Genomic DNA, 118,734 nt, shown 5'->3' with positions numbered 1-118,734 from the left:
TCACCCCCTCCCACCCCTCCACCCCTCCTTTATACCTCCCCTATGGCCTCCCTTCCCTTATCCTCTCCCACCCCTTCCTCATGCCCTCTAATCCGTCCTTCCCTCCCTTCCCCTTCCCTCCCACCTTTTCCCCTCCCTTCCCGCATCCCTCCTTCCTCCCCCTCCCTCTCGCCCTCCCTTCCCCCTGCCTCATACCCCTATCTCCTCCATCCCCCCATCCCTCCCTTGCCTCCCTCTTCCCCTCCCTCCCTTTCGCTTTCTGCCCTCCCCTCTATCCCTAAGCCCCACCCACCCTTCATTCTCCCTACCCTCAACACCTTAGCCATCCACTCCCTTCCCCATCCCACCCTCCATCATACCCCTTCCCTCACCCACATTCCCTTCCACCCATCATCCCCCTCCCATCCTTCCCTTATCCCCCTCCCTCCTGATCCCCATCCCTTATCCCCCACTCTCCCCTCCCTCTTCCACTCCCAATCCTCCCTCACCCCCTACAACTCCACCTTCGTACCCTCTCCCTCCCTTTCCCCTCATCCCTCACATCCCCTCCATCTCTCCCATATACCCCATCCCCTTCCACTCCCCATCACCCTCCCTCCTCCCCTCCCACACCTCCTCACCTCCCACCCCTGCCTCCCTCACCACCTCCCCCCTCATCCCCTCCATCCTTCCCCTCATTCCCTACCCGTCATCCCACTACTTCCTAATCTCCCTCCCTTACATCCCCTCCAATTCCATTCTTATCCCCTTCCATCCCTCCCTCATTTCCATCTCCCCTCCCATCCTCAGCCCACCCTATGCCTCCTTCATCCCCTCCCTTCTCTTGCTCATCCCCTCCTCACCTGCTCACTTCCCACCCTCATTGCCTCCCTAGTCCCCTCCCTGCCCCTCCACCTCTCACTTCTGCCTTTCCTTCCCCTTCTTCCCCTCCTCCTTCTCTATTTAGCAACAAATCTTTCTTTGGTTCTTCATGTTCCCACTCATATCTCTAGTGCCTTATAAGCAAAACTCTTAAATCATCCACCTACACTTGGTATTTCCCCCTTGTGTATCCTACGAGGCCTTCACCTCATCCCTCCTCTGAAACTACTTGTCAAAATTACTTTTACCTTCATCCTGCCATTTTTGTTTATGTCATCTTACTCCCTGCTCCATTTGACATCATTTGAAACATTTACTTGGTTTCTACTCTGACCCATTTGGTTCTTCATCTCCTTTCACTATTTCTTAGCTTCACTTGCTGACTTTGTCTCCTAAACCCTGAACATTGAGATACACCAGAGTGTAGGCTTTCCGCCCTTGCTGTCCCACTGAGCTGATGGGTCAGTCCCATGGCGTGTGAGTTACCCATCAGGCTAGCTGCTGTCACAGAGAGCCCAGAATGCACGTCTTAAACAAGGTGCAAGTGTATTTCCCACTCCTGTGCCCTGTAGGCAGATGATCGAGGACTGACACAGCCGCTTGTCAGTCTGGGAGGCCCAGGCTTGCTCTTCCCGTTGCTCTGCTCCATCTGCTTGATGAGCTACCTCCACTTCCTGGGCCCAGATGACTGTCCCACCTTCATGGATGTGTCCTGCCAGCTGGAAGTGAGGAACATCTCTCTACCCCGTGAGGATTCCTTGGATGAACACATTTCTTCTTTCACCCATGGGCCAGAACTGAGTCAGAAGGCAATTTAGTGAAGCAAAGCTAGGAAATGTAGGCATTAATCAGGCAGCTATAGATTCCAGCTAACATTACATTTGGCAGTCTTTTTTACTAGAGGAAAGAGAGGATAATGGGTCTTGGCAAACATGGAGTAGTCTTGGGTAAATGACAGTGCCAGGTTTTATCTCCTCAGCCTGACCTCTTCCCTGGGCTCCCAACTACCCAGTACCCCCCCCCCCCACATCGCCAAACACCTGCATATTCTAAACAAAACTCTGTTCTTCATAGATCCTTTCCTCATCTTGCTTCCCCTGGCTGTTCATGCCCGAAACCTAGATTCCTCTCTACCTTGCTCACCTAACATCCAGTCCACCTGCAAGTCCTGTTAACCTTACCTTCCTCGTAGGCCCCAAATCCTACCACCATTCACCACTCTCAGGCCATATGGTAAGCTAAGCTATCAGTACCTCTCAGTGGGGTGGTGAATCTCTTCTCAGGTAGTGTCTCTCCTCTGCACACAGTAGCCAGGGTAATAGTTTTAAAATATAAATAAAATCCTCTCTCTGTTGTGTGCAAAATCCTGCAGTGGCTTATGAAGTACTTAGGAAATACTTCAAATCCCTTTCCCTTACTGATAGGTTCTTGCATGATTTAGTCCCAGCCTTTATTTTTTTTCCCTTCAGCCTGACTTTACCCCAGCCTCCCTGACCTTCTTGGGCTTCCTTAGAATATGCAAAGCCATTCCTCCTGCAAGTTCTCTGCCCAGCATACTTCTGCCTGGTCCTTCCAAGCTTCTCTCCTTCCCACTACCTCTATCTCAGCTAAAACGCTGGATACAGCACTCTCCTCTCCTACCTCTGCCTCTCTCTCCTCTTTCTCACCTGCCTCCCCATCTCCTCTGGGTACCTTTGCTGCTTTTATTTCCTCCTGGCGCCATGAATATGTGCAACTGTTTTCTCCATTGTTCTATACCACATGGAAGGGAACTTAGATTGGTCTTTGATAAATTTTAGTTTCTAAGTTTAATATTAGTGTTTAATATTTCTTGGATGCTCAAATTTTTGTCCATCTTCCACCACTGTTCGTATGTAAGCTGCTGTAAGCAGGAGCCCCCCACCACCCGGCAGTGGGTGAAGCAGGAATTCAGTGTTTGTGGAAACACTAGGGATACAGAGCAGAATGGGCAGAATTTCTTTGTACTCCATCACCCAAAATGTTGAACCCCATCTTGAATTTAGACATCAAGTCCACAGAGATCTGAAAGGAATCTATGTTTTCTTCTCTGTGGTAAGACATCAGTTTGTCACCCCTTTCCTTTAAAAGGCAAGATGGAGGAGGTAGGAGTTGATAATTTAAGAAAGAGCAAACAGGGAATGAAGACATTTCTGAAATAGAGGCCATTTTAATGACCCTAAAAGATCTTTCAGAGTTCAAATAAAAAGTATATGTTGACAGTTTGAATTGCTGCGTTTTGAGAGCTTTCATAGTCTGATGTCATGGAAAGATCCAGACTTGGGAGTGAGACCTGAGTTCACATCCGATTCTGCCCCCCCCCTTTTTTTTTTTTTAGCTGTGTGCTTTTGGCCAGTTTCTCTGAATCGCTCTGACTCACATGGGCCATGCCTAGAGGTGGAGGGCTTACCAAGGGTCCCCAGAGCGCTAGGCCCCCTCCCAGCTGCTCTGCTTCTCCCCCTGAAAGCCTGAGCCCCTTCCTATAAGGCTTGGTTGGGTTAATTTATGAGCAGCCATCTCCACAGAGGCGGCTCAGTGTGTGTGTTTCAATACTAGATCAAAGTAACTTTAGTTAGAGAACAGTACAGGAATTAGAAGCAGTGTAGGAAACGTGGCAAAGTCTTCAATAATCCCTTGGTGTTTCTTTGTTTTTCCAGATTTTTTTGAGCAGCCATTCCTGAATGTTTAAAAAAATAAGAGTTCTGTTGAAGAGGAAAAGCACTGTGCACTAGTTTGTGCCACTTTTGTTCCAAAAAAGGGAGGGAGGAGGGAGTTGTTTCGCTGAGGCTCTGACAAAAGCTTGGTGGAGCCTGCGATTCCCCCATCACCCTTGTCCAGCAGTAGCGCTAATTAAAGACAAATGAGACCCAGTAAAGACCAAGTGTGACGCATACATCAAGTGGGATATGCTCACGATGGGGGGCGTGCATCAAAAATCTTTGTTCTTTTATCCTCACTGGCAGATGTAAGGCAGAATTAAGCCACTTCTCTACTCCAAAGGGGAAAGTCCGTCTGTCTGAAATTTAAGATTGAATCATTCCTCTGTTCCTGCCTTCACCCTTCACCAGATCTAACCCCCACACTGCCACCAGGGACCTATTTCAATAAAATACATCGCTCACTTCCCTCCACCTTTGCAGTAACTGCTGTCATCATGGGGACCAGTTCCTTGCTCTTCCTGCCCCACCCTGTCATCACACCAGACCCTGGTCCCACTTCCCACCACACACTTGTGCTTTGACAGTACCTCGCTCAGCACATAGCCTCGCGACTTCCTGGGCTTATGAAGCTCCGCTCTCTCTAGAACGTCCACCTCACCAGGCTGCAGAACCCCTCCAACTTCAGCGCTAGTCGACTTCCTTCAGAAAGCGTTCCTTGTCACCTCTTTACCCTGGGCTAGGTGGGCACCCTTCCCGTGCTATTACCCCAGACACATCCCCATTACACTTAAGCCCTGTTCATATCTGTTTACATAGCTGCCTGCCTGCCTGCCTGCCTGATGCTAACAGCCTTGGTCAAGGGCCAGGTCTTACTCATCTCTGCCCCTCCAGCACCCAGCACAGTGCCCAGCACAGAGCAGCAGCCAAGTAAATGCTGACGTCATTGAATCATATTGATCCTACCAGCAAAACCCAGGGGGGAACATCTGCCCTACCTTGTAGATCGGAGGAAAAGCCTTGTTTGGAACATTCTGTTCATCGAGAGCTGCTGTGCTACATATGAAATTGGGTATTTTAGCCCCTACTTTAAAATAAAGTATACTCATATGAGCATATGAGCTCTGTCACAATTACCTAATGCAGAAATGTAGGTAGTGACTACACTTAAGTAGTATCTGTGGCACCCAGCTCTGGGTTGGGCTTCAATTGGATGAGCTAATAGAGTAAAAGAAACGATCACTTTGGTTTATGGAAAAGGCTGAGTAGCAGGCCTTCTCTTCTTTAAGCCTTGCTTTAAAAAAAAAAAAAAATCTTAAGAAAGGTTCTTTTTAGAAAGTTCTGGCCTGCATTTCCTAAGTCATAAATCGACTGACCAGTCCAGTATTCAGCCTTCAGCCTGGCTTCCAGAGATTGAGAGTGACCTCTGTAAACACTGGTGGGTCCAGTTGTTTACCCCAAGATTTTCACATCCACCCAGAAAGAAGAGCTGCCAGGCATTCTGGTGACAAGTACAAAGTTTACCAGAAATCAACTGGATGACTTATTCTAAAAATAGAAGAGAGATAGGAAACTTGCCGGACTTTTAATGCATTTTAGGACTAAAAACTGAAAAAGTTTTAATACGTCCCAAATTTTCCTGTCTGGAGTCATTTCCACTGTCTGATAGATGCCTCCTGCTCCAAACCTGCCTTATTTTTCTCCCTTCCTCCCCTTCCACCCCCCCTTATAGACTAAATTTTAGAGCTCAAAAGACTCTGACTAATGTTTTCAAGATAAGTAGAGAAATCCCACATTGTTTCCAATGCAGTGACTTCCTCTGGGGTCTTTCTCTGTCTCCAGTCTCAGTTGTACTTATATTAACAGCAGAAATAGCACAGTATCTTCTTTCCTACATTGATGTTTCATGCAGAAACTCCTTAACCCTCACACCACCAGGCAGCTGGCAGTCTCTGTACCTTATCCAGTGGAGAGACAGGATGAATAGACAATGGAGGGGGCAACTGGTTTCCTCTGAAAAGTACATGAGGCAGAGGATCAGGGCAAGATACCATGACCCCTGACGCTCAGATTCTTCCCTGTGCTCTGAAGCCTTTGGTTTCTGCTCCACGGTGAGGCACAGGCTGCATGCCTGTTCCAATATGTCTGACTCTCCTAACCCTCCTGCCTGTTAGATAAAACCCTGTTACAGATGCAGTTACAAAAATGTGCTTGTTACTGCATAGAAAAGCTGGCCCTGTGCTTCCACGGCCTGGCATCTGCCCACTATGCCACGTGACTCCACACCATTAACAGTGGTCACATTTGATGTCATGTTATAGCCCAGAAGTCCTCACAGACATTGTCACACTTAATCCTTAAGGACTTTGGTAATATGAATTATCGTAGACTTTGCAATAAATAAATAAATAAATAGATAGATAGATAGACATTAATCCAAACAGTCTTATTAAAAACATAAATCAGTTCATGGCACATCTGCTCAAATCCTTCAACTGTATCCCTTCCAGCTAGAATAAAGGCCCAGTTCTGTCACCACTGAGGGGGTCTGGTTCCCCAGCTTCCCTGCTGCTCCTCAGATTCACAGCACTCATCCTGGGTATCCCCAGACACCCTCAAGACTGGCTCCCTCAGTCCCAGTAGGTATTGACAAGCAAGTAACTTATGCACCAAAAATCAGGCCATCCCAGACCAATTCCTCGGAAATTCCAGACACATCTTGTCTCTGCCCTGCTTCAGGGATTTTTGTTTTGTTTGTTTAAGAATAGAAAAGGTGGATTTATTGAAATACATTACTAAGAATAGCTGGAGGTGATCCCAAGGCTCTGCTGTACTCCAGACATCAGTGATTGGTTCGAGTGTCTAGTCTTGGTGTGACCTGACCGGTGATCTGGGGCTTAATGGCCTTTTCCCACGGCTGTCCCATCCATTCCCTTTATCAGTTCAAGCCTCCCATACTTGCCTGCTGGGCAAGGAGTGGGGGTTAGTTTTTACATTTAATAATGATACCACACATTTCCCCCTCTCCTAAGAGGACAATGACAGGTCTTGGGAAATGGGACGAAGGTCTAGCTTCTGTAACTGCTTCAAGCTGAGTCTGGGGCGTAGCGCTGGCCCTACCTAGCTTATTGTCGTCTCAGGACAGTGGGGAGTGGGGTGCAAAAGGGAATGAGATGATTTCACCTGGGCATGTAGGCCAGAGTTAGTTTTACGTGTTAGATGTTGTTCTCAGAGACCATGGGTGGTGCCAGTTGTCCATATGGGTTGCCCAAGAGATCAGGTCCATGTGTTTTATAGCCATATGTGCCTCTAGTCCTTGGGTACCCTATGACTGGAGCTGTAGATTAATGGCCTGAAAATGAGAAGAGATTAAACAGAAGGGTAAGAATACAAAGTCCGAGTATCAGAAAGGAGGAGTAATCCAACATGGAATTGTTAGGTAGATTTACCAGGGCAGAAGTTGGGCTGGCATGGGCAAGGGGAAATGGCCGGTAACCAAGAGAAAGTATCATTTGTAGCTGTAGGGATTGGATTCCTGAGGTCACAAACTTAATGATAATGACCTTGTTGAAGAGGGGAGGGCTTGCAATAGAGTAAGAGATTGGAAATGAGGGGACCTAGGAAGGGAAGAAAGCAGGATAGCCAAGACCAAGCATCCTTCTAGGAACACTGCCTGTGCCTGCCCTGATTATGTAATTGGCAGGTTTGATCCAGAATTTCTGAATGTGTTGTTGGACCTGCCCAGATGCAGATACTAGAGGGTCTGGGATTCCCTAAACAAGAGCTTTGGTCTACACCAATAAAACATTTTCCTTGAGTGGTACTAAATATTAAAATGCAGTTTGTAGAAACTCTATTCATGCCGACTTGAATCAGAAATTGGTCCCAAGATAGGATAGGGTGGCCAGAGCAGACTTCCCTTAATTATGGAAGTGGGGTTCTCTTTAAATGGGGAGTTATATTGAGGTGCTGGATGCCTTCTGGGGCTTGGCCAACAGTAAGGGTTAGGATTGAGTAGTTAGATAGCCATAGGGTGAGATGATAATTTTGGGGCTTCACTGAACCCACATGGCACATTGGGAATTAGGGTTAGATGGAAAGTGGAAGGGTAGCTCCGGATAAAATGGTCTTGTGATGTCTATGTTGAATTTTGATATGTGAGTGTATTTTACTTATCTGGTTTGCTACTGAAGAAAAAGTGATGGACTCGCAGATGTAAGCTGGAGGTGGTCCAGGGGTCTTTTCAATAGCAGCAAGCTTTACTCGGGAGCGAGGTGGACACAGACTGTGCCCTGTAGCTCAAGTGACTGGTGTTATCAGGAGAGCTTGACGAGCATTAGTCCAGACAGGTTGGTGGGGCTTCTTGTCTTGAGGCAAGACAAGATTTTGAGGAGGACCCCGTCTTGTGGAGGAATCTTAGAATGGCAGTTGTTGAGTAAAGGATCAGGAACTGGAGATCCACATGCCGAGGTTCAGGAGTGGGGTTGCTGTATGGAAAAACAGAGAGAAGGGAAGTGAGCTTTCTGTCACCTACTGTCCAGCCTCTGATGGATGCCCAGCTCACGGGGGCTTAAAGGGACACTTGAGAACCCACAGAGCAAACAGCCTATGGGGGATTTGAAGGAAGGAAAAGTTGTTCTCCACCTCATTGGGCCACAGTGGTCTTTGAGGGCACTTGCAACCTTTCAGGAATATTGGGGTGCACCCCAGCCAGATGCCTTCACTTGTTCCAAGGTTTCCTTGTCCATTGGAGAATGAGAAGGCCTAAGGGGTTCCTATACCCGATTTCCATACTCTATATCCATATACTACAACCAAAAGTTGTGGGGAAGAATCGGGATGTAGACTGGAGGTGCAGGGGTGAATGAATTCACCAGAGACAGAGTGGGAAGCAGAAAAGGCAGATTTTTTGAAATACACTACTGAGGGGAGCAGCGGGTGAGGCAGGAGAGGTCTGCTCAGTGCTTAGCTTGTCCTTGGTCTTTATTTACCACTATTAACTCTGTGCTTTTTTTTTTTTTTTTTAAGATTTATTTATTTGTACATACAGAACTGGGGTACAGGCCAGAGGCTCAGGGGCGGTGAGAGGCTTCACCAGAGACAGAGTGGGGAGCAGAACAGGCAGATCGACGAAGTACACTTCTGAGAGGAGCAGCGAGCGGGTCAGGAGAGGTCTGCCACGCCATGTGGTCTCCTCCCGGGCAGGCGGGAATTGAACTCATGCGGAAGTGGCTTTAGCTTCTCAGTGCAGTGCTTTAACCCGCTGCGCCACCAGGGAGGGCCTATTAACTCTGTGCTTTAACAGCGGCTTCCTCCTGCCCACAGAAAGAAATGCAAGAAATGCTTTGCTCTGTCTTGTTTACATCCTAACCCTAGCACTGGGGCAGCCTTGCCACATAGCAGGCACAGTGAGTATTTGATGAATGAAAATAAATTAAAAAATGGGAGATCCAAAAGGTAAAGTGATTTTCCCCAGCAAATGATGTGGCGTGGGAGCATGAGCATTTCAACAGACACTGGTGTCTTTTGATCCACATTTCATACTTTTTCACTTTGGAACCGAGCTAGTCCCAAACCCAGAATACCTTATAATGTTAAAAAGCAAAACCCAGGCAGTTATGAATGCTTTTTCTGTTATGTAGACTTTTAAAACAATTGTTTCATCAATTACATCATAGGGATGGAGCCCAGCTTTCCTCTGGCCACCCTCTGGGGCAGAAACAATGAGAATAGGTCGCAGAACCTCACAGACACCTCATTGTGTCAGGGCTTTGATTCCTAACCTCTGAAATTGGGGCTGTATCATTTCAAGCCCTCACTTAGTTCTGATAGCTCTTGAATCCACCACAAAAATGGATGTATGCCCAGTTTCTTTTTAATCTGCTCCATTTTGTATGCAGATATTTACTCTGTAGTGAACTATGTATGGATATTCCTGCAACTCCTCTTCTGTCACAGATTATCAAGCACCTGTGTTTGATTCCTTCACCCCAAGTTTGTACAAACGGTAGGCTTTTTGTTCAACTACATGAGATGATGGGATCAGTATACACGCCAGTCAGCTTGACCCTCTCGTGCAGCCTCTGTGGCAAGGAGACTGACCCCTGCTTCCTCAGAGTTCTCCCTGGAAAAAACAAACCTGAAGCAAGGCCAGCAGGCCAAATCAGGGACACGGCCACCCAGGAAGGGCTATGTCGACAGCATGAGCCTGTGCTCACTGCCCTTCTGAATTAAGGACACGCACACCGGCTGTCAGACCCAAAAGGTGCACCAGTAAGTCAGACCATAGCTGTCCCAGCTCAACAACAGTCTGTAAAGTTCAGTGTTCTGCACTCTATCGCAGTCCCATGATTTCATTGGTAAACTTCCCTCTACCAAGGTAGAGTCAAATACAGTTGTTTGGAGTGGACAACACAATCCTTCTGAGCACAAGTTTCCAGCCTCCTTCACAAGCAGCACTTATTTTATAAATATACAACACAAGGAAGGGTTATAATTCCCATTACTGCTGAACAGTGGCGTGGGACAAAGTGAACTTGAAAACCATGGTGAGGGAGAACATCTGAGAAAGTAAGAATGCAAGTTAATTACTGAACTTGGGACTTGGCCAGTAATTGAACCAAAACCTTTGAAAGCATAATAGAACACCAGCAACCTTGGTCACCTTTCTCTTACTCCATTTTCATTTGTTCCAGAAAGAAATTAATCTCGCTCCTCACCCACGAATACTTTTCAGGCTGTTGGTTAAAGGCAGCTCTGTTAATTTCTTTGCTTGCACTGTTAATTCTGTTTCCTTAATTTATAGTAACCATCACTCCAGTCACCATACCAGCTCATGTGTTTGGATGTCACAAATAAGTTTTGCAATTTCCAAAACACCATACCACCCCTCCTATGTTTATTCCTGAATGAATTTTTTCCCTGGGAGAAATAATTATTTTTCAGATGCAAACTACAAATAGGCTGTTAACGGAGAGTTTACTGTTTATTCATTTCTATTACCTCGTCGTTTTTCATATCCCACCTTCTCCATGGTTCCTAGTGTTTTTCTTATCTATGCACTTTCCTGTAATTTGATTGCAAACTCTGTAGAGACAGACACCTTTGGGTAACCAGCTGGAACAGAGGACATGCCATTGCAGTGAATGCTCACAGCTAACGGGGAGTCTGACAGACACTTGAGCTGAAAGCAGCGCTTGCCCTGACACCACCCTAGGTGTGCCGACTGCAGCCCCTGCTTTTAAGGACACACTTCCTGGGTCTCCACCCAAGTGCTTGCCTGTGATGATACCGGTGCCCAAATCGCACCTGCAGAGGCTTTAACAAACTAGGGTGAAAGTTAGGGGAGCACCTTATTGCTGATACTAACTCTCCAAACTCTATGAAGAGTTTGTTTTTGCTGTCTAGATTAATACCTATTAGGAATTGCTCCCTGAGAGAGCGTGAGAAACTCTCTGGAGTCCAGCATCAACATGACATCCTTGATATAAAAGCTCTCCATTGTTTGAGTATCATAGTTAAAACCAGGAATCTCTGGGAATTGGGTCTTGCAGCTATTCTCAGAGTGTATGTTGTGAACATTCCACAGGGCCCTCAGGGGGAGCAGGCTTACTTTTTGGTTTTCAGCAGTGCTTTGTCATCTTCACAGCTGAATGTAACACCGGAATGTGACATTTTTAAAAAATTTATTTATGCATACAGAACTGGGGTACAGGTGAGAGGTGCAGGGGTGGTGAGAGGATTCACCAGAGACAGAGTGGGGAGCAGACAGATTGATGAAGTACACTGCTGAGGGGAGCAATGGGTGGGTCAGGAGAGGCCTACTGCGCCATGTGGGTCAGCTCAGGGGCTGGGGATCAAACTCGCACTGAAACGGCTGCAGCTCGCTTGCAGTGCTGTGCTTTAACTCATTGCACCACCAGGGAGGGCCGGAATGTGACATTTACCTTACCTAATTTTGCCCATTTTTACTCAGTGCTTATCATTTTCAGTGTGGCACCTGTTGTCTTAAAAATAAGCTTCTTTGCTTTAGTAAGCTTCATTGTCAGTCAAATAAGAGCGAGAGACTCCACTCCTCTGGACTTCATCCAGGAGCCCTATCATTCACTCTATTCTTTGTCATTCCTCAGCAAGTCAGAAATGACATTTACTGGGCCTCTTTGTTGGCCTACAGGTTAATTCTCAGTGTTCTACCCCTTCTTCAACAGCCAGTGTGGCCACTACCAGCCCCCACGCCCTGCCTTATTCATCCATGCAATAAAAAAATGTTCATGGGTTTCCTTCAGAGTGCCCGGCAGTGGGGATCTGGCAGTGAAAGGGTAGAGATGCCTTCCCCTGATGCCTGGGTTTGTTCCCCAGTCAGGGAGCCGGGGATCTAGCCCACACATGGTGCAGCAGACCTCTCCTGTCTCGCCTGCTGCAGTGTATTTCAGTAGATCTGCCTGCCCTGCCCCCCACTCTGTCTCTGGTGAATCCCATCACATACACAACCCCACAACTCTGACCTACACCCCAGTACTTCTACAGACATACACACACACACACACGAAATGACATTTACTGACCAGAACATTTTTGGTTAAATAATTCACTTTAAAAATTTCCAAACGGGCCCTCCCTGGTGGCGCAGTGGGTTAAAGCACAGCACTGAGAATCTGAAGCCACTTCCGCATGAGTTCGATCCCCGCCTGCCGCCTGCCCCGGAGGAGACCACATGGCGAGCCAGACCTCTCCTGACCCGCCCGCTGCTTCCCTCAGCAGTGTACTTCGTCGATCTGCCTGTTCTGCTCCCCACTCTGTCTCTGGTGAAGCCTCTCACCGCCCCTGAGCCTCTGACCTGTACCCCAGTTCTGTATGCACAAATAAATAAATCTTTAAAAAAAAAAAAAAAAAATTTCCAAACTGTCAATTGGCTTCTTTCCTACAGAGCTACAGTACCAGGATTTACTCAGAAGCTTTGTAAAAAAAAAAAAAAAAAAAATTTCCAAACTGTCAATTGGCTTCTTTCCTACAGAGCTACAGTACCAGGATTTACTCAGAAGCTTTGTAAACATGGCTGCTTCCATTTTCTGAACAACTTATGACTGAGAGAAAATGGTTTCCCTGTGAAAAAGAGAAGTTATTTTTTATGGCTCAAAGAGGATTAATGTAGCTATATCAAGAGGTGGCTTGTATCCACTTTGTAATCATTCAAAAATCACAATAAATTCTTGGGAAAGTATTTGTTGTAAATTGTGTAAGTGGTGCTATTTGTAGACTCAGAGAGTAGCTTGTCAGAACTCAGTGGGAAAATTACCCAATGTGTAAAGTAGTATAGTTCAGATTATTTTTTGTTGTGGGAATCAAAAGCATTCCACAGTGCTTAAGCCATTTCTTCTGGAAGTCTGAAGGAAGGGTAACAGCCAAGTACGTACCTAGTTGGGGGAAGCGGGGAGGGTGTCCTTTCACAGCAGAGCAGCTGTAGCTGTGTTTCTTTGCTGTGCCCTCTTAGCGCTTCCATCAAGCATTCTCTTGGCCTTGTCTAACAAATTCGTCCTCGGTTCTTTGCTACACCGTTCTCTACGCTGGCTGCCACGAGTAGCTAAAGAAAACCCTACCCTCCATCTTTTCCAGAGTAAATCCTTTCTGACCAGTCATCTTCAGGAATAAAGTGAGCACTGTAAATTCCCACGTACACTTAAATCATTTGTAGGAATCATCAGATACTTTTTCCATAATCGTGTTTCCTTCAAGTGATATCTGCATTAGCCTCTTACCTAACTTTTAAACAAACTTATCAAAGACTTCTTCTGGCTTAGATTTCAGCAAAGAATGAAAAGGAATCAGCAAGCTCAGATCCTCTGCATCGCTCTGCTCTGACCTGTTGTTAATGAAACCTGCAGGCAAGCAGGGCTGTATATTTAAAAACTTAAAAAAGCAGAACTCGTTATAAATCCAGACACCTATATGAAGACCTGCCTGCTTCCACTTACTTAAGCCCGCAAAGCTATCAGATGGAAGTTATGGAGGGAACTCACACATGTTCTCCAATGTTGAGGTTGTTCTGAACATGATGTAATTGAAAGCAGCCACGTTCGATGCAGCCTGAGCACTGCTGACATTTCAGTGATGAAAATAAGACCCTGAGTAGCGGATCTTGTTCTGGACACTGATGTGTGAGCCTGCTCTCCACCCATCCTAACCTGTTTTTGAAAGCAAAGGAACGAATTCAGTAGGTGAAAACAGACTTTAGGACAACCTGTTTCTCTGAACAGCTTCCTCCAGTTCTTGCGCTGCCCAGCTCCAGAATAGCAGAGAACTGTGAGTAGTTTGGTAACCTCAGGCCTCAGTCTTTTAAGGCTCCCTCATATTCTTAAAATTTTGCTTCAGTGATTGCTTCTAAAAGCTGAGCTTCTTCAACATCATGGACAGATATATTGCAGAGAAAGCTGTTGTGATGCTCTGAGAAGACTGTCAGTCCCATACACGGGTTTTAAATACAGTTAAGGAGTCACTGTTTTTAAGAATAAAGAATCTTCTTGGATGCAACAGTAATAATTGCAGAGAGCTGGCCCTTATTTTCTGGATAATTGTTTTCTGGGTTCTAGATTTTATGTGCTTGAACTTTGGCTCCGTTTTTATGGGTCTCAAATTTTTGTTGAGACACCATGAAGCAGTTTACTCATGCCAATGATTAAAATTTTAAAACTAAAACAGCAATTGGTCGTCCATAGATTTGGGCCCCAGACCTCAGGCTAAACCTCCAAAGTTGTGTCTTAGGACAGCAAGTCAGGTTCTAGTTCTATTTACCCAACCCAGGCTTTTCATTGGTCCCTTTGTTGTTTCACATACCTGAAGTTCACTTGCTTTCAATTTTTGTGGCACTGAGTGAAATTATATAATCAAATGTCTGTTCAGCAATTTAGAAATTCACTTTGAAGAAATGAGTAATTCTGTTAGTCATATCCTTGTTGATGATGTTTCAAGAGCTCTTTGAGCTCAATGACATGTAACTCTCTTGTACAATCTAATGAGCAAACCTCCCACGTTCCTGGGCAGCCCCAGGGACAGAGTAGGAGGACCCAGAGAACAGCAAGCTTAACACCATTTGTCTGTGGACAGTAATGGAATTAGCCAGATTTCCTAATGTCATTCTAATGGATTGTCAAAACATCCAGAGAAGCTAAATTTGAGATATTGTAGGAACCTGACTGTGAATCACTTATACCTCTGTAGATAGGCCTCTAATTTCCCAAGGACTAAACTTCACCTGGTCACCTTTAAAAAAAGTTACTGTCAGTAGTTATAAATTCAAAGGATCAACTTGAGGTTGAAGAGGAGTGATTCTGGCCATGTTTCAGAGACAGGTGCTCTGGTTATTTTTGGATGTGAGGATGTTCTAAGTGCTTTACTCCCAACACCATTTTGGGACTATTCTGGGATGGCCCTTTCTCAAATGGGGGCCATGTATGGTAGAACTTTGAAAAAGCAACAAGTTACCTGATGGCAGGCCTACCAAGCCTGAGAGGACAGCCTTCTTAGCTCTAACATTATGCTCTGTGCTGTCCTGGTCTGCAGAGTGTGAGATCCTGGCCTAGTTCCAAATATGTAGTCTGGAAACAAACTTCAGGGTGGATGAGCCAGTGGGGGTGCCCGTGTTTAGTTACACGTTGTGACCAGTGTTGTGAAGGAAAGGAACTGATAAGATTGGGAGGTGCTTCTTGAGTTTCAATAGTAGAAGAGCTTTCTGAGGAAGTGCACTTGTTTGCACCAATTTCAAGTGGGGTAGAAGGGGTGTCTGTGGTTTCAGGTGCCCCAGGATAGCCCCTCTGAGAGGGTGAGACCTCAGGTATTGTTGCACCAATACCTTAAATGTAATTCCACATTCATAGACTTACGTAAGCTGCATAAGGGAAAACACCTCATATCCTTACTCAATTCTCCCACAGTTGACCATACTTGGTTCATGTAGACGGTCTTGTGGTCCCTCACGATGTTTCCTTTTTGTTTGGACACAGAAAATGAGGCCCAAATATTCCTAAGAGTCTACTGTGCCTGCCTCAGCGCCAGTACCCAGATGCTGCTCAATGAATGGTGACTGACTGGGTTTGGCCTCCCAGCTAACAAATACCCAGTGGTCTTGTTCCTTGCCCATCTTTTCTTAACACACATGTTCCCTTCATTCTCTCCCCAGTGACACCATTTGGTCCCAGGGCTCTGTGTCTTGTCTGCGGATAACTCCCATTTTCTCCTGCCAGGTCATTCCTCATCCCAAGTCTGTAAAGCTTGTGGTCTTCTCCACTAGACTCTCCTCCTTGAATCCCAGACAAGTCCCACCCTCTACCCATGAGTGCATGGCTCTCCCGGCCTCCTGAGATCTTTCTTTGGGGTCTCACCCTCTCAGAGGGGCTACCCTGGGGCACCTGAAACCGCAGACACCTCTTCCACCCCACTTGAATTCACTAACCATGTTCCCTGCCTTCCTTCTCGCCAGAGTGCTTAACTTTTTGCATACTTATTTTCTATCTTCTCACTCTTTCCTTTGTAAAAATTAAGAATTTCTAAGAATGAAGGCCTGTGAGGACATGGTTATTTTTTTTTCTTCCTGTTTTGTTCACTACTTTATCCTCCGCCCCTGGTACATGGTAGGAATTCAACAAGTGTCAGTGAATTAATGACTCTGGGCTTCCCAGGCATTGTATTTATAATGCTTCTTTTGCATCAGAAGACAGAGTGAACACATCAGGACACTGTCACTGAGCTCACCACCTGTCACCGCAGGCAGACCAGTGCCCTTGTGTACTCATGGCAACCCAGACACTAGGCGTGGCTTTACCATAAGGGATGTGGCTTTCTGAAAATAATGGTTCTTGGTTGAGTATGGGAAAAAAATATTCCCAGCATAGTTAAGGGGGTTCAGGAATGCATTCTAGCCACTTCACTTAGGTTTCACCCACCCGTTTTGCTTTTGCGTGGGTATTCATGTAGTTCCTCTGTTGTTCTCATGTGTAAAATGAAAACAATGTGGTATATAATAATAATAATTAAATAACATAATAATGCTTGCCTGGAGAGGTTGTTACGAGAATGGGTTGAGCACTGTCTGACTTATAGAAAACACAGTAGATATTTATGAAATCAAACAGTATTCAGCACAGCTAGTGTATATAAAACCTGTGTTAAAAGTACTTTGTATTTGGCCCTCCCTGGTGGCACAGCGGGTTAAAGCACTGCACTAAGAAGCTTAAGCCACTTCAACATGAGTTCGATTCCCGCCTACCTGGGAGGAGATCACATGGCGTGGCAGTCCTCTCCTGACCCGCCCGCTGCTCCCCTCAGCAGTGTACTTCGTCAATCTGCCTGTTCTGCTCCCCACTCTGTCTCTGGTGAATCCTCTCACCCTCTGCACGTCTGGCCTGTACCCCAGTTCTGTATGAATAAATAAATTTTTAAAAAAAAAAGTACTTTGTATTTGATTGTAAAACAATGTGGTTCTCTCTAGACTAATACAGTAATAATCAGGGATTTGTCACCTGTGAGAGTGTAGGAGACATATAATGGGTGTCGTGTGGGGGCCCCCCGTGCATGGCTCCCTGACTGCAGTGCTGAGTCCGGGTTCTCTTCGATCGTGGCAAGCACAAGTTTGTAGATACACCCCCTACACCACACACACTTTGTCTAAATCACTATAGAGCTTCCAGATAAACTCATCTTAGTCTCATTGCTTATTCCCTTAACACCAAAATTTAACAAATTTTGGTCTGAATTGCAATTACATATCCTACCTGGGACAGTCCTAGCTTGCAATCTTACCCCTGTCAGAGATGCTCTGCTTTAGTTTCTCCCCAAGGGCCAATGTAGGAGTTGCGAGGGGGCTGTTTGCTGCTGCCAGGTGTCCCCATGTCACCAGATGGGCACTTCACAGAGGCAGCACATGTCTCCATCTGCAGCATGACCTTGCTTCTTCACTTGGTGTTCTTCCAAATATGAGAGAGACGTTCTGGTTTTACCACTCACTCCACACAATTTTACCCCTTCCAAGCTCTGCCAGATACTAGTTAAAGGAACCAAGCCTCTTTTTTGTAAGCATTTTCAATAAAATAGAACATTTATATGTTAGTCATAAAGGAAAAGATCAATGTTGGCATTAGGGAAGGTATCTTAAAGGATTAATCGAATTTTACTTAGCATAAACCCCTCCAGTCCCAGCCATGCTGTTGCAAATGGTAAGAGTTCGTCTCTTCGTAGCTAAGGAGTATTGCACTGCGTGTATATACTGCATCTTCTTTATCTGCTGTTTTCTACTGCATATGCATTGTTTTCATGACTTGGTACTGTAAGTCTTGGTGCACTGAACACAGGAGTGCATATATCCTTCACATTAAGTGATTTTGCATTCTTTAGATGAATACCAAGATCTGGAATTGCTGTATTATCTGTGATTTTAATATGTTTTAAAATTTGGAAGAACCTCTGTATCATTTTCCATATGGGCTGTTCCAGTCTACATCCCTACCAACAGTGTATGTGGTTTCCTTTTTCTGCACATCCTTGCTAACATGATACTTTCTGGGTGTATTTTTTGTTTGGTTTTATTTTGTTTAATATGAGCCATTCTCATGGGAGTGAGAAGATATTCATCTTGGTTTTGACTTGCATTCTTCTGATAAGTGATATTGAGCACACTGTCATATGCTTCTTGGCCGTCGGTATGTAAGGAATCTTGGAGGCCTTGGTGGTGGGTATGGTCTGGTGACACACGTCTCAGGAAGCATGCACCTATATTACTCTAAATCATATACAATGTTAAAAACCTATGTTGCGGCCCTCCCTGGTGGCGCAGCGGGTTAAAGCACAGCACTGAGAAGCTAAAGCCACCTCCGCATGAGTTCGATTCCTGCCTGCCCCGGAGGTGACCCACATGGCGCGGCAGACCTTTCCTGACCTGCCCGCTGCTCCCCTCAGCAGTGTACTTCGTCGATCTGCCTGTTCTGCTCCCCACTCTGTCTCTGGTGAAGCCTCTCACCGCGCCTGATCCTCTGGCCTATACCCCAGTTCTGTATGTACAAATAAATCTTTAAAAAAAAAAAAAAAACCTATGTTGCTTCAGTTTAAAAATTAAAGAATAGAATTTAACAGGATTGAGAATTTGATAAATGATGAGCAGAAAGACACTTTTTCAAGTAGAAGGGGGAAAATACAACAGAAATATAAACACATGGTAGTTGAGATGTTCAAAACCAGGATGCAGGTTGAAAATAGCTGAGATTGGCTCAGCATAGCAGAGTGGGACTTCTTCAGAGCCACTGTACAAACTGGTCATTTACCACCTCCCTGTTATGTCTTTGTGTCACACCTCCACTGATTTTCAGCTACTTGATCTCCCCCTTTTTACCCTTCAAGTTTCTTTCCTCACTTTTCCTTTTGTTTTGGTTGATGGTCTCTCCATAGTTGGTGAATGGTAGATTTTAACCTACTCCCTCAGCCCTCGAGTCCCCACACCCCACCCCAGGTTCAGGCACAGATGCCACAGCCCTTTCCTTTCCTGGTCTCGCTTATACAGGGAAAACGACCTCTTTTGGGATTTGTGCCTGATCCTGAATAGAAATGTTTTATCACTGACTTCTTTTCACAGCACCAGTGACATCTTGTCACTTTTTAAAATTAAACTTTCTGTAAAGTTTTTGGACATTTAATTCCGTTTACAGTTACGTGTGTTAGTCATCTCCCAGCTAACAGCCTCTTGGCAGGTCATTCTGAATCCAGTTATTGTGTGTTTACAGGCGTTGAGAATTCCACACTGCCTAAAGTTTTTCCACCAGCAGCATCCAGGCACTTCTCTTGCTTCCCCAGCCCTTCTGAGCATTCGGGACCACTTTTTAGTGCTCATGTTTGAAGCCATTCAGCTCTTTTTTGTCTAATTTTGAATTTATAATATTCCTATTTTACATCTTTTTCTTAATTCTCACCAGAATTCAACAGACTTCAGATCGTAAGCTCGCACTTGCCAAAATCCCAGAACATCAGACTATTTATATCACTTGTGAGGCACCCAGATGTTTACTGATAAAAGGGGGAAAGCAAACAAGTAACATTTTCATTCCAGACTGTTCCTTGTGGTTCTATTTTTTCCATACAATCATGGTTGTTTTTTTTTTTTCATTAAATTTACAAAAATAGTTTAGCAGTCTTTTCCCATAGCTCATCAGCTCTCACACTCCTTAATCCATTGTTTACAATGTTCCCTCATGTTAACAAATCCAAAGGCTGTCATCTTTGCACACTGAAAGGACACCTGAGCTCTGGGAGAGAGTGTAGCCAGCCTCAGCCCCTCACCTCTCCCCATTCCTCCAAAGCCCTCCCTTCTTCCTCCCTAAGCCTCTAGAGTCCTGAAATCTCACTCCAATTAAAGTCTGCTCTGATAAATTTCATTCATGCTTTAGAAAAGTTATAGGCAGCAATGAAGATGTCCTTTCCAGCAGTGGGCAGTGATTAACTGCTCTCAAAGCCTTAAGTAAAGGGTATTGCCACTATTGTCTTTCAGAGTCTTATTGCTGCGCCTGAGTGTGACCTTGTGAGCAGATAGCTGACCGACCGGGTAGAGGGCCTGCAAAGAAAATGAGCTATCACAAGCTTTTCCCCAGTCTGTCCTCCTCTCATGTAACTATAATGAAACAGATTAGAATAGTAAGAAGACCTAATTATCCAAAGTCAGGTGTCCAAAATTGACATGACACAGAGCTCCTGGCTACAGTCCCTTGGTATGGGTCAGAGAAAACTGATGTGGCTCCCTTAACTGTTTTTAGAGGTGTTAAATAACTTGGGGCTCCTAGTGGCATGTCATACCAAACCATGAAGTACCCAGTTTGTCATTCAGAGAGCAACCCATTCAATCTATTGTGTTTACATCCTGTCTAGTTAAGAGTTGTCTTCTAATAATGCTGATCATTTTCTTGGCTTCGAAGTGACTATCGTCAGAAAAGAGTGAAGAACAGAATACATTTAAAAGTCTTCTAGACCACACCTAGCCTGAGTCTCCTGGTTGGATTTAAGACAACAGTGCTTTTTCAGCCTTGGTCAGGGACTCCTTGATTTTGGAATCAGGTCACAGCTTTAGTTTTGATTACTCAAAGCGTCTGTGCTTATGGCCCTTGGCTTTCCAACTCTTCTTGATTTCTCAGGTATGAAGGGACTTATCAGTTTGAACCTGCAGGCACGTGGGCTGTAATGACTTCTGCAGGTGGTTTGAGCTGTATAAACCCAGTCTTGATCTTAGACTGTCATCTGGATTCCGAGTTAATCCAGGAAAGCAGTAAAAATTAGTAATGTGCATTACATGCCTCTAATACATGTGTTTTCCATTAGTTGGTCATCTCTGCCCCAGTGTGAGTGCACTCGCTTGCTTTCATTCCCTTTCTCCTAAAGCTTTTCTAAAATGAGAGCGATCATGGTTCCAAAAGGAAATGACTGGTGTGGCACCTTGAAATTTGAATCCAGTCACGTGATCTGGATGAGATGACTCCAAAATACACTAGCAGATTGACTTCTTCTATCTTCTGCCTTATGAGTAAAAACACGGATAGGAAGCATTCTTATAGGCATTCAGATTTAATTTTCTAGAGACAAGCAGATGATAAGCAAAGTCAAGTCTTACATAGTGGCAAGACTTGTAAAATGGGGGTTAAGTTTCCATGGCAATAGTTTTGAAGAATACATTGGATTAGTTAACACACAGAAGCAAGCAGCTGTTCTTCTCTAGAAAGACTTGGAAAGAAGGAAATGAACTTCAACTGTAATAGAGATTTATAAGACTTGTAATGGGAAATTCATCATCAACGAGACTATGTTAAAAATTGGAACAGATAGCCAACCAGTAGAAGTGGGGGGAATGTCATCTTCCATTGCCTTTAAAATAGAATATATCATCTGTTTGAGGCATTTAAAGTTGATATACTAGATCTGTTTGGTCTTTAACTTCTAGAGGTTGTAGACCCTGTTAAAAATCTGATGGACTCTCTCATCAGAAAAATACACAAAAACACAAAATCTTGCATGCAATTTTGGGGAATTTATGGACTCCCCGAGGTCTATGCATATGACCCTAATTTAAGAACCTCTGGAGTAGATGATCTGCATGTCTTTCTTTACTTTGTAAATAATTCCATGGCTCATTTTTCCCACACATAACAGTAAAAGAATCAGAACTTCAGGTGTCAATCTTTGGATTTTCTTCCTCTAGGTTTATAAGACTTGGTATGTAGTGTCAACAGTAAAGGGGAAGAAAAGATAATGGAATTGAAAGCTTTCTACTTTTAAATGCAATTCTTTGTCCTCGAGAATCCAAATGCTCAGTTTAAAAATCACGGTTGGCTGTGTATCACTCTCATAAAAAAGCAGTTCGGAACAAGGCTTTGCCAGCAGTCATTCTTCCTAGTCCCCACACCCAGCTCAGGATTCACAGATGAAAATGCAAACCCAGATGCCACGTTGACTCCCCAGCATTCTTCCAAGTCCACACAACTTCCAACTGTATTGCTGGGACTGTCCAGCTGGGCTTGAAAACTAGTGTTTACTTCTAAATCTCTTGTTAATTTTGTGCCCTAGTTTCATTGACTATAATAGAAAATGGCCACCCAGAATTACCAAATAATTTGTCCTTTTTCTAAATTAAGAGCTTCCATCCTGTTAAGAACACTGGGCATACTATGTGTATATTAAACTCATGATACTAAGTGACCACCATGCTTGATAAACATGGTTCCATGTGGTTTTCCTGTACCCTCTGCGAACAACCTGTAGTTTACCTGAAAGCATTATAGCAGTGCCTTTAATTCCAAATTGAAAATGTACTTGTTTCTTTGTATCTGGAATCAAGCATTCTTGGCAGTCAAGATCCTCATAAGGTCTCCTTGTCATTCACATGATGTGCTATTTTTTTTTTAAAGATTTATTTATTTATTCATACAGAATTGGGGTACAGGCCAGACATGCAGAGGGTGAGAGGATTCACCAGAGACAGAGTGGGAAGCAGAACAGGCAGATCGACGAAGTACACTGCTGAGGGGAGCAGCGGGCGGGTCAGGAGAGGTCTGCCACGTCATGTGGATCTCCTCCGGGGCAGGTGGGGATCGAACTCATGCGGAAGTGGCTTAAGCTTCTTAGTGCAGTGCTTTAACCCACTGCGCCACCAGGGAGAGCCATGATGTGCTATTTTTTAAAAACAATGATTCCATTATTGAAAGGAAAGCTGAGGGCTTAAGTATTCTTCCCTCTACCACCACTACAGTCTCTCTCTGTTCCAGTGGCTCCAGTCATCACGGTATCACGATGGGACGCATACAAGACCTGTGTCTGTTAACTCTAGCTGTGGCCCAGGCCTTATTGAACCAAAAGCAGGTTGTCTGGGGGATGGAAATGGCGCAAGTGTAGCTCTGGGCTCTGATGAGCTCCCTCTGCATCTGGATGGTGCAGTAACATTTCACACCCTAAAGCTTGTTTTGTCTCTAGTCTGATGCTTAGGGCAGAAATGCAGCTTCTGTGGGTTGTTTATTTTGTGCATATTCTTCTCTGCAGAGAATGTCATCAACGGGCAAGACTATGAAGTGATGATGCAGATCGACTGTCAGGTGATGGACACCAGGATCCTCCATATCAAAAGTTCCTCCGTCCCTCCTTACCTCCGAGATCAGCAGAGGAATCAAACCAGCACCTTCTTCAGCTCCCCTCCGGCAGCCACAGAGACAACCCAGGTGGTCAGCACCATACCTGAGTCCTTACAGTGACACCCTAGGTGTGCTGGGAACTCAGGGGCACCCTGTCGCCTGGAGTGTAGGTGACAAAGCGCTTCTGTGCTTACCCGGTGGAGAGCAGGGACCCGCCTCAGAGTCCTGAGAGAAGCAGCTGCTGTTTTGCACCAGATGCCCGTCTACTTGGAAAGCACCAGACTCTGGATGCTGGGACAGCATTGCCCCGGGGCACTGGACCTTGCGTCCTCCTCTTTTGCCTCATTAGTTTCCTTCTGTACCTTTCTAAATTGTTTTTTCTTTATTTGTTTTTGTTTTAGTCATCTTTCAGATAAGACCCTCTTCCCTTCTCCGCTCCTTCATTTAATGATCCAGTAAAGTGACTGGCTTACAGCTGTACAGCACAGATGTTCAGCTATTTCCATGGTGGGAGTTTGCATTAATTTAATGTGTACTCATCCTAGATTTTGTCTTTGAGAAAAGTATTTCAAAACCAGGACTGCCAAAAGCATCCCAAAGAGAGTTAAAACAATTTGGAGCTTTAGGTAAAAGGAGGACTCCCCGTTGATGAATTGTATCTTTCTTTACTTGGGGTTTGTAGTTCATTGACTCTGCGTGTGAATAATGGGGAAGGGATAGAGAGGATGTTGCAGGACTTTGAGAGAATGAGCTGGAAGAGAAGGTCAACGGTGGACCTTTTATAGAAGAGCTAGCGCCATCAGAACATTTGTGTAAAACACAGAAAGCTTGTTTTGTTCAGGCTGTAAGGCAAAGCTGCAGCCACCATTATCTTGAGGATGAGCCTGAGTGTCAGCACTTGTGTCTCTGCTTTCTAACCTGGTGCAGATCTTCAAGCACCACAGGACAAATCCTACATTTTTATTGTGAACCCCCCAGCCCCTCTCCCTCACCGTCTGTTACTGTGATGCTACCGAATTCATCTAAGGAACTTACAACTCTAGACTTAAACAAATGAACTTTTTTTCATGAAAATTCATAACTATTCCTTAAGACTATGCAGACAGGCAAGCTTTGATTCCTGCTAGGGGGATATGTCCCATAACTCGGCAATAATAACACTTCCAATCTCTCCATTGAAAAGCCAGTGTAGGAATGAATTCTTTTGTCCTTCCAGTGTTTAAAAAAAGCTACTGTGTTTATATCTTATGGTACTTTGACTACTCTCTTCTCTCCGGTGTTCTACTTTCAATTTCTAGAGTCTTCCTTCTTCCCCTCCTGTGAAACCTCTCCATAGAACTCAGTCTGCACACAGCCCCCCTCTCCTGATTAGCCTTTGTCAGAGTTCTCCCCTTCCCTGCCCCTTCTAGCCCTGTCTTCCACCTTGCAAGAAAGAGAAATTGTATCAGCTCCTCAAGCACTATTTGTAACTGAGTAGTTTTTTTTCTAGGGAAATTAAGATTCTAATTAATTTTGGAAACTCACTAGCACATCTAGGTCTGGAGAGATACCTCTGTGCCCAAGCTAACTACATGTATCTGAGCTTGATTGAACTTTCATGGGGAAGTTGGGCTCCCCTGCTCTGTTACCTGGGAATTTGGAGTTTGAGGTGTTCATTAGTCTTCCTCTTTGCCACAGTCCAAGCTGTTTCGGGTCAGAGCAGCATCCCCCTTGGGTTGGAGTCTTCTGGGTGACTTTCAGACAGGAGCTCTTTACCCAGGAGACCACACTTCCTTCTAATGGGCATCAAGAAATGGGCCAGCAGACTGTTGGGTCACAGAGCAGTTTCCCGGCCCCACCCCCTGGCATGCATGCTGTCTTGAGGAGATGCTGTGTCCAGTTTGCAGGGGTCACTGGGTCAACTCCAAACCACTAGTCTTCTGGGACAGTTGCAGTTTCCCAGCAGAGTGAAGCGGCATGCCTGAGGTGAGGAGGAGGCACTTCCTCCCTCGCTGCACTGAACACGCCAGAAGAGCCCAGCACAGGGGCTTCTTCTCTTTCCCCACGCTTTACGTCCTCTCCCAGCTTTTTCTGTAGTGACTCTTCAGACTGAGGGCTTCAGTCATGCCCACCACAGTCATGCCTCTCACGGTGACAGTGCAGTTGTGGTGGATGATGGGAAGGAGACAGGCAGATTGTGCATTTTGGGGCCAGTCCCGAAAGCCATACTAGGAGCCTCACCTCTTTTCCCTCCTTACTGACCCTCAGCCCTCGGCATTACCTGTTCTGAATTGATCTTTTCAAGATGAGTAAACAGGATTTTCCTCAGGATAAACTTTTAGGAAATGAGTGTAGGCAACTGATAAATACATAGAAGTGTCGCCCTTTTAAAATTGCTGTCAAAGCTATTCTTACTCCCAGGCATAGCTGTCTTTATTTTCATATTTGTGTGCTAGTGCAAAGCCCTATAGGAAACAGAGCATTTCTAGTCCTGATTAATAAGTGAAGTTGGTGTTTTGGCTTAATGTTTTGGGTGAGCTTGCCTCTTGGGAGTTGCAGCCAGGAATTGGGAGGAAGAATGTGTGTGTGTGTGTGTGTGTGTGTGTATGTAATTTTTAATTTATTAAGTTTTTTAATGGGAATTTGCAAGCTTGTAAGAAACCACACAAACTCAGAGGAGGCAAGTCTGCTCTTATTAGGTGACTTGAGTCCTTGGGCCACCAGTAACACTCTCTTGGGAAGCAATGGTGGAGGATGCTGGGAACAGTTTTCCTCCTGGTTGCAAGTCCCAAGTTTTTAGTCTAATGGAAGTGAGTGGTATTCCCTTGTGTGAACTACTGAGTCAGATGTCAGGAACCCTTTCTGTGAGGCTAACTGCAGGGACAGAGGTCTGTCAGGATGGTAGTGAAGGCAGCATCCTCCTAAAGTGAGGATTTGTGAAAGGCTCAACCTTAAAACAAATGTATTGCTTGCTGTGCTTGTATTTTAGAAACTTGACCTTTAGATTATCAGGTGGGGTTTATGTTTTCACAAGTAAAATATCCCCCATGATTATAAAAGCTCAGAGCATCTTCTAATTTTCTTAATGACTACAAGCTCCAGCTCAAAGCTGGTTATTTCCTTGCCTCTTCTTGTAAGTAGACGAGGTATTTGAAAGCAGCAATGTCTTATGAGTCATTCTTGAGTGTCCTGAAAAAACGTTACTTTGGAAAAAACAAGGAACTTGGGATTCAAACTGACTTTTCTATCATTTTTAAAGGGACACTGTCCTAATACAACCTCTCTGGCTTGTGTCCCTGGAAGTCACAGTCTTGCCATTCTGGTAAGACACTGTTGCTGTGGCCTTCAGAGTGATTCAATCTGGGGAACACTCAGACTTCTGGTGACTTTTATTTCATTTTCTGCTTCTTGCCATTTTACTAAGCTCAGGCTGTGAAATCTGACAGCAAAATATCACGAGGGACAAACTTGTATTTGACTTTCTAACACACTGAAAAGCTTCAAAGGGACTTAAGCTTTCAACTACCTTTAAAAAAAAAAAAAAAAAAAGGTTTACTGAAGAGCCAGAATAAGACCTCCATTCAGACTGACTTCATGGACGTTCTCCGCCCTGAGAGCCCTCATCCTGCTGCCTGCCAACAGACTGGCTCAGCTTCCTCAGCAACGCAGGAGCTGCACTTGAGGCGCATCCGCTCACGTTGGGGGCTCTCTTGTAGGACTGCCTTCCCACGTGAGATTGCTGTATTGATGGATGCTTACCAACACCTCTGACCTCCCATTCTTCACCAAAATGTTCTTTTTGTCAGGCTTGATTTATTATAACTTGGAGAAGCAAGGATCATTGTTGCTAGTATGAATATTAATAACTTTTATGTTTAAAAAAAGTCTAACAGAATAAAATGTTAAGAGTTCCATTCCTAGCCCTAACTATATTTAGGAGGAGCAACTCCTGTTTCCACTCACACCTATGATTGTGGTTGATTTTTAATTTTCTTGGAAACAGAATACTGAACTACCCAGAAAGATGTTTCCAGAGCACTCCCCCATCCCACCCCCCGAACTATGCACTTAAAAGAAACACAGCTTCCTCCTACCTGTATAATAAAACCGGAATGTATACTATTAACATCTATTTTTAATGAGTAAGCTTAAGACAAAGTTTATTTTGGATAAGATTTGAACTTTCAGCATTATGTTTTGATGCGTGTTCTCTGTTAGGTATTCTGTTAGAATTCATGGGAAGAATGGAAAGGGATCTTAGGAGATTTGGTTCTGCGTGTGAATCTGGTCATGGCCAGCTTCTGTCAAATAATGGACCCATTCTTGACCTACTGGTTTGCTAACTTTCAACCTTAGAGACTTGGCACCTTAAAAGGCATGTTAAGTTGGAGATACCAAGGACTACCAATCAGTGTATCATTGGTCAAGGTCAACAAACACCCCATTCTATCACTGTTTGCCCACTATGAGACAGGTGACCATTAGCTAAACCAACCAACCAGGAGGCTTGGCATGTCCAAGTTGACTTTTCCAACAAACGTATACTGAACTGTTTAACTCATACTCAGCCCAGATCTCCAGGTTAGTCATCGGGGTAAGCTATGATGAGGAAAGAAACTACTGACCGTAGAGCGCCTCAGCCCTTGCTCTTGTGCTGGCAGATGGCTGAGACCAACAGTGCTTTATCCATGGAGCCAATGGAGCCTGAAGAGAGTGTTAGAGTTGCCACTTCACAGGGTTTGCTTTCTAAGATAGTGTCTATGCTAAGAACAAATTACAGCTGAGGGGAGGAGGAACCCTTCTCTTCCTATGTGCTTGTTTGTTCACAACATGTAAAAAAAAATATGACCAACTATTACATGCTTTCAAACAATTCTTTACAATGCAATATTTGTTCTTTGTCTAAAATTCAAATAAAGAATTTTTAAACTTGCCTTGTGTTCTATTTTGAAAAAGACAACCCAAATGGAACTCCAGTCCTGAGAGACTAGTGACCCTAAGAGGGTTTTGTGTCTTGTTCCTCTTTAGATGGCTTCCTTTCTTCTCTTCACTCCAGCCCAGCTACGTAAAACTTTCCTTTATTGTGTCCAGATATTTGTACTACAAGGGAGGAAAAAACTGTCTCTAAACTCAAACTTTCTCCTTCCACATCAGGAAACTGGATTGTGTAATTACATCAAAGGCCACTTCCAAGCCCGCACGACAAACGCCACCAGACGTGAAGCTGGGCACCACATCACCTAGTTTCTGAGCCAGAGAACTAGTGTGGGACCCAGAGAACTAGTGCAGGCGCTGGCAGGGCTGCAGTGGTGGCCTCAGATACTGCATTGTGCTCATGGAGTCTGTCTAGTCTGAGGTCCTCCCTCAGGCTCATTTCCTGAGGTGGTTACATAACCACAGTAAGTGAAGCCAGTATCTGGGCCTAGGCAACAGCTGCGGTACATAGACTCTACACTACACTGGCTCCATCTCCCGACCATACTAGGGGACGGGGTCCACCAACGAGTGCAGCAACACCTCCCCACTAGGTGAGGCCAGGTCCTCTGCCTCGCCACATGGGGAGCCCCACACCTCCTAAGGCACAGATACAGCACAGATTCCTGCCCTAAGAGACCTCACAGTCAACCTGTGGAACCAGATACAGAAGTTAATTTATAGTAATACCAGGATTCACTTCACAAAATGATATGTTTCCCCATAGAGTACTTAAATTTCTTTAGAAAGCTGAGACTTCCAGTGTCTTCTGCAGAGAAAGTTGGTCTGGGAGGTGAGGTAGCTGGGGAGCAGAAAAGAGGAAGTGGTTCAAGAACATGGTTTGGTCTCTGGATCCTGCAGGCAGGAGATGCCCGCAACAACTCCCTGATAGCAGGAGGGCAAAAAAACTTGGTGGCAAAATGGTGCCAAAATATCAGTCCTCTTCAACTTCCCAAATGGTAAACAAAAACCTGTTGCATGCACAGGTTTCTATCTGAGTTATAGGGGAGTAAAGAATGGGAGTAGTCCACGTGCTCTAACAAGTGAAGGAAAGCATACAGCCTGTGCAGGCACAGAGTTGAAGGGGGAAATATGTGCCCTCCGCCCAGATCCTGCCACCTTACACAGTCTCTAAAGCCTTAGGGACTGTCCACCTGGCACTTCTGCCATTGTGGGGTGCCATTCAAGCCAATTGTATCAAAGGATATGAGATGCGGATTTCGGACCTTGAAGGATAATCGCAATTGGCATCTGGATTACAGTGCATGGTTCCGGTTTCTAGCCTACACTCTGCAATTACTGTAGCTACTGCTCTTCTGTGAGAGACATAGCTCCCACAGTGTTCTGCTTACCACAGTACATGTGTAACATGTTTCTTTCCATCACCTTCGCTGAAGTGATCGGAACAGGTAGGTCCCTCAAGAGAATCCATCCCTGAGTTCAGTTTATGTTAACAGGTGTTTATTGAAGACAACCTCTGCCAGGTGTTGTGCTGAGCATACAAACGTTAGCTTATTAAGCTCTACCTCGTGACATAGGTGGCATTATCCATGTGTGTCTGATGAAGAAATGGGTACAAAAGATTGAGGAAGTTGCCCAGCTCTCACAACTCTTACCTGTAGAGCTGGGATTTGAAAATAAGTCTGTCTAGATTTTAAAGCCATTTTCTACACTGCATCACCACTCATCTTTAATGCTATTAAAAAAAAAAAACACTAGACATGTAGAAAGGAAGGAGCCAAACCACATGTCATGGGTAACCAGGGTGTTGAGGCAAATTGAAGAAATAGCTACAAAGCAAGTATGGGATGGGTTTTCTGGGAAGTGAATCCCTCAGAAGGCGTGCAGTGTTGGCCACTGACCTGCTTCCCTGGACCTCAGTTCTCATTGTGAATGAGTTATTCTGAGGGGTGAAGACCTACTGGGTGCTCCTAAGCTGAAGGGCCCCTCTGCTCATGTTCAAGAGCACAAGCGTGACATTCAACACACCCCCGGCTTTATCTGCTGCCCACTCCTGTGACCTTCAGAAAGTTTTCACACAGAATTCGTTTCTAGTGTGGATCAGTACTGTGAGATGTTGAGGAGGCCTGTGAAGAAATTGGTAAGCTCCAGATCAGAAACTGAAAGTGTTCAAGTACACACCACAGTAGATATGAACAGAGAAATCACCAAAGAGTATATCCAGAGGCCAAAGGACATTTGATGAAACATTCACTGTCACTTCCAGTAAGAGAGGTGCAGGATAAAACCACAACGGAGTGTGGTTTTAACATATGAACATGGTACATTTGAAAAAGATCTCCAACATTGGAGAAGAGCCCAGAAAAGCAACTCGATTACACATTGGTGGGAATGTAAATGTGAACTCAAATGGGAAGCAGTATGGATTTACCTTTAAAAAGTTAACAATGGAGGCCCTCCCTGATGGCGCAGTGGGTTAAAGCACAGCACTAAGAAGTTAAAACCACTTCAGCATGAGTTCAAACCCTGCCCTGGAAGTGACCCACATGGCGCAGCAGGCCTCTCCTGACCCGTCCACTGCTCCCCTCAGCAATGCACTTTGTCAGTAGGCCTGTTCTGCTCCCCATTCTGTCTGTGCTGAATCCTCTCACCGCTCCTGCACCTCTGGCCTGTACCCCAGTTCTGTGTGCATAAATAAATCTTTGTTTTTTAAAAAGTTAACAATGGAAATAACATAAAATCCAAAGAAATTAACATTAAAAGCCCTGATGTCCCACAATGTCCATAGCAGCATTATTTATAATAGCTCAGACATGGAAGTAGCTAAGTGTCCATCCACAGATGAGTGGATCCAGAAAATGTGATATCCCCGCCATTGAATACTAAGTACCATGGAATACTATTCAAGATGAAACAGCCATTTTCACCAAAATGAAGGAAACTTGAGAGGGTTATGTGTAGCAAAGCAAGCCAGAACGCTAAAAACAAATACTGGCCACTTAGAAAGCAGAAAATTCAACAATGTAAAATACTTTAAAAACCAGTAGCCATTAATACACACCACGGGGGCTCTGAGGTTAAGTGAGAGGAGGGGAAGGGACAGGGGATATAAGGGTTTGCAGTGGAGAATCCATACAAACCGACACCACATACCATATTAAGCATCAGTCCCCTTAGGTTAACTGTTCGCAGTATGGTCATTCTAAGAATGATATTGAGATGGGGGCTCTGTGGAGCCAACGCAAAGTATTGTTTGCAAGCATAGCCCTATTTTTGCAAATACAACTGATGAGTCATCCCTGGTTCTTATTTCCCAGGGGTCTTGCTCGACTTCTAGCCTCGGTTTTCTGCACTGACTACCCAGTGACACTTGGTTCTTGACTGCCTTTCTACAGTAGGGGGCTGGAGCTGGTGACCCCTGACATTAAGCCTTTCCAAGAGATGTGAAGCATTGGCCCAGGCTCAGACATCTACACTGGTCCAAGGGAAGCAGCGCCTTTTCTTGTCTCAAAATCATGTGACTGTCTCCTCCATGCATCTATGTGTCCCCCGCCCCCCAACTGTCCCCACAGAAGAGATAATTTCCAGCAGAGGAGAAGATTTCTGAAAAATGAGTTAAGACATCAGCTGCTCTCAGGACAGCTTTGGTCTGGACGACTCTGGCCAGCGCCTGTCATGGCCACAGCACTCACCCACTCACTTGGCTGCTGGCCCTGGCCCCAGAATGGTCATTTCACCGCATTGTCTCTGGTTTCCTGGAGTTGCTGCAATTCTCTGCTAAGCAACTCGTTCACATCAGACCAACATATTGCCCACTCCAGCCTGGCAGCCTCAAGCAACCTCAACACCACCAGCCCAGCTATTTCCATCCGAACCCAGCTTTGGGAGTGGGGGTGGGTAGAAATTTTTCTTCATTTAAACAAATCAGCAGGAAAGCTGCTGAAACTTTTAGCCACTTAGTTTTAAATCAGTGGTGAGCCTCATAGTTCACCACTCAGGTGAACACAACTAGAAACACGCTCCAACTCGCAGCACATCTGAGACTAATGCTACATACAAATCAACCAGCATCAACAATCCCCAGAGGGAAAATGTGACTCTGAGAAAGTCCGGAGTGGGGGTGTGTTTGGATCCCCCATCCACACCCGCCCTTTGCTCATGAACTCTACAACTACCTGGTGAGTGCCTATAGGACAGAACTCTCCAGAAGGACAGGAACTCCACCAGCATCTCATTCATTCCAGGACTACTGGCCATGATGAACTTGCACACTGGAATTTTGAGTATTTGAGATTCAGTCCGTATCTTCTGTCACGTAGAACTTTAGAACATTTACAAAACCACGGACACAGTTTTTCTAAGTGTTTGCATGGGTCAGCCTCACCACACTCGCAAATTTTCAGAGCACAAACCACAAAGCACACAGGGCTAAGGTGGGACCACAGGGGACCCAGAAAGTGTCAAGGGGGCCCTTTTCCCCTTAAATGATGCCGAGTTCCCACACCTCCCCTTTTATATTGTCTCCCTGACTTTCATATTTGCTTTTCCCTGACTTCAATCTGTGGCAAACTGGATGTGACCTGGAAAGAGGCCTGTGGATGGGCAGTGCAGCCTCTGTTTCACAAAGCACAACTTCTCCGGCCCCAGGCCGGAGTCAGACTGAGGCTGGACCCCAAATCTGTACTTCCCCCCAGCCCTCCAAATGATTCTTAGAGGATTTGGGGAGCCACCCCCAGAGGGGTCTGTCCCAGGAAGGGGAAGAGAGCTCAGAAGGGTGCAAGTGGGCCCTCCAGGCCGGCCATTACCCACTTTAGGGAAACTCCAGGCAAGAGCTTCCTGGGCGTCGCTGGCTTTCTGAAGGTCCAGGGGCTACACTTCGAGCATCCAGCCTCCCCTCCCTGGCCCGTCACCTGGACCTGGCTGCCCAGGGTGGCCACTCACTGGCTGAGGAGAAGGGTCAGGGCTGCCCACACAGGAACTCAGGACTGTCCTCCCCAGTCAGATCTGCACCTCACCTAGAGGGGGAGCCAGTCTGGCCCCTCACTTACCTCAGCTCCAGGGTGCTCCGGGGGACCAAGTTCTGGAGACATCCAACCTGGAACCAGCGTCGTCTGTGGAGAGATGGCAGTTCAGGGCCACCATCAGGCAGCGACACTCTCAGGGCACCTCAGAGAGAATGCTCTAGCCCACTGAGGATGGGGCAGGAGGAAAGTGCCCCTTTTTACTCCCCCTCAGAGCTTTGAAGACCAAGCCTAGCCTCTAGCTCCACAAAATGGCTTCTACTAGCAACAGGCAGAAGCCCTGTGCCCGTTTCCCAAACTGCTGCATATTGGAACCATCTGAGGATCATTAAGGCCTCTCACAGCCCAGCTGCCCCACCCCCCTTGATAGTTTAAGTGGCACAGATGGGCCCAGGGCAAAGGAGGGTGAAAATGCCCCCAGATGATTCTCAAATGTGAAGTTTGGGAGCCCAGATCCTAGCTCCCAGGGAAGCCACCAGTCCTGGAGATGGGGCAGCAGGGGTCTGGGGTAAGAGAACACATGTTGAATCATCAGACAGAGCCAAGACTTAGCAAGTAGTTGGTGAGAAAGGAGAGAAGGGGCAGAAGGGGGTGGTCATTAGATTCACGTGGAGATAGTGTCAGACATTCCCCTGCTCGTGAGAGCTAGGAAAGGCATGAAAATAACCACAGTTTTTAAATAGAACATTCTGTGCTATGGCATATGCTGGGAGAAGGATGGTGGAGGAAAGGGATGGGGAAGGGGAGGAGAGGGGAGGGGTGCAGGCCTGAGGGAGCTCAGTGGGGGTGATTTCTAGGCCTCTGCAAAATGGGAAATCCGGGAGATGTGGGGAAATCTTGCAAAAGAATAGGAGAGAATGGCTTAGGAATGGGTGAGACAGGACCCAGAGGAAACCACAGGAAAAAAGAGAAACAGGAGGTAGAGAAGGAACCAGCTGCTAAGAACAACACACACCACACACAGTGGTCAATCCCGGCAGAGATTCCAGGGGGCCATGGGAGTCTCCTGGGCAGCTGAGGGGTGCTTCTCTCCACAGGACCCCTAAAAGTAGACCCCATGATGGCCAAGTGTCCCCTTCCTTTTTCCTCCTTCTGGAAGCTTCTCTCCCAGCATGCTGGGCAAGAGGAAAAGAGTTCTGGGCCGATGCAGAAGCTGGATCCTCCTTCCTGGAAATCTCACAAGAGGGGATCTGGAGGGCTGGGGAGGGGCGTGCAGGCCTCTGACTCCTATGGGTATTGGGGTGCAGCTCCCCCATCCCAATCTGGCACCACCCCCTGACACTTTGACCTCACCCTCAGGGCCTCCTTCAGGGAGAGCTATCTAAGTATTGAGTCACAGGGAGGAAACAAACCTTTCAGATGAAGCCAAGAAAAATTACACAGGGCCCTAAATTCCTAGAGCCTAGAGGGGAAGTGGCATACCTTACTGCACAGACACCTCAGGCCTGGGTATGCGTGACCTGTAGCCTGGGGTGGGTGTCTGCCAAGTCAGCGCACCCACCGTGTCCCCTGACATCACCCCTCAGATGTGCCCACCTGAGGAATTTACAGGAGGATCCCATCATCACCAGGTGGGGATGTGGGCAGCAAGACCCTACCCCCGATTCTGGGATTAGTGTTGCCTCATTAAAGCAGCATCGCTGAGGGTTGGGTTATATATGCGGTTTGAGTTCCAGGGATCATCTGGGGGTAACTAGAAACTAATGCCAACGTTAAGTGCCTCAAGATGCCTAGTGCTAGACACCGCTGGCTTTATTCGTCCCTAAGCACCACGGGCCTTGCTGGTCCAGGCCACCTGGGTCCCAGGGCCTTTGCTCAGGTGGGCTGTTTGGCCTATTAGCTTCAAGGTACATTGGGGTTCACATCTCAGACTTTCCAGGCGGTGGTTTCCTGTGGGAGAGCCGGCCAGGCCTCGAGGCGCCACTTCCTGGCAAGGCCTTCTCTCTGCTCAGCATCTGTCTGTGCTGACCACTGGCCTGGCCTTGCAGGGGAACACAAAGTATGCTTGCTGCCCCAGATCCAGACAGAAGTGAGCCCGGGAGTTGAAGCCAATCACTGGCCCTTGTATTTCAGGGGAGGGGAGAGCACAGCGCAGAGGAGATATCCAGACTTTGGGCTGCAGAGATGCAGCATGTAGGAATTTCTTGCAGGAATGCATAGCCCTGAGGGTGTCCCAGTGAAGCCCCTTTCTGTTCTGAAGCCAGCACAGAGGCAGTGGCCCCTTCACAACACAAGTGATTTGTGAGATGGAGGAGGCAGAATGGGGCTAAGGTCTGTAGGGCAGGGACTGTACTGCTGACCCAGGGGCCACTGGAACGTCAACAGTCATCCATGTGGTCAGAACCGAGCTCTCTGGTGGCAGCCCATACATCACACCACCCCCTCTGAGCCAGTCCCTAACTGAGCTCTGATTAGGACGCAGAGACGTGCCTTGGCTACAGTCAGGCCGGGTGGACACGCATGTGAGCTACCTGGAGGCACCAGGTGTGGTGTGTGCTCAGACTCAGGTGAGGAAGCCCAAGGGAAAAGAGCAGGTGTTGGGTGAGCCCAAGAGGCCTTCCTTCAGGGGGCCTTCGGGTCAGGTCTTAAGGGAAGGGGAGAACTCAACCAGGCAGTGTCTGTGGATGGACAGTAGAGAGGCACTTGAGGGGGAGGGACAGCCTAGGAGGTGCCTGCTGGCCTGTAGCCAACGTGCTAGATATCTTTCTGCATCCTGAAGCACTCTTTGGATGCTGGTATTGACCATAATTTGTGCCTTGCTCTTGGTTGCTCTCTCTCAAGAGTCAGGCTTTAAGCGATTTCCTAGAGTAAAGGCCATAGCTACCAACCTGCATTTCTTTGGACATCGTCAGGATTGCCAGAACATACCTCCCCATCCACAGAGGCACTGGGCACTGGCTGTAGGAATTCTTCCTGTAGCACCCCGACAAGAGCGCTTCTGACCCAGAAGGCCCAGTGTCCAGTCAACCAGAGGAGAGGCCAGCGTGGATACCCTGCCGTGGAGTGAATGTTACTTGCCGCACTGTGAGCCCATTGCTCCTAGCACTGCTGGCCAGACAAGGGGCAGACACAGTCAGTCCCTGTGCTTTGTATGAACAGGAGCTGACCAGTTGGGTATTTGGGCCAGGAGATCTGGGGGTTGTGACCTGTGGAGCTAAGACTGCGCCATGCAGGTCCCTGCATAGGGGTGAACAGAAAGAAGCAGGAGCCAGTGCTCTCAGGCAGTGGGAGTGGCAACTCCCTGCACATCCCGCCCGGTCAGGCTCCTGCTGCCTTTTGGTGTATCCTAACCACCAGTTGGCAGAATGAGCTGCTGTCTCCCCACCAGGAGACCCTGTCTTGACCACAAGCCCTGGCCTCTCCTGGCCTCTGGAAAAGGCCAAATTGTCCCAGAGGTTGGAGGGTGGAGCTGGGGTGTTTCTGAGGGCAGCAAGCGGACGGTCCCCTTTCCCTGTGTCTCCAAAGTGTCTGAAGCTGCTATGTGAGTCTGGGAAGTTCACTAGAGTTTTCCAGCCCATTTCTGGCACCTGCTGCTGTTGGATACACTTTAACTCCCCAAGCACTGACAAATTCTCCTTGGTGCACTCAGGCCAGGCAGGCTCCTCCAGAGAGCGCTAGCCGAGGTCACATGGAAAATAACCCTGGAGCCATGCCTCCACCTCCATGCCAAGCTGATTCGGCAGGCTTCGCTTTGTTCTCTCCCTCTCCAAGGGCCTGTTTGATTGGACCTGTAGGTCAGATTGCATTCCCCTAAACAGAGGAGTGCAGTCAAAGGTCCATGCAACATATTTGATCTGATGACTGGGAAATTTTTCAAAGAGCAATCCAGGACCACTGGGCCACACGGGCTATTCAGGCATTGGCTTCCACACAGCGAGCCTTCCAGTGGGAAAATCCATGTGGGAAAAGCCTGGCTTTGCAACCCCGTGCATTTCCAAACACATTGCTCACTTACATTCTTTCTTATTCCAGTAAAACAAAACCAAGCAGCAAGTAGAGCAAAACCCCACAGCACTACACCAACATGGTAAATTAGAAAAGGGAACATCAAAAGTACAGAACAGACCCAGGAGAAAGACAGAACAACAGAGACCCATAAAAACTCTATATGTGGCCCTCCCTGGTGGCGCAGCGGGTTAAAGCACAGCACTGAGAAGCTAAAGCCACTTCTGCATGAGTTTGATTCCTGCCTGCCCCGGAGGTGACCATATGGTGTGGCAGACCTCTCCTGGCCCACCCGCTGCTCCCCTCAGCAGTGTACTTCATTGATCTGCCTGTTCTGCTCCCCACTCTGTCTCAGGTGAATCCTCTCACCGCCCCTGAGCCTCTGGCCTGTACCCCAGTTTTATATGTACAAATAAATAAATCTTAAAAAAAAAACTCTACATGCTTGCTATGAATTTGACATAATTTGACCCTAAACTTTACAGCAGCTAGAGTGAAAATGTTATTAAATCCCAGAAAACTGGGAAGCGAAAGGTTAAGGTAGTTAGTTGCTTGACTCCCCCCAAGCAGCTAAAATGCCTGTCCCCGCTCCTTGAGGAAATGCTGCTTGCCCGAGGTACTTGAAACTTTTTAACTAAGATTCCAACCATCTCTGTCCACCCTGAGCAGCCTGTTAGCAGGAGGAGGACCCAGACTTGCATAGTGCTGACCCTGAGTGATCTGAGGTAGTTGGAAGCCTCATTTTCCTACTAAAATTCCACCTAGGGAGAAGCTAACCTGTTGTCTGCCTTCAGCAGATAGTCCAGGGCCGCCCAGTGTTCCAACACCCAACCTCCCAAGACTTCTTTGTTCTGTTTTCTTCTCTTTTTAAAAGCCTTTCCAATCGCCTACCAGGGAGGCAGTTGGAGATTTATCTTCCTGCTGCCTTACTTGTTGCAAGTAATAAACTCTTCCCTTTGACAGAACTTGGATCTGGCATTAGCTGACACTCTCAAGTGACAAAGCCTCTGAGTTTTGTAACCCAAAGAGTAGCTTGATTATCATAATTATGTGTAAACTGAACATCAGAACAAATGAACGATACTTTAACTATATTAGTGGAGGTTGCTATAAAAAAAAAGCTTTGTAGTGAGTACAAAGTTTGGTTTGTTTTTTAAAGTTTTTGTATGTTTTATTGTCTAATCATTTGGGCTTCCTGACTTGGTGTGATTAGGGTGAGCTGTCAATCACAAAATCCCACCCAGGACACCAGGTAGGGCCTAGAAATAAGCTAATTAGAACTTCTGGAAATCTGCTTCTTGAATAGAGACACCACAGGACTACAGGCAGTTAAAGCCGTGGTCTCCATGGGGAGATCTTCAAAAGACAATTTATAATGCCCTTCTACCTACAGCTGGTCTGGTTCTGTCTCCCCTCTATTCTAAGTCCTGGGATTTCCTTTGAGTCTGTGGAAGGCCAAGCAACTTTCCACTAACGTCCTTGTAGCTTAACTAGCATAAGGCTTTGACTGCTTACAAGCAAGAACCCCAAAGATATGATGGCGCTTGGTTCATAGGGAATAAGGTGCTGCTCTCTGAGAGCAAATACTCAACCCGAGTGGTCTTCCTGGAAAGTCACAATCCTGGACCTTTTATTGGTGTTCATGTGTGATTTCAGCAGAGTGAGGGGTAGGTTGAGAAACGAAGAATAATAAGCTGGTGGGGAGAAGGGCCCAGGCACACTGCCTGGCTGGTCTCCCTGAGCTCTGCATTGGGGGTGCTGCGGGCTACTACCCACCTGCCCAGATCCAGTCTCTAGAGGTGGACTGTTGTTCCAGGGTTTGACAGAATCCTGGGTAGTCACATCCCCTGTGGACTGTGTCACTGGTTGAGAAACTGGGCATAATGTTGTCTTTTGGTTTCAACTAGAAAGGCAGCTCCTTATCCTCACAGAGGCCCTGACAATATGGGAGGAGTGGACACCCCCTGGGCTCAAGGAGGACCACTGGGTGGAGACTGGTGACCCTGCCCAGATCCTCTCCTACAGTCTTAATATCCTGAAGCCTCAGCTCAAGCAGAGTCAGGCTACCTGGACTGTTGAGCATTGTCCTGAGTCTGGAGAGGACAGCCTTCAGAAGAACTCTATTCCAGAATAACGCCCTGCATATATTCTGTGACTCCTGTGTGTGAAGTCACTGATTTAATCTTGCATGAATTCTCCATTCACTTGCTTATTCATCTGGCAGATCCTTAATGTGCTAGTGGAATGGAGAGTTCCAGATGAATGAGACAAGCCCCTGCCCCCGAGGGAAGGGCACCTCACTGAAGAATTTGTTCACAGATAAATGCAGAGGAGTTCAAATGGCATTTTGGGTGGAACTCAGGGCTACTGCTGCCAGGCTGAGGAACTGGACAAGACTTCTGTTGGTTCAGACCTTGAAGACTGTCCCAGTCTGGGAGGAGAGGGGAAGACAGGGGTGGCTTCAGTATCCAGTGAAGATGTGGGCTGCAAGAGACCGGTTGAGATTTTAGACTCTTCACCCAATTTGCATGGGAAAAATGTTGAGTTGTATTTTTTTGAAGAGGATGTTTGTAAAGAATTTCTTTGGAAAGAAGTAGGGTTATTGAATGTAAGGGAACTTTGCTTATCTTGTGACATTGAGGTTTATCGAAAAACGTCCTTTGAAGAAATGATTATTAAGTGGGTAAAATGTCACGATGTCTTGAAAAATATTTCTGTACACTGTTTAAAGCAGATGAAAAAATAGTATAGTTTGGTGGTGGGAAAATAAGGATCATTATGATTGAGAATCATAGAGAATAATAAAAACTTCTGAGTGCTAAATATTTGTGCTTTTGATGTTATTTCATTAAGAGCCAAACAAGTCCTGTACGAAGATCCATTACCCAGGGCTGAGAGAGGTTCAGTGTTTTGTCTGGGTTCACACAGCAAGAGTGGGGCACAGCTGGGATTTATGCAGAGCACCTGCTTCCTCCCATAGTGCCTTGTGCGAAAGGGAAGTTATCTCTGGAGAGACTAGAACACAGGCCCTCATGCTTATACCCCAGGGGCCAGGAACCCAGTGAGAGATCCCTCTGTTGACCTGAGGTGTCAGCTGGGGATAATGATAATTGGACTGGTGCTTTATCACTTGCTTTTACTTGTGTTCCTTTGGTAGAATCTTCCATGAATCCGCCATCTTGAAGGGCAGAGCTTGCTTCTTTTCACAGATGTCCAGCAGGCTTAGAGAGGTTGTGACTTATTCAAGGTCACAAGGATGCCCTGTGGGGCTGCCAGGACCAGAAACAGGCCCTGGAGATGGTTTCTAGACCAGAAGTCTCTCTCCACTGTGCAGAAGCATGAGGAAATGCTTTGCACCACCCCCCATTACGTTCAGGAGTGCTGGCCTAACCAGGGACAACAGATGAAGTTCTCAACACTCAAGGGTTCTGGGGGCTGCAGATGTCCTATTAGGGCTGCTTTAGGTAGGTTGGCCCCAGAGAGCTTTGGCTGTTCCTGTCCCCTCTGGTCACACCCTCCCCAGGTCTGCATGCTCACCTCCTTATCTTCTGCCCAATGTCCTGTCTCTATCTACCTATACCAAAGCAACTCCTCCCTCTCCCCTTCCCCTGCTTGATGTTATTGCCACCTGTCTTCACATAGACTCGCACTTCCTCTGCTCTGCTCTAGAACAGAAACTCCGTAAAGGTGGATTTTTGCTTTGGTCACTCAGGTTCCCAGAGGGGGAATGTTTGTTGAATGAATAAACATAGACAAGAGAATGTGAAAAGAGTGAATGACTGAATTATTATTTTCCCTCTACTTTTGAAAACTATACCTTTGGGGAACACTTTCACAGGAAAGCCAAAGCAAGTCTGTTTTTCCTGAACATATCAAGTAATTAAAACGCCCTGGGTTGGTGAGGTTTACAAAGCCTAGAAAAGACTCAGAGTCTGAGAGTAGAAAATACTCCCCCTCCCCCACTGCCAATCCCCTGGGTTTTACAGGTTCTGGGAGGAAAGGAAGGGGAAGTCTGGGGTGGGGGGAGGGGGTTACCTACCTCAGGCCTGGAACAATATGGCCGTTGCCCCTTCTTTTTCAACCGTCTGGGAAATAGTTCTCGAATCCTGTTTTGAATCCCATGACTAGAGAGCTGCCTGGAGAAGCCCTTTGGAATCCAGGGAACTATTTCCTACCACCCAGCTTCAGGCCTGCAGCCAGACTCCCTACAGGCCGCCCACCCCTTCCTCTGCTTCCTCCCGCCCACCCTGGGAGCCTCCTCACCTGGCCCAAGTGGGTAGTTGGGCCCAGGGCAATTAACTCAGACAAGCTGCAGCAGGCTTCCCCAGGGGTGGCTCTGCAGGGCTCTGGGTCTCCCCTGAGCTTCTCTGAGTATCAGGAAGTGAGGCGCCCTAAAGAATCCTTCCCCCCCAAGCCCCCCCCCCCGCCCCCGCCAGGCTTAAGGGAGCCATAGTAGGAAAATTAACACTCAAAAGTGGCCATGTGAACATCCAGAGTCACTGAGCCCCTCCTCGGCTCCTCGGCTGCCTGGCCCTATCCTGGGTCTACATATCTGCCCATAGAGGGTCAAGGCAGCAGCACCTTGCAGCTTAGGGCAGTGGTGCTGCCCAGTCCTGCTTTTCTCTGCCTGGGGGCTTCTCAGTCCCAGCCCAGGAGCTGGCCCCTGTCCTAAATCCTCCACCCACATCTAGCAAGCAGGGCCTCCCAGAATTAATGCCCTTGACTCACAGCTGGGGCCTGACAGCTTCCTCCTGATCCAAATTGCTTGTTCCTGGTAGGCCACCCTGCCCTAGAACCCTGGGCTTATCGGGACCCTGCAGAGGGTAGGCTGGCTGTTAGAAGTTGATGTGGAGACCTGAAGAGGAGACAGCCTGGAAGGGCCTATGATCAGTTTGCGTAGCAGCAAAAAATCCAGTCCAGGAACGAGGCCCAGGTGGCAGAAGGCAAACAATTGCCTTTGGGTGAAGCAGCAATGCCAGGAGGGTGGGTGATGGGTGGGACACATCTAGTCCAGGAGTGTGTGTCAATTGTCAACTGTAAATATATCATTTTACATGGATGGACGGAAGGGTGGGTGGGTGGGCGGGTGAATGGAGATAGGTAGGTGGCAGATAACTAGCCAGACATGTCCATATGATAAAAGTTCTGCGCCAGTGACTCTGCTGGCTTCTCTCACTCCCTCTGATTAATCCTATTTGGAGCTTGAGCCTAAGATCTGCTATGGTTTCCAACCCAAGGCTTGAGCAAGGGCCAGGGTTTTGGGGGGCATGTTATTCAAACCCTTTTGAACCTTGGGATACACCCTGTAGGTTTTCTGCTGCCACCAAACCAGACAGTATTTGCACCTGCTTAGGAAACTGGGACTGCTCATCCCCAACATAATAAGTGATTTGGCTCTTTCTTGCTTGAAATGATAAAAGTCAAGGGAGCTGGGGATGGGAGGGAATGGGTTGCAGCAGGACAGGGACTGACTAGGGATGTGTGTGTTTTATGGGGGGGTGAGGGGGGATGGGGGGAATGTGTCAAGTCTGTGCCATTTCCTGGGCACCACAGGGTAACATGGAAAGCTTGTCTTCCCAGATCATCTCTGGGCCTTGTCTGCTCTCCACCGCAGACCCTGCCTGGTGAAGCTGTATCTGATCTCCTGTTCCCCAATTTGTGTCACATGGAGGCAAAGCAGCAAATGTGGAGGGCAGGCATGAATAGGGCAGCAGTTGCAGGGGGCGGGGTGCTGCAGGGCTTCCCCCCAGCCCCAGGCTGCTTACTTGGGCACCTCATTTCAGATCAGGGCTCCTGAGGGGAAGGCAAAGAGAAGATTGGGGGGGGGGCGGGGAGAAAGGGACGAGAGGTTGATTGATTGGTGGTAGATGACTTAAGGAAGGGTTGGGACAGGTCACACTCGGCCTGCTCCTTTCAGCAGTGTCTACCACCAGGCCACGAGTGGGTGGACACCGAAGAATGAATAGATTCCCTCATCTTGGGTAAAATGACCAGAGAAAAGCAAAACAGAGAGAAGAGGCTTCTGTGACAGGGAAGAGAAAGGATCAACACTGCAGAAATAAAACTCGTACTGGATGGCTACTTCCACATGGTCACCAGGGAAGCCCCTTCACCTCCAGGGGATCAGGGCTCCCAGGGAGCAACTCAGCTCAGATGTTTCTATGGAAACACCCGCTCTCTTCTGGGGAAGCAGCCAACCTGCCAGCCATATCAAAAATGCATCTGAGGGTGAATTTAAATTTCTTCTTTATTAAAATTTTTTTTCTGGATTTTTAAAACTTCTCCAATACATAACATCTTTTACCCACCCTGAGCAGGTCTTTCTTGCCTCTTTCACTCCTAACTCCTGGTGCTGGAGAGCTGGAGGGCTTGAGGGTAGAAAAGGTGATTCTTGATCAAAAGGAGAAGTTCATTTGCACAAAAAATATATAAACTGTGGAGGATGAGACCAGCACATACACATATGGATCGATCTACGATCCACTTTAAAAAAAAAAAAATAGACCCAAACTGTCATTTTGCATTTGCAATATCATACAAAATAATATATATATTTTTAAAACATCACATGCCCATCTGCACACCCACACGCACGCACACGCACACACACACAGTGCCAGCAGCCCCCTGCACGTCTGCTCGCAGGGGCGGGGGTCAGTAGGCAAAGATGACGTGGTAGGTGACCTGGTGGCCGTTGTCCCAGGCGTACAGCAGGCGGTCCTTGGGGTTGTAGTCCACCTGGGTGGTGTAGGAGTACTCATTTTCAAACAGCAGCCTGGGGACGATCTGTGTGTTGGTGTGGGTGTCGAAGGCATAGGAGATGTTGGCGTTGCGCTGGTTGGAGCTGTCCACCGCGTACAGCACCCCGCAGATGACGAAGCAGTTCCCGAAGAGGTGGCGCCGCAGCCCCGTGCGCCACGTGGTCTCCTTCTGCGTGCTCAGGTCCACGGCATTGAGCTTGCTCAAGACGATCACCTCCTGGCTGAAGCCCTCGTCATCCAGGGCGGGGTAGATAAGCCACAGGCCGTTCTCGTCCACGGCGAAGTCCACATCTGAGTAGCCCTGCCACCGCCAGGGTGTGGCCTCTTCGTAGGCCACGTCGTGCAGCATGGCCCAGGCAGCCACGTAGCGCTGCTTGAGGTCGTACTTGATGATGTTGCGGGTGAAGGCCCGGTTGTAGTAGAAGGCGCCGTTGTATACCACGTGGCCTGTGCCGATCCAGCTGTAGGGCAGCTTGTAGGAATTGCTCCAGCGACCTGCACCAGGAGAAGGAGGCAGCTCAGGGTAACAGGCAACGCCAGCCAGGACGGGCCAGCCTGGCGGGACGGGAGCACAACCAGACTGGGGATCTGGAGCCCTGAGTCTGGGTGTCCGTTAACCTGTCTGAGCCTCAGCACACCTAATGCCACATGGAAATCACACTTCCCTGTGGAGATGCTCCAAGGATTCAGGGTGCTCACGCACATGACATGGCTTTAAAGGTCAAGGGTCATGGCAAAGAGAGCGAGGTCAGTCCCCTGTTATCCTCTGCACAGCACTCCAGATCATCCCAGGTCCCTGGGCCAAGAGCGGGCAGGCCCGAGATCTGAGAGAGCAGAGGAGGAAAAGGAGTGGGTAGCATTCATTTCCGGGAAGGTCCTTTCACCATCAGAAGCAGCTGCTGCCCTTCTCGTCCTCTGCAGCCATTCAGAGACCCTTGGCCTTATTAGAGGAGAGCGGTGAGGAAGCAGCCTCCTGAGGGCCCACAGTACATACCTTGTTTGAAGTTCTCCAGGTTCCGGAACTCTACCAGTGTGTTGCCATAGTAGTAATTGGTGACATAAATCCGCTCATCCTTGGCCAGTGGGTCCTTCATCCAGGCCCCCTCGTTCCGCCCGTACGTATTCTGGGTGGTCGGCCCGGTGATGGTGGAAAGGGTGTCCTTGCACCTTCCTGATGGAGAAGAGGTCGGCGGAGGGGTTGGGATGAAGGTAGAATGTCCGTCCAGATTCCAAGCACTGGCGAGCTCCCCACCTGGGACCCAAACTCCTGGGCAGGCTTCAGCAGCCCTGCCTAACCTGACCCCAGGTGATCTCTGCACATCAGCTCCTGTGTCTGTCATCCATCCTGTCCTCTATGCTGCAAAGCTTCCTGGGCCACCCCATGGCTTTCCTGAGGCTCAGCCTCCTCTGGAAAGTCAGCTTCTCTCCTCCTGGATTCTGTGTGCTGTCATAGCGCGATGAGTGGGTCTCTTACACGAGGTGTCATCTACCATGCCTGCAAAGCCTGCGCACCCCTCTCCCTCCATGCTCACCCTGCCCACAGCATCAGCCCGAGGGAGAGGCAACTATGCTTCTCCTCCTGTGTCCTCGGGATCCAGAGTATCTGGTGCACTGTAGGCAAGGCAGACGTTCTGATTTTTGGATGACTATGCAGCAGCACATAGTGTGACCAGGCACCGAGCTCCATCAGCTGCTCAGCTGCCCCAGGGCCTGGCCAAGCAGTTTGGGGCTAGGTCACCACAGAGAGCAGCCCTGCCTGAGCAGTGATGATTCACCCCGAGGCCAACTGTGGGTCCTAGCAAGCTCCTTCCAGTCTGGATTCCTGTCACCACTGTGGGCAGGACACCCAGGTCTCCCCTGGGGAACTGACGGGGCAGGGGACCAAGTTCTTGCATAAAGAGCCTCCTTCAAAGCTGAAGTCTGCCTTGACGGGACAGGAGCTCAGCGGTATCCTTCTGCATGACTCCCTGGAGTGCCCATGCCCAGGAGAGACCTTACACCACGAGAACCTCCAGACCAAGTGGAAACCCCACATGCTTATTCCTCACTGTCATTATTATTCACAGCCCTGACACACGTGACCAGGAGGCATGTGTGTGCTGCTCGGTCCTGCACTGGTGGGCTATGGGAGGCTAGTGGAAGCAGCAGAAGAATTTAGCCTCACAAATGTCCCCACTCCTAGAAGCTGGGACCAGTGAAACCTGCCATTAAGACAGCTGCCCAGGTGGGTGACAGTGATGGAACAATGGATCCCTGATGTTCACCTATGACAAAAGAACCAAGGGTTGTGTTTGGGGGCTCACTAAATTCCAGACCATCCCCATTTTCAAATTGTTCCAATCAGTTCCATCTGTTCCCCCATTAGTGGTCTGAGGAAGGAGCCAGAGCTGGCAGGACAGGGCGGCACTGTGCCCTTGGCCCCGGCCTGAGGCAGCCTGGCCGTTGGAAATGGGGTGGACACTGTTCCCAGGCAGGCCCCGGTGCTGGGTGCGGTTGGCAAGGCTCAGGCAGCAAGCGCTGTGTGGGGTTTATTAGGTTCTGTTCTGACAGAGCTAGGAGGGATCAGTCTCTCTAAGACAAACAAGAGAACCTACCAGCCAAGTCCTCCTCCCCCTACAATTGAACTCATCTGTTCAAGACAATAAACTAGAAAGCTCTGGCTGAGTCCGGCAACAGAGGGCTGATGGAAAATATCTCATTCCCTGGCACTAAGTGGAGCTTGGCTACCAGCAGAGACACTATGCTCTCTCGGACTGAGGTGAACCCCAGTGTAGTATCCCCAGAGAGGGGTGTTTTTATGTGCCCCCTGACCCTGGCAAAGCCCAGCCAGGTCACTGACTCCCTGCTGCAGAAGCACCCTGGCCCAGCTCCCAGAACATCACAAATGCCAGCAGGAGGCAAGGAATTCTGTTAGTGGGTCACTATGGCTGTATGCCACCTGCAAACGGCCAGTGAGCTCCTGGAAGCAGGACTCATCTGAGTTTTGGTGTGCCAGGTTGCTCCGGGCAACCCCCAAAATCCTTATTTGATCCAGTCTCCACTCCACGGCTTTGCTATAGCTGTAGAATGTGTGTTGAGTGACCCAACCTAGGTCATGTCTCTGGCTTCAAAGTCTATGTTGCTCCAAAATACCAGAGAGCTTTACTTTCTTCTGTAGTTAAATATAATATATGCCATGTCTACTTCACAAATGTGCTTGATGATGGTGCAGTAGGCTGAGTAACCACCCTCCCTTCTGGCCCCTCAAGATACCTAGATCTTGAGATACCTAATTGCTGGAACCTATGACCTTACATGGTAAAAGGAACTTTGCAGATGTGATTAAGTCAAGGATCTTGAAATGGAATGGGAAGAGTATCCTGGATTATCCGGCTAAATTTTAAGTGCAATCCAAGTATCCTCAAAAGGGGGAAAGGGAACTGACTGCAGATGAAGCCACGTGATGATGGAAGCAAAGATAAGAGAGATGCAGCCATGAGCCAAGGCATGTTGGCTGTGCCTGAAGCCTGAAAAGTCAAGAAGTAGATTTTCCCTTGTAGACATATCTAAATTTCAACCATTCAATACTCATTTACTACTCTGGACACTGGCTTCCAGAACTGACAGAGATGTTCCTATTGTTCAGGTTACAACATGCATGCTTATTTATTATGGGATGCATAGATGGAATTCGTTCTTGGAATCAGGGATCCCCTTTCCACAGGAAGTGGGGATCCCTGCTTGCAGCCTAGAAACCCAAGACTCTAGGTGAGCACGCAGAGAGGACAGGCACAGGCAAGTCTGTGCACAGAAAACACAGACCTGTGTTTTTTCTCTTTTTTAGAACATTTAAAGGCAGGTTTCAGGGAGAAAGCTGGGATGCCCTAATGCAGACCCATCACCATAGTCTGAGAATCTGGGGACATTCTGATGTTTCCCCCTCGGCAGCAAACTGTCAGTCTTGGAGAAAAGACATTATATGTCTGAGAGAAAGCAGGGAGCAGTTCAGCGGTGCTGTGGGTAAAAGAAAAGTGCTGTCTGCCACTCACTTTGGTCTCCCCAAGACTGTTGAGATGAAGACTTACTACACAATGGTGTATGTATTAATCATTTAACCAGACTCTTTGAGGGTGGTGTTGAGGGGTACTTGGTTTTGCTTCAAAGTTTCTCAGGAACTGAAAAGAGTTCTTTTCCTCAGCATATAAACCTATTCAAAAATAGGTTTTTTAAAAAACAAGCTCACAATAGGATATTCAGCTATGCCCTGAAGGCTGGAGGGGACTCCATACACTCCTCAACCCTCAGTCCCTCTGTGGCCTTAAAGGCTCAGCAATGCCCTATGAGATGTGCTCCCAACCTTTGATTCCACCAAGCCTGTCTTAGGGTCTGAAACTGTGGACACCCCAGCCCTCCTCCCAGCACCCCAGGAGCCAGCTCCCTCCCTCTCCTGACTTTCACATCAATCTCTCCTTGGTGACACTCATTTCCCTGGGCTCTGGCTTTTTGGCTGTTTCCTTTTTTTTCTACCCAGCTTTCAAATTTTACCCTTCAGCCTCTGCTCATCCTTCCTCCATTCACTGGACACACTCAGTGCTCACCCAGGTCTCTCTGTGGAGAGCCAGTTTTTGAGCGTGGTCCTCCCACTTCCTTCAAGCCATGTTTTTCCTACTTGCCCCGGATCCTCAAGCTGCATGGGTTTAAAGCGGAGTATATTTTCTGTTCACAGCCTATTCCTCTGCACTTTCCTGCACTTTCCAAGCCAGAGAAAGGCACCGCGACTACTCATTAACCAAGCCAGAAACCATGTTCAAATCTGCTGTCTCCTTTACCTCCCATACTCCCAGTGGAGCCACACCCATTTATCTCCCACAACTTCCTCTCTTCCATCTATCCAATCCGTAACTTACCACCTCTTGTCTGGAAACCTCCAAATCCATTGCTGGTTTACCACTAAACCTCTAACCAACCCCACCCACTAGTCTTGATCTGCTCTCCAAGACGCAGCTCTGCTCAGACCCTTAATAATCCACCATTAACAACCACTGCATGGACTCCAAGTCCCTACCCCAGCCCATCAGCTCCTTTGGAAATGCTGGTCTGTCTTCTGCCATCTGCCTTCAGTCAGAGTTATCAAACTCAGATGCCTGCAGGAAGTAAAATGAGTGCCAGAGACCCTGATGAGCTAGAAAAGCAGCTGGCATGAGGCTTCAAGTTCAGAACCATACACAGGGGATGGGATGACTTCATCCCTCAGCCGCCAACTCTCTTGCCCACCCAACTGTCCTCTGATGTGTGCCCAGGGCTGGCTTCACGGGCCTGTGCCATCACACAGGCCCTTGGCCACCAGGGCTTGTCCTTGGTTTAATGCTCTGTTCTCACCTTCTTGAAGTTCTCCTTCATGGTACCTTTGAACTTGTGCCAGTATGTGACATCTAGCTGGGCTGTGGAGTGTGCGCCTGAGCAGAGAATGCACCGGCATGGGTCCACCAGCCTCACCTCCCTTTGCACACAGCATCTGCTGTGCCCATGAACACAGATTCCAGGGGGGGCCCATGGACCACCATGTAGGGGGCCCATGAACACAAGGGAAACGGTCATCTCTAGACTGAGTAAGAAGATCTGGTCTGACTGCCCAAGGCCATACTTTCCGCTTAAACCAAAACCTTCCTGGAACTGGAAAGGAGCTAAGCATCCCAGGCATCATTTTTTCTCTTTAGATACTCCCCTGCTTTTGCCAAAAATGAGGGTAGGACAGGGTGGCTCATAGTTCTCTCCTGCCTGCCTCCCTCGGTGAGGCAGGACACATGAACACGTGCACATTTCAAGAGGTGAAGCAAAACCCACGCATTCATTTCACAGTTTCCAAATCTTCTGCTAAGACCAAATCATGTTTGTGTGTAGAAGCTTTGAAGTACAAATTGTGTCATTTTGGGGGATTGCACATACAAATTAAATAAACTTACATTTCCACTTGAAACTGACATTGCACAATATAAATAGGAACAGTGAATGTATGCCAAGGATTAAATGTTGACTATTTATTCACAGTGGCATGGCCAGGCAAAAAAAAAAAAAACAAAAAAACACACACACACACACCACAATGAGAGAGAGGAGAGAGCCGCAGAAGGCAGAAGCTTAGATTCCATTTCACGGGCGCTCTTCCTGCTCTTTGACCTGGGGTCCCATTTGCACTCTGCTCTGGATCCACGGGATGGAGCTGTGCTGGCCATGTGGCTGACTCCCTTGTCCTGCTCCTCCATCTTCCTTCCGGGCCTGGCTGATTTGTCCTAATCCGTCAAGATAGCTAGGCTAGCGTCTCCTCCCAGAAGAGGGTCCTCGGGCACCCTGTGTGTCCCCGCACTGGCTTAAGAGTGTGTCCCTGTGTCCCCTGCACAAACCCTTGCACAGCCCCAAGGCTGGGACCTGCCTCATCACTGCATTCTTAGCACCCCAGCTCCTGAGCACTGTCAGTGCTCAATGTGCCCCTTAACTGACAAATCCAAAAAGTGTTCTATCACCTAGACCTCCTCTCCCAGCCACCCTGAGCCTTCAGTCTCTGCTTCTCATTCCCTCCATCACCAGGCCCCTGGAACCTCTGCCTAGAATTTTACCCTGGCCCTTTGTCTCCAGGATGTGCCAGCGGGTGTAGGCTTTCTTTGCTCCTGGCTTCTGCTGCCACTCTGTCTGGAGGGTCCCCTCTTTCCTGGGAGCCAGTGAGGAAGTAGTACTTCCCCTGGGGAGTAGGCTCCATGGTCAGAACTGACCATAGCCTTTACTGGACCAGGTGCTCAAGTGCTGGGCCCATAGTCACCCTTCTGTGCAAATGACTACACCCACTCATGCCCTGTCAGCATGGCATAGGGCCGAATAAACCCAAGGGGGCTCTCCACCCTGGAGAGAGGTGTTCAGGGTATTCTCACCATTTCCAAGGGCTGTCTCCCCCTTGCTTCCTTTCTAGGTAGGGCCCCAGGAGTTACACCATGGTGAAGCTGTGAAGCTCCCAGTGGTCTGAGGGGCTGGCTGGGTGCGGCAGAAGGCCGTTCAAGCAGACTGTGCCTGTGCAGTTGGGGCCAGGAGCTGCCCGTCAAGTGACTTGGGGTGGCTGGTGGGGACATCCCTGTGGAAGTCAGCACCTCGAGCTTTGTGGGGTGACATTCTTGTGATCACTAGGTTTCCTTGATGGCCACATGAGACAGGCTCGCTGTGGTATTGTGCTCCCGAGCGTCTTCTTTGTCTGCTCCCCTGTCCCCCGAGGCCAGTCCCCTCTAGAACAGCAGGCAGAGCCGCAGTCACGGAAGCTGGCCAGCTTGGGCCCCGTGGCACGTGTCCGCCTTCTGCAACGGCTGAGCGGTGTACTTCCCCACAGCATGTCAAGGGCTGTGCTTCGGCCGAAAGCTTGTTCCATAACTAACATTCTAACTTAACTTGATTTGGGAGCGTTCCTGGGACTTTTACAGTTCCCCTGTGGGTCAGGGTAGACATTTTAGGATAAAGTCAGGTTGGAAGCCCTGGAATAGGATGCTCCTTTGAAAGCACATCAGTTCACATCTCAAATAGCTCAAAAGCCAAACTGTCAACGGTTCATGGGCAGGAGATCAATGGCAGGTGTGGGTTTCAGCCAAATGATTTTTATTTAACTGCTCTCTAGGACATGAAGTACATCATGGTCTTACTTCACCAGAGAGGGTTCCAGAAAGGAAACCCCATTTGTACTAACAGCAGCAGCCGCCTGAGTGAGGCCCCTGACAGTGATAAATGGACCATTCAAAACAATTTGCAAAAGCGAACTAGCCAAGACTTGGAGTCACCTAGACAGCCAAACCTTCCTTCTCTGTACCCGCTCTCCTCACCACTCTCTCCTCACCCCTTGGTGAGGAGAAAGAAAGAAAGACCACATCTGTGTCCCTGTTCTATGTATTTCCTGTAATAGGTGCAAGAGGCAAGAGGCAAAAGCCCCAGTTTGTCTGAAGACACCTGGAGGCCGGTGCTTGAGCAGGACCTTATAGCTTCTACCTGACCAATGAGCCTCAAGAGGAAAACCAGCAGGCAGTGAAGGTCAGGACCCAGGGTTTCTCCTGTCTGTGAATCAGCATGTCAGTCAGGTAGGGTGTGACAGTGCTAGGAACTCCAGAAAGATGAACATGGGGTGTTACACTAGAAAATCCCAGGGGAGGCAGACAGAGAGAGTCAGGGTGCTGGGACCCAGGCCGGAGGGGTGAGAGGGGAGAGCAGAGAACTCCAGCCCTGCTAGGAAGTCATGGAGGGAAGGGGCTCCAGGCTGGCAGACACTGTCGCTTGAGGACACATGAGGGGTGTCGGGGGTGACTGCCTGTGGCCTGTCATCTTTATCAGCACTCAAGCCACCTGCCAAAGGAACAGCGGGGAAAGGATCCTGAGCTCCTGGAGGAACCATCCCCCTTGGTGAAAGGTGAACTGGTGAAGGAGTAGGGTCCTGGGGACCTCATGCCCTTGGCAGCAGGAGGTGGGACCTGAGGCATGAGCAGGCCTGAGGCTTCGCGAGTCGTGTATGGTAGTGAGAATCTCTGCTCAGACTCGGGCATCCTGCAGGAATGAACCAGACCTGCAGTTGTGGATTTAGCTACCTGTCCAGTGAAGAGCTGACCATATGTGTCACAGTCAGCTTGCTCCCACCGTAGAAGGAAAAGAAAAAATTATCTCATTTTCCCACCAAACCCACCTCTGCCCCCCCAGAACTACCTTCTTGCTTAGCTCCTTCCTGAAGTTCAAGAGATTGTGGCCTGGGGCCCATTTTTCCTCGTGTCTTGGCTAATTCTCTGTTCTATTCTGCCATTATTCTGGAATTTTCACCCAATAAGAACTCTTTGCTAAGACATGTGCTAATAAACTCACTTCAGAAAGTCGTAGAATATGATGAAGGAAGCAAATTTTTAATTTCAACAGAGCTGCACAGAAGGGCAGGGATTGCCTCGGTCATCCAGCTGCCACCTGCAGAGACCAAGCTATGACTGAGGAGCTTGGCTCCTCGTAGATCCTCCTTCCACCGCCTTGTCTCTGGCAGTAGCTGGCAGCTTATTCTGAGGAGGATGCCAAGGGAGCAGAATATGTGAAAAAGGGAAAGCTAGGTATAGGCAAACTATGTGATCTGTCCAATCAAGTCTATTTTTCAACAAGTATTTTGATAAAGTTATTAAATAGTGCTATTTTCAGTCACTATCAGTGGGGACTTTATCTGGAGAAAACATTTTTAGCTAGCTCCTATTTCCCTCCCCCAGCTGTCATCCCCCCACTCTCACAAGTCCCTGTCCTCTGGATCATCTTGTGACCATGGGGGCAGGACAGGGCTGCATCTTCTCTGCTGTTGAAACATACTTTGTTTGTTCAGGCCTAGTAGTTAGAAAGCTCCCCATATCATCTTAGAAAACTCCTATTCATCCTTCAAAACCCAGCTCAAATGAAATCTTAGGAAAGCTTCCCCAGCTTTTGCAGCAATCAGGTTAAGCTAGTGGACCTCTGCCATTTTTCTATTCCTCTATCATTGCATTCACCACACACTACCACAGTGGCTCCATGCACTCCAAGGTCAGGAGGGGGAGTGGGGGTCCTCAAGAGATTCTGCCTTGGTAACCACTGCACAGGTGGTTTCCCTACCCTCAGCCTTCCAAGCTCTGAGCCGCGCCCCCCCCCCCGCCCCCCCAGTAAGACTCCCTTGTCAGTGCATGATTTGGTAAAATTACTGCAGAAAACTTAAGTCTAGTCATCACCAAATAACTCAAAACCCTACTAGTGTAGCCTCCACACTAGCACTTGACAAACGTTTATAAAACTGACAAAGAGGCGGGAGATCATGATGCATGGATTTCTATAGATTTAAATAAGGCTCCACTCTCGTCACTGGCACACTTAAATCCCTGAACCCCAGATGTCAACCTCATCATTGACCAGAGGCGTGCCTCCTCTTGCCTTTCTTTGTGGAGTCTCACCGTTGGGCTCCTCCCCCCCTTCCAAGCCACTTCCAGGTTCAGCCTCTTACCTGGGAAAGCAAACTCACCTATGACATTCCGGATGTCGTCTTCCTCTTCGGGGCTCAATGTGGGGCTGGCGGGAGCTGTGCGCTGCCCAGTTGTGACATCGCTTTCCAGTGAGTCTGTGCCACCCACGGTGGGAGGCATAGGCACTGTGTATGTGGTGTCCACAAATTCGTACTCAGGAGCCATTGACGGAGAAGCTGCAGCAGTGGGGGTCTGGGTGGCCGTGCTGGCCACAGTGGTGGCTGGTCCTTGCGTGGGTCTGAGGACTGCTTCCCCTTCAGGCTCTGGCAGCACTGAGGTGGTCTGGGGGGATGTTGAGAATTGCCCAACTGAGGTCGAGAGAGTGGGGTCAGGGTCGTGGGCAGCTGAAGACTGAGCGGTGGGTTGAATGTCTGCGGTGGACTGAATGTCTGCGTCGGTTGTCACAGCAGAGCCTTGAAGGGTGGTGACTGGTCCCGTGGTGACTCCGGTCAGCAGGTCATTGTGTCTCAGAAGCTGATCTTCAATCAGCAAATCCACTCCATTGTCACCGCTGAAAGACTCATCTTCTGGGGAACAAACACAAGGGTCATTTGTGGCTCTGGAAAGGGAACAGACTTTGGATGCCCAAGCGCAGGCAGCATTTGGCAGGCTAGTGAGAGGGTTTCCTTTCTCACATGATGCCCGGGGTTAGAGATGGAGTCCGACTGGATCAAGAAGAGGGTTATAGGAGCACGGCGGCAGGGTCCCAGGCGCCCTCCCAACTGACGCTGCGAAGCTCCTCTCAGGCCCCAGGGGAGCTCCTGGGCGCACAGGCACAAGGAGGAGGAAGTCGGTAGCCCAGTCCCCTCATTCTGCAGATAATGTGGCTCATGCACAACATGAGCACAGCCAAGAGCCCCGTGCTCACGGAGCTCCCGTCTAGCTCCCATCTCCCGGAAGGGCTGCTGGGAGAGCGCTAGGGCTGCTGGGAGAGCGCTAGGGCTACTGGGAGAGCACTAAGGCTGCTGGGAGAGCGCTCGAAGATGCTGTGGGCAAAGATCAGATGGGGTGAAGAAGGTCCAGAGAACTGGGGGGGAGGGAATCTCCAGCCATGTATAAGTGTCCATGGTGGGACACAGAGGGATGGAGCACGAGCAGAGGCTGAGAGGAGTAAGGGAGTGGCCCAAGCAGCTCTCAGAGGAAGACTGTGCGAGGAAACCACAGCAGCACAGAAGCCCTGTTCCAAAACCGCCTGGAAGACCGAGCAGGAGTGAGGGGGAGGGTAGCAGAGAGGAGAGCCCAGACCTGGGGCCATTCCTATTCCCGGGGCTGGGGCTTGGTGTTCTGACTTCAGTGCATTGAGTGAGGTGGAGAGACTGCAGGTTTGAGCAGGGGTAGGCAAAGCTTCCCAGCAAGGACACAGAAGTTTGACCACTGAGGACATAATGGCTACACTGGATTTTATCAGCTCATCAAAAACAACTTTAAGAAGCTGAAGACACATGCCACAGCAGGGCACACATACTATGATCCTTGGCTGACAGTGGGCTTGGACCCAGGGTATTTATAAGACCCCCACAGGTCCGTAAGAAAAGGCAAAAGGGTGAAGCCAGCGATAGGGCACATGCAAACAGAGAGCAGTGACTGGACCTGGAGGCTGACAGTCGGGAGTGGGCACTGCTGGACAGGACAGTGGGGACCCCCACCTCGCTCCAGGATCAGGACAAGGGGGAGGAGCAGGGCAAAGAGGAAGAAAGAGGAAGGATTAGGGAAAGAAGGGATGAGATAAACAGGGCTGTGAGTGTGTGAGGAGGAGGAGGGCTGAAATTTCCCCCTGGAGAAGGGGAGGCAGCCCAGAGAAGCCCACCATATGGCTCCGAGTGAGACATTCCCCTCCAAACCTCAGTGTCTTCATTGCAAATGGGATAAGTGGACTAAGGGCCCTGAAGTCCCTGTGACGCAGCCCTGCGGTGTTCTGCAAGCCCAGAGAAGTTGAGTGATTTGCCCAAGGCAGCAAGAAGTCAGGAACCACAGGGATTCTTGGTGACCCAGCTGGGTCTTCGGGGCCCAGGCAGTCAGCAGACTGCAGGAGGGATGTGGTCTCAGTCCATTGCTCCCTCCCTGCCCTGGCCCTCAGGCGGTCCTGTGGACCCCAACTCACGCTGCTCTTCGATGTCGTTCTCTTCCTCAGGGTCCTTGGCTTTGTAGTAGGTGATACCTCGAATGACAGTGGGCTTGGAGGCTGGTCGGCCCCTTAGCTGGACCTGCCTGTGCAGGGGCCGCTGGGGCTTCACCACTGTGGGCGGAACCAGGGGCCGAGTCCGCAGGAGCTCAATGGAGTTGATCTGCTGAGACACGGTTTCCTCTTGCAGAAACTGCTCCTCATACTGCTCCACAGAAGAGACACAGGGGAGGTCAGGTCTCATCAGTGCTTGAGCCAAGGGCGTGCTCAGATCCTCTGCTAATCCCAAAATTCTTCCCAAGAACTTAGCGCTGGTCTTTGAGTCTTACATGTGTTATCTCAATTTTATTTCCACCAGCCCTATTATGGGACTATTCTTATCATTCCCATTTATGGATTGGGTAATTGGGGCACAGAGAGGTTATATAAGTCGCCCAGGGTCCCACAGCTGGTAAATGGCAGAAGCATTTGAATCCAGGCAGTCTGGACTTGTACTCCACACTCCACTGTGCTCCCCATGGAGCACAATTCTCTGCACTGCTCTGGCCTAGAGAAGTTGGGTGACTTAGCTTTGGGATCAGTTCTTTCCAGCAAAATCCTTGTAGGCAAGGGTGCTGGGACTGGCCATGAGTCCGAGAAACAGTGCATACCCCAGGAGGAAAGGTTGCTTTTACCTCAGAACAGACTGCTCCAAACCCTTCCCACTGCATGGGAATAAAGCCTGAAGTCCTTGATCCGGCATATAGAGCTAGCTTACAGATGGACCTTGCACCTGCTCAGGATTCATTTTCCTTGCCTTTCCCCCTGCTCCCACATTCTTGGCACCCCTGGCACCTGGCTGTCTCCTGAACCTCTTGGTTCTTCGGAACTATTGCCTTTGCTCAGACTTTTCTGCTTCAAGGTCTGGCTAAAATCTTAGGTCCCCTAGGAAATATGTGCAGACTTTTCTACTCAGAATTAACATTTCCGTCCCAATCCTCACTTTGTGCTTTGCGGCAGATTTCAAATTGACTGCCAGAACCCTGTCTCCTTGTAGGGTTTTGTGGGAGTGCTCACTGGATTATGTGCTGGCTATTAGTAGAAGTTGGTGGGAAGAGCTTTAGGAGATGCTCACAGGCTCAGTGGGAAGCATCTTTCTCACTCTCTTCATTTCTTTGGCCTGAAAGGTGGACAGGATGGCTGGGGCTGGGCAGCTATCTTGTCAATGGGGAAGGGGGGTTGGAAAGACGAGTATCACTAATGATGTCATGCAGCTCAGCATACCAGTCCCAGGCACCTGCTTTCAGAGTTCTGCATGGAACAACACAACCCTCTCTTGTTTGAGGGTCTCTCATTCAAGACTGAATACAACACCTAATGGCCAGACATGTCCCTTTAGGTTTTGCTCTATAACAATGAACAAGGGTGACAGGATTGTCTACATTTTATAGCTGAGGGAAGAGGGGCTCAAACCATGCAGCAATTTGGTCAGAGGTCAGTCGCTGAGGTGCCCAACAGGGGCACTAAATCCCATGCTGCCTCCGGAGCTTGTGTTCTTCCTCACATGAAGCCACAGAACCCACAGCCCCTGACCACAGGGCTAACTCGAATGCCCAAGTCCCAGGACCTCAGTCTGGCTACTGCCCAGCAGACGTGGGGATCCCTCATTTCCCACTGGAAAGAGCTGCCTGGGAGGCCAATGAAAGGCCCAGTCCTTGACTCACACGCTGTGGGTCGTCAAATTACGGGACACTGGTTTCCCTCTACATTGCAAACGCAGGCTGTCATTTCTTCGTGGCAAATCCCAGAAACTGTCTTTAATTCCAGTCTCTCAGAACTGGGCAGGAACTGCACTGCTCTCTCTCAGCCAAGGAGCTGGAGCAAGACCATGGCCAGCCTTCGCCAGAGAACATATAATTTCCTTGGATCCACAGGCGACATGCTAGATGCTTTGATTTCTCTCTCTCTGCTAATCCAAGAGTCTGCTGTATGACTTCAACTCAGGTTGAAGTCCCCCTTTGCCCCCAGATCCCCTTGTCAACTCTCCCAGAAAGGACCTGTCTGGAGAGAGGCCACCAGCAAACTGTTATTCACTATTCCGGGGTGCCCCGCCGTCATCTACAACAGCCCTGAAAACAGCCAAACCCAGACACCTCACTGTCCCCTTTTCAGTAGTGTGCTCCCAAAAGAGACAGAGGAATGAAAGGACAGAGGGGGACATGACCCTTGGGCTCCTGCCCCACCTCTCCTTTCCCTCACCCCCAGCACCCACTCTCTCTCCTGGCTGTACCCCCTTCACCCTGGTTTGGGTGGATTGTGCTAACTTCAGCATTGTGATGAATGGAGGCTTCAGGAGGGGAAAAGATTCTGCTGAGCAAGGAGAGAAAGAGTTTGATGTGTTTGATTTGGTTTGCTGTTTGCCCTCAGGAAATCTGAGCTGGGTTTCTGAACATACCACATAATGTGTCATCAAGACAACAGAGAAATTCTCCAGCTCAGCCGACTGGGAGATGGAAGCCAAGAGGCGGCCCTGAGCAGCGGCGGATGTCAGCCCAGATGTGTCGGCCTGGCCGTGTCTTGGGGCCGGTGAAGGCACCTCCAGGTTTCCTCCCAGCCCTAATGCCCTGGCTGGGATTCACAAGCTCAGATCTGCTCGGGGTGACCCACCAAGCAGATTACAACACGTGTTCAGTGGCTGGCATGAAAGGACCCCAAAAATGAGAGTAAAAATGATTTTTAAAAATGCTATTTCCAAAAAGCATCAAAATCACCATTGTAAGCAAAGCCAGAAATGACTGGTTTTCCTGATACTTATTTTATGGTTTGGGATTGTTTCTATTTTGAGTCATATATTGGGCAGGGTACAGGCAAAATACTGGCTTTGGGGCTACGGCCCCCCAAATTCTAACTTGTCTCCTGTCCCTTTTTCAGATAACATGTGCCAGAAATCCCCCTAGCCCACAGTCACCGCCTGCTCGGCACCTTGGGATGGGCCTCTTTGGCTGAGAGCCAAGTCTCTATACCCGGTCTCACTTCCTCTCTTACCCCAATTCTTAATGAGCAGCCAGGAGTCCAAAGCAGCAACGCTTGCCAGCCTTGTGCCCATGCGGGCACACTGAGCCTCAGCTCAGGGCTTTGTCTCCACTCACACCCTGCCCAGCTACCCGAGGGCTGAGGGCTCCTTCCACAGCACACCTGAAGTCCAATGTCTGCTGCCCACTGCCAACCCTTGGCAACCAGTTAATGTCAGCAGGGCCTCGCGTAATTTCTGCTCCCTCCTTTGCCAGGACCCTCTTATGCATCGTCCAGCCCTGCTTCACTAAGCCTCCCACACTCTTCCCGGCCTACTGCCAAACTTCTGTTTCTCCTTTCCCCTTCTGGGTTATCTCCCAAATGAATGTCTGTTTCATAGGCATCACCTTGGGAGAAAACCCAACCATGAGATGGTAACACATAGACTTCACTTGGTAACTGCAGCCCAAAGTGGGGGCTGATTTTTAGGCAAGTCGGTCTCTGGTGTCACTCATGTCATGAGACGGTTTTCTGTTTCATGTAAGGGTGACTTTGTGCCTGACAAAGGTTGGAGACATGGGCCACCACGTCCTGGCCATGCAAGGGTCACCAAGCACCTTGCTGGATCTGTTTCCTCACTGACAGGTGAGGCTGTGTCCAGAGCTGTGGTGCAGACCACAGGACGCAGCGACACAAGTAAGGCATGTGCTACTCAGTCCCCTTCAGCATGGAGGACCCAGAGTTGTTTCCAAACCCAGGCACCTTGGAAAGTCAAGTACTATTCCTAATCAATTCAGGCCAGTGGGAGCGAACCAGAAAGTCCCACAATCGGCACATGTGTGCTCCTTACTTACAAAGGTGTGGGGTCCCGAAAAGGCATGTGGGCACAGTGCAAAAAGGCTGGGACTCAGGGGAACAGACTTTTGTGGGGGCTTCAACGCCTGCTCACTGACACTGTCTAGGCCTCAGTGCTGAAAGCAGGACACAGAGTCCTGCCCTCGCAGACCCGCAGAGTTGAGCCACTGATGCAGTGGACACTGTTTGGATGGTAACCCAGAGGCTCTAAACGTGTGGGGTATGGGGACCCCAACTGCCAGGCTGCCTTCAGAGGCCCTTGGGGCCAGGCCTTACCTCAGGGTGTGCGTAGGCTGCCGCTGTATCCCTCTGCAGGGCTGAGCGGATGTCTGGCTCGCTGTCCAGGACACTCTTGGAGCAATTCTCTTTGCTCTGCCTGTTTACCTCGGCGCGAATGTCTGCCATGTCCTCTTTGATCTGTTCGTTTTCTTTGGTGAGGTTTCTGGAAACTTCCTGAGAAGAGAAAAAAGTGAAAAGCAGATCTGTGCAAGTCTCTGAAGACAAACAAGGACAGACGGCCACCACCAACTGCACAGCTCTTGAGACGCACAGGCTGAGGAAGGGGCCAGAAGGCCTGGCCCCTGCGTGCCCTGCGGGGCGCTGAGACCCGCGGGGGACCCGTGGGCATTGAGGGGCAGCTGGGTCCCAGCATGTGCCTTGCTGGCCAGTCCCCGCCATGATGCATTCCTAACAGACACTGCCACACTCAGATCGCCAGGACACACAGTGACGACCTGTCGATGAGGAACATTAGAAACAACCACATACAGCATCCCACAAAGGTGAACTGGTAGCTCAACGACAGAAGGGTTTTCCAAGCAATTTGAGAAGATGTGGCCAAAGGAACACATTTCCCCAGCTTTTCCAACAAGATCACACTGTTTCTCAGCACTTGAAAAGCATCCCAGCATCCCTCACCTAGAAAAATTGACAAACTGATTCCAACTTTCCCATTTAAAACCTTTGCCCTAAATGATCCCCACTGGGCAAATTCACTATTCTTCAGAACAAGCTCATGCCAGAAAGGACCAAAGTCACATCCCACCACCCACTGGTTAGTATCTCTTACTGGTCCAATTGGCTGGGCTGGGGCGTCAGGACCAGTACCCAGAAGGTGAAGCCCAATGGGGCCACAGACAACTGTTAATCAGCTTGGGACTGTCCTCCCTGAGTTATCGCTAAAGCAGTTTCAGACGTGGGTCCCCTCTTGCCTGGCTATGGCCCCCACTGTGGGTTCCACAGTCACCTGAGCTCTTAAATGCCTGTTTTCCTTGGGGTCTGTTGAGGAGGGTGGTGAAGGAAAACGAGCATGAAACAGAGGATGCATTTGCTTCTGTCCTGTAACGGACACAGGCGTGAAGAGCTTAGATGTTGCCAGGCAAAGCCCTGCCGCCTGGTAAGAGGGAAGCCAGGGTGGCTTAGGGCCAGGAAGACGTAAGAGCCCAAGTAGACGATGACACGCAGACACTGTGGCTCCACAGCCCCCCACCCTAGGGGCCCCCTGGAAGAGCCTTGCTTGTTAAAACTAGGAGCTTGTTAAAACTAACCAGGCTCCCGGGCCAATGACGAGGCCACGCTCAAGGCGTTTCACTGCATGCCAGGTTCTGCACACTGGAAAGACTTGATATGTTCTTGAGGGCTTAGGCCAAGCCAGCCTCTCTGAACTGCACAGAATTTACTGTGAAATGAAAAACCATGAGAAAGCAGCCTTGTTTCAAGAACACCTAGGATGCTGGTATGGCCACTCCTGATAGGCATTATCAGGGGCAGTCAAAATGCAAAGAAAGGTTAGAGGCACAGGCAGATTGATGAAGTACACTGCTGAGGGGAGCAGCAGGCAAAACAGGAGAGGTCTGCTCTGCCATGGGGGTCATCTCCGGGGCCAGGGATAGAACTCGCATGGACACGGAGTCCGGCTGTCTGGCCACCACCTCAGTGCTGCCACCGCTGCAGCTGCACTCTCTGGCAGATGGCTCAGCAACCTGCACTCAGTGTGCCTGTGTGTAGCTGGGGGCAGTGCCAGCACGTTCCCTCAGGTATGATGAGGGGCAAACAAGTTAAAATATGTGGAAGTGGCCCTCCCTGGTGGCGCAGCGTGTTAAAGCAGCATTGCGAAGCTGGCAGCAGCTGTGTTCATGAGAGTTCGATCCCCGGCCCCAGAGGTGAACGCCATGGCGCGGCAGACCTCTCCTGACCCGCCCGCTGCTCCCCTCAGCAGTGTACTTCTTCAATCTGCCTGATTCTGCTCCTCACTCTGACTATGGTGAATCCTCTCACTGCCCCTGTACCCCGGTTCTGTGTGCATAAATAAAGAAACCTTTAAAAAAAAAACTATATATACTGGGAAGTGCACAGGATAAGGTCTGACGCTGCTGCCTTTTGAAGAACGTGGAAGAAGGAAGGGTCCCTAGACTCAAGCCTAATCCTCTGTATCATCGATGAGGAAACTAAGGTTCAGAGTAAAGATGTGACTTGACCAAAATTACAAAAAGAAAGCAAACTGAAGCAAGCATCTCCCAGCCCTCTGTCTTCAGTTCCCCCAGAGGGTCTCTCAGAATAAGGGGCTCTGTGCTCCCTGGTCACATCAAAGGGGCCATGCAAGGCAACAGCTTAGTCTAGGCAGAAGAGAGGACCTCAAGTGCAGGGAAATATGGAAATTTGGACTCCCAGAAGTCCTTACTGCTCAAAGTGTGGGCTGCTTACGCCGGCCAGCTTGCTAGAAAACACGTCAGCTCTACCCAAGCCTACTGAACTGGAATCTTCCTTAACTCTCCTCATGATAGGCATGTACATTAAAACTTGAGAAGTGCTGCCTTAAATGTAGGAAGGTTGGGCATGGAAAGGAGGCAGAGATCTATGAGAGAGTCTGTTTTTCCAGCATCCATTTGGGCCAACAGAACAGTTCTTGGTGCTTAATGGGATTCAAGCACCACTGTACACTCATGAGCACCTGCTTAGAGCCACCCTGTGCATCCCCTGAACTCTGCATCCTGTGGGACACGCACCAGCAGGTCCTCCAAAGCAGTCAGCAGGTGAAGAGTCAAGTGAGGGGTGCAGGCTCTGATCCTGGGGAGCTGGGGACAGAAGTCCCCACCAGAGGCTCAGCCAGTCGCCCCAGCAGCCACTCTGATGAACCCTGCAGCCAGGACTAGTAGCCTCACTGCTTAAATAAGAACCTTCTCTTCCTCCCTCCCCACACAACCCCTCCCCCCATCTAGTCCTGGCAAGCTGCGTTGGTCTGTGCCCTGGAAGGGAGGCCAAGGGACCTTGTAGATTTGACTTGTATCCCCCAGGTCTGGAGGTCTCCAGGACCATGGAAGACACCCCTTCTCAGTGATTTCCAAATCTCCAATTCCTTTTCTGGTTTTAACGAGAATTCATTTTTCTGGGATTGCTCAGGAAGGCTTGAAGACGTATGGCCCCAAGAACCAGGGGCAGGAGAGTTTATTCCCCTCTTGGGACAGCAGAGCCCGCCAGCGCCTGAATAAACATGGTGCTGTGTGGAGTCACCCCATTGCCCGCAGCCGGGCCAGCTGCCCTTTCCAGAGCCCCAGCAGCAGCTGGCTTTCCTAGTTGCCCCCACCCCGCCAGCCACCTCCACCCCAGGGATGCTGACTGGGGATCTCCACCCCCCACAGGGCTCCGTTTTCCTCACCAAGGGCCTTTGTGTGGCACTTAAGAAGATGCTGCCCACACAGAGCACTCCCGATTCTGCCCTGGCAAAAGGGCAAACCCATGACCTCACGCCTCCAGCTCTTCCCTGGGACAGCTGCAGGCGTGACATTTATGACGTATGCAACTTGGCTCATGGGCTGGCAATGTGATGGAGGAGGCGGGAAAGGTCACTCTCTGGCACGGCGGGTGCACCACATGGCCCTGCTAAAGATCCTGGCACTGGGAGGAGGAGGGAAGGAAGGAGGGAGGAAGAGGAAGTAGCCAGAGGGTTAGCACATAACAGCCATGGCATTAAAGATCTGGGCACTTGGTCATGAGGCCTGGAGATGGTCAGGGCTGAGGGACTGAGAGGTGTTCACACAATGCGTGCACATGCTGGAGGGCACATAGCTGGTCCTTGGGGAAACCTGGGGAGACATGGCCACACTGCTGAATGGCACAGCTGTCCATGGTGCCAGCAGCCAGGTGCCCAGGGGAAGAAGCATGTGACTCAAGCAGGACCTTGGGCCAGGGGGAACTAGATGAGGGTAGAGGAGGGTACAGTCAGCACTGGGCAGCCCCACTGGTCAGTGTGCAGCTTTAAGGGGCATAGAGAGCTGAAAAAACCAGGTGTGGAGCACAGAGGCTGGGGGAAAGTTGGTTCTTGGGGATGTAAGTGTTCTAACCTGGTCTGTGGGACTAATGTGCCTGGGGGCACCAGGTAGCCACTTAAGTCCAAAGCATTGGGACCAGGCTGGAAGCTGACATGGTGCAGCGCTCCTAGCCCCAGCTGGGAAAAAGAGTAATGGTCCCCACCTCCCAGGGCTGGCATGGAGGAAGGATGAGGGCTGCCTGTGAAAGGTACCAGGTATGAATGGGCTGGACTCTATAGATAAAGCTGAGCAGATGGCGCCTGGGATCTTAACAAGAATAGAGGTAGAAGACCAGGTGGGCCCTCCCTAGTGGCACAACGGGTTAAAGCACAGCGCTATAAAGCTCTCCACAGTCACTGTAGCATGAGTTCGAATCCCCGACCATGGAGCTGACCCATACGGTGCGACAAACCTCTCGCTGCTCCCCTCAGCAGTGTACTTCAGTAGATCTGCCTGTTCTGCTCCCCACTCTGTCTCTGGTGAATCCTCTCACCCCAACCCACCCCCCACCCCAGAACTGTACCCCAGTTCTCTTATGCATAAATAAATAGTTTTTAAAAATGAAAAAAAGAACCAGGTGCTAAGGTTAGTGCGGCTGGTCCCAGGGAAGGTGAAGACACAGGCTGGAGTGTTCAGAAACACTCGATATTTCTGGAGGAAACTGGGCCAGAAGACAGCTGAGCTGAACTGTGGCCCCAAGTCACTTCAGACACATGCCCACACTCAGGGGGCTGCCTGATCCCCAATGACTGCACAGGGCCCAGGTACACATGGAAGCCTGGGGGCAGAGGGAACAGGTGTCCCTGTGGGCGTGAAGTGTGGGGTAACTGGAGCCTTAGTGTGTGTGGGGGGGGGCTTGGAGCACCCGTCAGCTGGACCTGCTCGCCTCTAAGCCAAAGGCCTGGAGAGGACCAGGTGGCCTCGGATTGCCACCCCAGTAGACAGCTGTCTCTAGGCCCTGGTAAGAAGAGAGAGCAGCTAGCAACAGCTGGACCCCTGATGGTGGGATGGGCACAATCCCTGAGCACAGCTGACGGAGCAGGCTGGCATTTACCAGCTGTCATCTTCAATCGCCCCAACCACACCAGCTGCCGAGAATCCAGTCTACACGAGAGCTCTGCTAAGACAGCTTAGACCCAGGCAGCCCCCAAGTCCAGAGTCTGGAAGAACAGTTCAGCAAGCGAAGAGCAAAATGTCAGACCTCTGATGACGAATTTTAATATTTTAATTTTAATAGTAAATATTAAATATATGTAAATATATCCTGCCAGCTCAAGCTGTTCCTAGGCCACAGATGGAAGGCCAGCTCTCACACCTAAATCCCCTTAGCCAAGAAGAAAGTCTGGCCACAGCAACAAATTAGGTTTAAAGTATATGTAACCCCAGGAGAGGTAATATATTGACTTGAATTCATATTAAGAGGTAAATTGAATGAAATAACATTAGCTGAAATGTACTAAGAAATATTATCTCTAACCTGTTTCCTTTTCACAGATGAGGATGCTGTGGTTAGACCCAGTGGGTGACATTTCTCTCTAGGCTGCCCTTGAAGAAGAGTGAAATGACCAAGAGCAAACCCTTCTATGAAAGCAGGTTTGATCAGAGGAGAGAACCCTCAGGGTATCCCCAAGGGAGTGGAGGGGAAGAAGATGGAAGGCTTGGAAAGGGACCGCTCTCCTAACTTGTGGAAAGGCCTGTGCAGATGAAAATTACATTTTCCTTAAAGTTGATGAAAAGATCTATTCCCCAGGGTCAAAAATGTGTCTTTGATCTTGCCTTCCAGACCAGAAACACAATGTCACCAAACCCTTAGGTTTGGGGAGAAGCCTTGGCAATGCCTGGGCCAGCATGTTCTGGGGAGCGGGCCAGTTCTGGGTCTGGTAAAGCCATCATGGACATTACATCTTACTTGGACTAACATTATTAGAATAGGCTTCAGAGGACGTTCGGCTTCACAGTGCCCACGTGTGCTTGTGGGTGAGGTTTGCAAACTGCAGCAGGTAGAGAGAAAGACGAGAGCCCCTCCCCCCCCCCCACACACACACAAGAAGGGACCACAGGAGCACACACAGTCTGGAAAGCTTTGTGGCCACACTTCTTTTTTAAGAGCATGAGACAGGCACCCCAGCATAGCAAAGGTATATGTGTACATAATCACCCACTCATTAAAGGACTTATAAACCTTGACAGGTGTCTGTAGCAGAGCAAGGGTGGGGAAATCTTCACAAAGATTTGCAATTTTTATGGGAATGACCTAATCCAACGAAAGCCTTGATACTAGAAAGGATTATTTTAATGATGTAGCCTTCTGTTGGTCTTTTTCTCCACCTGGCCATAAATCTGCTCCCCAAAGCAGGATGTATACAGGACAAGCCTCTTGCCCTGCTGCCTGCAGAAACCATTTTGCAGGCCTGGACAGCATACATGTCTTTGGGGTGAAAGACTCTATAGCTGGATTCGAGCCATGGCTAACTACTGCATCAGTTGCAATAGTCACTGCAGATACAGGTGCAATGGACAGAATTTGTCTTTGCCTTTGGAGACCACTGACTTTCCATTTTGGGAGACCTTTGCTCTGTGTCCAGATACCTCTAGCTCCAACATCTACCCATGCTTCCTATACCCCTCCCCCTTTCCAGTCACCCCAGGAGAGGGGCAGCCAAGGTTCAACACACTAGTGGTACTTGGAACAGTTCTAGGGGAACGGCCATGGGGCTGCAGGTCTCCACAGGAGACCCAACAAACAGGCGAAAAGGAATGAAATGAATAGGAAAAAACATGGCGTCATGTTTTTGGAACTCAGTGAAATGGCTCTGTTAAGATATACTCTCCAATTTGACAAAAATAAGGAAGTCTAGCCATACTAATGTGGGTGAGGTTGTATGTGAATGTTTCATACTCTGCGAGAAAAGAGGTGAACTTGAGCAAAGCCTGGTGATGTTGTTCTGTGTTGAAGAGCAACACGTGAATGACCCAGCTGGCCTATTCCTACTTCCACGCCATCAGACATTCCTGTAGGCTCCTTTACATACAGGGAGGCCCCTGGGGCCCTGCGAGTGAAGAATTATGAATCTGAACAACCTCCTATCATCAGCAGCAGAACAGATCAAATCCTGGTGGTCTATCCCTGCAATACAGCACCACACAGCAACAGCTCTGACTGCGCTACAATAAGAAAACAACACTGAGAGTATTCAAAACCATGTATGTGAAGGAAGTTGACCACACCCAAGGGTGCATCGCAATCACAACCACACACCTCATTCTGTTGGAGGCTATGTATTTAGAATTCAGAAACCAGCAAAACTTGCATGTAAGGATGCATCCTTAGATGATGAAACTATGAAGAGGAGCAAGGATTAACAGAGAGGACAGGTGGAGGGGAGAGGCATGGGGGAAGGAAGGGGCTCTGTTTTATTCTTAAACTGGGGGTACTCACGTGGGATTTGTTTTATAAGAATTATGAAGCTATCTCTTCCTCGTTTGTGCAGTTTTCTATGCATATGTTACTTTTCGCGTTAGAAAACAAAATAAAAGCAATTCTTCCACCACGAAGAGCTCCCAGCGCTGATTTTACCAAGACTGGAGGCTGAGAAAGCCCAGATCGCATTTCTCTCCTTCCTTCCTCTTTCATGTGCAAATGGAGTTTCCATGCCTATGTTGTGCTACAGACCCAGGTGGCAGAGCACGTGTGTGCCTGCGCACACACTCACACACCCACACACCACACGGGCTGCATCTCCTGCCAAGCTCTGCTCTGATCTGGGAAAAACGCCCCTTCAAATGGACCCCGGCTGTCTGATTTGACCTCCAAAGAACTCCCCTTGGGACTCAAGATGATCCAAGACCAAGAGCAGAATTTCAGTTCCATTCTCCTGCAGAGCCAGGTTGGAGAGGGAGTGTTTTTTCCATTTACCCAACATCCTGCCTTTTCAAAGACGGCAGACAGTCAGCTGCAGGAGCCAGGAGACAACGGCTGGACCTCAAGTTGAGGGACACTCTCCGTTCCATGAGCACAGGGCCCAAGCCCACCTGTGGTAACTGTCAAGCCACAGCACCTTGTCATTCCAACAACCTAGTTTAGAAACTTCCCCTCCCCCACGACCCACTACCGAGCTCAGTGAAACTTCTCGAACTTAACTTTAATCGACTGAATAGAACTTATGGGACATACTCCAATTCTGCCTGGAAATTCCCTTGGAAAAGCTATTGTTTTAAACTCTGATTAGGAAAAACTGATCCTTGCAAGGCAGACAGCAGCAATTCACAGAAATCTGTTGGGCTCATTAGAAACGACCCTGGAGCAGGCACCAGAAGCCTGAGCTCCAGCTCATCGTGACTATACAGACAACACCTATGTCCCTACGTCCTGCACCCTGTCCTGCTCAAAGGAACCAATTGGCTGAATGTGTACGAGACGTCTCAAAGACCACAGCGTGCTGTTCAAACATAAGGGATGAGGAGGAGAAGGAAGTGGGGGAGGATGATCATTGTTATTAAAATTATTATTAAAAAAATAATAAAATAATAAAAAAATATTATTATTAAAAAGATCCAGACTTTGTTACGCAACATACCCCACTTTTAAAAAAAAAAAAAAAAAGATTTATTTACCTATGCATGCAGAACTGGGGTACAGGCCAGAGGCAGAGGTGCAGTGAGAGGATTCACCAGAGACAAAGTGGGGAGCAGAACAGACACATCAGCAAAGTACACTGCTGAGGGGGGCAGCGGGCGGGTCAGGAGAGGTCTGCTGCGCCATGTGGGTCAGCTCCCTGGCGGTGGATCAAACGAGTACTGCAGTGGCTTTAGCTTCTTAGTGCTGTGCTTTAACTGCTGTGCCACCAGGGAGGGCCCGCAACATACCCCACTTTTGAAGAAGAGAAGAGCTCCTGGTTTGACTAAGATTGGTTTGGCACACATAAATAACGGCCATAATGGAGCAGCACAGAAATCACACAACACCCTACCACCCTACTGGGTAGTGGTATGATACCACATTCACTCACGTGCCGACCATGAGGGTTTAGTCATAGATGAGGCTGGAAAGAGATCGAGGTCTTTAAACAAATCTCAGAGGTTGAGTGTCTGACCCTGGTCTCCGGGGCCCTGTTTGCTAGCTTGGACCTATCATTGCAAACTGAGCTCTGCAGACAGAACATGGCTGCCCAGTCACAGGAAATGGAAGAAGTGGCTGTCATGCTATTCCTATAGAAATGTGATTTTTTTTTTAAGATATGTTTATTTATGCTTACAAAATTGGGTACAGACCAGAAGTGGGTAAGAGGATTCACCAGAGACAGAGTGGGGAACTGAACAGGCAGATCTACTGAAATACACTGCTGAGGGGAGCAGCGGGCAGGCAGGAGAAGTCTGACACACCATATGGGTCAGCTTCCTGCGGCAGTGGCTTCTGAGAGCTTCATAGTGCAGGGCTTTAACCTTAACCTGCTTGCTGCACCACCAGACAGAACCCTTTTTTTTTTTTTTTTTTAAGGGACATTTTTTTAAATGGCACATTTGGACAGTTCTGGGAGTCAAGGAAAACACTTTATAATACCCAAGGACCAAGTGGGTTTAGTTTAACTCCTTTTGAGCCCAGCTGAAAGAATCCGAAAGAGATTATAAAGAAAAGAGCCTGAAGCAATAAGTCCATCAAAAGTAGGGTGGTCTTGGCCCTCCCTAGTGGCGCAGCGGGTTAAAGCACTGCACTGAGAATCTAAAGCCGCTTCCGCATGAGTTCGATTCCCGCCTGTCCCGGAGGTGACCACATGGCGTGGCAGACCTCTCCTGACCCGCCCGCTGCTCCCCTCAGCAGTGTACTTCGTCGATCTGCCTGTTCTGCTCCCCACTCTGTCCTTGGTGAATCCTCTCACCCTCTGCATCTCTGGCCTGTACCCCAGTTCTGTATGAATAAATAAATCTTAAAAAAAAAAAAAAAAAAAAAAAAAAGTAGGGTGGTCTTGCCACTCCCAGGCTTGTGATTCCATCAGTCAACTCTGGGAAAGAAGAGACTCAAGAGGCTGAATGAGCTAAATCTTAGAAAGCCCCCAGGAAAAAAGGGGCTGACGGGTAGGGGTTACGTGGTCCTGTTGACCCCTCTGTCTGTCTGCAAAGCTCAGGCTCCAAAGCCTTGACCTCTCCCATTAGACCCCATCACTAAAGTGACTGTGGCCCTTCCAGCCCCCAGAGCAAATGGCTGGATTCAGAAAACACTTCATCACAGCACTTAAGAGCCAAGCTCCTGGGGGGCGGAGGAACTGGTCACGTTCTGGGAATGTTTTCAGGAGTATTAGGAGTGTCCTAAAAGCAGTTCCTGCAATGCCAATATTTCTTCATCCTGTCCCAGTTCTCTGGGCAAAACCACAGGGCCATGTCTGCTCCCACTCACTCCAGGGCCACGACGCGAGCTCTTTGTTTTATTTCACCATTTTAAAGTATTTCCAGAATGATTTGCTCACCAGAAGGTCTGAACACACACTCGTCAGAAGGTCTGAACAGACACCCAGATGGCCAACAGACACACGAAAAAAAGGTTCATCAACACTTTTGACCAGGGAAATGCACACCAAACCACATGATCACATACCTCATGCCTGTGAGAATGGCTTACATCAAAAAGACTGGTAGCAAGTGTGGGCAAGGGTATAGTGAAAAAGGAACCTTTGTAAACTATTGTTGGGGGTGTAAAATAGTGCAACAACTTTGGAAAAGAATATGAAATTTCCTCAAAACACTGAAGATAAAACTACTGTGAATGAATGAAGAAGATGTAGCATGAGTGTGTGTTTGTGTGTATATACACAATACACATATATACACTGGAACACTATTTAGCTATAAAAAAGATGAACCATTGCCACTTTGGAAAATGGAAGGAACTCAAGGGAATGAGGCAAAGTGAGGTAAATCAGAAAGAGAAAGACAAATACTGGATGAGTCCACCTCTAGTGCAATATAAGGAGACGAAGCAAAAGAAAGATCAGCCCGTGGACAGTGACCCACAGAACTGAAGAGAGTACGGAGTGGGAGCAAGGGCAGAAGAATCTAGTGGATGGCGGTGGGCGTCATTTTATTTTATAAAATAAATTCGAAATAGTCTTACTCTGAATAAAAATTGACTTCCTAGGAACAAACAGGCAATGTCTCGTACAGACAGCGCCCCTTTCCCAGCCCTGACAAGTGACAGTGACGTCATATAATTGGCGGTGGTCCACTGTGTGCTCCTTCGGCCTAGTCTTCCTCTCCCTTGCTAGGAGAGCCTGCTTGCATTCATTACATGGAGATAAAAGTGGGGACATGGAGAAGTTACATACTAGGGAAATGAACAGCAATAGAAAAGAAATAGATCATGATTCAGGAAGGAAGAGTGTACACTGACCTGAAGAGCCACCCTAACCTCCAGAACTTTGCTGAACTAACCTTCAAAGCCTAGGAAAAAGAACCACTGGGATCCAAAGTGAATGAGGGGGGAAAAGAAATTATCCTCTGCACCCAGAAGGGAGATGCCATCACCTTAAAGCCAGAATGCATATTACAGTTAAGATGTATATTACATTTTTACATTTTCTGTAGTTCTGTGTTCCCTGACAGTCAAGGTAAAAATAGAATACATAGGCTATATGTTTATTTGTAATGTTACATCATACACAGCTATAGCCTAATGACAAACCGAGGAAACTGACATTGGTGTGAAGTGTGTGTATAGTTCTGTCCTGATATCACATGTGTAGATTTGTGTAGCCAACTTTCAGCCAAGCCCTCCCCAGCGCTACCTGTCCGCCCCCGCCATCCTGAACCCGTGGCAGCCATTAACTTGTCCTCTTTATAACTTTGCCATTTCAAAAAGCTGCATAAATCGAATATATAGCACATGACCTCTGAGATAGATTGCTTATTTTTATTTTCTTATGGAGTTGAGATACGTTTTTTTAAAATCACATAGTACCCTTGAGACCCACCCAACTGCATCGATGGACCGTTCCTTTTCACTGATGGGTAGCATTCCAAGGTATGCTTATTTAGCTTTTGCCCTATTTTTCTGAACTTTTGTGAAAGAAAAAAGGAATTATATTTTATTCTATTTTTTCCCCACCACCATCTCTTATGACCTTTGACACTTTCTTCCCCTCTCTTTGTGTGTTTATCAAAGAATGCAATAGGTTCATTCTAGTGCTTTATGAACAAGTACTGTGGGACTCAAAGGATCCCGATCAAGCCCACAATCTTCCTTACCTCCTCCAGTTTGTCCACCCGCCCCACCAGCTTGGTGGTGACTGAATGCAGCTTTAGGAGATCCAGGCCATAGAAGGCTCCTTCCAGCATGTCTATGATGGTGGAAAGCTGTGGAACAGGGACAGAGTTAGTCCAGGGTGTGAGTAGACAGACCCAGGGAAAGGCTTTTCCTTTTCAGGAAAAGGATAAGCCATGATAGCAGGTCACAGGGAAGTCATGCGTCAGGACTGGGGAGGTGGCCCTCAGAAACTGCCATCTGGGCAGGTGGGCACACAGACAAAGTCAATGGTGCAACTCTGGACATTCTGCTTTCTGGAATACTTGGGTAAGAAAACAGAAGCAACCAGTGAGAACAAGCAAGCCTGCGTTCTAGACATTTTCACCAAATCATTTATACTTTTGTTAAGTCTGCCAGTTGCAAAGATGTCTCTTGCAAACAAGACACACTGGTACTCCTTGAAAGCCAGCACTTGTACAGTTCAAAACACAGATTTGAACTGCCTGGCCTGGTGTCAAGTTATAGATGGATTTTTTTTCCTATCTGAAGGTTCTGTGTTGGCAAATTTTCCCAATTGCTGATGTCAGTTGGTTGAATCCTTGGTGCAGAACTCACAGAGACAAAGGGCTGACTATAAGGGACTGGAGCACCCTTGGGTTTGTTATTCTGGTGTTCTGGACACTTCTAATACCAAGGAACTGCTGCAGTTAAATCTTGAAGGAATGAAAGTTATAGTCCTATTTCCACCATGGAGGACAGGATGGGTGCTCTTAATTCCCGAGTGGCTCAAGGGCCACTGTGGTGCCTAAATGGCCCACTGGAATGCCCATATGGTCTCTGCCCTCTAGGGCCCCAGCACAGTGCCTGGGCCATAACAAGTGAGCCACAAATACTCAACAAAGTAGCTTATACATGCCAATGCCTGGAAGGACATGCTTCTGAAACACTCAGCGCCATCATCTTAGTCATATACTGGAGGCTCTGGAAGAAGCCAATGAAAGTTTCTCCTTAATGCTATAAGCCTAACTCATCTTGGGATAAAAGAGACTCAGGGTCAGGCCCTCCTTGGGGGCACAACGGGTTACAGTGCAGCACTGTGAAGCTCGCCACTTCAGCCAAGTTTGATTCCTGGCCAGGGAGGTGACCCACATGGTGCAGCAGACCTCTCCTGACCCGCCCGCTGCTCTTCTCAGCAGTATACTTCATCAATCTACCTGTCCTGCTCCCCTCTCTGTCTCTAGTGAATCTTATCATGGCTCCTGCACCTCTGGCCTGTACCCAGTTCTGCATGCATAAAAAAATAAGCAAATAAATCTTTGGGGAAAAAAAGGAGAGAGACTTGGGCTGATCTCTGAGGTAGAAAGCTGGCTAGCGGCACCCAGCCTTCTCAGTTTGGTCATATGGATCCTGCCAGGACACCCTGGGAACAAGAGGCCAAGGTATCCATGGCATCCAGAGCAAGTGAGTATGGGCAAAGAGGCAGATAGGAGACACTCAAACCGAGCCTCACTGCCAGATGCTGGACACATTCTGGCCATAAGTATGCAATCTCTGCTCCTCTCTCATGCCCCAATCTTGCTTTCAGATGACGAATTCTTCATGAGAAGTACTCAGGTTTGCACAATCGCTTTCTCCCACCAGAGGAAGAGAGCTGAAACTGATTTAAAAGCCATGGGAGCCAGCTGGTGTGTACCATGGTGATTTTCCCAGTCCCGACAGAACATTTTGCCTGCTGTCATCTAGACGCTCCCCGGAGTAACTCCTATAACTGTGTGACTGAATATCCTCTGGTTCCAAAAGTAGTTGCATGACATATCTGATGCTCTGAGTGACTTGGCCAGGTCCTGGACTCCTCCTTGCCCTGGTAAGCACGTTCTGCTTAAAGAGAGGGCCGAGGACCATTAGTTTCCAAGTGTGTGTGGGGGGGGCAGGTCAGCACTTCATGTGGTCATTCATTAAAGGAACTGGATCCCTGAGCTCTGACTGCCTGTCAGGCATTGCAGCAGGTACTGGCAGCTATCATCAATTCTCAAAACAACCCCAGAAGGTCAATGGCACTCTCCCCTCAGGGGACTGAGGACAGAAAAGTGAGATCAGTTGAGTGGAATGCTGGAATAGTGGCACAGCAAGGATGTGACCCCTGTCATCTGACTCCCCACCCAGGTCATCTCATTGCTCTGAGCTACCAGTGAGGGCGAATGTGGGGGTCATACCAAGCCCTTAACTAACACATGACTGTGGAACATGGCACAGGCTTTGAATCTGACTGAGAACAGATCCCAGATCTCTCCCGCCCTGGCTCACCCAGCCCTGGAGCAATGCAGGATCAAGCTCAGAGCCTCTCACCCCTGTGGGGTGCCTGTTGGGCTGATGGTAAATGGTGGCAGCAGTTCTCCAGAGAAACAGCTCCCAATTGTCTTGGCTGACTGGGGCTGGCAGTCATTCCAGATCTGACCTTCCAGGCTCCATCAGGAGAGGCATCTCCCTCAGACATGTAAATGGCCAGTCCTGCAGCTACATGTTTCGCCTCCTTAAATGCTGAAACCAGTCCTTATGATTCAAAGTGTCACAACTCAGCTTGGCCATGCTGGGCTCCGGGGTCCCCAAGGTGCCACTGTCCCACAGCCTCTCCCACACCACGGCCTACCTTCAAGTCCTTGCTGTCTGCCTCCCGGAGCTTCTGGAGCCGAAAGTCTCCCTCACAGGGATTGAGGGCCGACGGGGGTGCCACACAGGCACACTTGCAGGAGGAGCCCGAGGTGATGGTCTCCACGGTGTAGAAGTCTTCCTTCCTGGAAGCCCCTTCGTTCACCCTCTGGCAGGCGTCTCGGCCCAAGGGTCTCACCACACACTTGCACTGACAGTCTGAGCCCTCAGACACAGCCTTGACTTTGTCATAGTCTCCCAGCAACTGCAGAGGTTGGGAATAGGTACAGGGTGAAAACGCTGACGTCAACCAGGTTCCTGAAAAAGTTTCTCCATTCACTTTGCTAAGTGTCCTGCCCTGGCAGGGACCTCGGACTAGCCTGAAGTGTCGGGTGAAGAGAGTATCACAACACCATTTGCTGACTGACACTTTCGTGGAGACACTCAGAATCTCCTCCTTTTACTTGTCTTGGAAAACTATTCGTTCCTTAAGGGCATGAGCCTTTCATCATTTAAAGTAAAAAACACATGAGTCTCATTCCTGCCTGAGCTAGGTAAGACTCAAAACAGGAGAAGGGGACAGGATTAACAGAAGGGACTGACCTACCAACTTGAAGATCACAGTCAACCCTTGGGCAACGCAGGGGATGGGCAACTGGTCTCCTGAAAATCCTCGTATAGATTTTGACTACCCTAAAACTTAAGTATTAATACCTGCATTGCCATAAGCCTTAATGACAACATCATAGTCAATCTAGACATATTCTGTATGCTATATAAGCTATACTGTATTCTTATAATAATGTACGCTAGAGAAAAGGCAAGATTTAAAAAATACATGTACAGTACCACAAATTTATTTAGTGATACCATAAACTCATGCTGTTTACAAAATCTGTTTAAATGGATTTGAGATGTGTAAACTGTGTTGTTCAAGCCCAACATACTTGCCTCTGCTTCATGCTTTCATTCACCTGTGATGTAGTGCCTACCCATGACTGCGTGAGTCGCTGTGAGGAGAAAGAATGGGCCAGACAGAGAGCCTGCTTGTGCAAGAGAGGAAACAAGAACCGTCACATAAAGTGCAGAGTGAGAGGTGTCCCTGGAAGCTGCCAACTTATAGGGGGCAACAAAGTTGGCAGCAATCTCCAATCAGGCACCAGGGAAGACTTCTTGGAGGAAGTGGTATTTGAGCTCCGCCATAAAAGAGTGTTGATTTGGGGCCCTCCCTGGTGGTGCAGCGGGTTAAAGCACAGCACTAAGAAGCTAAAGCCACTTCAACATGAGTTGGATCCCCGCCCCAGAGGTGATCTACATGGCGAGGCAGACCTCTCCTGACCTGCCCGCTGCTCCCCTCAGCAGTGTAAATTCACCAGTCAGCCTGTTCTGCTCCCCACTCTGTCTCTGGTGAATCCTTTCACCGCCCCTGCACCTCTAGCCTGTACCCCAGTTCTGTATCATAAATAACTAAATAAATCTTAAAAAGAGAGAGAGAGATAGATAGATATGTTGTTTTGGAGAAAAGGAACTAGGAGGGGAGAAAAAGATTCTGAAGCCAGTAATGTTTATTCAGCCTAGGGGCTCAGGTAGCTCCCAGAATGCTTTCTGAACTCAAGCCCCAGGCCAAAGCCAGCAGAATGAACTGGCAGTGCTTGGTGCTTATACAGTGCTAACCATTTCCTTGTGAGTGTCTGCCTGGACAGCCTCCCCATGCAGGAAAACACAACAGCAGGCTTTCTGAAACCACCACTCTGGCATTTGCTGGGGAAAGGGCTCTTCCCAGCTCCTGTCCAACAGACCTGGTGTCCCCAAGGCCTCCGGTGTAAGCACAGAGAAGGCCCCCTTACTTTTGACAAATGGGCCTGGCAGGCAGGCGCTGAAATTGTCAGTGGAAATATTCCTGGGACGCTGTCTGAGGGGAAGAAGGCTTGTAATGTTTTTCTTGTAGAGGTTGGGTTTCTTCTAGTACTAATATTTGTTTTAGGGCTGTTGTCAAATACAGAAAGGATCAGTGGAAGGAGTTGTGGTTCAGGGTGACTTAAGCAGCTGGTCTTTATGGGACTGGAGTTTTTTTGGGGGGGAGGGGGTAGACAGTAAATCCTGACTGTCTGCTCTGAAATCTTGCCTAGATTCCTGCATAAAAAAGGCTGGGAGACCCTGGGTGGGTCCTTCCTTTCAAAGGAGGCTCAAGTTTCAAGAAAACTTTTGGTGATGGTTCTCCAGAGCTCCAAAGTAGAGTTTTATATCTTTTTGATTTAGGGGTCAGGGCAAGGTTATAGGTGGATATAAAGGCACACATTAACATAATTATTAAAGCAAGGATGAGCAGACCAAGTATTTGATAAATGCCCAGGGGACTTCATCATTCTTTGTACTGAGAGGAGATAAGACCCATTCTGAGGGCTTAGTGGGAGGGCAGTCGCTCTGTAGGGGTCCTTTCTCAGTCATCCCTTACCCTAGGAGAAGGTGACTCCCGCTGCAAAGTCATGTAAGCTGTGGTGAGCATGAAACAGACACTCCAGAGGGCAGATCCCTAACTGATCTGTGCTGAAGTTTGTCAGGAGACCGGCTCTACTCACCCCCAGCTCCAGTGCTTTTACTGTGCCAGTCTTACAGTCCTGATCTACATAATAGAACAAGGGCCTGAGGACTGAGTCCAACAAGCAAATGAAAGCACTCTGTAAAGGGATGATTATAAAGCCCTTCACTATCAGTTTTCATTAAAGCATACTCCACTCCCAACATCTGCCAGATGGGAGTGGATCTGTGCTTCCACTCCATCTCCCCCAAATATGGGGTCTGCTCGTCAGTCCCTCTCTTCGGGGTCCTTACATTTATCACACATGTTGCTTCCTGTCTTCATGCCCCGTGTGGGGCTTGGCTCAGTGCCATGGAACATCCTCCCATGTTAGTCATCTGCCACCTTTCCAACCTGCCCACCTGCTCTCACTTTCTGAGGCTGGCAAACGGGCACACAGGGAGGAGATGGGCAAGACTTCCATAGTTCTTGAATCAAAACATTTTACTTTGGATTTTCCTTTCTTTTCCGGGAGTTCATGGCCTCGACCCTTCTCCTCTCCTTTCTCCTGTTTCCCAAGTTTGAAAGGCCCCATGATTTTGAAAGGAGGACCATGCCACTTCACTTAAAAAAAAAAAAAAAAGGTAAATGAAATACGAAACGCAAATGCCCTTTGCTCTTTCTGGTAATGCAGAAGGAGACCCCTGTCTCCATCTTCTGGCTCCTCCACCACCCAGGCAAAAGGGGTGGGGACCGGACTCCTACCTGCGACAGAACATTCTCTTGGTTGTCCGCCTCATTTTGCAGAAAGTCGTCCTCAGTGGGCGCCGCCGTCTGCACATCTGGAGGCGCGCTGGTTCCTGTGGGGTGAATGCTGGACCCCCAGTCCGGAGCCACGACCAGAGTGATGCAGAGAACTAGAAGCAGAGGCTGGGCCATGAGGACAGCACAAAAAGAACGGCTGGGTCGAGTTTGGGCAAAGACTGAGGCAAATGGGTGTTTGGGTCGGAGCCCGAGTGTGGCTCTGAGAGCGTCTACTCCAGCTAGAAGCAGCTGAGCGGGGACGGAGGCAGCACCCCAGAGATCATCTCCTTCCCGACGAGAGCGATTATGCGGCTCCTGTGGAGAGCAGAGCGCGGGGAAGGTGGCGGTGGCACGGACTATTCCGGCGCGCTGTCCGGTGACGGGGGTCCGGTAGAGGGAAGGGGTCCCCGCAAATGTAGCTAGTGCGCGCGGGCCAGGCTGCGGGAGCGTCTGCACGCACAGGCACCGGCACCGGCGCGAGAGTTTCGGAGCGCACCTACTTAAGGCGCGGGGCAGGCGGCAGAGGGCTTCAGGCCGCGGAACCTCGGAGCGCCGGCCCGCAGGCGAGGAGCCTCGGCGCGCACGGGCACTGGGCACCGGGCGCGGGACAGGGGCAGTGGCCGTGGCGGCGCGGCGGAGGCAGTAGGGCGAGGGCGCGGCGGAGCACTGGCGCGGAGGGAGGGCGGAGCCTCTATTGTGCCGGGGCCGCGGGGATGCAGCCAGTGACGGCGCGGAGGAGGAGGACCGAAAAGTGCGCTCCCGCTCGGGCGGAGGGGCGCAGGGCCGACCCCGCCCCCAGATCCGCCGGGGCTGACGTCCGATGCGTGCCCCCTTTCTGCCATCGCACAGCAAGTGTTGAAGGGAGCATGGGGTCCCTGAAGTTTGGGGAGCCCTCGTGTGCATGGTTACCTGGACGAGGGAGATTCCTCTGCGTGGATAGGCAAGCACGGAACATCTCCCCAAGCAATTCGCACCCTGAGCACCCTCCTTTTATTGCACCTGGGGAGACTAGGAGCCTTTGCTGTTCTCTTCCCGGACTTTCTCTGGGCAGGAGCTCTGGCAGCTTTGAACTTAGCGCCGTTCGTGGTTTGCGTGTTGGTCACAGCTTTGGAGCCTGGTAATACCTCCACCCAGAGGCTAAGTCTTGAACTCCCTGTCAGAGTGTGTCCTGAGTTGGGCAACGTTAATGACAAGAGCGTGGCTGTAAATCTGACCGTCGTTGCATGTCCCCATGGGGGAAACTACTGGCCCAGAATCAAATGATTCAAAGGGGACCCACTCTTCTTACGCTGGGATAAGTCTCAGGGTTCCTGTCACTAGATGTGATTATGTCACAGTGTCCCTTAATTAGAGTTCCTTTTATAAACTTACTGCCACGATTAAGAATGTGCGAGTTTAAGGAAAGGCACTGCACCTTCGGACAACATATACCCTAGAAGTCTGAACAGAGCAAGACTCCCCCAAAGATGTGAAGGGTGTTATTATGCTTCCTGGCACAAGTCAAACACCTTGCCTCAGTGTTATGGTATGAATTGTAATAGATTAAGTAATAGACTAAGGAGACTTCAGCTCATAAATGATCATACTTAGCAAAGTATAATAACAACTATTTTTTAAAAGAATTTCTTAGTCAAAAACACCTCTATTGTGTTCCTTCTTTTCTTTTTTTAATTTAAGAATTTCTTAGCCAAACACACCTGTTTTGTGGTTTTTAAAAAAGATTTTATTTATTTGTGCATACAGAAATGGGGTTCAGGGGTGGCAAGAGGGCTCACCAGAAACAGAGTGGGGAGCAGAACAGGCAGATCGACAAAGCACACTGCTGAGGAGAGCAGCAGGCCAGACAGGAGAGGTCTGCTGTGCCATATGGGTCACCTCCCTGTCCGGAGATCAAACTCTTTGAAGTGGCCAAGACTTGGCTTAGCTTCGCCACCGGGAAAGGCCTATTTTTAGTGTTTTAATAGTTTTTTTTAAAAATACCGTATTATGGACAAAAATCTAAGATGCTAAGTAACTGGGTTGTGGAAATGAAATCCCCTCAACTCCAACACACACACACATACACACACACAAATGTAAGCTATCAAATCTTTTCGGAAATTAGATGAGAGTAAACACATATAAAATTAGTTTTTAAGATTAAATTGAATCAAGTGTTGGAAGTTGGCTAGGTGCATGGCAACAAGCTAGGTTGTTAGATGGTTGATGACACGAGGAGATTGTCCATGGTCCTCAAGAAGGGCTGGCAGGGAGGAGGTAAGCAGAACAAATATTGGAATTGCAGGGTGAGTGGAACTTACAGGATTGATAGATTGCTTCCAATTGAAGAGTCAGGGTTATATGGAAGATGGTCAGATGATGGGGCTATTTCAACAAGGCAGAAAAATTAAGATGGAGCAAGAGTGGAAAGCTATCCTGGGCAAGAACACCAACCTAAACATGCATGTTCAGATCTGACTGGGACCATTTCTCAGGGAAAACTTCCCACAACTAACTCCTCTGTTATGTGTACCTCTTCTTCACAGAATTATGGGAATTATACTTTCATACTCCATGGTGGGTTTTCAGCAGTACTGTCTTTCCCAGTAGACTGCTAATGTCACAAGGGCAGGACTTTGGTCTGGTTTTCCTCATCACCATACTCCTAGAGTATAACCAGAGCCTGGAACAAAGTAGATGCTCAGTAAATTTCATTGAATGAGTGGGAACTGCAAACAGTCCACTGAATGTGTTTTCAAGCATCTTCATAACTCCATCTTTGTATCCATTATCATGTATTTGACTATAATTAACAGGAAGCCAAAAATGTCAAAATCAAAAATAAATTTATTTTTCTTCCATTCTAAGAGGAGTGAAGGTTGACTCTTTGAAATTTAGTCTAACCACTCTGTGCTATCACCCATTTTCCATTCTATTATTTTTAAGGTTTCGGCTTTTTGCTTAATCTTAGTTGGTTTGAGCCAGTCCTAGTTATCCTTTTGCTAGACATTCAATTTCCCAATCTCTCATATAACTAATGATTCAGTTCTACCCAATAGAATAAACCTTCAGAATTTATTGCTTCCTAATAAAAGAAACAATTAAGAGAGAAGAGCTTTCTAATGCCACCAAGCTCCCACTTCCTGCCTTTGATTGTGGTCAGGATGTCTGGAGTTGTGACAGTCTTCTTGTGACCATGTGTCTATTCTCCTGTTGGACCTAAATACAGGTCCTGTTAAAGTCTACTTTATAAGGTTCTCTTTGAAGTTTGGCTTTGTGGTCCTACACAAAATATGTCAGATCATTCCCATAAGAGTTTTTTTTTTTCCTTTTCTGTGTAAAGCTAGAAAATAAATCACTTCTACATCTCTTTCTTTTCAAGCTAACTATGTCTACTTTGCCACCTCTATTCTCCATTTTATTCACCTGATTCTTGGACCAAATGGCTTCCCAGACCTTCCATTATTCTGATTCTTTTTCTCTAGAAAGATTCTTGTTCAAGTAGATGTTAGGGCATATTGAAACTATTTCTTCTCTTTTTTATGGGCACTGTTATTTTATTAATGCAGCCCCAAATTGCCTTAGCTTTTTGGCAGCAACATTGAACCTATGATTCACATTGGTTTATTTTTTCTAATTTTTTTTTCTTTTTACTAAGTTTTGTGCTGATTTCCTCTATCCTGGCTTTCTAGCTACTTTTTTTTTTTTAAACATAAATACAGTCTCAACATTTTTTCCCACTGAATCTTTCTTTTCATCTTGTTGAAATCTTGTGGTTTCTTTCTTCTTCTTCTTCTTCTTCTTCTTTTTTTTTTGTGCTCTTCACTCCATTGAGGTAATTTACAAATTTAATAACCATAGTTTCTGTCTTGATTCAAATCATTAGTTTTAAAAAGTCGCCTTCATTCACCTGGTGGGCACTAGAGCTCTATGGCCATCACAGGAAAAGTCTTTTCTCTTTGCTATTGATACTATTAGAGTGTGATTAATCAGACAGTCAGAGGGGGTAGTGCTAAGTTCCAAGACTTCATCATACCTACAGGAGTCTGAAAGCCCTGAGTGGAGCTTGGTTTGGCTTTAGAGCACCTGGGTTAATAGGCCATAAACTCCTACATCCTCTGTGTTCCCCCTACAGACTCCAGTTCTCTGGGTGTTCAGCATGTTTGTGTGAAATAAACCCTGGTCTCTGTGTTGGACGGATGGTGTCCCTGGGAGGCTGGGAGTTTACGCGTGATGGCTTCTCTGTTCCGAAACTCATCGTGACTAGGCATTATTTGGTGTTCGTGAAACCCTGGAGGTAGGGGTACCCTCCCCTTTTTCAAATGAGGAAACCAACCCACAAGAGGAGGACACAATCACTGTGAGTGTGTGCAGCAAACAGGACCCCTGAGCCACTGAAGACCTAGAACCTGCACCATTTTGGGCCAACCAGCATGTTACTGGGTGCCTGGGGCCCCCTCAGCTCCTGCAGCTCCCAGGCCTCTCCAGATAAGTTTACTTCTGAAAACATCATCTGTTTTCCAGTTGACCTGGAAACCTCTTGGCTTCGCTTTGATATGTCTATTGAAAGCCCACTGCTCATTCGCCAGGTGGGGCTGGGCGACTAACAGGGACTTCTCCTTGGTGGGTATTTTAGCGTATGCACCTGCCCCATGGCAGTGGAATCAAAGAGCAGCGGCCGAATCCCAGGAGCACCATCACTCTGCCAGCTCCCTTCCCTGGCTGGCTGTGGGGTGGGAACGCTGCCAGGGAGCTGCCATCCAAGGCTGAAAAGTGCTGCTGACAAGGTCCTTTTCCCCTGCTCATTCTACGCTGCTGTTTTCTCGGCTTTTTACTTTGTTTTTGATCTTCTATGTCTTCTCCCGAATTTAATTCAGTTAAGTTCATATATTAAATGCATATTATAAACCAAGCAGTTGCTGAACACACAAAAATGAAGGCAAGACCTCTCTCTCTGCCGTTAGGAGCTCACTTTATAAAGCTTATAAATGTGTAATCCTGGGAGGAGTACCCATGAGTGTGTTTTTAGTAAAAACAAAACAAAACAAAAAACAACCACGAAACCCAACTTTCTTTAATTTTCAAGAGAGCAAGGGGCATGTGTTTTAGGCAAAAGAGGCATTCAGGCTTTTGGAGAGGAGAACGCCTTACTCCCATTTGCAGAGATCAGCCACTCAGTGGTAAAGAGTAGAAAGCAGAGAAAAGGGCCAGGTCACAGCCATATTCCCTGTTTGCTGACCACCTGACCCCAGCTGACTTCAAGAGTTGGGGTCCTGTGCTGGACAGGTCATCAGCATGACTCACAAAGGCACTTCCCTGCCTCTAGGAATGTGGTGACCTAAGGAGGAGTGTGGGCAGGGTCCTTTGCCTTCTCAGAATTTTCCAGACTGCTTTCTGGCAGCACTCCAGAGACCCGGTCACATCACAGATCACGCGATGCAGAGCCCCTAATAACTGTGCTGGCACAACCCACAAGCAGAGAGCTGTACTGGGGCAAGTCAGGACCACTGTGAGCTGCCTGATGCTTTCTCTGCACAACCATTTCTTCTCCCAGTCTCCTTCCCAACTTCTACCTCCTGCCTCCCGGCCTCCCTCCCTCCCTCTCCCTTCCTGCTACCTCTAAGAGCCCTCCATGCTCACAGAGTGGCCCCACACAGACGACGTTGTCTATGTGGTGTACTTTTCCAAGCCTCACATGCCTCCCCTGCCTTTTCACAGATGCTGAATGCCACTTTAATAAGTTCTGCCCTCTGTGACAAGCCTCTTCATACAAACACTCCCGAGAGGTAATGCACTGCCTTAAATCTATACCAGGGAATAAGTAACTAATAACAGACTTTGCTAGGGAGCAGTGAGACAATAGCACAAAGTCAAAAGGACACGTGATGGGGTTGCTTGGAGGTGGGTGGGGAACAGGAGGCCTGTTTCGGGGCTCCATCTCCTGTTGGACTAGAAGTGACTGATCACTGATATTTGTGATCACTAGGGGTGAGTAGGCAGCAGTTGGAGTGTGTCAGGTAGAAGTCTAGAGACCAGAAATCTGGTGCATTATTGGAAACCCTGAGCAAAGCAGGAGCCCAGGGCTTGTTTACACTGGAGGGCAGGAGAGGAGAGTGGAGGCTTGGATCACACAAGGTCTCTGTGCTATGTTGGGGAGTTTGGATTTTAAGTGAAAGGCGACAGGGAGGGAGACAGCAAAAGAGTGAAGTAATTAAACTTGAGTTCTGAAAGCAGGGACAGTGACAGCTCCAGACAGGGTCCAATGTACTCTAGTGAGGGCTGGCTCTGTCTCACTTCTACCTCCAAGGATGCGCTTACTTAACATTAATAACCATCTTCTAGAACTGCAAAAGGATTGACCCCCAAGAGACAATCCAAGCTAGTTACATAGGCCCTGTTCCATGTGTCCATGTCTCTAGATGGCATCTTATCTTCCTCCAGCTTGACGAGAATCTAGCCTAGGGTTGACCCCTTCTGTCCTTCAGCTCACCCATGAAGTGACAGAACAGGGGTGTATACCAGTAGTTCTCAATTTGGCGTGGTATTTCATCTGACTATTACATTCATCATCTGGAATACCCCCTTCATTCTCATGAATATCACTTATTTTAGGCTTGCAGCAACCGAGAGCCAGGGGTCAGTCTGTGGAACTGGCTTTTGCAACCAGCTATTGACTTGGGCAGTCTGTGAGCCTCAGACCTCATCCTTCCATCTGGCATCATAGCCATAGCTCCACTGGACTTACCGCATGCTCCTTTCTTCACTCTTACAGGGATGAATCACTGCCCCTATTTCTGAGGATGAAAATAATGAGGAGTAGAAAAATTGCAAAGGGCTGAGATTTAGTCAAGAGAAAATCCAGACATTGGTACAAAGGTGAGGTTTACTTGGAGCAGGAGAAATGCTTCTTGTCTGAGCTTTATGGAACTATAGTCCTGCTTGAAATCTGGATTCCATTACCCACCTGGTGTGTGATCTAGGACAAAGTTTCTTTTCTAAGCCTAAATTTGGTGATATTGCTAGATTACTGTAGAGGTTAGAGATACAGAACAATACCTGGCCCCCTGCCTGCCACATTCACAAGTATTTGCTGATTGCTCAGTGAATGATAAAATAGTAATCATTGAGCCTCCCTGGTGGTGCAAGGGTTAAAGCACAGCACTAAGAAGCTCTCTGCAACCACTGCAGCATAAGTTCGATCCCCGGCCAGGGAGGTGACCCACATGGTACAGCAGACCTCCCCTGACCCACCCATTGTTCCCCTCAACAGTGTATTTCACTCAATCTGCCTTTTCTGCTTCCCACTCTGTTTCTGGGGAAGCCTCTCACTCCCACACCTCTGTCCTGAACCCTAGTTCTTGTTCTTGTATGCATAAATAAATAAATCTTAAAAAAAATACAATAGTAATCATGTACTAAATGGGGGTGTTATTCTTGTTTCTGACACAATCTGTGGACTTAGTAGGGCTCTCTCTGGGCCTCAATTTCTAAGGGTTTATCCGAAGAGGAAACAATCATTTTTAATTCTTTTTCCTTCTCCTTGATGATTGTGTTAGGTAAGCAATTTTTTTACCTTTTTTGAGGTCTTTTTTTTTTTTCAGGAAACTAAACTTTAACAAAGTGACTTGCTAAGGTTGAGGCATTCCCAAGGTGTTCTTGGAAACTGGGCTTTGGCCTCGGCTGCCAGCCCCTTGCTTTCATTGGCAGGGTTCCCCAGGTTTGTCCTGCTGCTGGCTCGGTGGAGGTAGGAGAGTCAGAGATGGGTTGGGCAGGGTGGAAGCTTCCTTAAGAAGGACAGCATCACCTCCCAGGGTCAGGTGGTGAGCTGAAGGAGGCTGCCATGGCACCCCTGTCCTGACAGGAGTAAAGTCCCTGGGATCCCTTACTCCAGACAGCAGGAAATGTTGCTACGTGCTCTGCAGTCAACGTTCTATCCAAGGAGGGAGACACCAAAATAGCAGCACCAGGACTGAGACAGGGCGGCACCGTATGGAGTGCCAATTCCTGCTGGCATTTATTTTTCCCCTTCCTCTAAAAATCACTTTCTTCCTGTTGGAAACCCAATGAAGCGTGTTTCGATTAACCTCGGGCGCTCCCTCCTCCATGATTCCCAACCTGCCCTCATTCCATTGATATCGTGCCCTGCTTTCTTCCACTTCTCCTCCCCCCTTCCTTCTTGCAAGGAAAATGCCAGCCCTGCCGTTGAAAGTGACAAGTGTGGTTCCTGAATCATAACCGCTGCTCAAAATTTTCATTGCTTCATGGAAAATTTACATGCCTGAACTTCCTTTCTTTTTTAACCTCGAATTTTTTTTAACCACTGAAATAGGCCCTTGGCATAACTCTAGGGAGCCATAAAATGTGAGTGGTGTCCTCTAAGGTTAACAAGGGTTTGGGCACCTCATGTGGCCAGGTGCAATCATCCTGTTCATGCTCACAGTCATCCCTCTGTGTCATGATGTTACCTTCTTCCTGCAGGTGAAGAAACAAAGACAGAAATAACAGAAAGACAGAAAGACAGAAATACACAAATTCTGAGTAGCAAGCTAGCTTTGATCTAGGTCTGTCTGACCCCAAGCTTAAGTTGTTAATTGCACCCTAACCTCTACCATTTAGCTTTTAAAACCAACCTTCAGCTCCTCAGCTACATGCCATTTCCCCTTCTAGAACTCCATCCGAAAGGGTTGCTAACCGACTTACCTGCAGAGAAATAACTGACATGCAACATGCGGAAGCAATGGGCAGGTAGATGCCACAGGGTCTCATTCCATTTTCCTCTCCTGCTGTATCTGTGGCCCTGGGAAGTCACAAGCCTCAGTTTTGTCTATTTGCCATGAGAATGGGCTGGACTGAGTGATTTCTAGGGTGATCCCTCCCTCTCAGTCCTAACATACTGAATTCTTTGATATTAGCAAGTTGATTTATTTATTCATCCAACTGGTGTGGGTTCTCAAACACAGCTGACTTGAGTGTAGTTAACAATGGACAGTAGTTGTTTTGTATGCTTCTGTGAAGTTATCAGTCCTCTAGAAAGTATGAAATATTTACAAGAGAAAAGCTGACATGACACATCACTCCATGCTTCTTAGAGTACCCGGTGATTTCACCTAACCTTGAAGGTGAGTGGGTGGGGGAGCAGCAAAGATGCAGCAGGGGACTTTGGTGCTCAGGTCAGAAGTGTGGGGCATGTGTGACCCCAAGGCATTTGGAGAAATGAAACAAAGCTGGGGTATCAGGGTTGACCCAGTTATTAGGTCTTCACCTGTACACTTATCACATAATTCAAAGGTAGACATTTTCTGGGGAGAAACTGTGGGAACCAACCCACACCCCCTTTTGTATTCAAGATATTGCTTGGCACCAAAAGTTGCTGCTGAGGAGGCTAAATGTAGAATCAGATAAGGAACCTCTCTCCAGGACAAAAGTCTTGGAATGAGGATATCTGCTGAAAAGAGCAGGCAGACTATGGCCAGATTTGCATAACCAGCTAGACCATCTTGACTGGAAGTTAAGTGTTAAGAGGAAAAAGAGATAGGATGACTTTATCAGCAGCAACAATGGAGACCCCCCCCCCACTCTATTCATTCCCCACCACCCCAACCCAGTGCAAGACTATTAAGCATCCCAATCCACATCCCCACCATACACATTGCTTAAAGGACTTGCCCACCTTCCCTGAATCTGAACCCCAAATCAAAGTGAGACTTTCCATGGAGGAAGGTTTCACATCCCCAGACATGTGACCCCTCTAGGTGTTTCTTTCTCTCACTACTTGGATTTTGAGTCATTTTTACTTTGTCTCTCCTGTCACTGCTCCCAAGATTGCTGCCCTGCAAGGTGACAAGAAGCAACATAAGGAGAAAAGGGAGGGCCCAGAGAGGAAGAAAGAATTGGCTCTCGCAGTGACCAGTTGCTGTTTGTCCTTCTCCAGTAGGGTTGACTGAACAGAGACTGGGATCCAAGTTGAGGCTGCATTTAACAAGCTGGCTGTTCGCCAGGCACCCCTACCCCACCCGCCCTAGCAACTAACTTCCCAGGCTTCAGAAGTTTAACACGAAAACCCTCCCCCACGCCCCACATTTTCCCTCACTCAGGGGATGGAGTCTAGAAAGCACCTTTTATCACTGAGTTGGCTATGAGCGCCATCTACTGGCTGGGAGGTTTTCCCTCACTGTTTCTTTTACAGAATGCTTCTTGTTTCACACCTGGCTCTGGCTCACTCTGAGGTAGGAACAGAATGAGTAGTGACAGCAGTGTTCACAACAGCATCACTTGAGTGCTTCATAGGTATTGCTATTAATTCCCAGGTGTCATTTCTCCAACTTATAGATGATAAATCAGAAACCCAGAGAGGGCAAATCATAGGATCAAGGTCATAGATTTGGGGGCTGATTTATGTACAACTGGAACCCTGACACTCCAGACCACATTCAAACTGTCTTGGTCTCTTCATTTGTGGGTATGTGACCTGAAAATTGTGGAGGAAAGGCTGCTTGAGAGTAATTTAGTTGATGACCAGATAGTTAACTAATTTTAATGGTTAATTTTTTTTTTTTAATTTTAAGCTATATTAGAATAAAACATAATCTGTTACAGGGCACCTCAGTGTGAACGGGGCTGCCTGTCTGTGAGTCTTCACTCTCGCCTAAAATTTAGTTGTACTGCAGGCACACATAAAGGGTCAATAATGGGTTTATTTACAAAAGGGAAAAGGAAAAGGAGTAACCCAGGTAAAGAGAGAGAGATACAAGGTAGCTAGAATATCTTACTGGCTGGGCTGACTTGGAGCTCTGGTAACAAACTAACTGATAGCCCCAGAAAATCGGTCCAAGAGCCCAGTTTCCTGAGTGAGAGAGTGCCATAGAAAAATGGCCCCCTCCTTATCCCCCAAAGTCCCAGAATGCCTGCTTAGCTCCGCCCTTGGGTCCTCACAGTTCTCTCCCTGGTACTGCTGGGAGTTGTAGTTTCCAATCACAGGAGTAGTGGGTAGAGTCCAGAAAGCTGGAGTAGAGGGTGGAGTCCACAAAACTCTGCAGAGTTCCTTTAGGACATTCTTCCCCTTAATAAATCCACATAAACTTGCTTTTTCATATATATTGTTTAGGAAAATCTGAGTAAAAAAAATAAATTATACTTAAAGAAAAGGGCTGAGTCAATCCAGGTGGTATGGCAAAAATTGTGAAAGTGGGGTCCTGAAGTTTGGAGACCTCTGAATCAGATCATGTGCCAAGACTTCTTGGGTTCCATGAAGACAAAGAGAACCAAGCCTCTAGCACTCTGTCCCCAACTCAGGCACTTAAGAGATTTTGAGTAGGGAAGACTTAGTAAGCCAAAACACAATTTACTCCACTGCTAATATCTACCCTCCCCAGACCCATGTCCCCTGAGCTTCTAAGGCTTTGCTGTCCGGGTCTTGTCAAAACCAACCTGCCCTTTCCATGTCGCTCTGAAGACACCAGCAGTCAGCCTTAAAGTTGCTGACCGAGTGGCCATCAAAAGTGTTACTGTAACATACCCGTGCCTCTGGCAATGTGGCATTTCTATGTCCACTTCCCTGGGGAACAGAAGTCAGGAAAACAGATCCAGCCACAAGATGCAATCAGCACAGGCTTGTCATTCTTTGGTAACTCCTGCGTGGCTTTGCAATTTCCACACTGGGAGTAGAGTGACACCTGGTGTCTGGTGTACTTCTACAAACCCAATCATCTTCAATCTGACATACTGTTCTGTCACTTCTCTGCCTGAAGCCATTATTTCCCCATATCCCATGGGACAAGACCAATACCCCAGCCTGCCTGTGACTGGGCTACAGGCTACCTTCTGCAATTTGCATCACCTCTGTGTTCTTCAATCCTGTTTCAGGATTCCTGGAGCTCAATCTGCTGCTTCAAAAAGGTCGATCTCACGCAAATCAACATTTCTTCTTCTTTATCCCCACTTAGGTGCAGGTAGGCCTGCACCAGGCTGGAACCCTCACAGTCATCACAAATCATCCTTTGTTTCTCTTCTTTCTCCTATATCCCATCCACTGCCAAGATCTATCAGTTTGACTTGCATTGATTTTTATGTATCTTGCTCTATCTTTTCACTGCCTCTTTGCAGCTCATCAGTCCATATTTCCCAGCACAGTAACTGTGCAAGAGGTCTTATCTGTACCTGATTCATATTGCACTTCGCATTGTCCACTGTCAATTCTCTGCCTGATGCCTATGACCCATGGGACATAGGGGCCCACGCCCACCTTCCCATGACTGGGCTACAGGCCATCCCTTCTGCCTTTTCCACCACCTTTTTCTTCTCCAATCATGTTTCAGGCTTCCTGCAGTTCAGTCTGTTGATTGAAAAACACTGGTTATAAAGAGAAGTTGAGACATAGAGTAAAGGTAAAGTGATGATCTGAAGAGGGGAGTCTTATTTTGATGGATAGAAGTGACTTAACATGTTTTAAGGCAGAAAGTAAAGAGCTCATTGAAGGTTAGAATATATAGCATAACCCACTGAACACCAGCTGTGTGCCAGAGACTTGATTCTGTTTTAGGAGGAAAGACTCTTTTAAATCTGTCAACAGTGGGACAAAGTAGGTACAATTGTTGTGCCCATTTTACAGAGGAGGGAATTGAGGCCTAGGAAGATAACTATTGATGTTGCAGCGAGAAGGAAATAGAACTGACGTTTGAACCTAAGTCTTTCAACTTCAAGCTTGTTCTCTTAACCACTTCACAAAAGAGAGAGGGAATGATGAGTAAAGTCCCTTTAAGAGGTGAAAAGAGGAGTAATTTTAAGTGTGGGTTGGGGGATGATCCACCATTGACCTTACAGAAATAGAAATACCTCTTTCCTGAGTTAGGAGGGAAGCAAGTCAGATGAAGCAGTTAGACGCGTGGATGGAGGAAAGAAGCTGGAGATGTTCTTGTTAGCAAGTATCTATTGAGAACTGGGAAAAACACGGGAATCAGAAGCTTGAGGGTGCTTCTAAAATAGTTGGGAGGGTGTCGATGAAAATAGAAATGTGAGGACAACAACTTCCTGCCAATTCTGAGACCCTGCTGAGCTGAGACTGGCCACAGGCTAAATAGCCCTGTTGCCCTGAGATCCTTTGTCTTTTCTATGCTAATTCTAGGTGTCCAAAACTGGCTCATTCTGAAACCTTTCCCTTGACCTCTTTTGGCCAGTTTCAGACTTTACTTTAAGCTCCCACATTATTTTGACTCTTTTCAAAAGAATTTATACAAATATACCCAATACTACAATTGGTTTTGTACTTTTCTCTCTTCCAAGATTGGTTGAAGACTGAAGACTTGCTGATGGTGAGGATGCTGTCACGCTTGTTTCCATTCCTTCTACAGAATCTAGCAAGTTCTATTGTACTAAGGTAGCTTGTTAAATGCTGGTTTACTGGCTGGTTGACCTTACCCCCTGAATGAGGCTGTTTCTTTATTTCCCTTTATTACTCTTTCATCTCTTTCTACGAGTCTGCATCCCAGAATCTTTCTTCATGCTTTTTCTATTTTTTTCTTCCCATTCAAACTCAGGTGACTAATGGCAACTGTGAGCTTTACTTTGCTGATTGGTGGTCTCTCGGGACTAAAGTCTATACAGAACGAATCTAGAAAAAATGGACCCATAAAACAAATGGAGATGCAGAGTCATCTGCACGTTCCCTGGGGTCTGTCACTGGGCTTCGTATAGACCCAGGGAAACATTGCGTATAGCCAGTGGGAAGGGATGGAAAGGAAAATCTTTAGTTACTATCAAGGGTATTTAATTCACTGCATTACCAAGTCTCCAGAACATTCAATTTCCAATTAGTTCAGTTTCTCTCTCTCTCTCTCTCTCTCTCTTTTTTTTTTTACATGTTACTCCTAAAGTTCCACTGAAGCCAAAAGAATTATATTTGAACTGAACTGAAATTGAGGGAATTCTCAATCTAAAGATAGGAAGCAGAGGTCCTATGGTAGTAGGCTGAAGAATGACCCCCTCCCCCACAGATCCACACTTTTCCTCCTAGAGCCCATAAATGTTACCTTCCTTGGAAAAAGTCCTTGTAGATATGATTAAGGATCCTGAGAGAAGCATATGATCCTGGATAATCCAGATGAGCCCTTAATGCTGTCACAGGTATCCTTACAGAAGAGGCAGCTGGGTAGCACTATGAAGGAGCTGGAGGTCTGGAGAGCCTGACAGTTGGTGCTGTGTGACCCCAAGGCAAGGAATGCTGGTCTCCCCTTAATGGAATGCTGGCCTCCCCCTAGGCAAGGGGTGAGCTTTGCCTGGGGCCCCTGCAGGGTGCAGGGCTATCTGCACCTTGTGGATGGTTCCATGAAACTGACTTTGGACTTTTGGCCTCCAGAACTGTGAAACAATCAATTTTTGTTGTTTTCAGGAAACAAATATGACCAAAGCGATGAGGTAGCAAGCAAACAATAGGAAGCATTTTGCGGAGTATGTGGGAAGAAAGCAGCATCTAATTATCATGTCATTTTGGTTGCTTAGACCCTGACATCCAAAGTATAAATGAGGCCCTCCCTGGTGGTGCAATGGGTTAGGACGCAACACTGCAAGCTAGCAACAGCCGCTTCAGTGTGAGTCTGATTCTCGGCCCCAGAGGTGACCTCTCCTGCCCTGCTCGCTGCTCCCCTCAGCAGCATACTTCATTGATCTGCCTGTTCTGCTCCCCACTCTGTCTCTGGTGAAGCCTCTCACTGCCCATGCATTTCTGACCTGTACCCTAGTTCTGTATGAATAGATAAACTAATCTTTAAAAAACAAACAAAAAAATAATAAAATATAAATGAGCCTTTGGGCACAGGAGCTGGAAAATTGTCATGCAATGTCAAGAGGCACTGATTAGTGAGTGTCTCTACCCCAGCACAGATTCTTATAGAGCAAGAACTGAAGATCAGTACAAGAAAAAGGTTGTCCATGTTATGCCAGGACATTGCCTCTGAAGCACATGTGAATGATAGAGATTATCCCCACTTTCATTATCACAAGATGTTTAAGTTAATATAGAAAGATGGAAAATGTTGAATGATTGTTACCTTATGCTAAACTAACTATAACAAATTGTACTTTTTCTCATTTGTTGCTGTGAGTTCAGTTACTCTCCATTAGCCCTTGCCTTAGTTTCAAGGTAAAGGGCTTGTTGGGCTACTCCTGCCCTTAGTGGACAGGAGTGAGCAGGCAAGGTCTGCTGCTCAGAGAGGACAAGCCAGATGAAAGATGTCTTGTTCAGATCTCAGGGTTCACAAGGTTTATTCCGGGGTGCGCCAGCCATCTATTCCCTAACACAAGTGAGAGGAAAGAGGATTAAGCAGGTGGTTCCTGTGAACACAGAAATAAGTTCTTGCTTCATAAAAGGAAAATAAGTCTCTGAAATGTGCTATCTCTTATAAGAAAGGAATCTGCTTTATTTGGAAGGAGACTGAGCATGACTCCCCTTTCTGGAGGCAGTGGAGACACTGCTGTCAGCCTCACTCCCCATGGAAACCACCAGAACACAGGATATGATGTGTGCACAATGCTTCAGGCATAGCACACTGGGCAGCACAGAGCCTTGAGCAACGAGACAGAGGAAACCAGCAAGGTGAGACCAACAGTTTCCTGCCTGGGGCACATTCTAGAATGTGAGGCAGAGGCCAAGAAGGTCTTGGTGGTCAAAGAGGAGACAGTGCAGGCAGGTTGAAGCCACTGGAATGTGCAAGGCGGTGTTCCAGAGGGAAGGGAGCTGGCTAGAGAAAGAACCTCTGAATCTGCATTCAGTTTCCTCCTGAACTGCTGACTGACTGTATGTAGGATAAAACTCCATGAAAACTGTGTAGATAAAATGGTGACAAAAGGAACAATTGCTGGAGAGATGTAAATGTTTGTACCAGGGTGGACAGATATTTGATTTCTGATCCTCCAGAGTGGAGATCTCTTCCAACACCCACATATTCGGTAGGTACCCCAAGGCAGTTATGCCATATAGTATTGGGACTAAAAGAGACCAATTGAAGGGAGTGGTGTGTAGGAGCTGCCTCACCCTGATGTATGAGAGTCAATTATGTATATTTCTTTGCAGCACCACAGTCAGGGACTTCACAATAGCAGGTGGAATATACCATCAATTGTATGAACTATTTACACAAGCAAATTGGCTTATAATGCAAATTAGTGTTGTTTTGTTTTCCCCTGGAGAATTGGCTGTAAGCATGGACTAGTATACCAGGCAGTCTTTGTGGGGGCATAGAAAGATATTCAGCGTTTGTCCCTGGCTCCTAGCACAGAGCTCCAGAATCCCTGGGAATTTCCTGAGTGATAAGTGTATGGAAGCATCTAGTGTTCTAGTGAGGTGGTTCTTGGCATATCCTTCTCAATGGGGACTGGTCACCAGAAAAACCAAGTCTTGATTAGAAATTGAGGACGTCTGTCCTACTCCCAACCTCTGGGGTGATGGAAGTGGTGCCAGAGATTGAGTTAATTACCATGGCCAATGACTTAGTCAGCCATGCCTATTGTAGTGAAACCTCTGTAAAACTCCATTAACATTAGGGTTAAGGGAGATTCTGGATTTGTGAAAACATTGAAATGTTGGGAGGGATTTCTTTCATTTGATTGTTGTTTAGCTGTTTTTTACAATAAATGGATATTATTAAGTAGAGTGCTTTTCTAAGTTTTATAGCTATGCTAGCTGGGACCCCGATTTTGTAGCCGAGTTGAAAAGCCTAATACTATGACTGATATCTGAAGTCAGTCAGGACAATCTTATGGGACTGGGTCTTGGTACCTGAGGCATCTGGCACTAATTCTGGATAGTTAGTATCATAATTGAATTGAGTTGTAGAACATACATTGATGTCAGAATTGGTTAGGGTCAGGTGGAAAAAACTCTCAATATGGGGCCCTCCTCGGTGGCACAACAGGTTAAAGTGCAGCACTATGAAGCCATCTGCAGCCACTGCAGCACGACTTCAATCCCTAGCCAGGGAGGTGACTCACATGCAACAGCAGACCTCTCCTCACCCACCCACTGCTCCCCTCAGTAGTGTATCACAGTAGATTCGCCTGTTCTGTTCCCCACTGTGTCGGTGAATCCTCTCATACCCCACATCTCTGACCTGTACCCCAGTTTTTGTGTGCATAAATAAACAAATCTTTGAAACAAGCAAACAGAAAACCTTCCAATATGACTCAATATAAGCAAAGTCTATTCAAAGTTTACCTTAAAAAACCTTCAAAATAACTCTACAGATTCAAGCATGTCTACAAATAATAGCCTCTCAAAACAAAATTTAAAAGAATCTTTACAGCTTAAAAGAAGATGTCAAAATATAATCAGTTACAAAATATCAAAATGTTCCTGTCTAAGGAAAAACCACTAAACATACAAGCAGAAAAAAAAGATGAGCTCCATCACTGAGAAAAATCAGTAGAGACAAACTCAGTTGGAATTAGATAAAATTTTAAAATAGCTATTACAAAGAGTATGTATTTGTAATATGTACTGGAAAAAAATACATAGTGTATCCCACTTGACAAACACATAAATAGTCTTAAAAAGATTTCATGTGGAAGGAACTCTCCTGCACTGCTGGTGGGAATGCAAACTAGTACAACCACTATGGAAAACTGTCTGGAGGTTCCTCAAGCTGCTAAACATGGAGCTTCCCTACGACCCAGCAATCCCACTCCTAGGTATCTATACAAAAGACACAAAAACACTGATTGAAAAAGATACCTGTACCCCCATGTTTATTGCTGCTTTATTTACAATTGGAAAAACATGGAAGCAGCCCAAATGCCCAAAAGTAGATGACTGGATAAAAAAGATGTGGTACATATATACAATGGAATATTACTCAGCAACCAAAAAAGAGAAACACATGTCTTTTGCAGCAACTTGGATGGAGCTGGAAAAGATCATGCTTAGTGAGATAAGCCAGAAAGAGAAAGAAAAATACCGGATGGTTTCACTCATAGCAGGAGTATAATGGACCAGGCGAGAAAATAACAAAAATAATGAACAACCATAGACCAGAGACATTCTGTGGGGGCGGAGTGGGGAATGGGATCAAAAACGGAGGGGGGGGGAAGGGAGGGAAATGCATGGGACTAGGGTGGTGGCACAGGGGTGATCTGGTGATGGGAAACCTGCGGGGATTACAATCGAGATGGGAAAAAAAATGTGCAAAATGATATAAAAATAAACTTTGTAAAAAAAAAAAAAAAAGATTTCATGTGGGCCCTCCCTGGTGGCACAGCAGGTTAAGTCACAGCACTGAGAAGCTAAAGCCACTCTGCATGAGTTCGATTCCGCCTGCCCCAGAGGTGACCACATGGTGTGGCAGACCTCTCCTGACCTGCCCACTGCTCCCCTCAGCAGTGTACTTCGTCGATCTGCCTGTTCTGCTCCCCACTCTGTCTCTGGTGAAGCTTCTTGCCGCCCCTGAGCCTCTGGCCTGTACCCCAGTTCTGTATGCACAAATAAATAAATCTTTAAAAAAATGTCATGTAAAATATGACTTTAAGAGAAATGGATAATATATAAAGAATTTCCAGAGCTGAAAAATATAGTATCTGAAGTAGACTTTGGTCAATGGATTTAATAGAAGAAAATATTAGTAGATTCAAAAACATAGAAAAGATCTGCACCTTAGAAGGCGAATGATGAAAAAAATAACCCCAACAAAACACAACACAAGCAACCACAGGAACATTTAGGACAATATCAGGCAGCTTAATGTATGTGTAATCCGTCATGATTGGGAAGGTAGAGCAGGAGAAAACATTTCATAAATACAATGATTAAAAAAAAGTTCATTTTTCTATTATTAATTATTTTTTTCTTATATGTTGTAGCCCCATAGTTCTGCCACTGACACCTGTGAACCATCACCATATTCCCTGTGTTGTCTCCTCCTCTCATGGGCTCCCTCCCCCTTCATTTGCTGTATGCCTCAGTTCTGAAGTAAGCCTGCTGATTTTGATTTTTTTTCTTGACCTTTTGTTTGATTTCTCAGTCTTCCACATATGAGACTATCTGTTATTTATCTTTTTTTTTTTTAAAGTTTTATTTATTTATCCATACAGAACTGGGGTGCAAATCAGAGGTGCAAGGGGTAAGAGGATTCACCCGAGACAGAGTGGGGAGCAGAACAGGCAGATCAATGAAGTGCACTGCTGAGGGGAGCAGTGGGTGAGACAGGAGAGGTCTGCCAGACCATGTGGGTCACCTCCGGGTCAGGGATCGAACTCGCACTGAAGGGGATGCGGCTGGCTTGCAGTGCTGTGTCCTAACCCATTGCACCACCAGGGAGGGCCCTATCTTTTTCCTTTTGATTAATTTCTAAAAAAATTTCACTTTGATGAAAACTACAAACCTAGTTACCTAAGAAGCTAAATGAATCTCACATAGAATAAACACGCATAAAATACACAAAGGAATATGCATTTACTGGAAATGAAAAGTAGAGAGAAAATCTTAAACCACAAAAAAGTTATGACTTATTTGCAACAATACAGGCATACTTACTGTGAAGGAAGTGTTTTGAGAAATTCAACATTGGTTGATTTGCTGTGCAAATGTCATCAAGTATATTGCAATCACCTAGCACACACCTAAATTATATGGCATAGACTATTGGGACCACCACTGTACATGTAGTCTCTCTTTAACCAAAACTTTGTTAAGCTACACATGACTATAAAGATAAGAATTCCATGACTTCTTATCAGAAATAATCCAAGCCCAGAGACAATGGAATGACCTACTTAAAGTGCTGAAACTTTAAAAAAAGAGGCTATCAATTAAGCATACAGGCATATCTGGCAAAAAATATTCCTCAAAGATGAAGGTAAATCAAGACATCTTTAGAAAAGCAGAAGTTGAGAAAATGTGTCACCAGCAGATCTACATTAAAATAAATGCTAAATGAAGTTCTTCAGACTGCAGAAAAATAGTACCAGATGGAAAGCTGGATATACAAAAAAGAATTAAGAGATCAAGAAATGATAAATATGTGGTTATATGTGAGAATTTTCTCACTTAAAAATCTCTTTAGATGTTTTTGTTTAAAGGAAAAACTTTAAAAAAAAACATGTATTCTGAGGTTTATAAAAATAAAATACAGGAATTTCACAAAGGATACAATGTAAATTTCCTAATTATACCTGAGATTGAATAATATTTTGAAAATGAGCTGATGAATTTAAAATGTTGTAAACTCTAAAACAACCCTCTGAAATAAGAGCAGAGTAGTTAGCTAATGGGCTATTGGGGTATAGGGCTATAGGGCTGCAATATAAGCTATTAAAAATTTTAAAACAGCAGAAATTTATTCTCCCACATTGCTAAAGTCCAGATATCTGAGATCAAAGTGTGATCAGGGTCAAAGTGACTGAAGGTTTTAGGAAGGAACCCTCACTTGCCTCTTTCCAGCTTCTGGCCAATGCTAGCAAACTAAGGCTTCCCTCGGTCAGCAGATGCATCTTCCAGAAACCCCCTCCAACCTTTGGTGAACCTCCTGTCCCTATTTCCTCTTCTTATAGGGACACCAGTCTTTGGGGTCTCAGCCAGTAGGAACACAACATACAGCTGCAAAAATCCTATTTCCAAATAAAGATGAAGGCTGAGTTTCCAGTGAAGGAGACTTTAGGGGAGGACACTATTCAACACAGGATGCTTAATAAACCAAAAGTGGAGTAACATATTTGATTACTAGAGAGTAGAAAACCTCCCAGGTGTGAAAAACTGCATCATTTAATCTCTTCAGAGTTCAATTGACTACCTACTCTTTTCATGCCCACTTCAGGCATTTTGGTGAGTAAAGGACATGCTGCTCTATTTATTCCCATCTCACCTTTTTCTTGCTCACAGTGATCCATCTTTACCAAATGATGCATCAGAAGGGAACCTCATCCCGTGCTCAGAATTAAGTCAGGGTTGCTACAAGCTGCCATGTTGGTCCCATTTTCCTCGCGGTCACTTAAGTGAGGCACTTATTCTTGGTCAATGAAATGTGGTGTGTGTTAGTAAGGTAATTACAGGGAAGCTTATTCTCACTTCTAAGAAGGGAACTAGGAGAGGCAATCCCTTACCTATCTGTGAACGCTGTGTTTGTGGTTTCAACCACAAACAGTGTTTAGGACTGTTACCTATATTGGGCAAGGAGCAGAATCCCAGAGGGAAGACTTGGTGCCTGGTGAGTCAGACGCAGAACTTTCCCACCTCAGAGCATCTACTATAGGGAAAAATCACGTCTTGTTTTTTTTTTTTTAATGCCAAAGTAAATGAGGGTTTTCTGTTACCTGCTACTGAAAGCCTTCTAACTATTAAAATAGTATGGTCTGCACAAGGCCTGGGTGAATAAGCCAAGATTTTTATTAGACACAGCTGTTTGAATGAGCACACTTCCACTCTTGGGTGATAATCATGTATTTTTTTTTTAAAGATTTATTTATTTGTGCATACAGAACTGGAGTACAGGCCAGAGGCTCAGGGGTGGTGAGAGGCTTCACTAGAGACAGAGTGGGGAATAGAACAGGCAGATCGAAGAAATACACTGCTGAGGGGAGCAGTAAGCGGGTCAGGAGAGGTCTGCCACACCATGTGGTCACTTCCGGAGCAGGTGGAAATTGAACTCATGGGGAAGAAGCTTTAGATTTTCAGTGCTGTGCTTTAACCCACTGTGCCACCAGGGAGGGCTGATAATCATGTATTTTTGATGGCCAAGAGTGAGGCAGCAAACTACTACCAAAATGAAGATGTGGATGGCCTATCTATAGCTGATATTTTCTTACAGATCTGGTATCTAATTATAATTTTCTTTTTTCCATTTATATAATTCACCTGTTTTTCTATACTGGTGATTATATCCATCACACATGCATGTATAAATAGCTTATGGTTGAATAAAAGTAAGAGTAAAATGAGGGTAAATCTGATATTATGATAGTTTGATGTCATAAGAAGGGAAATTCTACTATTTAAATCTTCCTGTTTTAAGTTTTTTTAAAAGATCTATTTATTTATTTATGCATACAGAACTGGGGTATAGGCCAGATTCACCAGAGGATTCACCAGAAACAGAGTGGGGAACAGAACAGGTAGCTGGACTAAAATACACTGCTGAGGGAGCAGCGGGTGGGTCAGGAGAGGTCTGCCACGCCATGTGGATCACCTCCCTGGCCGGGCATCAAACTTGTGCTGCAGTGGCTGTGATAACTTCATAGTGCTGTGCTTTAATGCGTTGCACCACCAGGGAGGGCCCAGGTCATCGCTTGGTAGTTTAAGGTCAGAACTTTCCTCTGTGGTGATAGTTCATACAGCAACATCATCTCGTCTTCCCCTTGGAATGAATGCATTATTTATATGTTTGAAGATCCAGAATTCTGGGGTGTAGTAATGATGCCTGAAGGGCTGAATATTTTGAGCTCATGGTGTCTGTTCCCCATTACTCAGTTACCCCCCTATTTTTCTCTATTTGAACTATTAGTGAGATTTTACTTACATGCCTCCACTTGGCTTATAAGTAAATACAAATACAGGCCTTCAATATGTGGCCCCCAGCTAGATTTTTTATTGCATATATTCCTTTTAAAAGTGAAACTGAAGCTCAGAAATATTAACTTTTCAAGGTCACATAACTGCTGAACAGCGGAACTGTAATTGTAATTTCAATTTAGGCATTTGGCTCCACTTTCAATGCATTGCCCAAGTGAGTATGTATACTGATACACCTGATAACCTTAGATGACAAATGGCAAGATATTTTATTTTAATAGCTTTGTAGTTAAATGAGTATTAGAGCATATAACTGGTTTATGCATCAAAGCTTTGTTTCTCAGGATTTTGCATAGGACAAGGTTAAAGTAGGTAGCACCATAAAACCCAGGATAGCCTCCGGCAAGTATTTAAATGCTTCCAGATTCCAGCAACTGATTCTTCATTTCTATCACATTATTAATGCTAGAGGTCACTTACATGGTTTCTTATAAAATGAGTTCTTGCATCCTTTTCAGCAAAATATTGAAGTCTTTCTTCCATAAACTCTCAGTTGTTTGCAAAATCAATTAAGACTTGTTTCTCATATATAATCTATGGTAACGATAGGGTCTTTGCCACAAGAGCGCTCCATGAAGATTTAACATATCTATTAAAATTCTTCATCCCCTTAAGAGCAGGTCAATAAATAAATCTTCCAAGTTTTTTTCTTAGAAAATTGCTAATGATAGCAATATTGTTTGTATTCAAGTTCAGGAGAAAAAGCCCTCTCTTGTCTGTTTAAATTGTAAGAACACCAGATGCTTCCAGAAGGAGTCCGCACTCTCAGGTTGGGCATGATTAGGATAGACTTTGCAAATGAGCTTGTTACAGAGCAAGGAGCAGTGCACCCCAGGACCCCCAAACTCTAAATAGATTCTGCCATTTGCTGCATCAAGACAAAGCATGTGAGACCTAAAACTTTAACACAATTAGTGTGCAATATAGAGAAGACAAAGAATATAGTTTCTAAATCAAATACCCAAAGTTATACTTCCCCTCGTGGGTAAAAGCCCATCCCAAAGGCATTGGCCCAAAGCAAGACCTGAAAGCCCGCCGCAAGCCTAAAGCACCTTCTGGCCGGGACCCATGGAAAAGGGTCAGACATGGCCAGACAAGCCTGGGAGGAAAAGAGCAAAATCAAATTCAAGATAAACTCTCCATAGTCAACCTCCCATGCGTCTCTCACCCACATCTGTTTCAACCAGTCCAGGACCAAGAAGAAGCAAGTGCAGTTTCTTTACATGTCTCTCTGCTCTATGTGGCTACCTCTGGTCTCCTTCTGGCTCTCCGTCCTGCTTCCTTCCTCCTCAGTCTCCTCTCCAGTTTCTTCTCCCTGCTCAGCTCCACTCTCCTTTGGGTGGGGCAGGGAAACTACACCTTTCCTTTTCCTGGACCACCCTGTTACAAACTCATTTCACAGATGTGTTCACACACAGAGAAAACTTAAAATTTCTTTTCCAGGAAAGTTTATGAAAATATACCACATGTGAAAACAAGAGCATGCAATGCTCATGTCACTGGGGGGGGGGGGTGGAGAGGGGGAGGGTACTCTCCTGACTTGTATGGTTATGGGTTCTTATGCTGTCTAAAGTGGATTTCTGGCACTTCCAGGGACACCATTTCCTGCGCTTGTGTCCTCTTCTTGCTATGCCCATTTGTTAGCTCTGGTTTCTTTTTTCATGGAGTTTTCAGGACTTTCTACATAGGTGGTCAAACTGTTTGAGAAGTAAGTTTTCTGTGCTTTTTATTGCTAGCACCTATAGTATAGTGCTGGGTAGATTCAAGAATGGATTTGTTTCCAGACTTAGGGAGTATGATATTGTGATATATAAGAAATATATATTTGGTCCTTGTCCTATTTCTGGAACAGCATTACTTGGAATTTCATAAGAAGTGAGAGCAATAAAGTTATCTTGTATTATGTGAATGGAGTTTGGACCACACCTAAAGATGGGGGCTATTTGCTTGGAAAACTAATGGAGGTTAAAAGTTTGAAACCTTCAAGCCACCCCCTCACCTCTGGAAGGGGAAAGGAAATTGAATCAGTGACCAACCAGGCCCATGTAACAAAACTCCGTAAAAACCCTGAAGTCCCAGGTTCAGGGAGCTTCCTGGTTGGTGGTTTGAGGAGAATAGAACTCAGATCATGGAAGCTCTGAGCTCTTTCCCCATATCTTGGTCTATGCTTTTTCCTATTGGGCTGTTCTTGGGTTATGTCCTTTTACAATAAATTGATGACCTAGTAATTTAAATATTTCTTTGAATTCTGTGGGCTTCTCTTGAGAATTAATCAACCCCAAGGAGAGGGTCATGGGAAACTATGCTTTATAGCCATATGTTCAAAAGTACAGGTGACAACCTGCCCTTGCAATTGGCTTCCGAAGTGGGGGGTGGTCTTGTAGGCCTGAGCCCCTCGCCCATGAGGGCAATGCTGTCTCCAGTAGCATGCCAGAATTGAGTTGAATTGTAGGACACTCAGTTGGTGTCTGAGAATTTCATGCTGGGGGGGTGGGGAACAAACCCACACATTGGAACTGGTAATCGGACTGTCTGGGGGAAAACATTCAAACTTTCACCATCAGAATAATGAGAGGGCCCTCCCTGGTGGTGTAATGGGTAGGACACAGCACTGCAAGCTAGCCACAGCTGTTTCAGTGTGGGTTCGATCCCTGGCCCCAGAGGTGATCTGCATGGCACGCCCTATCTTGCCCACTGCTCGCCTCAGCAGTGTACTTTGTCGATCTACCTACTCTATGCTCCACTCTGTCTCTGGTGAATTCCTCTTGCTGCCCCTGTACCTCTGGCCTGTACCCCAGTTCTGTATGCATAAATTAATCAATCTTTAAAAATAAAAAAGTATAATGAGAGCTGAAGTTTGTAATATACTTCTTTTTAAAATATTATCTATTTTAATTCTTCCATTAAGCTGAGTGTTTGGTAGAATTATCTCTCTGTACAGATGACAATTCTAGGCTTGAAGAAATGTTCTAAGTTACCCAGAATTGTGCAACTTAATACACATCAATTCAGAACACCAATTCCAGTGCTGGGTCAGCGGCGCCCAGCACAGCTGAGATGCTGTCATCACGTACCTGGTGCTTATTCAATTTACCAATAAGTTACTCCTTTAGTAAATACTGGCTTCACACTGTATGTTATGCTCTGAAAGTACAAAGCACTAGACAAAAGTAATTTATTTGCATTAATAATGGCTTTAAAATTAAGACAAGGGGCCTCCCTGGTAGCTCAGGGGTTACGTCTCAGTGCTATCAAGCTATCTGCAACCACTGCTGTATGAGTTTGATCCCTGATCCCCAAGTGGCCAGGGGAGGTGAGCCACATGGTGCAGCAGACCTCTCCTGTCTCCCCTGCTGTTCCCCTCAGCTGTGTGTTTCAGTCGCTTCACCTGTCCTGCTTCCCACTCTGCCTCTGGTGAATCTTCACACCCTTCCTGCACACACCCAGTTCTTGTCTGTATAAATAAATAAAAAGAAATCTTAAGTAAAAAGTAAAATAAAATTAGGATGAAATCTATGTGTTTTAAGAGAACTTCTTTATAGATAGCTGAGAATATTAAGAAGACCTCACTTTACAATTGGAAAGAACTATCTAGTCAATATGACATACCATTACACATCAAAGAAATGTTGAGTCTTAGTTCTTAGGAGCAAAGGTTTATATCTCCAGAGAGAACTGGTGATAAGAACTTTTCTTTAACGGCTCTACTTATTTGCATTGAAGAACACAGATTCCATTTTAAATACCGCTCGTACTTGGGGAACAGCATCCTCAGCTGGGTCGCCACACTTTCTTCTTAAAGGAGACATACTGGAATATGACTTTCTGATTTTATTGGGAGTTAATTTATTCATTTTTTAGGCATTTTACATGAGGAAATTTTAATTTTAGGTTTAGTGTTTTTCATCTTTGTACATACGGATGTTCTAATTCATTCATTCTAAATTGAGGGATGATTTGCAGTGAAAATCAGCTCATCATTCCTGTGCCAGTTATGAATAAATATGAAGAGGAAGGCGAAGACTGGAAGACAGTCATGGAGTTATAGGACTGAAAGGGACATGTCACCGACCACTTTACAGATGAGAATTCAGAGAAAATTCTGTTGCTTGTCTATGATTATATAACTACTCTGCACGTGGCACAGCTGGGACTCGAAGTTGGGTTTCTGTCACCAGGTCCACATAGCTTCCCTTTCTAGAAGCCAAAGAGCATAAGATCGTGGCTGGAACAGTTTACTTTAAAAAATTTATTTATTTATGCATAAGAGATTTGGGTTGTGGGCCAAAAGATGCAGGGCGGAGGTGGTAAAGTAGAGACAGAGTAGGGAGCAGAACAAGCTGATGTATTGAAATACACTGCTGAAGGGAGCAGCAGGTAGGACAGGAGAGTTCTGCTGTGCCATGTGGGTCAGCTCCTTTTGGGGATGCAGTTGCGTCATAGTGTTAAGACTTAACACCTTGCATCACAGGCCCTGGTAGGGTTTACCTTTAAGACCTGTTTCTACTCAGAATCTTTTATTATGTATACTAATAATTTTTTTTATCTCCCCCAAGACTAGTCTTTGAAGTATTTCATACCAGTTTCCTGAATAAAGAAACTAATTTTTTTTAAAGTCAATCATAGACCAGTTTAATTAGAATCTCTACCACTTTGAAGAAAAATAATCAGAATTCATTTCATGAGAATGCTTTATTTTTCTCAGGACAAAATTTAGTTGTTTCCTTTATTTGTTTATCTTCTTGCATCATTGTTAATTTTGGACAGTATTTTATTTCCCCCTTCAGATGTAGTCCCTGTAGTTCTCCTACCACCATCATATGTATGTTTTAAATAAAGCCTTTGTGTAACTGTGTCCGTGGAAGGGCCAGTGGGTTTTCCTCTACCACCTGTTCCAGGAAGGACCCCACTCTTCACTCCCTGCTGGGATCTTGTCTCCCTGCAGCCCCATTCATCTGCACCCAAAGGAGCACCTTGACACTTGGCATTTCTTAGCAGACAAAATCCACCTCGAAGATATTAAAAATAGACCACTGCTTTGCAATATGAATTGTGCACTGCCTCCCAAATGAAATATATATTCCATTTTTCCATATTCTATGTTAAGATTATATCAAGTAACAAGAGTGTTTTCCTTGTAGGAAGATTTTACTTTTTCCTGCATGGTGATAAAAATCATGTTTATTTCTGTCAACTCCAGCAATCTATAGCTTCTTGGCCCAAAGTTGTTTTCAACTCAGCCCCTGGCACCTATTTGTGATTAAAAGCGCAGATTTCTAGTCTTGTCTTAGAATCACTTTTCTAGTTGACAGTCATGTCAGGAGAGGTCTGCCTCGCCATGTGGATCAACTCCAGGGCCGGGAATCGAACTTAAACTGGAGTGGCTGTGGCTAACTTGCAGTGTTGTGTCCTAACCCATTGCACCACCAGGGAGGGCCGGAACTTTGTGCTTTAATGCATTCTCACCCCAACTCCTACTTTACTTCTCAATCTACATCTCTGATTGTCCTGCCTGAAAACAACCCACTACTCACGACCACCGCTCTGTGCTTGCTGCCTGGCAGGGGGCTAGAGAGGAATGAGCTAGTACCCCATATCTCTCGGGCCCGGCTCATAGGAACACTGGAGAAACATGTGTGCAATTGGGTAGTTTGCGAGTGTGCTATGAAAGAAAATCCACACAGCGCAAGAAAGCATCCAAACAGGGTAGTGGAACAGCCCCCCCACCCCCCCTGTGTCAGCGGCTAGTGGAGAAAAGGCCACAGTTTCTAGATGTCTCTCCCAGAACAAACACATACAGAGTCAACACCGGGTTCTTCCCAGCTCTCAGGTAGAAATGAAGCCTGCGACGTGGGTGCCACTGTTTTTCTGGAAATCCCACCCTCCTGGCCTCTTACACCTGTGGCTCCTCCCTCTCAGTCACCCCTAGCTCATCCCTTTCCACTTCCCCACCCACATCTTCACAGCATTTCACACTTCTCTTCCCCAAACCTCTGTTCCAGGGAACCCAGGCTTCTGCCCCCCACTTTCTGGTAGGGTGGTTTGCCTGTTTGCCAGCTTGGGTGTCAGTGCCCTCTTTTCCTGGTGCCCTGTGTCTTGCACACGTATTCCTCCATCTCTTGAGACGAGCAAGGATGACTTCCATCACCACCAGGTAGGGAGCAACACCTCCAGCAAGAGTTGCCTCGTATTTTCTCTCTGCTTATAATGCAAAACAGGATAGGACATAGCATTGCAAGCTGGCCGCAGCAGCTTCAGTGCGAGTTCGATTCCCAGTCCTGCAGGTGATCCACATGGCATGGCAGACCTCTCCTGTCTTGCCCACTGCCTCCCCTCAGCAGTGCATTTCATAGATCTGCCTGTTTTGTTCCCTACTCTGTCTCTGGTGAAGCCTCTCACCACTCCTGCACCACTGGCTTGTATTCCCAGTTCTGTATAAATAAATAAATAAATCTTTAAAAAAATATTTCAAGTGCAGATTCTGGAGAGATTCTGTGGGGAGTCAACATTTGGCAAGACCCTGTGGACTCCTGGGTCCTCACAGGGGTAGGTCTAGTTCTGCCCTATACTTTTGAAAACCTCAAGGACAATTTGTATTTCCAACTTGTTTTGATATGCTTCAATATGTTTCACCATCTTTAAAATAAATGGGTGGATTTAAGGACTTCTATAAATTTGGGGTGGGGGTGCTTCATTTCTCCGGCTGCCACTCCTGGTTCTGCACTACTCAGAGATGCCCCTTGAGGGCACCAGAGGCTGTTTTGCTATACAGAGGGCTGGGACAGAGTCCAGAGGGAAGCTGGTGGTTTCTGGGGATCCAGGCAGCGGTCACTTCTGTTACAGACAGACAGTGTTTGGCCTGCCAGGGATGCTACCGCCAGAAGAGTGCTGCAGACTTCTCTTGGCAAGTGGGTCAGAACCAGGTTACAGGCTGGTGACCAAAGTCTGAATTCTAGCTCCACCTCAAAGAGTTGTGTGGCTTTTCAAAAGTCATTAAACTTCTCTGGTTTTTAGTTTTCCCTTGTGAAAAGGAAGTAGTTGACCTCAGAGGCAACTTCCAGCTTTAGTGTTTTAAGCTGCTCTAAATAACAAGGCAAAATGGGAAATGATAGAACAGCACAGATTCTTGTTTCTTGGAGGTCTTTGCACAATGACCCTGTCCTGCACTTAGACCTCAATCATCTCAGGCACGATGATGCAAGAAAATGATGTTCAGGAGATAAACTGGGTATGGAAATCTCACAAGGTCTCCCACAACCAGGGTCCTAGCCTGGAGGAAGACTAGATAACCTATCAAATGCTATCTAGCTGTGCATGAAATAACAACTAGGAAGCCTAGTCTAACCGAGATCTTGCAGGGGTGTTAGGAGTACTCACCAGCACTGCTGAAATGTGGACGATTGCCTCACGGCTATTCCGAACACGGCTGAGTTTTCCCTGACCTTTCATGGCCACGCCCGAGTTGAGCATGGCATTTTGATCACACCAACTTATTGAGTAGAGGGAAGAAGCAGGTATGTAGTCTTGCCCCTGAATAAATGAATGAGTCAGTGGATAAAAGGATGACTCAGCTCTGCCTAGGGGAGGCTTGGCTGTGAGGACAGGAAAGGGGATTCTGATTGGGGCACAGGTCTGTGAATTAGCCTTAGATCCTGAGCAAAGAGAGTAAGTGACTAGTCCATAGAGTCCAGTCCACTGTGGCAAGTGTGCTTGTGCTGCAGTTAAGCTCAGATGCTGTTGCAAAGAGACCATGTGGGAAGGATAAGGGCTCACCAGCTCTAAGTGGCAGAGGAAGAGGTGTTCTGAGTGCTGGGACACCCTTGGGAGCACTCTGTTAGGGCCAGCATCAAACATTTCACCTAGGCAGGGATGTCATGTGGGAGGTGGGTCAGCAAAGCAAGATAAGAGTCTGGAGCGGAAGATTGCCTAGAAAGAGGTGACAGGGCAGTACGATGCCTGCATGCCTTTCTGGAGGCCAGTGCTCTCTCTATTTAGAGTTCACCCTCTCATGAGGGGCCCCATGGAGGCCTAGTGTCTGCCTTCTTTCTTGGCTTTGTAGATGTGTTGTTTTCCAGAAAGTGCTTTCTACTAAGGGAGCTGCAGGCAGACAGGTTTATGAGGGAGTGGGGGAGGGAGTCGAGGACTAAAAGGAAGGCATGCACAGAAGCAGGGGGCAGGTGTGGAGGGCTGGCTTTTCCCACTGATTTTGTGCATTATGCCCACGTGACTTTTGGGACACTATCTCCCTGAGCCTTGGTGTCCTCTTCTGCACTGTGGGGACCCTCAGAAGGCTCTCATAAGGATTAGGCAAAATCATGCAAGCCAAGGAACTTTGCAGATTCTAAAGCATGGCATAAAAACTTTGTGAGGAAAGGCAAGTGTTTGCAGACCTGGAATGACAGGATTCATACTGTTCCAGGTGGTTTTTGGAGATCTCTGCAGCCTTGCCAAAACTACTTCTGTCAGTGGCTAACAGGCAAGCAAATTATGCTCAGTGGGCTCAGAAGCACTCGGAATCCGTGCCTTGCCTCCTCTCCTCTATGTAGTCTGTAGAAATCACCTTTCTGGGAGGGGGTCTGGGAGCTTTGGAAGCTTTTAGTTAGTCTCCATACAGAAGACCAACTTCTTTTTGCTGTGCAACCTACAACTTGGACAGCCAGCAGTGGTGACTGTTTCTATCTTACAGAGGGTAAACAGAGGCACGAGAGGTGAATTATTTTAGCAAGAGGTTAATTATTTCAAAGTCAACTTTGAGCAAAATAGTACATTAATTTGCCTCCTCCTACACTGTTTCCCTTACTTGGGTGCTGTGGAATTTGGGACACGCTCGAATCTAAAGTCTTTGTTCTTAACTACTTACCTCTAAGTAGATTCTATCGAGAGTGGGGATTAACTGAGATAAGGTCAGTGCCAAGGCCCAGGACTGTTAAGTGTGTGGCAGATGAGTATGCGTGCTTTCCCCCTGCTCCTGGGGGGAGAGAGGGCCACCCCAGCCCCAATGAAGCCCCCCTCAAGTACGCATGTGCCGCTCACATGCAAGTCCTGAGCTCAGTGTGTCATTGCTTCTGGGGATTTATGTCGTGAAATAAAGGGTTTTATTCCTTTGGGTGGGTGGGGGTGAAAGCAAAAGAGAAGTGGTTTACCTTCTCGCCCCTTGAAACCCCCCATGTGTGTTCTCATGTGTCTGCATGCACAGATGTGTAAGTCTGGCTATGGAAAAGTTCAGGCCTTCTCCTCTGCTGGGAACATGGCATTGCCTTCTTTTTTGGCAAGGAATTATGACCCTGGACAAACAACCACTTTTCTATCTCCTTTTTCTCTTACTGGTTACGTTAACAGGATAAACCCTAAATATTAAATGGAACCCTGTCATTTTCTGACTCAAGGAGTGAAGTCTCAGCTCACAGGTTGTGGCCCAGTGGGCTCTTTCCCTCCCAATCCCCTGTCATCAGACCTCTGAGTGAATTGGGAGAGGGCTGCAGAGCCCTGTGGGTGATAGAGCAGGACACACTGACTGACCACAGAGTATCTCAGGTGGCCTGAAGGTGCACTTGCCGAGGAGGCTGTTGGGGCACTATGCCACTGAGTGACAGTTAGCTTAAGGCTGGCAGTCTCGGCCTGCAATGTTCTTTTCTGATTTCACCCATGAAACTAACATGATGCTTGCCTGTCAAGTACCAGTGCTGTCCCCCGGAAGCTTCCCAGTGTCTCTTCCCACTTCGCTCATCCCAGGCTGCCATACAAAGTGGGTCTCTCTCTCTCTCAACCCTGAAGTCATCATTTTTGTACCTGCTGAGGCACTTCTACTACTTTTTTTTATACTATCTGAATACCAGTGACTACTTGATAAATCAAAGTGTGTTCCTTGAGGAAAGGAATTGTTTCATCTATGTTCTTCAGTAGTTCAGAGCTATTCACAGGGCACCTAGCTGGCAGCCATTAAAATCTGCAGGGGGCCCTTGCTGGTGGTGGTGCTGTGGTAACAAAGCACAGCACGAAGAAGCTAAAGTCACTTCAGCATGAGTTTGATCCCTGCCCCTGAAGTGACCATGTTGCGCTGCAGACCTCTCCTGACCCGCCTGCTGCCCCCCTCAACAGTGTACTTTGTTGATCTGTCTGTTCTGCTCCCCACTCTGTCTCTGGTGAATCCTCTCACTGCCCCTGCACCTCTGGCCTGTACCCCAGTTCTGTATGTATAAATAAATAAATCTTTAAAAAAAATCTGCAAGACACATGCTTTATCTCACAGCAATGCATACAGTAGACACTGATTAATTACATAAGGAATGAAATAACATCTATCTCCAATAGCTAGGAATGTAAGAGACTTTGATGTTTAAGTTAGTTCCATGCAACCCTCTGGGCCCTAAAATTTGTCAAAACTTCCTTGGCAATAATCACACAATCTGCCTTGAGGTAGCATCTGAGGTGATTTTAAGTGGGGTTTCAGGTATCCTAATGTCCCCAATGTCCTAATGTCCCACTTCTCCTTATGTGTTTACTATCCCAAGTGGCTTGTAGAGGAACTTGAAGGGTGACAAGAGAGAGAACCGGGCCGATGATTTAAGTTTGTCTCATTAGAACATCTGATTAACCACAACTTTCCTGCTCATCAGCAGAATGATGATTGATATTTGCAGCAGTGACCTGGGGTTCTGTAAGAAACCCAAATACCTTATTGAAGGAAGTGTTGCAATAGCTTCAGAAGTATTTTTATTTTTTTTCAAAGATTTTAATTAGTCTATATTTTGCATAGAACTGGGGTGTAGGTCAGAGGTGTGGGGGTTGAGAGGATTCACCAGAGTCTATTGGGGAGCAGAACAGACAGATGTACTGAAATACACTGCTGAAGGGAACAGCAGGCTAGACTGGGGAGGTCTGCTGTGCCATGTGGGTCACCAACCTGGTCGGGGATCTAAATGGGGCTGTAGAGGTGATAGTGCTGACTTTACCCCTAGGACACCAGGGAAGCCCCAGAAGCATTTTTGAAGTCATCGAGACTACCTGTACATGTGCCACTCAATCCTTCAGCACCGTCCCCATCACCACCACTGTTCATCCTAGGGCTTTGTCGTCATCCCAAACAAAAACTCTATGAGTTTTTTTTTTTTTTAAAGATTTATTTATTTATGCAGACAGAACTGGAGTAAAGGCCAGAGGTGCAGGGCAGGTGAGAGGATTCACCAGAGACAGAGTGGGGAGGAGAACGGGCCAGCTGATGAAGTACACTGCTGAGGGGAGCAGCGGGCAGGTTAGGAGAGGTCTTCTGGGCCATGTGGGTCACCTCATGATTGGGTATCAAGATCATGCTTCAGTGGCTTTAGCTTCTTAGTGCTGTGCCACAAGGGAGGGCCAGAAACTCTATGAGTTTTAAACCCTAACTCCTCCCTCCCCTCTCCTTCTAGCCCTGGATTAACTTTATTTTACTTTCTATCTCTAATTTTGCTTCTTCTCTCAATGGAATGATATGCTATTTGTCCTTTTGTGACTAGCTTCTTTCACACAATATGTTGTCCTCAAGGTTTATTCATGTTGTAGCATGAGTCAGACTTTCTTTCTTTATAAAGCTGAATAATATTCCATGGTGTGTATACACCACAGATTGTTTATTCATTCATCTGTCAATGAACATTTGGGTTGTTTCCACCTTTTGCCTTTTGTGTATAGTGCTGCTATGAACACAGGTACACAAATATCTGTTCAGAAATACGTTAACATAGTCTTCATCTCGATCTCCATGGTAATGGTCCCACTTGACTAACTAGAATATTCCATTCCACCCCTAGGTTTGGTTAAGAACTTTTCTTAACCAAAAAGCTTGACTAACTAGAATATTCCATCCCACCCCTAGGTTTGGTTAAGAACTTTTCTTGGATTATGTGGTGGAAGCATAGTAGGCAGGGATGGGAGTGATGTCTCTACCTCACAAATGGACACAAGGAGGCAGGTGACAAATCCACATTAGTGTGGATGATCAGAACAAGAAGTTCCCTCCTCCTCACTCACCACCCCAAGCCGCCACATGTCACTGTTCTGTTCTATTGGGACACTTTTCCAAAAAAGTACGAACTTGAGGAACATTTGTTCTGAATTAAACTTGGCTTCAGTGAAAGTGTTATCATGTATATGGAGCTCAAATTACAGAGGCTTTTTTGGCCAGTGAATGGCACCGATCGGCTGCTCAGAGAGGTGGAAAATTCTGAGCCCCTCCAGCACTGTTTCAGGAAAATGCGCTGCCTGGTGTGGAGAGGGGCCAGCTGGTGATGTCAAGGGGCTTATAAAAGAGATTACCAGACCTTTTAAGGGAAGGAGGCAGTTGCTAATGATGGAAAACTGCTAAAGCAGTTCTGGATGAGACCTCAACACTTAATTTGCTAGTTATCCTGAAATGCATGTCATTAAAAAAAAATATATTGTGTCTGTTCCTTTGTGTGTAGCTCAAAAGACAACACTGAGAGTTGGATTAACAAAGAACCTGTTATGCAAATTCAAGGGGGTAACTGAAACTGAGCTCTCAGGACACACACACAAAGTCCAAATTGGGCCATCCAGGACCTGGGAGGGAAAGTTAAATGCCAGACACACCTGTACATCTGTATTTGTCTTTCCAGCTTCCTTCATTTCCTTTTTCTTTCTTTTGAAAGGGGTGGGGGGAGGGCAAAGGGGTGGGGCTTTATTTTTTTAAAAAGCTGCTTAAGAGCTTTGAGCTTTTGCACCTCCAAAGAAATCTGAAAGTAAAATATTTACTGATATTGCATTTCCAAGAGTTTCCAGTCTTTTCACAAGCCTCTTCCCATCTTATCTTAAGAATGTGGGTTTTATAAAGAGGAACCAAGATCAATTACAACGACAGGGTAGATTGAGTTGAGTCGACAAGCCCCAACTCTAACAGCTGGGCTTACTTTGTGTTTAAAATAGATAACTAATGAAAACAGTCTCAGATTTAGGAGTAAGGATCATGTTTGGAAGCAAAGGCTGTAAAATCAATTTTCAGTGGACTGTTAAAACTAAAGAAAAGTTCTCCATCAAGTTCTCTTTTCCCTTAGGGAACATTAAAACAAATAAATGAACAAACAGACAAGCATGCCAAATGAAGCTAAGGACCCCAGAAATGAGACTCGAAGAACTGTCATTCAGTGAGAAAGCTAAAATGGAGATGAAGCAAGAATGAAAAGGCTTCTGGAAGTGATCAGCTTGGAGGGACTTTGGAACCCATGCCGCTGAAGTATAATTGGTTGCAGCTTTATGTTCTCATCATCCTTTATTTCTGTGCACAGGAGAACAGCATAAAGACTATCTTGTCAATTCCATATAGTCTTACAATATGGAAAAAAAAAAGTCATCCACTAAGTACCAAACATTTTTCAACTGTAGCTTAAATTAAATCTTTATTTTCTTTATTTTTTGGAGGGGGGAGGGTGGTATGAGTGGGGATGGGTTCTCTTTCTGAATGAGCGATCTGGGTCAAGTCTCAGATTTCTAGTGGAGTGCAGCCCCCCAACCCCCCACATGGCAAAGCACCCCCCCCCCCCATCAACTGTGCTCCAGCAGGAAGGCTCAGTCCTGTGAGCTTATCTCCTTGCTGTCTCCTGAAGACACTGAACAGATTATTGTCTCCACAGACCTTGTCTCCATCTCTTGCCCTCCTCCTGCTGAGTTCTTTATTAAAATCCTTGCCTTTTTTCAAGTCTCACTCAAGTTTCAGCAACATCTGACCAACCCAATCTTCAAGAGCTTTCTTTCTCTTCCTTCCATGCCACCTCGAAATGGTACCTCCTTAGATAATACTGACTATGTCACTGAAGCTGTAAACCTCCTGAAGTCCCCGCTGCCACCCCCAACCCCGAATCTAGCAGGAATACTTGTTAAATATGACTTTTTTGCTTAACAACCGAAAGGCTGTTGAATCAATAAAAAGCTTCTTGCCTGAAATTTTAAGCTGGGCCAAGAAACACACCTATTAACTTGCGCGTGACAAAGCATCTTCTGCACTAGAAAAGCGGGGAATGGGAACACTATTCAGGAGAGAATATTAGAAGAACCTACATGAGAAAGGAAACTCAAAGCCAACCAGAAACCCAACCTTCTTTCTTGAACTTAAAATTCTTCAAATTTGCTTCTTCCTGCCTATCTCCTAATTCCCTGCAAGTGTTCCTAAAGAAGGCTGTTCCACAGCCTGCAGGCCTTCTGAAAATGGCCATGACCTGTGATTCTTGCCTGTCTGTTCCAGGGAGGGAAAAACATTAGGAAGGAAGGAGCTTCCCACTCCATGGGCTTTTCTCCTCCTGTAATTTTATCTGTACTGACAGGCTGTGAGGAAAACTTGGAACCCAAAAGCCATCCCCATTTGGAAGTCAGTTAAAAGAGTATTTGATTTATAAATAACATCATATGCATGATTTTGTTAGAAAAAAAAAGATTTATCTTAAAATCAGAAATGAATGACTCTATTGGAAAAGTCGCCTGTCCTTGGCATAGGTAGGGTATAGGGGTTGAAGGGGGGGGGGGGGTCAGAGTAGGTATTGAAAGGAAAAATATGTAGGCCAGTATCCAAATAGAATACTCTTTCCATAGGGCAAATGTCCCAAATTATTGCTTTTTTTGCTTATTTACTAAAAGATCACGAGAAACCAAACGTGAATTAGAGATCACTGGTGATACAGGGTGTTATTTCTTTTTCTTCAGAGAGAAATGACTTAATATCTTTATTACCAACTTTTAAAATGGGCTCATGGATTCCAACTTTACATATGCCAGGGAGATATCATCAGGTAAATATGGTGGCATCAAAAATAATTTGAACTTCCTAGAACACAGCACTGTCTCATGGGAGGAAGTCATTGTGTGCTGTTGCAATATCTTACAGTACTTAATGTGGGTTCATCTGTGAATCTGAACAGGATTGCTCAAGCTGACATGCTCTTCATTGTCTGCTGGTTATATGCATGGGAAGAGTCTTAAAACTGACTGCTCTATGACATAGCCAAGTTACTTCCTTCCCTCAGTCTTATATTCCTCACCTGTCCATTAGACAATACATAGAGAGTGCTTGGCATAGCAAAGCAGGTATTTATAACCAAAAGCAAATTAATATTCTCAGTTCCCAATATGTGTTAAAAATAAAGTTTATTCTTATTACTTATATAACTCATTCTTGTGTGATAAAAAGGTTACTGAGCTAGGAGTTGTAGTGTATAGTGCTAAGTACGTGAATTGCTTAATCTTTGTAAGTTTTTATTTTTTTGTCTTGATAATGACAGTGCTGGATTGGATGGTCTCCCAGTAACTCTCAGCTCTGAAGTTCTGTGACAGGATTTTATTTTTTTACAGTTAATTTTAAACAAAAGTTTAATAAAATTTACTAGAAAATATTGTATGCTTTAGTAATTTATATTGTTTCATTAAATGTACTCCAGATTATAATTATATCATGCGATGTTTAGCATACAATGGTTATGGGCAAAGATACATACATATACCTGTCATTTATTTTAAGAAGTAAAACTTGATTTTTTAAGAGTTGGAGATACTGTGGATAAAACTCAATTATACTCAAATGGGCAAAAACAAGATTGAAATCACTGCTAAAAAATAAAGAAAGGAAATTGCTTAGGATGCCCATTGTTTTTAGAAGAAGAGTGTTTTATTGCCCTGTGGCTCTGAGTTAAAGTGGAGGTCTAAGCAGAGCACTGGATTCTCCTTTTTGAACATTTCACCTAATGAAATGAAATGAATCTAGCTCAGTAACAATATACACCAAACTAGAACAGGGACCCTAAACTTGATGTGCATCTCATTTGCAATAGGAAGTCTTTCATGGCTATCATGGCTACCCAGGCCATGATGGAAACACTTCTTGACATAGAATTGGATTCAGATTCTGCCTCCTTGCTTTTCTAAGTAGGTGCTCTCAGGCAGGTGTGTTTCTTCATAAAATGGGGCTAATTTGTTAGTTACTATGAATATTCAAAGACAATGCATGCAAAGTTCAAATAACTGGGCTCAACATTGCCTATTATATAGGCAATATAAATATATAGAGAAACATTGCCTATCATATCTGATTCCACAAATTGGATGTCTACTATGTAGTGATTTCTGTACCTGACTCTGAAATACTTTTGGGGCTTTTGTTTTCTTCTTTGTATCTGGTATATAATGTGTCAGAGTTAGATATAAAATTCTGATAAATTCAGCAGTCCAGTAAGATGCAGAATGGAGCCAGAGGACTTTTTATATTCAGGGGAGAATATGAGAAGTAAATGAAGTAGTGACTTAAGGTCTAGCCTTTCAGTTTTGAGTTCCTGTGCCAGATTTTAGTGAGTGCATTAAAATGCATATTAAAACCACCATGACATTCAAAGAGTCAAAATGCCTGATTAGACTTTCATGTCTTATATTTATAAGAAGGTTAGTAGTGCATATCCTGCAAACTATTTTTGGCTCTTACTAATATTTATAAATATAATAGCCTATCTAGCATAATGTATGTGATTGATTTGTTGAAGTCATCAGCTTTAATTTAAGGATCTATCTGAGAAGATGCCACATCTTGACCAGTAATGCTGGTAGAAAAGAAGTAAACAAGATAAGGGAAAGGGCAACTGTCCTTTTTGCACCAGGGTACAAAATGAAAAATACATGAGAAATATAATTATGGTGATAAGGTATCCTTGTAAATTTATCATGGAAGTGGTGTAGGAAGACATGCTTTGCAAGTAATTTCTCTGCAACACTTGGTGATAGTTCCAAGCTTTGCCTATACAATAAGAATTCAATAATGTTTGGTCTTCAGGTTGTTTTAGATGGTTGTGTCCGCAGGACCATAAGATTAAGTTTAAGGTGATGAGTTCAATAGGAGGCGACCACTTGGTTGGTTTGTGGTCTCTAGCAGGTCTGATTTTGGCACTGGCTGGGGACTGGTTGCTTTTGGTGACTTTGGGGTGCTAATAAGTTAAGTAAATCATAGGTCATAGTAATTTTACCTCTCCTTACAGGGTTTAGACAGATAATGACTACTGGGTCACTAACTCCTCCCCCGTCTCTTTATTTGCATATTTTATATGATAAAGAAATGAAATATATAGGTAATAATCTGTTCATTATAAAGTCTCATCCAAATTGGAAATAATTAGGGAACTTTTCTCATAAACTGTTGATGTAAAGGAGAAAAGTGAATAGGCCTTTCCTTAACAGACATATTGAACTCCAGCATTTACTAAGACAGAGAGAGTATTTAAGTCTTCAGAAATAAGCTGGAAGCTCAGTTTGCCCATATACAGTTACAAAAGGTTTAATGAAGAAGAATAAAAAAGTTCTGGATCTTCTTGTCCCTTACCATTCCTTTTTTGCCTAGTCCTTTTCCACAAGGCTGGTAGCTTTTTAAATATTAAAACCATCCCCACCGCCCATCACTCAAGTCACAAACCTGTTCAAAGCCACAGAAAGCCCCTCGAGAGTCCTCCATTTGAGTCCAGCATTGATTCTCTAGAAAAAGGAGACGCCAGGGATTAATAATTTGGATTTGGATACATTTGGGCCAGAATGTGGGTATTCCTGATGAAACATAAAAACAAAACAATATATATGTCTCTTGCAGACACAAAAACAGAAACAAAACTCAAGGCGCTGCTGCAGCTCCTTTTAGTAGCCCTGCTCTGAACTGGGCTGCAACAACAAAACCAGTGCTGACCCTCTGGTCCGGACACGCGACCTGCCGCCTGGGCGCGGTTCCCGGGGCCGGGCAGAAAGGGCAGGTAGCGCGCCTCGGGGACTTTCACCTGCTCAGCGGGTGGCGCGGGCCCGGGGACTCAGAGGGAGGGGCTTGGGGCTCGGGCGGACTGTGGGCGGGGTCTGGGACTGGGGCGGACCGGGAGGCGGAGCCTCGATGCCCGCGGGAGGAGCCG

At 46.8% G+C, this 118,734-nt stretch overlaps 2 protein-coding genes across 4 annotated transcripts in view; one reads left to right on the top strand and one right to left on the bottom strand.

Annotated features, from left to right (window-relative positions):
• ATF6 (activating transcription factor 6) overlaps window positions 1–26,721 on the top strand; it is a 173,729-nt gene extending 147,008 nt beyond the window's left edge. For both annotated transcript variants that reach the window (XM_004688104.2, XM_012729154.1), the window contains exon 16: window positions 23,088–26,721. In XM_004688104.2, the coding sequence (XP_004688161.1) occupies window positions 23,088–23,296 (209 nt within the window). In that variant the 3' untranslated portion in view covers window positions 23,297–26,721. The remainder of the gene's footprint in view (window positions 1–23,087) is intronic.
• Window positions 26,722–43,629: 16,908 nt separating this feature from the next.
• On the bottom strand, window positions 43,630–78,910 carry OLFML2B (olfactomedin-like 2B). 2 transcript variants are annotated; one of them, XM_004688436.2, is made up of 8 exons: window positions 78,268–78,910; window positions 74,986–75,249; window positions 72,341–72,448; window positions 60,075–60,251; window positions 55,932–56,157; window positions 53,830–54,357; window positions 44,812–44,988; window positions 43,630–44,312 (listed from the first exon to the last, which is right to left on the bottom strand). In XM_004688436.2, the coding sequence occupies exons 1-8, from the start codon at window positions 78,439–78,441 to the stop codon at window positions 43,711–43,713; spliced, it is 2,256 nt and encodes a 751-aa protein (XP_004688493.1). In that variant the 5' UTR covers window positions 78,442–78,910; the 3' UTR covers window positions 43,630–43,710. The 2 variants fall into 2 exon arrangements, with proteins under 2 accessions (XP_004688493.1, XP_012584313.1); XM_012728859.1 differs by having other exon boundaries at window positions 53,830–54,354; window positions 78,268–78,894.
• Window positions 78,911–118,734: the final 39,824 nt, after the last annotated feature.

This window comes from Condylura cristata, unplaced genomic scaffold, assembly GCF_000260355.1.
Source record: "Condylura cristata isolate star-nosed mole 26May11 unplaced genomic scaffold, ConCri1.0 scaffold00024, whole genome shotgun sequence".
Classification (NCBI taxonomy): Eukaryota; Metazoa; Chordata; class Mammalia; order Eulipotyphla; family Talpidae; genus Condylura; species Condylura cristata.
Note: the sequence above shows the minus strand (reverse complement) of the source record. Positions and strands in the feature narration are given on the sequence as shown.

Coding starts and splice junctions, on each gene's coding strand:
- OLFML2B (XM_004688436.2), bottom strand. CDS start 78,441: ATGGCCCAGCCTCTGCTTCTAGTTCTCTGCATCACTCTGGTCGTGGCT. Junction 72,449..74,985: donor CAGACAGCAAGGACTTGAAG/GTAGGCCGTGGT, acceptor CCTGTTCCACAG/CTTTCCACCATCATAGACAT. Junction 54,358..55,931: donor GAACGACATCGAAGAGCAGC/GTGAGTTGGGGT, acceptor TTTGTTCCCCAG/AAGATGAGTCTTTCAGCGGT.